The sequence below is a fragment of the Stegodyphus dumicola genome, chromosome 6 (genome assembly GCF_044657685.1).
Source record: "Stegodyphus dumicola isolate Sdum_Otavi_A_Nest chromosome 6, ASM4465768v1".
Classification (NCBI taxonomy): Eukaryota; Metazoa; Arthropoda; class Arachnida; order Araneae; family Eresidae; genus Stegodyphus; species Stegodyphus dumicola.
In genome coordinates, this window is record NC_140773.1 from 103,702,983 (window position 1) to 103,836,059 (window position 133,077).

Below are 133,077 nucleotides of genomic sequence, written 5' to 3' on the forward strand. Positions count from 1 at the left end.
TATATTTGGTATTTTCCTATTTCACATATAAAGAAGGGGTGCATACTTTAAATTTTAAAATTGTAATTTTTAAACTAATTTCATGTTTTGATGAGTAATTTATAAATTTTGAAATTTTATGTTTTAAATTATAATGTACTTCCCTCTACTTTTATTTGAATTTGTAGTGTATAAAAATGTAATACATTAGACATGCATTAAAGAATATGCAGTATATAATTCAAACTATGCACATCCTAAATTCAACATTTACATTAAATTGCTTTGAGTTAAAAAAATTATTTAAGTAGTTTTAACTGTACCGATATCAATGTCAATTTCCAATAGTTTCTAGAATCTCCTGTATAAAACAAGTTAAATTCCTGTACAATTTTCGGTTAAATTCTTGTCAATATTATAATGCAAGACTTATAATTAGTTATCAGATTTTTTAATGTGGTCTACTTTTAGATATTACATCAGTTTTGTGTATATTTATTCAGATCAAAAAAGTGCTTAGTTTTGGTTTTATGTAATTACGGCAAAGCCTCGAGACCTATCTGCCTAAAGTGAGGATTGCCTTCGTGGAGGACATTCTAAGGAAAACTAGCTCGTATACACGTAACAGATGGGGAAAAGCACGAAAACGTCCATGCACCCAGCCCGTTCGCGGGATTCCAACCTTGGACCGAACTTCTAGTGGTTAGCGATTTAACCGGCCGTTGGGGGGGATCGATTTAAAAAGGGTATAAATATATATGTACTGCAATTTCTTTCACAGCATCTGTTAATATATTTATACAATTTTATGTATATATATTTAAAACAGATTTTCTGTGCCTGAAACTTCTATGCTTCTGGAAGTTACAAATGATATATCTGTCATTACCAATGATATATTGGTAATGACAGATACATTGGTAATGACGCCCATGCGTCCAGCCCGTTCGCGGGATTTGAACCTCGGACCGCACTACCAGTGTTCGGAAATTTTACCGCTCGGCCACTAGTGGGATCAACTTAAAAAGGGCATAAATAGGAATATGTACTGCAATTTCCTTTCACTGCATATATTAATATATTTATAATACATTTATATATACATATAGTTATTTATTTAAAACAGGTTTTGTATGCCTTAATTTTTTATGCTTTTGGAAATTACGAGAAATATGTTGGTAATGACAGATATATTGGTTATCAGAGATATGTTGGTAATGCAACAAACCCGTTCGCAGTATTTGGACCTCGGACCGAACTACCAGTGTTCAGCGATTTTACCACACGGTCACTGGTGGGATCGATTTAAAAAGGGTATAAAATGGAATATGTATTGGAATTTCCTTTCACTGCATATGTTAAAAAATATATATATGTATATATGTGTGTGTGTGTGCAAGATAATATGTTTTATGATTTAACCTATAGTTATTTAATTTTTTATATTTTTCTTCCTATTACTTTTGTTAAAAGTTTGTTATATTTTTACTCACTGCTTATTTGTATCTACGATAAATAGTATATTTGTAGCTTTATGATTTAACCTATAGTTATTTAATTTTTTTATTTTTCTTCCTATTACTTTTGTTAAAAGTTTGTTATATTTTTACTCACTCCTTATTGGTATTTACGATACGTAATATATTTGTAGCTACGTGATAGGTATAATTCCTGAATAAATAAAATTATTGATATAATCATGGGTTGCTAAAAATTAAATTCTTTTAATTCAAATTCATTAGGAATATTAAATACGCGTATGCGGTGCTATATTTCAATGATTTGACTTATGACATTGTTGCATAACCTTTTCAGACAAAATAATGTATTTTAATCATAAAATTCCTCTTAACAAATAGTTTACAAACATGTAACTTTTTAGAAAATTTCCATTTTGTAAAAGATCATACGTAAAATTATGTTTACGTTTCTTCACATACCTGAAGTTTTGAAAAGGGCATTTCTTTCTGCGTTTAAAATATCCATTAACTTTCCCCATTTCTTTTTTCCATACTCTTTACTAAATCCAGCAACGTATTTTTTCGAAAAATTTCACCATTTACTCGAACTCGATTTTTTTTCCCTACCGCCATCCTCAGTAATAAGCACGTGCGAAACAGCCCCTTTGACAACAAACTACCCCCTTCCCCTGAGCCTGGAACAATGTAGAGGTGAGATAGATTGGTTGCTATGCAATAAACGTCACTTCCGCACGGAATTCCACTTCACTTTCCGCCGACGGAATTTGAAGGGGGATATAGGAGGTACTGGCCAGACTCGCGCTCCCTTCTGCTGTCGAGTGGAAAGAGAATCCCGACTGGTTTTCCGATATCGATCTCGACCGGTGTCCAGACTAGACCCCTAAGGCCCTATATATAACATTAAAGAACCAACTGTAGAATGGCTACTATGTGGAAGGTTATCAAATACTGCATTTTGAAGTAAATAATAGAAGCATATTTCTGTCGTAGTTATATGAGAATTGAATAATATGAGATTATAGTATAGTTATTTATATGAGTGTATCTGAAATAATATTTTCACAAGCATACACATAATGTTTCAATACTCGGGTTTTCAAAGCAGAAAAATTTGTAAAATAATACGCATCCAGAAACAAGTGTCAAAAGCAGCTAGTTATCTGATACATATATAGATTATATGAGCAGGAATGTGATATATTAATATGAAATCGGATCCCTGCGTTTTCGTCATTAATGCCCATTACGTGACTATTAATGCTAATTCAGCAATATAGCAGAATTAAATTAGCAATCAGTTACCAGACACAAACAATCTTAATCCCGCTTTTCCCCATATATTTTCCTTTTCTCCCTAGCTCCAATTCCTCACATGACATTTACTTTCGCTGGCATAATGAAATGTCGCCCATACCCTTATAGAGGAGCCAACCTGCGCAACTAAGGCTGTTCTCCGAAGAATATCCATTATTCTAATCTTTCTTACTATTGTCAAACTACAAAAACAAAACTCCATCTAAAATAAAAAGAAAACAACGGCTGTTGAATATCGTTAACAAAATATAAATCATGAAGTTCACAATACCCTTTCCTAGAAAAAACGTTTTAAAGGGAGTGATTTGAAAAAAAAAAAAAATCGAACCACTGGAACCTTTATAAAAAAAGAAAGATATTGTCATAAAGGGAGAACGAAAAACAAATTTTATTTTACTGCAAATTATTCGTTATCAACTTTATTAACTTAAGTCAGTTACGTAGTTCGGGACACTATGAAATTTTCTTAAATACAAAATTATTTATAGAATAATTTTTAGATATAAAAACCTAGCAGAAAGCTGGAAAATCTAAAAGAATAAAATAGTTATGAAATTTGGCATCAATTAAGATATGACGCAACTGATAAAGGAGTAGCTTATGACTCGAGTTAAGGGTATGAAACTTGAATTTTAGTTCAGAAGTAAAAGAAGCTTTGTACCACATTGTCGAGTGATTTGTAGATTGTAAAACGGTTTTGCGATGCATTCCTATACTTTGATGCGATTTTGATTTCGCTTTTGCTACGGCAGGTTCTCTTCCTTTGAGGTTAATTTAATTTAGTATTCAATTTTGTTAGGTAAGTAGAAATGTTGTATAAAAGGCATAATGGGGATATTTCGTTATTTCTGAAGTTATATTTCGTGGAAATTAAATAAGGTGTGAAATGTAATATGAACTGTTGTGTTAACAAGGTTTCAAAATGATCTTCAAATTTTGTTCAAGCTATAGTTATGTAAAAGTTGATTTGTTACGAGCAGTGTGCGCGTAGAAAACATTTAAATTTCTAGTTATATGTACGTTCTAGATGCATAGTTTAACTAAAATGTACTTTACCATAAAACATGCATGTTGTTCTGTAAGCATAATTTAATTATTGCCAACCAACTACGATTCCCACTTGTAATTGTACACATTTCTGGGTACATTAGCTTTTCTTTTGCTTAGGGTATATATTTAAACATTAATTTTAAGTATCTTTTATAGCTTCAGAATTTGTGCAGCGAGTTTTAGTAATGCATATGAAACGTACTGATATTTGCCTGCATGTGTATTTCAGGAAAATGCCTATATTATATGCTGTGGTGGCTCATGGAAGTTCTGTACTGGCTAAGTATGCAAGGTGTGCCGGAAATTTTTCAGAAGTTACCGAGCAGATAATAGCTAAAATATCTCCAGAACAGCCAAAGCTTACATATTCTCATGGAAGGTAAACTGATTTTTAAAAAAAGGAAATGTTGAAAAAAATTTATTAACGTGTAGTAAATATGCAGTGGAAAATATTTTTCCTTTTAATTAAATATTTCTTGTAATGATTTCAGTAATATGGAGTTTTGAAAACTATACTAAACAAAAATAATGAATTATTTTTGTTTAATATAGTGTAAGTGGGGAAAACTGCTGTTTTCAGGTACCTGAAATCTGGGCTTGGTTTAATCCTAGTAATCCTAGTATCCGGTGCACACGGGATTTGGCTACTTTTGGCGACTATATGATGAGCAGTAAAAACGGGACATATACTATTAGTAAACGGGTCATTCAAAGAATATATATAGTTATACATAGTATATACTATATATATAGTGATAGTAAATAGTGTATAGTATATACATAGACATTCTTTGGGTCATATTTGGTGTTGGCGATAATTTTCAAAATCGTGCCAAACACTGCACCGTATACTAGGATTTTACCCTGGGCTGTTGTGTCAAGCAATTTAATTGCTTTTGTAATTGGTAAAAATGTACCAACTTTAATACTTAATCTTTTATTTTATCTTCTATTCAGTATATTAAGTCAATTTTTATTGAAAATTCATATAAAAATAATCCAAGAAAATATCAAGTTTTCCTGGCTATTTTAAGAATTTGTGGAATAAGTCTGTTATTTTTTATTTGTATGTGAATGAGGGCTCATTCATACAAGATGGCTTATACCTTTTTCAATTTTACATACTTCTCATTGGCAATTTGCTAATTAAGAATTACACAAATATTCAGAGTCAAATACGTAATCACAGCACAGCTTTGTCTGTGCCAGCAAAGCTGTGATCGTGGAGGGTATATAAGTGCATGAGGGGTTTTGTCAATTTATGCGCTTGTACTTCTTCATGACTTTTACAGTGTTTCAGTAAATTTTATAAGGTATCGGGGAATGAATAGCCCCAAACTTATAGATGACGGAAAATTATTGGTAGATTGGAGGCAGGCCAATCGCGGCACGGGTGGCTACAGAGCTTAGTGTAACACCCATTGTTATCTGCAATATGTGGAAATTTCAGGACACTGGATCCATTTGAGAAGACTTGATGATGTTGACCAAGATCTACAACGACAAATGAGGATTGTTATTTGGCACTTTCAGCGTAGCAACACAGAACAGCTACACCTGTCACAGCTCTCGTATGGGATGTATACTGCCACTGGAACCCAAATTTCATGATCTACAGCTGCCTAAAGGCTTCATGAGAAAGGGCTGTATGCCAAAAGACCTGCTGTTTGTCTCCTGTTTACTGCAACACACCAGAGAGCACATTGTGCTGACAACATGTATCTTGGATCAATTAAGCACCATACTTTTTACAGATAAGTTGAGATACAACCTGGATATCTATTCTCTGGAAACATGTTCCTGGAAAGAGCATGGAACATGGTACCATCCTTCCCTCTTTAGGAAAAAGTATATTTATGATAGTGAAGGTGTAATTGTTTGAGCAGGCATCACATGGGATTGCTGCACACCTCTGCTGTGTTTGACAAAGTCTCCCTGACTGCTATGAGGTTGAGATAGATCATAGAGCCCTATGGTTGACATTTTGGGGGTGCAATTGGTCCTGGGTTCCTGGTTGACAGTTTCTTGGAATAAGAGGTCATTTGCTGCATGGATTGGCAAGCCAGATCTCCTAAACTTGACTCTATAGAGCATATCTTGAGTTGTTCTTGGGAGGGCAATTTCATCTCCCCATCCCCTTCCAAGAACCATCCCAGAATTGGAAACTGCCTTGTTGCAGGAATAGGTTGACTGCCCCTGTGGCTTCTCAACTGTCTCTGTAGTGTCTCTCATATGTGATTTGTCTAGTTGTTATAGGGGACCATACCCCGACATTACTCATTTTCAGTTCAATATCACCATGTGTATTCTGCATATCATGGTACTAGAGTTTTACTGATAACCATGCATATATGAAATGTTTTTTAAATGGTACTTCTGTTATAAATATATATCATACTACATTTTATTAAAATTTGCCCATTAATTTTTTCAGAAATTCGACAATGTGCAAATTCCCTTAATTTTGCACATAAGTATTTAATATATAAACTAATTACAATACAAAGTCTTTAATTCGGACTTGTCGGGACTTCGGCGATTCTGGATTAGGGGTTTTTCCAGATTATAGATCATCAATTTAAATCTGTAAGATGGCATGCAGAAATTATAAAATTAAAAATATGAAACCATAATTTATGAAATAAAGAGCAATTATGGGTTGATCTTTCGATTATGGTAACTTGGCGATTTTTTGGTGAAAATTTAGCAATCAACTCTGCTAAAGCAACCCTCTATTTTTTTTTTTTCGCCACCATTTTGTCTTCACGAAGTAAAGACATGTTTCTTTTCTTTTTATTTACTCAACACTTTTTCCAACAATCTACTAGCTGAATTACACTTATGCTAGAAATTTTATGTAACAAAACTGGTTAATCATGACAAATATTAACTGCAAAATTGGGAAAAAGTGCACAATTGCAAACTCCTTGCACGTTTTTCAGAATAGCACATACACATAAACCATTTACACGTTGACTTATTTTTACTTAAAAAAACATCCCAGAATTGCACAAAAATGGCATTGCACACACTCTTAACTTTACCCATCTACACTGCTATTTTCTCATAAATTACAAAAATTTGCACGAAAATGCAGGAAAATTTTGTGAATCTTTAAACTCGGTAAAAAGCACATATATGAAATTACCTGATCGCGAAAAAGTATATACCCTTTCCAAGGATGAACATTTCCACATATAAAATAAATAAAATATCCAAAAACTTTTACCTCTAAATTATCTATTATATTATAAACGTCACCAATGAATTTATACCGCAAACGTTAAAAATATAGTTACAAATACTTAGTGTCAAATATTTAAATTATTTCCATACACGTTTACTTCAACTGAAACGTATACCAAATTGCTACAAACATAAAATTCACAAAATAACTATCATTTAATTAAAATATAACTAAACCATGTACACGTTCACTTATTTTTACTTAAAAAAAAAAATCCCAGAATTGCACAAAAATGGCATTACGCACACTCTTCACTATATCCATGTACACTGCTTTTTTGTCATAAATTAGAAAAATTTCACGAAAATGCATGAAAATTTTGTAAATCTTTAAATCCAGTAAAAAGAACATATATGAAATTACCTGATTGCGAAAAAGTATATACCCTTTCCAAGGATGAACATTTCCACGTATAAAATAAATAAAATATCCAAAAACTTTTATCTCTAAATTATCTACTATATTATAAATGTCACCAATGAATTTATACCGCAAACATTAAAAATGGTTACAAATACTTAGTGTCAAATATTTAAATTATTTCCATGCACGTTTACTTCAACTGAAACGTATACCAAATTGCTACAAACATAAAATTCACAAAATAACTATCATTTAATTAAAATATAACTAAACCATGTACATGTCGACTTATTTTTACTTAAAAAAAAATCCCAGAATTGCACAAAAATGGCATTGCGCACACTCTTCACTATATCCATGTACATTGCTTTTTTCTCGTAAATTAGAAAAATTTCACAAAAATGCATGAAAATACTCAACGTATACCACTCAAACGTATTCCAAAATACTACAAACATATAACTCACAAAATCACAATCATTAAATTAAAATATAATTAAATTAAAAAACACTACTTAAAGTATAAATAAGCACATACATTAATAAAAATTAGATTACAATCCTAATTACTTTAAACTAAATCATTGCTAATAACAATTTTCCAATAATACCATATTAATTTATTTACTCCTTACATTTAGAACAATGCATAAAAATAATATCCTCAAATGATTAAAAATACTAACTTACTTAATCTTCTTCAGAATCTTCATTACGTGGCATGCACACTTCCCTACAGAAAGAGTTCCAATCGGCTGCAGTACTACTGCTAATTTCTAAATCCGAAATCCAGTAGTCAACTGGCAGTCTATTCACCCAGTAATAAGAAATTAATAAAATTTCACCCATACTCAAACTACTTTCAGCAAACCACGTACCCTTCCTTACACTCCGTTTCACAAAACGTCCATTTTCACCAGATTTCTTGCACCGCCATTCAAACTTATCTATAATATCCTTCCTTTCACACAATCTCATTTAATTTCCACATTTTGGACATTCATGCTTATCCGCAATAAAACCTACACTCGTATACCATTCAATCAATTCTTTTGAATTATCAGATAAATGCATTAAAAATTTAGAATTCACTTTAAATAGTGCCATGCAATCCGAAAATTAATCAATACTATTTCACACAACACACAATGAAGCTTAATACAAAATAATATAATACTACAGATATTTTTCCAAATTTACCCCCTTTTCCGATTAAAGAACTGTAATTCGTCCATTCATGCCACATGACATATCTCATGATCTCTCATTTCCCTCGCACAAAATAATGCGTAATCGGAACTGAATACTTCTCACATTATTACCAAAGTCCTAGGTAGTAACCTTTATCGCCTGCAAAATGTCGCCAAACTACCTGTTATCATAATTCCAAAGATCAGCCCAATTATGATCTAAAGGGTATCAAAATTAAAAAAAAAAAAAAAAAAAAAAAAAGCTTAATATTTGTTTACTTTATTAAATATTTCTTTCAATGTAAGTTGTTTAAGTTGCTTCGTTTTATGTGCTAATACAGTCAAAAGTCGATAATCGGGACTCGTCGCGATTCCGGATTATCGATTTTTCCAGATTATAGATCATCAGTTTAGATCTGGTAGAATGGCATGCAGAAATTACAAAATTAAAAATATGAAACCGTAATTTATGAAATAAAGAACAATTACGATCTAAAGGGTATCAAAATTTACAAAAAGAAAAAGCTTAATATTTATTTGTTTACTTTATTAAACATTTCTTTCAATGTAAGTTGTTTAAGTTGCTTCGTTTCATGTAATAATACTTTCTCTTTAATTCTATTAAACAGACGTAATTTCTTGTTTAGTTACAAAGTTCTGCTGTTCAAGTCCTATAATTGCTGTGTCAAGAATACCGACTAATTTGTCAATTGAAATGTTTTCGTTTTCAATAACCTCTCTGTCACTTTCTTCACTATCCGAAGCGAATTATAATGACGAGGAACTTGATTTAAATCATATCAAAGACAGAGTACATCGAGATGAAATACTACATTTAGTAAGGAATTATAAGCCAAATAAAATAAAAACATCTGCCCTGAAGATAAGGGTAGTGCTGACAGATCAACTTCCAATTCATTGCTCGCCGCCGCATTTCTCCCCCCCCTGCCACAGAGCAGCGCGAAATTGATAAACAGATTTCTGATTTCAAAACATACTTTCACTTTGTAGATCCTTTACATATTAGTAAATATATATCGGAAATTCTATTTGACATAATCGAAAGTTCAAGCTTACTTTTATAAAATTGCTCTAACAGTCTGCAAAAAATAATAAGCCAGATCCAATTCGAAGATTAAGGAACAACGCAATCTGCAACATTAACTGAATTAGATAATTTTAGCTTAGCTTATACCGTCCGTTATACATTAAACGCGCATGCGTAAACGTATTATGCGCTTGCACACACGCATATTCGCAGCCGTAAAGGTCTTACGTGCACGTGTAAACGCCTATGCGCATGCGTCAATCGGACGCATGCGCAGAAAGTTTGTAGCTTTGAGGTGCGGATTATGGGTGTCCGAATTAACGGTTTTTGATTGTACTTTCTCTTTAATTCTATAAACAGACATAATTTCTTGTTCAGTTACAAAGTTCTGTTCAAGTCCTCTAATTGCTGTGCTGAGAATACCGACTAACTTGTCAATCGAAATTTTTTCGTTTCACTAACCTCTGTCACTTTCTTCATGCCTTTATCCATTTTTTGCAGCAATTCCACTTTGTTTTTGATGAACATCGAAACATGCCTTCGCTTTGTAGATCCTTTGGCAGCTACAGAATCGGAAACTCTTTTTGATATAACGAAAAGTTCAAGCTTACTTTTTATAAAATTGCTCTAACAGTCTGCAAAAAATAATAAGCCAGAAACAACTCAATTTGCAAGATTAACTGAAATAGATAATTAGATAATTCTAGCCTAGCTTATACCTTCCATTATGCATTAAACGCGTATGTGTAAAAATATAAAATAACATGCATATTAATATGCATAAACGCTGCACATGCGCAGAAAGTTTGTAGTTTTGAGGTTCGGATTATAGATCATTCCGTATTATGGACGTCCGGATTAAAGACTTTGTACTGTATTGTATTTAATACAATAATAAAAACATCATGCATAAACATGCAGAAAAATTATAAAACATAACGTGAAATGTTATTTATTTAATACAATTTTGGTAGCAGTTAATTAAAAAATACATAAACATATTAGAAAATTCGGTACTTTCCCGTTTCACCAGCGCAAATCTCGCCAAGGAGACTGTTGATGACAACATACAGTATACACATAAAAAATGTTGACAAATTTTAGTTCTAAGAATTTTTTATTTTGAAGGCATAAACATTTTAATATGGTTTAAATTTTGTAAAAAGCCAATAAATTTGTAAAAAGACATTAAGAATTTACTATGCTATCATGGTTCAACCTCCTGATTCGCCGGTTCGTATCAAGTGATCTCATCTCACGTAAACTACGCTACAAAAATATAATTCTCTCAGTAATGATCTACACTAATTTCAAGTTAAATCTTAATTAAGAATATAAGTTTAAATGCGAGAATTATTTCAATTCGTACGAATAGCTTACTCAGAAATTATGTAAAACTGCAGTGCTTTACTTCGCTAGTGCATTCTCATTAGAATTGATGAAATTAACCTTATGATTTTGCCTTTTCTTTATTTTTGCCTTCGGCTGAGCGATGTGATTGCATTCTAATTGACTTAATTACTGTGAATTGTCTTAGAGCATAAAATTTAATTATCTTTGTAAATATTCTATGTAATTGTATGCCAGTATTGGAAGAAACAATCAATCTGGTAAGAAATGGCTGCAACCTGTTTTGAAAATGAGGTGTAAAAGGTTACCAGCGAAGATATTCCGTATGGCATCAGTTGTACTATTATTGGCGACTTTATCCTTTTCGCTGGCAAAACGGAAAAGTACCAAAAATTCATTTTTTACAAACTTTCTGTTGGCCACAGTTCATCAGTTGCAACTAATAATGCCTCAAACATCAACTATAGCTTCTTTTTCTTTTGACAGAAGATTGAAAGTAGTAAGCATAGTGAGTATCTTTACTATGAAAAACCTCTATATTGACACTGCTGTTACGAAAAACCAGTTAGATTGTTAACCATTTGTTTTTCATATATGTGCAGATTGATAACTATTTGTTCCTATTTGTTTTTTGACAATGCAGAAACTCGCCAGATTTGCTTTCTCATGAAGTCTCTTGCAGAAGACAAGTAAAACACTTTTCTTTTACTTCAAGTTTCATTGCTAATAAAATTGGCAATGTATGTAATTTCATGCGCATCATATGGCATGACATTAAAATTATGTTAGAGTTCAGAGTTTCCGTCTGTTATATTTAATTAATCACATTGACCAGATTTCATTGGTAATTATTTACCAATGTTTTATATATATATGTGTGTGTATACAAATAGTTACATATATATGTAACCATTATGTATTATTTATCACATTCACCAAAAGAGGTGGTTATTGCTAACTGTAAAATGATTTTTTGCTTTAACCATAGCATATTCATTAGCAATATATGTGAATTTTATGAGGGATTAAGAAATCTCAGGTGTTATAAATTAAACTTAAAATTTTGTTTGACCTCTTCCTTGCTATTTTATTGGTATTTAAAGTTGTATCATTTCCAGTATGATAGTAATAAATGAAAAATAATTGTTCTTATGACAAAATGTTTTGGTTGTTCTTTCTGCAAGAAAACTAGGAAGGAGGTGATTTTATTTATTAGATATCTGTTTATTTTGTGTACTTGTAATCAGTGGCAAATGCATGATATAAGGGGTTTGTAAAAGAAGTATCGGGAGAAGTTTCGGAAAAGTAGATTTATTTAAGATATTGCTATAATACCTCAGAAGTCTTCAAAGTATATCCCTTGAGCATAGACACACTTTTGCCAGCAGCTTTTCCATGACTCGAAGGCTCTCTGATATGTGGATTCCGGAACATCCATAAGGGCACGTATGCAAGCTTCTTTAACAGCACTTATTGTTCCATGGTGGTGTCCTTTAAGGAAGGATTTCACTTTTTTGGGATTAGGAAAGTCTGCTGGTGCCAAGTCAGGACTATAAGGGATTGTGTAATCGTTGCAATGCCGTTTATCATCAGCCATCAGGTTGTCTGTGACTTTAGAACAGGTCTGGCTGGGTGCGTTGTTGTGATGTAATTTTCAATTCCCGGTTATGACTTGCCTCACTAAGTTGACCCTTCTCTTCAGTTTTCTTAGTACTTCTTGGTAAAAATCACTATTCACTGTATGCCTGTCAGGTATGAATTTGTAGTGCTAAGAAAATGATTAACATGCCTTTCACTCAGGATTAGCTCATTCGAGCCTTTTTTGGACATTGTGATGCTGGAGTGTGCCATTCAAAACTTTGTTGCTTTGTTTCTGGATCGTACTCAAATAACCAAGTTTTGTCTTCCCTGATAACATTGTCCAAAAACCCAGGATCTTCTTCATCATGTAACAGAAGGTCTTCGCAAGCAGACGCTCCCCTCTGCTTTCGGTCATCCGTTGACCTTTGGGATGATTCGAGTGCAGATCTTTTGCATTGTCAAATTTTCAGTGATAATGCTATGCACTGTCATCTTATTAATGCCAGTTTCATCTGTGTCCATGTGTACACTTAATCAACAGTCTGAATTCATCACTTCATGCACATGTTGCACATTATGGTGTCAAAGAGTGTCCAGCTGGGGTGTCCTCCACACTCTCTCGGCCATTTGTAAGAACTCGTGTCAGTTAGGAACTGTGTATTCTGACATGCTTTCATCTTTGAACAGTAGGCAAATCAAGACCAACATCTCCATACCTGATTTCCTCAGTCCAACACAAAATTTGATGGCGTAGTGTTATTTAGTCGTTTGCTGCATTTTGTGCTTGCACCAAGTCGCTCAACAGCAGGTATCTTCTAAAACCACGATCTACCCTGAATGAATGCTCATAGCTGCCCGATGTGTCTTGTAGGTCACATCGTTCACCACCGAGCATGCATGGTACGAGCGTGCTTCGACTTACCGTGACGTTAGAAAAAAAAATATTTCCTGATACTTTTTTTACAAACCTTGTTTATGTAATATAAATTCTTTGAATCATTGTTAGGAGCTATGGTGGCATATACAGTACAAAGTTTGTAATCCGGAACGATCTATAATCCGGACCTCAAAGCCATAAACTTTACGCATGCATGTAAAGAATGCACATACATTGCACGCGTTGAAAGAAATGTTTAGTGAAGTAAACAAATATTAAGCTTTTTTTTTTTTTTGTAAAATTTGATACCCTTTAGATCATAATTGCTTTTTATTTCATAAATTACGGTTTCATATTTTTAATAGTATAATTTCTGCATGCCATCTTACTAGATTTAAATTGATGATCTATAATCTGGAAAAACCTCTAATTGGAAATTGCCGAAGTCCCGACGAGTCCGGATTACAGACTTTCATACTGTATTTATGTTTGATGCACAAATTAGAAATACTTAAAAAAGGTATCTCGTATTTCCTCAAAATTTTTATTTTGTTTTAATAGGCATGGATTTTAATATTTTACGGACAGAAGTTTCACACTAAGGAAAAAAATATTACTGAAGGGAAATATGGAGAAACCTGTTTTACAGAACTTTGTAATTAAATGCATATTTTATTTTTTATTACTTATAATTCAACTGAATAATTCATTTGTTATTTGAAAACGTTTACACTGATAATCTAGAGCTTTTAAAATTTTTAATTCAAACTTCAAATAATTAAAGCAGTCACTGTATTTTTCAAGAATATTACTCCTTGGTTAACCAGAATCGGCTACAGTGAATTTTGATGAAATTGGCGAATTTGTAATTTTTAAGAGGGTAAATAATATTTAATGATGTAGGAATTGTTGGCATTTCTGTATATATTTGTTTACATATATATCAAGAAAATATTTTTTGTATCCTGATTTTTTTTTTCCTTTTCTCATTTTCAGCTATTTGTTTCACTATATATATGAAGATGAAATTGTATACCTGTGTATAACTGATGATGTAAGTCACTCTTTGATTTATTTACTTTTAACTTTTAATTCAATGTTTTCTAACTCGGAAAAATTCCCATGAAGTCTGTCATGAATGAAGTTTTATATATATTATATAAAACAGAGAGGGGCATCATAGAAAAACTTTAAGTGTTCTTACCATTACTGCAGGAATAACCCCGAGTAATAAAATTTAACCTTTTTTCCCCATTATATCTACTTAGAGAGACTTTTTAAGTATCGAATTATATGTTTTTTACATTGCTTTCAAATCCAGGTATTGAATTATTTGATTACTCTTGAATAACTGAGTTTCCATTTTTTAAAATAATAATGTTGTTATGTTTGATAAACTACCACAGTTAGTAATACTAAAAATTAATTTGTAGTCTTTTTTTAATATTTTTTCTGATGCATAATTTTTTAGAATTTCATTATTTTCAAATTATATTATTGTCTATTAATGATATCAGGGTATATGGGATGAAAGTTTAGTCTCCGTAACTGCAACCAAAATTTTTTCAGGAATAAAAACCAAGGCATTCATATAGAAGTATGTTGTAGTTAGAAATATTATTTTTCAGAAAGTCTGTCAATTAATAATAAAACAGGGATCAAAGAGTTCTTAAAAGTGTAAGTTTCTCGAAAATGATTCTCAGTTCTTAAGTCCTTAATTTTGGTCAAAATTTGCAAATGAATCTTAAAGCATTAAGCACCATTTGTATCCTAATGTGGCGATGGTTTAATGCCACAATATTCCATGTCAGAAGGATCATTAAAATTATATTTGTGATATAATGAGTGCACATTGCAGCAAACATGGGTACTGCTTGCAAATGTTAAAATACAAATATTCAGCCACAGTAATACAATATTATATATTAGTGTAACAGGCTACTTATTTTAATTTGAATACTTTGACATGCATTCAGATTTAGCTGCAAGTATTCTGAATGAAGCGACTTCTAAGCCCCTTTTTGCAGGATGAATTCTTTAGTACTGTATTGTCAAGTATGATGATTTATCAACATTTTAGTGATTTTAAGATCGGTTATGATAAGTGTTTTTTCCGATGAAATTCTTTCAGAATATTCATATTTGTTAGCCATTTTTGTAAAATTAATCCAACACTTTTTGCATTTTTTTAATCCTGATTTCAATTCTTACAAAAAAGGCCAGAAATTGACAAAATAAAAAATATATTAATTGTATTAACACAGAATAGACATTTGTTGTATTGAGTTTTATATATTGTTTGGAGAGATTTCGAAAAACAGTGAAGGCTTTGTTTCAAAGCATCAACACTGCTTAGAGTTCTTTGTATGACAGGCAGGGTGACTGTGGTTAAGACTGCTGGCCATTTGATGACAGTTTGATAAGATTTTCAAATAGATTTGCTACTTTTTTCTCATGGACAAAAGGACTTTGTTAATGAAGATTTTGAAACCTGATAATTTTAAAGATTTGATGTATACATCTGAATATATATTAGTGTATTTTCTTGCATGTTTTCCCCCCTCCAAACTTTTCAGCTCTGAGTTCTCAAAATTAAAAAAAATATCCATGTCATTTTTTCCTTCCTTTGTGCTGAATAGAGTAAGCTTCCATAAATTTTAAAATGGATTCATTCTCATAGTGATCATTTTTGTCTTATTAACAAAGACAAACCCTCACAAAATACCTGTGAAGTTATGCCGGATGTTTCCCTTTTTAGAGTTTTCTAATTTTATGCCATCCTAATATGAGAACGAACCCATTGCTGTGAAGCAAAGATGAACTGACATTCATGCTACGATTTCAGAGTCACTTTCACGCTTCTGTAATTAGTTATGAATGATCTAAGGAAAGGAGAACAATTAAAGAACAGGCGAGTTTCAAGTTACAGGAAAGTAAAAATGAAAATATCATATTAGATATTCTAATGTTAATATTACTGTATATTTTTAATGGAATGTAGATTTCTTTTAAAGAAATAATATTGTAATAGTTACCTTTAGTGTATCCATGACTGCTTTTCATTTGTTATGCTCTTATGATAACCATGGCCTTCAGAAACTAGTCACATAATTTTCCCCTCGCAATTTTCAGACAATAAAATTAGTAAGAAAAGGAAGAAAATATGGTACATAATTTCATTCCTTTTCCTTCTGAATTATTTTCTGCGTTGAAATTATTAAAAAAAAAAAATTATATTAACTTCTTTATTTAAATACATGCAGTGTTGTAGAACGAAAATTTTTTAAACTAAATCTGAAAATTCAGAGATAAAGCATTATTGAAGAAGAACTTGACTATATAAACTAAAAGAAAATTCTTCAAAGGGATGTTGTTAAAAATTTTAATGAATTAGCAGATTCTTTAGCAAGGGATATACGGATTAGTATAAACTTTGATTTATATATTAAAGCAGGTGAACTTAGAATCTACACTTCAGATGTATTCTAGATTTTTTTTTAACAATTCAATGGCATCTTTTAAAGAATTTAATAGATGTATTTCCAGTTTCGGTAAGCCAAGATTGCTGCACATTCGTAAATTTACTTTGGGTTTCATATCCCATCAAAAGGACCAGCTGCAGGAGTATTTCAGAGGTTCTCATCTGTGTAAAGTAAATACACTCCTGCTAACAAAATAAGTAAAATAGGCAAAATACGGAATAAAATAAAAACTATTTAATGGATATGTGTGAAATTGATCCAAGAGGTTGGTGGGATCATTTGTACTAGAGGATCATTTGCACTAGACCACATAGCAAACAGTAAAACTAAGACTGTAGCTGTAACAAACAGTAAGCTGTATACAAAAAATACATGTATACAGTACTGTAACGGTAAACAGTAAGTACAGTGTAGCTGTAAACAGTAAGTTGTATACAAAAAAATACATGTATAGTTACCATTAAGTCATGATAAACCAAATGGGAAGTTGTTAAAAAAAGGAAATGACTACAAATTATGTGTCATATTGTTACAAACATCTGTAGACTATGATTTTAATAGTGCTTTTGTTTAAACGAATATATAAAAAAAAAAAAAAGAAAAAAGAAAATTTTTTAGGAATGACTAAGTAAATTTTCTTTAAAATGTGTGTAACTGTTATGTATGTTTCAAGAAATTATATTCATAATTTAATGGTTACTGCTTAAAAACTTATTCTCAAACTTGTTTTAGATTAAATATTAGATTGTGTTTAATACTAATGCATCCTACATACAGATGGAGGACAAAATAATGGAAAATCTTTATTAATAGGGAGATGGACCACCCTCTGACTGAAGTTCAGATTGAATGTGATGTGGGATAGATGCACAAAGGTCATGGACAATAATTAAAGGGATATTAAGCCATTCATCCTGCAGAGCGGTCTCTAATTCCGAAAGTTCGGATGGAGCTGGAAATCGGGAACGAAGTTAGGACTCCAAATATGCCCATAAATGTTCAATAATATTCAAGTCCAGAGACCGAGGGAGCCAAGCGAGATGTTCAATTGCATCGTCATGCTCTTCGAACCATTCTTAAATACACCTAGAAGTGTGGATAGGGGCATTCTCTCGAAAAAACGGTCGCTCCCCAGGGAATACAGTCTGGACAAAAGGATGGACATGATCCCCTAGAATGCTTAGATAGTGATTGGATGGCATCCTCCCATGCAGAATAATAAGTGGTCCAAGACCACGCCAAGATATCGCACCCCATAATGGCGCCACCCCGTGCTTCACAGTTGGCAAAAGACAGTCAGGATGAAACACTTCTTTGGGCGTTATCCAGACATAAACGCATCTGGTCGTTTGAAATAGGGTGAATGACGATTCATCTGACCATATTACCTGTTGCCTCTGCTGTGGGGACCAACTTTTGTGATCTCTGCACCATTGGCATCGCTTGAAAGCATTAGTTGCTGTCACCAAGGGTTTACATTAGTTGCTGTCACCAAGGGTACCACTCAGCCATAAATGTTCTCAGCATGAAGTTCTGTTTTGACAGTTTTTGTTGGAACGAGGTCCTGGAGATGACTGTTCATTTTGGATGTTATCTCGGATAGTGATTGCTTGTGCTTTTGGGCTACTATTCGCTTCAAGTCCCGTCTATCCCTATCAGCCAGCTTTGACTTTCGGCCACTGTTGTGCTTTGAAGACGTCGTCTTACCCTCTTTTATGTACGCTGTCATAACGGCTGATACCCTACTCCTTGCACATCCCACAAGGTTTGCTGTTTCCTTAACCAATGCTCCTCTTGAACAGGTTCCAACTATCATTCCTCTTTGGAACTGACAGGTCTGACATTTCAACTTGTCACAGACAGTTCTATCAAAGCATGCAATGCAGGTGACTGCTGTTGAGAGACTGATACCTTCCTCTTCATGCTCACTAGGTGGCAGATTTCTGTTGCAGGTGGTGTGGCTGTATTGTAGGTGTGAGATACGTCATACTTTTTCACAGGTGTTCGCATTATTTTGTTCTCCATCTGTACTTCTGTTTTATTCTTAGTATATTATTACAAGAATAAAGGTGGTTGTATAGTAATTGATTAATTTGTTCAGTTGTGTTTGCTGATAGACCCTTAATGTTTTCATTGGTGGTCTTTAAAAAGTACTCAATTCCTATTCAAAGAAAAATGTATAAACCCTGTCAAGTATTAAATTTTCATTTAAAATGGAGCAGATGGCTAATACTGTGATTAAAAAAAAGTATTGGGCATGATTTGTTTAAAAAACACGTACAAGAAATAATTTCAAAGTTTTTTCAGAAGCCGTTAATGGCTTTTTCAGGGCATATTAATAATTATTATAGTTTGTTACAATTTGTAATTATTTTTTCTTTTTCAAATAATTTTTTAATGATTAAAGAATTTTTGACAGTTTTCCAAAATTAGAAAACATAATTTAGAAAATATAATTTGTTTTCACAGTGGCTTTTCTGTTATAAAAAGCTTCTGAGGATAACAAGATAAAATAAGCAATGGTATAAGATGTTTAAAGGAAACAGAGAATGCATCAAAGAGGAATTAAGCTATGGCAGATTATCCATTTATGAGCAATATGCCAGTCATGTCAGAGATTTGGTGCTTAAGCAGCCATAATATCACAATTAAGGATCTTATTTATCAAGTTCCTGGAATTATAGTTTATAGCTTCTTGAGTTATTCCAAAAACATGTTCTGTTAGCCCATGAAATGCATTCTTGAGAGTGTAAATAATTCTAATACATTACTAGTGATGACATATGAATCTACACTAATACAGAAAAAGCTCAACAGTCAAATAAATGGCCCTTGAGCGCTAAAACAAGCCAAGACCATGTCAGAAGTGACTAAAATCATATAAATATTGACTGTTTTATTCAATTGTCATGGTGTTATCCATCATGAATTTTTACCAACTGACCTAGCTATTACAAAGAAAATTATTTGAGTATTTTGTGGCATTTGCATGAAGAAAACGGTCCGAATTGTGAGATATATAACTGATGAATTTTGCAGCATGATAACGCATCTATTTACAGTAGTCTTGTTTATGAATTTTAACCCAAAATGTAATGTGTAAAGCATTCTCTGCTTTCTTTAAACATCTTATACCATTGCTTATTTTATCTTATCCTCAGAGGCTTTTGATAACAGAAAAGCCACTGTGAAAACAAATTATATTGTATTTTCTAAATTAAGTTTTCTAATTTTGAAAAACTGTCAAAAAAAAAAAAATCTTTAATCATTAAAAAAATATTTGCAAGCTCCATATTTTCCTGATAGGGTAGTATATACCCCTTTTTTTATTTCAATAGTTAAAATTGCCCCTTCATAGTCACTATTTTGAATAATACAATAAAAGAAAATTCTAAGTCCTGAAAGGTTTTCACAAAAAGAACTTTTATGAAAAAGTTCCTAAAACAAATTTTGAGGTCACATCAGTGCGATTGGAAGAGATAATTTTGAAATATACATAAAAAAATATTTTTAAATAAGTTGGAACTTTCTTAAATGGACACATTATTTTCTTAACAGTGTATGATAAAAATAGGTCAAACTTAAAAGGGAGAATTTCCTAATAAAAAATGAGATCAGTGTATCTTAAATTAAATCTGCATGTGTTTAAATATATCTGCATGTGTATATAATTATGATAAAATGCGAGATTTGTTTGAATTTTTATTTTGTTTATTAATAAAACTGCATTTTTTATTTATAGCCTGATTGGTTCTTAAATTTTTTAGGATTTTGATCGATCCCGTGCATTTATTTTTTTAAACGAAATTAAGAAAAAGTGAGTAGTTTCATTGGTACTATGACTGATTTTACATTAATATTTTTGTTTAGAGTAGAGAGAAGGGTACCCCTTGCATTATCGCAAAGTTATTGTTTCATTTGTTGCTTCATTTATGGTAGCCCGAGTAGTTGAATGTTATGGAAACCCTATTACGAAGTAATCGGTTGCATGATTGCGGTAAATTCGTAAGGGCTTGTGGTGTGTGTTGGATAAAAAGTGTATTGCTTGTTTTGTGGCTTAGATGGGTAAAATGGCCGAATGTGGTAAGATTGATTTGAAGTTTCTGTATGATTTGGGAAGAAAGGGAAAAAGAGCATTACTTGACTGGTGTGTAAATGAAGGTTTACTTAGTAGCCATTATTAGGTGTCCTGTTTGTAAGAAGGAAATGTGTATGGTTGAACGTTGGAAATGCATATGGTCAAACATCGTTACGGAGGATATTTCTGACTCTTATTTTAAAATTTATGTGGCGATGCCAGTATACAGATTCTAGTTCAGATAATTTTAGAAAGTTTTTCGATGCTGTTAAGAAATTTTGTTTGATTGAACACGTGTTAATTCATAAGTGGATATTTCTTTTGTGTACTGCAAAGATTAATTTCCATTTTTTGTTATTTGTTTGATTTAAAATGTAGTTTATTGAGATTATATATTTTTTTATTTGCTGCTCCTTTGACTTTTAAGTGAATATAGTTTGATGTGTACATGGATAAAGTCAAGGGAGTGCGCAAAGCCTAGTTTGTGCGAATCTCTGATGTTTTTTAAGTGAAAATAGGTCAATGTGTACATGGATAAAGTCAAGGGAGTGCACAATGCAATTTTTGTGCAATTCTGGGATATTTTTTTAAAGTGAAAATAGGTTGATGTGAACATGGATACTGAGTTTGTGCAAATCTTATTATTTTGGTTTTGTATAGCGGTGATTTTTGCAACAAACATTGCCACTACACAAGCCAAAATAACAAGTCGGAGAATTGCACAAACTCGGTATCCAAAAATCGCCAAGGGGTACCTGTAAATATACTTTTACCATATTTTTTATTGTTTAATTATATGTTTAAAATATTTTTCCTGTTCTTAATTTTTAAATGAATTGAAATATATTTAATTTTTGTGTAAAATATGTATTTTTATATGTTACTAACGTGTAACAAATAAGCTTTGCATATTCATTCATACTAAATTCTTGCTTTCTGTATAGATTCCAAATTTCATATGGTTCAAGAGCTTTGACAGCATTGCCCTATGCTATGAATAGTGAATTCTCAAGAGTGTTAGCATCTCAGATGGTATACAGATGAATCATACTGTGTTCATTTATTCATTTTATGTATTTTACTGATTGTTTTAAGTATTGAAATAACACTTTTTCATTTAATTTTGCAGAAATATTTCTCAGAAAGTCGTGATGTAGATAAGCTTACAAAAGTGCAAGGAGAAATAGATGAACTGAAAGAAATTATGGTTCAAAACATTGGTAAGTGCTTTATCTCTTTACTTTTAAATCGAGTGTTTTACTATATTGTGTTCAAGCTCATTATTTAGCTGAAGTTTACACCATTCTATTCATGTTATATTTACAGTACATATTTTGATTTTAATTGCTGCCTGTGAATTCATTAATTATAAACCTGACAAAATGTTATTTAAAGTTTTTTTTTTTTTGAACTTGTATGTTTTAAATCCTTCCAAATAAGGAAAATTGTAATTTGATTAGAAGTGCTGTATTATAATTTATGAAAAAAATATTTTGCATAATATATGAGAGAAGGTTGATGTGTATTTTGAGATTTTATTATTTGGTAGCTGTATTGTAATTATTATACATGTAATACTGGATAATAAATTTTAATAGCTAATATATTTATTTATAAGATCTATAATTATTTTCAGACTCGGTTGCAAATAGAGGAGAAAAATTGGAATTGCTTGTGGATAAAACTGAAAATTTAACATCAGCTGTGAGTTTATATCTGTGTATTTGTGAATATAATTAATATTTAAAACTGTATAATAAAAAATGATGTGTAGATATTTTGTGTGAACAGAAACTGCACTAGTTATAAGTGACAACAGAAAGAAAATGTTTTGAAATATGATGGGTTTGGTTATATGATATATAACTTTAATCATTTTCCTATATTCTGTAAAGTATTTTATTAAAAAACTGATTCAATGTTATAATTTAGCAGGGATTTAGCAATATGTTAATGTATGGTTTTTATTGGTCAGGATTGAAAAATACAAAATCAGTGTAAAGTTGTCCTCAAGTTAGTGATAGATTTTTCATTTAATGGTATTTTTTTAACAAAAAGTAATGTCTTTGGATGCCGTACACAGCTATAATATTATGCTATAACATGTAATACTTTCTTTCAATTTCACTCTTTTCAATCACCCCCCCCCCAAAAAAAAAATTAAATTAATTGACAAGCTGAAATTTTGGTGTGTCGAGCTGTTTTAAGAAGTTTATGACAAAAAATGCATGTACAATCATGATTCTGGAGAGGTGAACAAAACTGGTATGAATGTCACATCTAAAGCAAATGAGCTTTTGTTGTTCATTGTTTTTTGGGATTTAGTATAACTTTTAGAGCAGAATTGTGTGAAGATATTTTATTCAATATAATATCTTAACCTTGTGTCTTCTGGGATTGTTTCAGCATAACACTCAGAACTGTGTTAAAGTATTGTTATACATGAGCGTGTATGCCACTTATACCTTTAAAATGGTAAAATATCTTTTGAAATGTTTGTTACCATCAATGGCTTAGAAGCTTTGTATTGTGACGTCGTGGATGTTTCAGTATCAACACTGGTAGTGGTGATCCATCACTTTTATTTACACAACGTAACACAGATACAACATTTAATTAATACATTTAGAAAAACTTGAGTACATATCCGAGTTGGTGACACGATCAGAGACGTTAACGAAGATAGCACTCGTCATCACTGGACAAATTTAGTCTCCACACCTCAGCTCGCTGGCGGAGCTTCCCAAACTCTTCTCTGACAGGCGTCTCAACAGAAGTCTCATCTCTTTACGCATGCGTAATTCTCAGTTAAGTCGTTGCCATTCACAGTTCTTTAAATAAGGTGTTAAAATGAATTATAGTACTCGTAGTGTGAGGAGTTTGCTAACGACGTTCTCTCTAGTCAAGAGCATCATAGGTCTTTCTAGTAGAGTTCAGGAGCGTTATTTACAGACTAACTCCTTCCGCCTCCAGATTTTGTTTTCCTCGGATACAGAGGAAACAAAACTTTGCAGGATAAAATAGAAGTTCAGGTAGGCGTTCGCTACAAACAAACACCTTCCGCCTCCAGTTTTTGTTTCTCCGGACACAGGAGAAGTAAACCTTCACAGTTCACAGTTTCTGGTTTCAATAGATTATTCAACATTTTACCAGTTAATTTTAAACCACACTGTTACAAAGGCTCTCCACTCTCATAACCAGGCCATCAAAAACGAACACATATAAAAATACATATACAATATATAAAAATACATATACAATATATGAAAAACCAACACAGAAATTTTGTCTTTATGAATCAAGTTAACAATTTACTATATAGTATGAATTTTAAAAAAATACAATATACATAATCAAATAACAAAACAATTTAAAAGAAATGATAACTAGTCTATTTAACTGGCATGTACAGAGTTTCTACTTAAGCAGTCTACATTTAAGTTGTTACTTCCCTTTTTATGATGTATCGTAAAATTATAAGATTGCAAAGCTAAGGCCCAGCGTAATAATCGACCATTTCTACCTGCATTATTTTTTAGCCATACTAGGGGATTATGGTCCGTTTGAATTGAAAATTTAGTCTGCCCATCTATATACCCTTTCAATTTTTTTATTCCATACAGAATTGCAGCACACTCTTTTTCAGTGGTGGAATACTTCCGCTCACTATCAGTAAATTTTTTACTGAGATACAATATGGGATGTTCTTTTCCTTTATCATCCTTTTGGGCTAAAACAACACCATATCCTTGATCTGACGCGTCTGTCTGTAGTATAAATGGTTTAGAAAAATCGGGTGCATGTAGCACAGGCCTACTAGATAGCTTTTCTTTTAAGGATTTGAATGATTCATTACATTCATCATTCCAAACAATTTTACCCTTTTTGTTATTCCCTTTTAACAAATCTGTCAAAGGTGCGGCTATAGCAGAAAACATGGGTATATATTGTCTGTAGTATCCAGCTAACCCTAAGAAAGCTCTAATCTCAGTTTTAGTTGTGGGAACAGGAAAATTTTGAACCGCTTCGATTTTTAGTTCTGCTGGAGAACATTTTCCTCGACCTACTATGTGACCGAGATATTGCACTTCTTCTTGTGCAAACTTGCACTTGGAGGGTTTAATAGTTAAATTGGCTTTTCTTATTCTTTCTAAAATTTCATGTAAATGTTGTAAATGTTCCTCCCACGTTTTAGAAAAAATAGCAATATCATCTAAATAAGGGGTCGCATATTTCTCACATCCGCACAATATTTCGCTCATCATTTTACTGAAATAATAAGGAGCATTTTTAAGCCCAAATGGCATGCGCAAAGGCCTATATACACCAAAATTTGTAGCAAATGCAGCAATTTTCTGAGCCCTAGGGGTCAGCAGAATTTGCCAATAACCTTTAGTTAAGTCTATCAAGGTGATAAATTTGGCTGCTGCAACAGTTTCAACACGCTGCTCTATATTGGGGATTGGGTAGAACTCAGTACGCGTTATTTCGTTTAACTTTCTGTAATCAATACACGGCCTAGGATCCCTACCTGGTGCTTCAACAAGGATCATGGGTGAAGTATACTCAGAGGGTCCTGGTTCAATAATCTTGTATTTTAACATTTTTTCAATCTCGACTTTAAGAATTTCGTTCTGTCGATTTGTCATTCTATAAGGCTTATGCTGTACGCGTTTGTCACTGATTAGTTCGATATCATGTTCGACTAAATTTGTTTTCCCTGGAATATTCGAAAATATAGCAGAAAACTTTACCAACAACTTTCCCAACTGCAGGATTTGTTCATCACTAAGTCTTTCTTTAAGATTATCTTTTGCTATTATTTCATTAAAATCAAACACATTGGGGTCGGTTAACATATAAGGAAAATCCTCCTCTAATTCCGAGGGTTCAACTATCTCCTCGTTGTCAAGGAGCACCATATTCAAAAGTTCAGGTCTCTTATGATAAGGTTTTAACATATTGATGTGATACACTTTATTCCCTTCCTGATTCCCTTCAAAACTAACCACATAGTTTGTTTCTGATAATCTTTTCTCTATTTTCCCCGGCCCTTTCCATTGAGGAGCGAGTTTATGGGGTTGGTTCACTGCTAATACTAATACAGAATCTCCTTGTTGGAATTCCCTTTTCACGGCATTTTTGTCATACCATTTCTTCCTTTTGTCTGTCACCTCTTCCATTTTCTCTGTAGCTAATTCTCTACTTTTCTTTAACCTATTAATTCGAAAACATATTCTATTACGGTATCTTCTTTTTCCTGAGGATCTAACCATTTCTCATACAATAATGCGACAGGTGTTCTGAGGTTGGTCCCGTACACTAATTCAGCTGGACTAAATCCTGTACTATCATGCGTTACTGTTCGCAGGGCAAAGAGAGCGGCAGGTAATTGTACTTCCCAGTTTGGGGCAGCTTCAATACATAATACCTTTAAAACCCTTTTTATTGACCTATGGAACCGTTCTACAGGATTGCTCTGGGGGTGGTAAACCGAACTTCTGGAAATTTTTATACCAAACCTCTTCAAAAATTCAACGGCTAAGCGACTCATGAAAGATTTTCCTTGATCAGTTTGAACCTCCCTTGGAAAACCCATCCGACTAAATACCTGCAAGAGTGCACTTACAACAGATTTCGACGTTATATCCGGTACCGGGACGGCGTCAGGATATTTAGATGCTAAGCACATAACTGTAATAAGATATTTATTACCTTCAGTAGATGTAGGCATAGGCCCGCAAGCACCTACATTAACCTTACTAAACACTTCCGATATCACAGGTACTATTACCAACGGTGCCTTCTTTTTGTCATTTGTTTTTCCTACACGTTGACAGGAGTCGCATGTTTTAACGAATTCCTCAATGTCTTTATAACAATTTGGCCAGAAAAAATGTCTTAGTAACCGGTCTTTTGTTTTCAGAACTCCTAAGTGACCTGAAGTTCCTTCATGACAAATTGCTTTAATTTGCTCTCTGAGGTTTTCTGGAACAACAATTAAATGTTCTTCTCTTCCTAACTTATTTACCTTCTTTTTTACTAAAACCCCATTTTTAATCCCATAACTTGTTTTACTTCCGCTTTTTACTAGTTCTAATAAAGGCGCAAGTTCTTTACTTTTTTGTTGTTCATCAATAAAAGTACTTGAGTCTATTTGAATCGCAGGACTTGTGGGGACAGAAAGGTTGACAGGAGGTAATATCTCTCTGTTTTGAGACCTCTCATGAGCATCGTCCTCCTCTTCCAATTCTAATTCATTCTGCTCAGAATTTTGATTCGTCTCACTTAAATTTTCCGCTTCCTTAAATTGTCGTGCTTGAGATCAAGTAACGACCGCATTAACATTACCGACATACGACGAATAAGTTTTCTCAGTTCCTCTGAGAAGAGCCGCTGTCTGGTTGCCTAATATATATCGTCCTTGGTCTAAGTGGTCTCCTATAACAGCTGCTTTGGTGGTTACTGTACCCAAATCGCATTCAATATCTACTTCAGCAACAGGTAAACAAGTCATATGATCATCCAACAAATGTCGAACCCACACATGTTCCCCCTTCATTCTATCTCTGTCTACATATTTCTGACAAATAATATCTACCGTTGCTCCCATATCTCTTAGAATAGGTACTTCAAAACCATTTACTCTTCCATTTAATGTATAGGGATCTAACAGATTTTTCTCTGGTCTCCCGCTTATCCGATACAAATCTGCCTTTTGAGTTTTTAAATTAGGGCACTGAGGACGTAAATGCTCAAAAGATCCACATTCATAGCACTGGAGTCTTTTTCTCCTATCAAAATTCGAGTCCGACTTTTTCCCAACATTGCGTGCATCATCATCTTTTTTAAATTGTGTGCCTTGAGGTTTTTTTCTATTTTTGAAAACGTTACCAGTGGACTGAAAAACACCCATTTGTCTACCTGATATTTTCGTTTTCATTTCACCCAATTTCGTTTTCCCAACCATCGTCTTTTTCGCATCTTCAAATTCCTCTATTTTACCCACCAACAGTTTTGGTGAAGTGATCGTAGCCCATTCATCTATAAAATGTTCCTTAAACTCATTAGGCGTGCACCTTTTAATCTGATCTACCAACATTAAATCCTTGAGTTGCTCAAATGTTTCGATTTTTAATCCCTTAAGCCACCCATCTAAAAATGTCTTAATTTCGTGATAAAAATCGTACCACGTAGAATCCGGATTTTTCTGAGTCTTAACAAGGAGTTGCCGAAACTTTTCCGCACTTAATTTAAATCTTTTAAGTAGTAATTCTTTAATATGTTGGTAATCTCTAGCCTGTTCTTCAGGTTCCCTAGCAATTATATTATTTACCTCAACCGGAAGGATATCAATGAGATATGACACCCATTGATCCGTGGGCAATTTTAGAACTTTAGCTTGCCTCTCAAAAAGTTCTAAGAATAAACTGATATCATCAGTTTTTAAATTAAACTTGAGCATTAGTTTCTGAAAATTCTGATTAAATACCGTTTCACCTCCAGGTTTAGCAGATTCAGTGTTCTGTTTTGCTTTAAGGCATTCTAGTTCTAACTGTTGCTTTTCAATTTCTTTATTTTGTTGTAGTATCTGAAATCCCCTCTCCCTAGCTTCCTGTTCTAACTGTAATTCTTTCGCTCTTGTTTGCTTCTCTAAGTTTTCCTTTTCTATCCTATCAGTCATAATACGTTCTAACAAATTTTTAACAAATTCTTTCTCATAATTTTTACTATTCGTTATTAAATGTTTTAAATCTATTACTTTCATATCTTCTAAAGCTATTTCCCCAAGTTCTGAAGCGACAAGGAATAGATCCCTTTTCTTAGCTTTTCCCAAAAATGCCATTTTCGCAAAAGTACTTTTTCAAAACAAATAAGAACTCAAATAGTTATTCACAAATAATACACATAAAAATATATCAGAGATATAAAAAACACTTTCTTCTTTCTTACAAAATTAGGCAAATAAAAATAAAAGGTTAATAAAAACATTAATCATTTTGGATTTATTTCCATTCAAACATAAAACGAATAAACAACCTTACTGAATACTTCGTATAAAAAAATAATAAATTCTTTTCATTTGGTACAGCCAGACAGAAAAAAAAAACCAGAGTGGCGCCAATAAATATAAACACCTTTAATTAACTATCGTTTCAGATACTTCCGTTAGCAACCACATGGCCAACGCAAATACTACGTAAATTCGATAGGCGCAGGTTTAAATCAGAACACTATTAGAACTTTTCTTTACTGCTCAAAGCTTTAAAATGTAAAATGAAATGATAAAATTTAACATTCTACTTCTTAGAAAATACGCATCCTATTAAAATACAGCACTGGTGTGCTTTCATGAGAAAACAAAAGTAACAAGTTTTTAATATATTCAACAACTTATTTCTTTCATAAGAATTTAACATAAATTTTCTTCTAATGACTTAGAAATGAAAATTGCAATATTGCACTGATGTGCTTTCACATATACACAAAATAAACAGTTCAGATTCTATCACACTAATTTATAGCGAAACGTTAAACATAAATACACTGATGTGCTGTTTATTTATGGGAATGGATTTTCGCCATTATCATAGAAAAGAAAAATATCTCGTTAGATATATAAATGCAACACATTGATTGTTTAAAAAAAAAAAACTCTTATGCACTGACGTGCTATAAAATGCACTGATGTGCTACGTGTTAATGGGAAAATGTTTTCCCGAATGTACCACAAAAGGAAAATATCTTGTTAGATATACTATAAACCAAACACATTGAGTGTTTAAAACTCTTATGCACTGATGTGCTACTTCTGCTTTGGGAATTGATTTTCCTAATAAGTAATAAATAACTACATTATACACTTCAGGCCTGGAAATGAATATTGTGGAGAACACATACCTGGTCTCTTGTCACACAAATCTCGGTGGAACCTCCAATTTTTTATTTTCTTTTCGTCTGTGACGTCGTGGATGCTTCAGTATCAACACTGGTAGTGGTGATCCATCACTTTTATTTACACAACGTAACACAGATACAACATTTAATTAATACATTTAGAAAAACTTGAGTACATATCCGAGTTGGTGACACGATCAGAGACGTTAACGAAGATAGCACTCGTCATCACTGGACAAATTTAGTCTCCACACCTCAGCTCGCTGGCGGAGCTTCCCAAACTCTTCTCTGACAGGCGTCTCAACAGAAGTCTCATCTCTTTACGCATGCGTAATTCTCAGTTAAGTCGTTGCCATTCACAGTTCTTTAAATAAGGTGTTAAAATGAATTATAGTACTCGTAGTGTGAGGAGTTTGCTAACGACGTTCTCTCTAGTCAAGAGCATCATAGGTCTTTCTAGTAGAGTTCAGGAGCGTTCTTTACAGTATCATTGATATTTTTCCTTTTGCTCATTTTGCATAAAGATGAAATGTTCTGTAATGTCTGAAAAGGGTACCATAATTGCTTGATGTTACGATTTGTAAGTAACTTTTAATACTAGAATTACTGATGATTAACATACTGTTTTTACCAAGGAGAAAAATTCATCATTCTGCGATATTGGTATTACAGTGCCATATTTTTTTTCTTTATAGACTATTCTTAAATGGTATTAAAAAATAAAATTACCAACAATAATTGGCACAAAGTAACTATAGTTATAAATAGAACAATTTCCTTTAGCTACTAATAAATGAATTTAAAAAAAAATTTTTTTTTTTTTTTTTCATTTGAAGTTTTGTTTGAACTTTAGAACCATAATATTACATGTTTTATTTATTTTTGCTGCTAGTTTTTTGGTTTCTTTAGCATTTCCTTCCATAGGAGATAAGTATTCTTACTCATTGAGCTAGGATAACTGAATACCTGGAAACTAATTATATTTGGTAAATTTAAAAATTAATTTATTGAATTAATGAGATTCATCAGAAATTTCTACAATTTAAACATGTGGGATAACTTTAAAAAGTATTCTTGTCTACTGTCCTATTTATGTTCATCTATTTAAAATGATCACATTTCATGCTGATGTTTATACTTGAAAATAAAAATAATTGAAATTTTAAAATTTGCATTTTTTGCTTATTGGTATATGTCAGTAAAACTTTTATTTCTTCATTTTGTATTTGAATAATAATTCTGTATATAATTTTTTATAAAATTCAAAATTCCCGAGTGCAAAAGGATATAATCATTAATGTCTACTCTTATTGCCAAAGAGAAAGGTTTTTCTACAAAGACATAAAAATCAAGAGAAACATGAAAAAGGCAAAGCCATTGTTCTCATTTGCAACAACGAAGCGGCACACGTAATAAAAGCTTAGCTTAAAGTTTTAGAGTTTGTCAATAATTAATAGGTTTAAACAGCAAGTAGATTTCTATCATTGAGGAATCAAACATTAAAAAAAAAAAAAAAAAAAAGCATTTCAGACTGCCATTAACACAGACTGCACTATTATATTGAAAAACAGCACATGATGTTTCAACCTAAAACAATCAAAAGCAACTTTCTTTTTATTATTAAACTATCATTTAGAATATTTTTCATAAATTAATTGTATTCCGTATATCAATAATAGGTTGTATAAAAAGTTCAAAATTACTTAAATAGACAGATATTTAAAACCAGATAAAATGGATTAGGTTGGATTAGGTTTTATAAAATTGCTTTACACATTTTAAGGAATCTTACAAGAATCCTTGTCTTCAGTGAGCAAAAGCAAACTAGACTGTTTTTCCAAAAATACATCACTTAAGCTAATAAAGAATGTAGACGGAAAGGCATGTAAAGGGGGGAGGAGATAAAAGGAAGAAGCGGGAAGGAGTACTGAGTGTTTTAGTTTTGAAAAAGAATGATAATTCTTCAAAAATTATAAAAAGAACATAGAAGTCATAAACTTGCTTTTTTCTCAAAATTATGCTCATCAAGTTTGCATAACATATGAAATTAATTAGAAACAATAAAATTATTAAAATACAACTACAACTTGATGAAAACTACAACTTGATATAACAATAAAACAATAACAATAAAACTACAACTTGATGAAACTTATTTTGAAAATGGTTTGAAATCAATGGGCACGAGGTTTGAAAAATAACATTTATATAGGAAAGATGAAATGAAATGTTTAGCATGACAAATTTCATGTCATGCTAAATACTCGGGAATTTTGAATTTTTTATAGTATAAATTGCAGTTTTTTTTTTTTTGGCATCAAATATATGGTATTCAAAATTTATAGTAAGAGTGCTGTAATTTTTCTCTTTTGAAGAGGAAATAATGCTGCTTGCTGCGTTATAAAGTACAGAATTTCAGAATTGTACCCCCCCCCCCCCAAAAAAATAAAACTGTCTCAGAAATATTGTGGGCTGCTGCTTAAAAATGACAATCAATTTGTAATGTTCTCTGAAATTAGTTCTGGCAAATATTGTTTAATAGTGAACAATATTTGGATACTAGTTTTCTTTTTTCTCTAATATGTCACACGTGTTCATGTAATCAAGAAATTTAAGGGGAAAAAAAAAGTTGGTGTAGTGTCCACATTAGTTTTTTATGAAATAAAAAATATGCAGAATTGTTTATGTTAGTGCAAGAAAAAGACTAAGCTATCATTATAGATTGCTATACGAATTGTTAGCCTGAGCAAGTGTATTCCAGGATATCATTAATTTATCTCAAATGCAACTTCATATATTAGATGATTTACATCTTACTGAAGGAGGGAGAACATTCTGTGACAGTGAAACCATTTGTGTTTGTACACAAGGAATAAATTTACTGCTGAATTTACATACTGTCTGTCTACGGTAAGAACAGCTCCCGCCACGGTGTCTGGTGAGTGGCGGTCGCTATAGCAACAGGGCTAGTATATTTCAAATAGGGACGAACCAAGGGTTGCTTTATTGTTATTTTGTTTTTGGCGACTGTTGGCTTAAGGGAAGTTTATCATTCGTCTTCTCGGCTTCATTCCAGCTGCACGCATCTTTTCTTAAGCCTTATATTATTACTATTAGCTCTTTTTATTCTCATTGTTATATCATTTGTGCTAGCATTTGCTCAAATTCGCTTCTATTTAGCTTGATTTTCGTAGTGCTTTGTTAATCGCCAATTTTTTAAAATGCCCTTCCAGTTTAAGAAAAGTCAACCTTTAAAGTCTCAGTCACGTCAAATCGTGTATAGTGTCGCAGAATTTTGCGCTTCTGAAGTTTCGGCGAACTCTTTAGTAGTTCCTCTTCCTTAAGTTTTGAAGAGCGAAGTATCAACAATGGGTGAAAATAAACTTCTGAATACACTTGGAAAGAAATGTAAAAGCCCTGCTAATCATAAATGTGAAATTTACGATTTTGACAAATGCGTTCTACGGCAGACAATACAAGACTTTTACATCGAAGAAAAGAAAGTGCCATCTGTTCGGAAATTACTGCCTGTCTTGAGGCAAAAATTAGACTTCCCGTGGCAAAAAGACTCTTTGTGCAAAGTTTTGTGTTCAATGAATTTTCGTTGGAATGCGTAGAAAAAAAAAAAAAAAAAATCTTATCGAAAGACCTCACATTGTATTTTGGAGGAACAATTATTTACGCGAAATGAGAAAACTCAGAGCAAGTGAACGAACGCCACATCGTTTACATCGATGAAACATGGATTGACAGCAATTTAACTTTTAAGAAATTTTGGCAACATGATACGGTTTTGGGCGCACAGCCAGTTTCCCTTAGCAAGCCCTCCATGGAGGCATCCCTCCTCTTAGGCCTGGAGGCTTTCCGTAATCATATAAACCAACCCAAACCACTGGTAATTAAGGAAAAAGCAGTTTTGATTTTAATTCACCTTCGCTTCCTTCCGCCATTAAATTAACCAGCTTTTGGTTTAGTTTAAAGGTATGAGAAAAGAAGAAATGTTCGCAAAAAGTATTTATTGAGAGCATGGGTATGTAAAAAAATGCTTTTACTTTCAAGATGATTCTATATACATTTAATGATGAAATTTTTAGTCATTATTAAAGCACAAGCAATAAATTAACAGAAAATTTTGAAATAAAAACATAGCAGAACGTCATTTAAAGACTGAAGAAATTGCTTTGAATGTTCACGGTAGATCAGCTAGAGGGGAGAACTATAAAAATTAAATTTATTTTATATTTATGAAGTGCGTCTATACTATATAAAGGGAATGGGGCAATCAAGTAGATTTCTAAGATGTCATCTATGATTTTGCAAGCAAACAAATAAACAAAAAAGAAGCCAAATAATAGCATGATTTTTTTAAATGTTGAAATTAAAATTTTTCTTCAAAAATAAACACGGATTTTTAAATGTTTCCCTACAAGTTTATTTTTACTCATTGTACATCTAGAGGGATTGCAAATTTAGCGACTTGTACCTCACACGGCAAAATCAAAGACCGTTTCTTGACTGCAAAAGCTTTATCTACACCATCGAATTTCGTTTTCGGAAATTGGATGTCGGGGTCGACGCAAAGGGTCAACAAGCATTTTACTTGAAACTAAAACAAAATGTGAATATCGCCAAATCATCTTTAAATGCGCCAAGGTGGCAAACTCAGAAGTAAGTCTTCAAGACACCCCTACGAAAAATGGGTTAGGGCTCGTTTCTACGGCAACAGACAGCTGCAGACAAACTGGCGAGAGCTGTTCTTACCATAGACAGACAGTACTTTCTACTTATTTTAACCCTCTCAGTGTTGCGGCTGGAAAATTCAGCATAGAAGGCTGCCTTCTGTATTCATTATACATGAAAATATCTGCTAGTTTTTAATGTATCTGATTTCGGTTTGGATGTATATTTGAAGAAAATTAATCAAAGTACAAAATCAGAGAGTCATTTTTTAATTAAAATCAAGAAAATACCACTTATTCATGACAGTTTGAGGAACTTTGAAATTTCAGGGCTAAACCTGTAACGCTTGGTGGGTTAAAGAAAACTCAAACTGTCATATATATATCGGAATCTTGAACCTAATATTGGTAAATAAAGGTATTCAAATATATGATATTTAAAATTTATAGTAAGAGTGCTGTAATTTTTCTCTTTTGAAGAGGAAATAATGCTGCTTGCTGCGTTATAAAGTACAGAATTTCAGAATTGTACCCCCCCCCAAATGAAACTGTCTCAGAAATATTGTGGGCTGCTGCTTAAAAATGACAATCAATTTGTAATGTTCTCTGAAATTAGTTCTGTCAAATATTGTTCAATAGTGAACAATATTTGGATACTAGTTTTCTTTTTTCTCTAATATGTCACACATGTTCATGTAATCAAGAAATTTAAGGGGAAAAAAAAAGTTGGTGTAGTGTCCACATTAGTTTTTTATGAAATAAAAAATATGCAGAATTGTTTATGTTAGTGCAAGAAAAAGACTAAGCTATCATTATAGATTGCTATAGGAATTGTTAGCCTGAGCAAGTGTATTCCAGGATATCATTAATTTTTTTTTAGAAAAATAATTAGATATCTCAAATGCAACTTCATATAATAGATGATTTACATCTTACTGAAGGAGGGAGAACATTCTGTGACAGTGAAACCATTTGTGTTTGTACACAAGGAATAAATTTACTGCTGAATTTACATACTTTCTACTTATTTTAACCCTCTCAGCGTTGCGGCTGGAAAATTCAGCATAGAAGGCTGCCTTCTGTATTCATTATACATGAAAATATCTGCTAGTTTTTAATGTATCTGATTTCGGTTTGGATGTATATTGGAAGAAAATTAATCAAAGTACAAAATCAGAGTCATTTTTTAATTAAAATCAAGAAAATACCACTTATTCATGACAGTTTGAGGAACTTTGAAATTTCAGGGCCAAACCTATAACGCTTGGTGGGTTAAAGAAAACTCAAACTGTCATATATATATCGGAATCTTGAACCTAATATTGGTAAATAAAGGTGCCTGTCAGCAATAATATTGCTATAGATATTATCACTTAATTTAACTATGTTAGATCAGTTCATCTAGCCTACTAGCAACCGAGTGGTGACATTGCTGAATACTGGTTGTTAGATCTGGATTCTACCAACAGGCTGATTACTTGGATTTGGTTTATGTGACTAGGGCAAAGCCTTGAGAGCTATCTGCCAAAGGGAAGGGATGCCTTCGTGGAGGACTTTCTAAGGAACTAGAAAGACTAGAGACTTTTTTCTAAGGAAAACTGACTTGTATACACATTACACATGGGGAAAACCACTAATTGCTTGGGAATTTTCATGGTTTTTCACATAAGCCAATTTTCCTTAGATAACACCCTTCACAAAAAAATTCCACTCCTTCCTCATGTGCTTTGCTATAATTCAAATAACACCTACAAATATAGGTCATCTAACATTGTTTGAAAAATATGGACAAAAATTGGTTTGTATGTAATTAATAGTAATAATATTTAAGCAGAATTACAATAAATTTGTGCATTTGATTAATATTTGTTGAATTTTTTGTGTACATAACTTTTCAAATTTTTTTTTTTTTTTTTTTTTTTTGGCAGTCTGTTACTTTTAGGAAAACAAGCAGGAATTTGGCTCGCTCAATGTGTATAAAAAATGTGAAAATAACTGTGATTACAATACTTGTAATGATAGTAAGTAAATACAGACCATTAAAAAAAATTCTATATAGGTAGATTATTACAAGTTAGGATATTTAATCTATTTAAAACATTCATAGTATTAAGTGTTTTATTTGTAATACTGCAAAGTTGGTAAAAGTATTCTTTAAGATTAATTCCTAAGATTTTTCAAGACAAATTTAAAAAATGATTTTTTAGTTTGTTGTTCTTTTATTGCACAAGTAGAAAAATGAATTAGGCTATTTATATACTTCTATTATCAGTATAGTTTTAGTTTGTCATTTTTTTATTACAAGAATAGTGATTACAAGAGTAAATGAATTAGGGTATTTATATACTTCTATTAGCAGTATGCTAACAAGTTCTTTATTGCTCACTATTTTGTCATTTTTCAGAATTTATAAATTTTTATGGAGATTCAAAGTTTTGTTCTCTTTATAATAATTTGAATATATGCAGCTTAATAAGAATATTATGAGAATTTTGAAAATTTTTTGTGAAGTTTTTAAATTTTTAAAGATTGGTTTTTTAAAGTTATATACAAGTTAATTTAGTGATTTTTTTACATCGTATATACTTTAGATATTCAGGCAAAGTTAATGACATTAAAGAGCATGATGGCATTTTTAAATTCAGTTTTATATCTGTGGACGTAATAAATGCAAGATACTCGATTAAAAAGTTTTACATTTAAGTCTGCCATATTATGAATGGGGGGAAATCATTATTGCATAGTCTCTTTTAAGTATTAATAATGAATACATAATTTAAATACAATACACGCTGGTATACATAATTTAAACTTAATAAAAGGTACTCTTATTACAGCAACCCCAAAATTTAATCACTAATTAACATAGATGTAATGTGTAGCGAGATTTCGGTTGAACAGCTGTTCTATCCGCTATTATTAGAACATTATTGGGAGGTACCTAATAACGTTTTAAGTAAAATATATTTTTCTTATTTATAGGTAAAAGTATTTTTCATTCATATGAATATTGATACATTTCTGTTTCAGGTAATACTTTATATCATAGTTTCTGCCTCATGTGGAGGTTTAGCCTGGCCAAGCTGTGTTTAATGTTAGTTTCAATCTTGTAATATTATATACTGAATAAGATGTTATACTGCTGAAGAAATCTGAAATTTTTAAAAATATTAAATTGCTTTTTAAGAAAATCAATGTAAATACAGTTCTGTGTTTGTCAAGATGTTTGCTTGTAAAAAAAACTATTTAAATCTCCATTTAAAAGTGAAATATATATAAGTTTAAATTCATTATCTCTGCAATTATGTATATGATACAGAAGTTTCATAATGCTATTTTTATAGTTTTGTGTTGAGAGTAATAATGTATATATCTATATATATATCTTGAACTGTCATTTTTACTTCTATCATATACTAACACTTGGTTACCATAAGCCTGCATTTTTTTTTTTTTTTGGCTCACTTTTATGAGCAGTAGCATAAAAGAATAATCTGGCATATAAAATGAAGTAAAATATATTCTCTTCTGTATTTAAGAAAACTTCCATTTCAACATAACAGAGCTAAAGAAATTATTCAATGTTTTCATTTAATATATAAAATAAGTGTATGTTTATTATATTCAACTTTTAATAATCCTTACAAATCCTGAGTTAAAATGATTCTCATTCCAAGTAACTTTTTAATTGTGTAAATAAAATCATGTATATTATGTAATAAAATTTTTTTAATAAAAATCTGTTCATTTTCTGTAAATTTGACTATCAAGATAGAAATGATTCCTATCAAATTAATTAAATCAAACTTGATTTCTATTTTAAATTCTTTTACACCTTCATGACATTAAAATTACACTAAAAAGGAATTTCTTCTGAATTAGGTTCTAAATGTTTCATTATTTGAAAGAATATTTTAATATTAGCCAGACATTAGCTTATTTTCATCACAGTTTACAGTTCCAGGTATATCATGTCATTCTGTGTAGCAAAATTTATCTCCTTCAATCATATTTCCATATTAACTTGAAATTCATAAATTAAAAAATTTCTTGATGAAGTAAGACTTGCAGACCTTTCAGCCTTCTGAAAAAGATTAAGGAACTGAAAAACAATTTTGTGCAAGACGATTTGCATTTAAGAGTAACTGAATATATGTATGAAATATCCACGTTTTTTTAAAAAAAGGTAGTTTAGTAAAAAATTAGGTCAAAGGCCCATGTTTTAATTTTTATATTTCTGTAACAAGAAATCAGTTGGATCATATATTAAAAAAAATCAGCATGATCAAAGTATAAAATCTTTATCTTTTTTTATATAAACAAGGATTTAGAGAAATACTAGGCACAGCTCCTTTTTTTATCTTCCTTTTTACTTTCTTAAAATCAAGAAAAACAAACATCTTGTACTCAGTAATCTGAAATTAAAAGAAAAAAAATCAATGTTATTACTAGTTTTACTAGTTTAAATAGCATTTATCAATCATGGATAATGGAACTATTTTGAGTTTTCATTACATACTACTGCAGTCACTAGTACATTTCATAATCACTTCACTCAGTTGAACATGTGTAGTGAACTCCAAGAAACTATAATAATCTCACAACTGTTACTATATCTATACCAAGTTAAATCTGTATCCTAGATGAATATACAAAGATTACACTAGTGACTTTTTTTACTTATTAGAATTTTAGCACTGGAAAATTTATCTTACATTTAAACTCATTCCATTTTAATGCTCTAAGGAACATGAAATCGCACACAGAAAGATGGATGACTTTTCATTTCCTTTCATAATATGTATATATGCATTTGGTGAAACTTTAGTGGTTCAAAGTCAAACTTGTAATACTCAGAAAGGGGGTTTACTAATCTGCATGTCTAAAAAACATTCAGTAAATATTATTAGAAAACAAAATTATAAATTATGAACAAACTGCATTTATTGGCCTTCAATGTAATTGCAGTCTGCTGTAATAAAATTTTGACAATGTTCATAAAACTCCCAAAATTATCAGTCTATTAGGAATAGATTTCAGAATTGCTCACTGTCTTGCATGTTGCTATAGGAATGCAGTCAACTTTAAACCTTCAAAAAGCAGCTACCATTTGTTTTGTCTTTCATTCTGCTTTAGAGCTTTGGTTAAAGAGAATGCTGTTTGATTAGGAAGAGGTTAAAGGTGATGAACATCCCAGTCGATCTGCGAGTTCAAGAACTGAAGCAGATTTTCAAAAAGTTAATGAAATAGTGCGAAAGACCGACATCTTAGCATTTGGGTAATCACAGACATGGTTACCAAAGAGTAAGACAAATTTTGCATGATGAGTTAAACATGACAAAAGTTTGTTCAAAAATGGTTCCAAGAAACCTCTTTTCAGGAACAAAAAGACAATCGGAAGAACATTTCTCTGATATCCTGGAACAACTCAACAAAGAACCAGACTTGCTCACATGCCATGAAACGTGGATCTTCCAGTGCAACTTGGAAAAAAAGCATCTGTTGAGATACTGGACAAGTCCCATATCACCATGAATGAAAAAAAGCACGACTGAAGGCAATGCTGTTTTTTTTTTTGATATTAGGGGTGTTAAGACTACATGGATGCCTGAGTGTCACACCATTGATATGAAATACTACAAAGAAGTCCTAATAAATTTGAGGCAAAAAATATGAAAGACAAGATTTGTGGAAGAATAACACAGGGATTCTGCATGAGAACAATGCACCAGCCAAAATGTCCCACTTGTGAAAAGTTTTTAGCAGACAAGTGCATTTTTGTAATGGAACATTCTCCGTATTCACCAGATCTGTCTCCCTGTAACTTTTATCTGAATGTGAAAAATGTATTGTAGGGATCACATTTTCAGTTTGTTGAGGTAAAAGCAAAAATGGCTGAATTCTTGAAAAAGTGACAATGAATGACCGACAGCACTGTTTGAACAACATAAGGCACATTACATAACTGCATGTATGCAGTGGTGGGATGAGAAAGTATTGAAGGGGACAAAAGTTAGTCGTAGCTTTGTTTGCAATAAATCACATTTCTGATACCAGTTTCATTTAATCGCCACACCTCATATGTTGGAATGCCTGCAGTTTTTCCTGATGTGCATATGTATATCATGCTTGCGTCACATCTCAACATGTCTCTGGATACTATGCATGCCTGGGTCATACTGTTGTTAAGACCTTATATCATTCATCAAAGCTTTTATATACTTCATGCATATGTATCGTAACTTAATTCATTTACTATGACATACTTCTTGAAATGCTAAATAATTTTCTGGAGATTGATAAAGGTAAAGAGAGAGTGCAATTGTATTGCAATAATTTCTTACTATAGGTGCTAACTGCTGCAATTTCACTATGACTGTACCTATAACTGTATAAGTATAGCTGCTGACAGCTTGTGCATGCTGACCTTTATAGCAGTGTTTCTATTCAACTTTCTTATTATTATGTTTGTAAAGTAATAATGTGTATGTAGGTAAATATAATTTTTTCAATTGTAATTGCCTGTGCTGATGAAGACAATTCTCAGGGATAATTATTTAGGAAGTTCTGTAGCACTTTTCTTCAGTGTTAGTCTATAAATTTTGTTATAATCAAGGAAGTATCCAACATGTAGTGAACTGAATGTCCTGAACATAAGTAATATATGGAATGTCTAATTTAAAAAAGGTCATCATAGTAACACAGCAAGTGTATGCACACAAAAGAAAATTTATATATGAGATAAATCTCAGAAACAGTGCAGGATTTGGAGATCAATATAATACAGGAATTGGAGAACCACTGCAAAAAAATATACAGTCAAAAGTCTTTAATCCAGACTCGTTGGGACTTCGGCGATTCCGGATTATAGATCATCAGTTTAAATCTGGTAAGATGGCATGCAGAAATTATAAAATTAAAAATATGAAACCGTAATTTATGAAATAAAGAGCAATTATGATCTAAAAAGTATCAAAATTTACAAAAAAAAAAAAAAAAAACTTTATATTTATTTGTTTACTTTATTAAACATTTCTTTCAATGCGTGCATGCATAAAGCATACATTACGCATAGTCGAAATTAGAAAATTGCAACCAGAAAACTATTTGATGCGTACTCGTGATATTTATAACGATCAGGAATTTGATTTAAATCATATCAAAGACAGAATACATCGAGATGAAATACTACATTTAGTAAGGAATTATAAGCTGAATAAAATAAAAACATCTCCCTTGAAGATAAGGTTACACTGACAGATCAACTTCAAGATCATTGCGCGCTGCAATGTTCTCCCCCCCCCCCCACAGAGCAGCGTGAAATTGATAAACAGATTTCAGAATGGTTAGAGAAACAAAGGATATGCCTTTATCCATTTTTTGCAGCAAATCCACTTTTTGTTTAATGGAGTTCGAAACATACTTTCACTTTGTAAATCCTTTACATATTAAATATATATCGGAAATTCTATTTAACATAATCGAAAGTTCAAGCTTACTTTTATAAAACTGCTCTAACAGTCTGCAAAAAATAAGCCGGATCCAATTCGAAGATTAAGGAACAACGCAATCTACAACATTAACTGAAATAGATAATTAGATAATTTTAGCTTAGCTTATACCATCCGTTATACATTAAACGCGTATGCGTAAACGTATTTTGGGCCTGCGCACATGCATATTCGCAGCCGTAAAGGTCTTACGTGCATGCATCAACGCGACGCATGCACAGAAAGTTAGTAGCTTTGAAGTCCGGATTATGGGTGTCCGAATTAACGACTTTTAACTGTATTTCCTGTTCCCCAAGAGGAGTATTTTGAATATTCTGATAATGGTTGAAATTTTATCTTTTCAGACCCTAGATATCAAAATCCTCAGTTTTATGAGTTTCCTAAAAATTTGAGTTCTCACAACCTGCAGGGTTTCTTTGTTTCTTGAAGAGAAAAATCACTCCTATATTTACATATGTATTTTATAACTGAATATAACTACTCAGGCACCACAAATTAGAAAAGGTTATCTATTTTAAGAAAAGAAACATTTTATCTTTCTACTAAAGTTGCCTAAGATGAGAAAAACTTCATAAATTTCTAAAGTTATAAAATTTTATAATAAATAAAATATTAATATCAGATTGAAAATAGTTCACATATATACTGAAATTGCTGCACTTCATTTAAACTTATTTCCTCGAATTATTCAAACTTAATTAACAGGTCCCTCAAGGCAAGTTGAAAATAACATAAATAATTACAAATTTTGAAATTAAAATTCTCGGTTAGTTTTGTCAAACTTTCCTAAATATAAGTATAGAAATCAGAAGACCGAATTAAAAGCTAGATTTTGTTATGTGTCCAATATATATATATATATTTAAAAATTTGACACTGCCAAAACATGAATATTTTTGTCATTTAAAATACTTCAATAATTGGAAGTATATGACTAAACTAACAACTGTGAAAATAAAGGCAGTGTAAGGAGGGTGGATATATATATATATGTGATAAAAACTTGGAGACTGTTGCATAATTAGAAAGATGACACTTGAAGGAGACTGGTAGACCGACATGGCTGACTGAACATAATCTTTATTGCTGGACATGAAAATTATTGAAAACATATTTTTCATCACACATGGTCATGGGCATAACACGTAGGTCACAATTTTATATAAAGTATCGCATTTTTAATAATGGCGTATTTAGCAGTATGACAAAGCACAAGCGAAATGAAAGCTGCTACAGAGCTGCAAACTAACTGCACATTTAAATCCAATCTGGCAGTGTGTTAAGAGAAAGGTTTTGGTCTAAGTTAGAAAAGTTTCTGTTCCCAAGAGTTACATCAAGAGCATTGCACAGGACATGCAAGATGGAATAATCTATAAATGATGCAATCCAGAGAAGTTATTACAATTTTTAGAACAGACAGGGAGAATTAAGGGGTTTCCTGTTAGTTTAAATTATTTTGATTTACATATTTTTTAATCTTACACACACATACATATATATATATTTAGTACTGCCAATTGCAATAAAAAAGGGAGGTGTACAACTAGATGTTATAGCAGTTCTGTGTAAAAAATTTCAATGTTCTATGGCTAATTGTTGAGTTATGCATGACATATACAGATATCATGAAAAAATCCATTTTAAGATCTGTTTTGGAATAAAAGAGTGCTTTATTGTGTCCATATGGACAGATAGCACTGAGAAAACTACTTTAAAATGGATATTTCAGTTGAAATCCGATAACAGAAATTTTTCACGATTACAACATTTCCTTTACTTTGGACAAGGAAGTAATAATATTATGATAGTTGCTTGTATTACACATGACTACTTTTCACTTGTTATGTTCTTATTACGACTGCGCTCTTCAGAAATTAAATTATTCAGATAATTTGCTACCCTCAATTTTTGGATGATGAAATTTGTGAAAAAAAGAAGGAAATACAGTATATAATTTATTTTTATTACTGAATTTAGCTAATTTTACAGTAGCAACCATGTTAGATAGTTTCAAATTTCCTTTAAGAATTAGAGTCAAATTTATTTAATTAGAATTTAAATTAGAGTCAAATTTCCTTTAAGAATTTTTTCAGCTTCAAGTTAACAAAGCTTTTATCAGGCTTTATAAAATTAAATGTTATATTGGGTGAGCAATAAATTATTCTTTTTAAGCTCAAGAAGCAAGATGCAGAATTTGGATTAAACAGCAGTAAAAAAAAGGGGACTGATGAAAAAATATATTAGAAATGACATCAGTGCAGATTTTAATCGTGTAATTACATTTCCTTTCAGTAAAGAGCTAATTTTTGCAATAAAAGACAAATCCTTTAAAGGTAGTAAAGGCAAAAAAATCTGTAAATACTATGCATTTGAATATTAATATACATGATTTTAATAAAAAGCTTTACTCTAAGAAGTTGGGAAATCTTAAATGAATGGTCTGGACATATGAGACAGTTTCACACATGTGAAACATAAACTATCCATATCATCACAAAAATCATGTTCAGACACAATACCAGAATTCTGTAACATTACCTGCTCCACAAATGGTGGATTGTAATCAAACAGATATAAATACATAATCAGGAATAACATCCTAACCCTTGGGAATCTTATTTACATGCAAAAACCTAAAATCAAGAGTTTTTTCCTCTTTATAGAATAAATTAAACCTCTTACTATATTTACTGAATCAAATATTTTCTAAACTTATGAAAGAAATCAATCATTTTATTTCAAATTAAATCTTAATAATACTTTATACAGAAACACAAGAGTTTAGAATTTTGAAAATTAAGATTATTAATTACGCTGTATGCTATAAAATTAGTTTAATTTAATTTAATTAATATTATCTTTTGATATATATACGGAAATGTCAAAATGTTTTAATTATTATCATCGATACAAAAAAGTTAAAAACTTGGAGAAATTCTGTATCAATATAAATATATTTTGCTGCATTTGTCAAAAAGCTTACTTTGCATTCTAATGAAAATCCCATACATTTCAGACATTTTATAAACTTGTCAAGATCATCAATTCTGCTTTCAACTTCTGCTATTTTTAAAATGCCACTGAAAAAATTAAATTTTATTAAAATAAGATGAAGGTATAAAGATCCTACAAACACAAAATAGTAGTTAAAGAAAATAATTACCATATGTTTCTAAAACAATACAGCAATGCAGAGATAAAGAAAAATTCAGGAATAAATTTCAGAGAAATTAACTAGAAAATAATCTTTTTACCTTTCTTTCAATATTCTATGACCTTCAAATAGATAGTCTTTAAAGTTTGTGCCCATAAGTGATAAACAAAACACTACAACATCTACACTTTCATTTGACAAAGGTACCTGGGAGAAAAAAAGGAGGGAATATTAACTTTCCCCCCCAGAACAGCTTTTCAAATTTGTGATAAAAAATGAGCATTTGTGATAGAGAACATAAATCAGTTTATGAACATTACTATATTTAATACAAATATACATACTATACAAAGACTAACTGGTACTTAAGTATTTTTCCATCAACCGTTTTTGGTAAATAAATACTGTTACAAAAGAGTGTAGTTTAACACACCAAAAATGAATGACATCACAACACAGTCATAATATTTCCTCACTTTGAATTTTTGTAACCATGATCCTCAATAAGTCAGTTGAGACATTATAAAGAAGGATGCGGATTAACAGCTATTTCTCTGTTTTTCCCTCCTTTGCATTTTGAAATAACTATTATTTTCAAAGAGAAGGTGCTGATTATAGTACCTGCATGCATTCTTGAAAGACTGAAAGAATATATGTGGACCAGCAAAATAGTGCAGTATCCTGCAGAACTGCAAGGCACAAATTAGTTTTCTGTTTAAGCAAATATATGTGGAACTGAGTTAAAAAAGAAGGTGATAATTTTGTTGCTGTTTTAAAGGCATTACAGGTTTTCAGCAGCTGGAATGACTGGCATTAACTTTAATGAATATGTCAAGCAATCTAGAAACTTGAGCTAATATTACGTTTTAATGTGCTATCTTGAATAGCTTACATCTGGCGATTATTTGCTTACACAAAGAGCAATCTGTGATTATGTAAATGAGCAGAGAACAATCTGTTCCTTCAAACTTACAACCATATGTTTGGCAAGATTTTCACCAACTTACACAATTGATGAGAAAACATATAAATATAAAACATTTTCATGGTAAATTAAAATATATGGTCAATTACATCTACAGAGTGGTTATACACTGGTTATAATAAATTAAGGAAAAATCACAAAAATAGCAATAACTCCCTCAAAAATAAGCCAAACCATGTAAAATTTTAATATGTTGCCAAGTAAGAGTAGCTGAGTAAAACTGCAATATGCAAATTAGTGGCGCGGCTTTCGGAATACGTCATCTGCGAGGAGCATAAAAGTCAATGTTTGAGAGCAAGCCTACATATTTCACTGTGACAGTGACATCAGAAATCTGAGATAGCCAATTCGTCACTATGACCTCCAGGCATTATTTGCCTGCAGAACTGCTATGGAGAGCTATTGGGAGACAAGAAGGCAGGACAAAGTAAAACAGAAGTGGCCAGATGGCTAAATGTGAGTCCTTCTGTGGTTCATATACTTTGGAGGCAATTTTAAACCACAGATTCGGCATCTAGGAAGTTCAGCCAAGGACGGCCAACTGCTACAACGAGTGCCGATGACCGATATTTGACATTATGTGCATGCAGGAATAGAACTGCTACCCCGACTCTTCTCAGATCCTCCCTTGCTGCAGCCACCGGGAGGTTTGTGTCAACGTCAACTGTGCGTAGAAGGCTTCATGAAGTTGGTCTGTATGCGAGGCGACCAGCCATTTGTGTGCCGCCCACGTCACGCAATAGGAGGGACCGTTTTCAGTAGGCATGACAACATGTCCACTGGATGCCTGATCAATGGAGGGCAGGTTCTATTTACGGATGAGTCCAGGTTTAATCTAGAAAGCTATAGTAGGCATTTTTTGATATGGAGAGAACCTAGAACTCGTTATCATACATCAAACATCCCTGAAAGAGATGGATATGGAAGGGGCAGAATCTCTTTGGGTGGACGCACAGACATTCATGTCTTTCCAAGGGGAACCGTGAATGCTCAGATTTATAGAGATGACATCCTTGATGTTTATGTGTGCCCATATGCCGGGGCAATAGGTGATGTTTTGCTACAAGACGACAACGCAAGGCCACACAGGGCTTGCATTGTAGATGATTATCTTCAGCAGGAAACAATTATGTGCATGGAGTGGCCAGCTCGATCCCCGGACTTGAATCCTATCGAGCACGTTTGGGATGCTTTAGGGATACGTCTAGCTGCTCTCAATACGCCCCCTCATAGCCTTGTCGTGCTGGCAACTGCTTTGCAAGAGCAATGGCTCTTGCTTCCTATGGAACTGATAGACTGCATAATTGAAAACATCACACATCGCTGTATGTGCTGTATTGCTTCTAGAGGTGATCATATTTCATATTGAAGGTACTTTTCCTATAGCAAACTGACACCTTCGATTTGTTCATTTTATACATGTGCTAATTTCTATACTACCATATTTGTCTGTTAATTTCTTTTTATGTTATTTGATACCTTACTATGTGTTGTATATTGTGGGTAAGTTTCATTAAATTCTACATGTAACTTTTTCAGTAATCGTGATTTTTCCTTAATTTATGATAACCAGTGTAATTAAAGCGATCCTATTCAGACCCCTATAGAACCCGTTCTGCCTACTGGATTTTGATGAAACTTGGTATATATGTTATATGGACTATGGAGAAAAGATTTCTGCAATAAAAAATAGTTCAAATTTTGACCACCAGATGGCAATTTTCAAAAATTCCTTATGCAAATTAGTCAAACCTATAAAGAGACTTGCAGTTAGAGCCAGAAAATCATTCTGTGGGCATTTCTCATCATTAATCATGCCCTTACAGAAGAAAGATTGAGCTTTGCTGGCAAAACTGTTTCAACAGAACGACAGCATTGCATGAATATCGTCGTTTAAAGGGATTGAGAAAAGGGCCCATGTCGAAGAATGGTTTGAAGAAGATGATTATGAAATTTGAAGAGACTGGTGACTTCGATGTGCTGCCAGAAAGAGGGCGGAAACTGATTGCAAATGAAACTGTCAATGGTATCCGTATAAGATCCACTTAGTGCAAATGCTGCAACCTCAAGACCACCAAACACACTCTCAATTTGCTTGCCAATTTTGGGCGAGAATGGATATTGGTATTTATTTTTCTTCCAATATTTTTTGAATGGTGAACAATATAAAAATATAATTAAAGATTCATATTGTTTTTAAATTTTTAGACCACTATGATAAATAACCTTCTCCTATTGGTTAGAAAATACATAAGAAATCTTATGTTGCACAGATTTAAAACATTTTTTTAGAATTTTAACGAGAGAGAAATAAGATTGCATAAATCCTGTGAACTGAATTTAAATGACTTTATTATTGTTGATATTTAATTACCAAGCTTATAATTAATAAATCATAAATCATAATAAACTACTTAAATTACAAAAAATATTAACTACAATAAAGTTATAATAATGCATCATTCTCTTAAAAGAAAATGCGTGTAATGTGGCTGTTAACATATAAGTAATTTGCTCAAATATCATACCAATAATACTAAACAAAATTAAATCTCTTAAGCAAATCATTTGGATTATGGCAAAGCACATGCGATATCTGCTAATGGATGGCAGATAAATCTGCTAAGGATGGTTTGTTTACGAAGGACATATTTCAAGCAAAACTGAGTAAACAGTAATTTATGTTACAGACAGGAAAAATTCTTTTAGACCAATTTTTAGTTAAGAAAATATAAGAATTTAAAAAAAAAAATTCACAACAAATTTAGATACCTGCAATAAATATATGCATTTCAGTTTAAAATGCACATTTTATACAGTAGTGCATATATTTGTAAATTTTGACCTGTTCATTTCAAAATTATCCCTGTATACCAAAGAAATGTGAACTTTAAAATAAAGGGTTGATAAATAAATTTTTATAATTTATTTTTAAAATGCAATACTTATGATTCCTAAGATTAAATGTCAAATTTAATTATAAATATATATGCATAAATATTTTCACACAAACACATACATACATACACATAAACACACACACATATATATATATATTCAGGTTCAGAAATTTCAAATTAAGATGATATATACTACTAAAGTTATGCTATATGCTACAAAATTGCAGCATACTGCGGTGGTGGTGGGGTGGATTTTAAAGGATGGTCAGATCAGTAAAAACAAGTTTGAGGAAAGCAACTGGAAGATCTTCAATGACCGTAAAAGACTCAGAGACTATTTGGATCAAAAGTGAGGGAGTTATAATTTAGAGACCTTTAACGTATACCTATACAAAGCCAAAGGAGCCATTACTCTTAATACCTGCATATTTCTTACTTGACAGAAGAATTTTGAGTTTACCTTATCTAAAACTGAGCATATCAGACTTTTCAAACAAGGATATTTAATTGTAATGGTTTAGTACATTTATTCTAGAAGAGGTGGATAAGTGAATATCTCATGAACCTACATTCACCACAAACAGTACAGAACTTAAAAGAAATAAAAAATTTCAAAATTAATTAACTGATGTTGATAGGTGATGAATATTTTCCATGAAGTATCTGGAAAACAGGTAAGATAAATGAAGCTTTCCCCGGCCATGAAGGAGAGGTAAGAGCTTATAATATTAAAATTAAAGATGGGACAATTTGGAGACCAGTCCAACTCCTGTACTCATTTGAAATAGAAATACAAGTATTAAAAAACTATACTTTAAAAAGTCTGTGATTAAGTTAACAAAATTTATTATTATCATTGTTAATTTGTTACTGAATATTTGAATCATTTAGTATTATAATTTCGTATTTATTATATATACGAATATCATCATTTACATTTAATATTTATTATACATAAATTTAATGTAGTGCTTTTATGCTTATAAATATTTTGCAAAATTTAAATGAAGATATTTAGCAAAACTTTGTATAATTTGATATTCATCAGATTAAGCTTTAAAATTTATTAGATTTATGCAATAATTAGAAGATTATTCCTGTGACACTAGAATGAATGAAAATATAAGTTATGATGAACCTAGTTCATCTCCAGGGAAGATGTGTAGAGAATTTTTTATGTCGATGGCCCTATGTACAGACTATGTTTTTTATGTTTTTATTAGTGGAGAAGAAGTTGCTAGCCTGCAATGACAGAAATTGCTTATCTCAAAATAAATGTTTTTATTTTTTATGTGTGTGAGAATCAAGCTTCATATATGGCTCATTTATTCCTGCATATTGCAGACTATTAGGATACAATCCACTCCGCGAAGATTTAAAAAGAATCTAACACATACAGCTATGAGGAAGACAGACTGGAATTACTTAACAGCAAATTTTACTTTAGGACAATGTCTACCATAAATGGCTGCTATGGTGTTGGCATCATGTCAGAAATCGATGAAACAACATCATAGTGCATCATACAGACCAAAGTTTAGTATTAGAGATTTTTGAACCACATTGTGAGGGCAGATGTACAGAAAATTATTTTCTTCTCAGATGATGAAGTGAAAGAAGCCAAAGCTGCACAGCTAAAAGGACTGCCATAATACAATTTAGTTCCTTTTTTTCCCCCAATCACTCATGAAATACTGCAGAAAAGTTCGATTCAATGTAAAGAAAACAACTTTGATAAAAATTATGTATAGATTTATTTACATATATATATAAAGAAGATGAAAACTACAATGCTTTACAATCACCCAAAGTCTGAATAAAAGTATCAGTCTTAAAACTTTTCAGTCAGACTATATGTTACATGCCCTGGATTTTTATCAAATATATTATCTTCAAACATATTAATTCTAATTCAGCTTCTTTCACTAGCATAGAGTCTGCAGACTTGAATATCTTGATCTGCAGATAAGTGCTCTGCTCACTAGGGCCAAGTTTTTTTTCAATGTAATAGATATCACTGATAAGAATTATACAGTCAAAAGTCTTTAATCCGGACTCGTCGGGACTTTGGCGATTCCGGATTATAGATCATCAGTTTAAATCTGGTAAGATGGCATGCAGAAATTATAAAATTAAAAATATGAAACCATAATTTATGAAATAAAGAACAATTATGATCTAAAAGGTATCAAAATTTACAAAAAAAAAAAAAAAAAAAAAAAAAAAAAAAGCTTAATATTTATTTGTTTACTTTATTAAACATTTCTTTCAATGTAAGTTGTTTCGTTTTATGTGATAATACTTTATCTCTAATTCTATAAACACATAATTTCTTGTTCAGTTACAAAGTTCCGCTGTTCAAGTCCTATAATTGCTGTGTCGAGAATACTGACCAATTTGTCAATTGAAATTTTTTCATTTTCAATAACCTCTGTGTCACTTTCTTCACTATCGGAAGAGAATTATAATGACAAGGAATTTGATTTAAATCATATCAAAGACGGAGTACATCGAGATGAAATACTACATTTAGTAAGGAGTTATAAGCCAAATAAAATAAAAACATCTGCCCTGAAGATAAGGATAGTGCTGACAGATCAACTTCCAATTCATTGCACGGTGCAGCGTCCCCCCCCCCCGCAGAGCAGCGTGAAATTGATAAAAAGATTTCGGAATGGATAGAGAAACAAAGGATTATTTATGCCTTTATCCATTTTTTCAGCAATTCCACTTTTTGTTTGATGGACATCGAAACATGCTTTCACTTTGTAGATCCTTTGGTAGCTCCAGAATCAGAAATTCTTTTTAACGTAATCGAAAGTTCAAGTCTACTTTTATAGAATTGCTCTAACAGTCTGCAAAAAATAACAAGCCAGATCCAATTAGAAGATCAAGGAACAACGCAATCTGCAACATTAACTGAAAGAGATAATTAGATAATTTTAGCTTAGCTTATACTGTCCGTTATACATAAAACGAGCATGCGTAAACGTATTATGTGCATGTGCACACGCATATGCACACGTGTAAAAGTATTATGCGCATGCATAAATGCCTATGTGCATGCGTGACGCATGTGCAGAAAGTTTGTAGCTTTGAGGTCCGGATTATGGGTGTTTGGATTAACGACTTTTGACTGTATTTGGTCTACTGGAAAGTTCTGTTCGTTTCTATGACAACAATTTTCGACACATAAGCAGATGTTTATTTAGCACGTGTTCGGCTCTCTATTTTTATCCCTTAATGTATATATACTGACGTAGCAAATTAACTAAAAAAAGTTTATTCAAGTTAGTCTTAAGTGCAAAGCTATAGTGTACCCATGGCTACTGATAAAATTCATTTACATCACTGTATTTTATATGAATTTCAACAAGGAAGAAATTCTACAGAAACAGGTAGGAATTTATTGAAAATGTTTGGTGAAGGTGCAGTTTTTGATAGGACATGCAGATGATTATTCGAAAAATTTGAAAGAGGCGATTTCGACCTTTCTTCTAAGTCACGTTTTGGGCGACCATCTTTGATCAATGATGATTATGTTGAAACCCTATTGGAGCGAGTTCCTTTTCCGACAACATCAGAGATCACAGAAAGGTTTGATTTAGCTCAGCAAACCATATTCGGAAGATAGGATTCGTGTGGAAATATTCAAGATGTGTGCCACATGAAGTATGTCAGAAGAATTTAGATGATCAAGTCGTCATATGCACACCTCTGCTTGATCGGAACAAAATCGAGCCCTTCTTGAACTGGATGATACCTGGGGATGAAAAGAGGATTATCTATGAAAACATCGTAAGGAGAAGGGCACATTGTGAGGCTGGAAAACCTAGTCCTTCCACCTCTAACCAAATTTGACTCTGAATAAGAGAATGTTGTGTATATGGTGGGACATTCGAGGACCGATACATTATGAGCTTTTAAAATTGAACAAAAAAGCTCAATTCGGAGAAGTATTGTCAGCAACTGGATAATTTAAAGACAGCAGTCCAAGAAAAAAGGTTGGCAATGCTCAATAGCACTAGGCTGCATCATGATAATGCCAGGCCACATGCTGCTTTGGGGGACTAGTAAAAAAATTGAAGAACTAGGCTGGGAAATTCTGTTGCATCCATCATATTTCCCGGACTTAGCACTCTCCGACAATCACTTTTCATCCTTGAAAATTTTTTTGAAGAGCAAAACATTCAAAAATGAAGAAGATATAAAAAAAGCACTGGTTCAATTTTTCGCATCCAAAGATACAACATTTTTCAAAAATGGGATATACAAATTGCCCTCACACTGGCAAGAGGTCATTAATAATAATGGCAATTATATTATTTAATAAAGTTTATTGATAGTAAGAAAAATTTGTATTTTGTGTTATTCCAAAAACGGACAGAACTTTCCGGTAGACCGAATATAAAGCAATTCATTAAATAATTACTTTTTTAATTGAAACTTATTTAACCAAAAACTACATTTCATCTTTCTGTATGCTTTTGCTTTCATGGTTTGAGTTTATTGTATGCTGGGTAAAGCACATGTCTATACATTTTAAATCATGCCTCCCTTCCAGGAAAAAAGTGCAATAAAGAGAGCTTAAAGAATTTTTACTAATTTTATGAATAACTTTAATTAATAAAATTACAAATATAAGATTAAAGTAATGGAATTAAAATGTTTATCAATTTAATAATCAAGTACATGAACATACTAAAAAGATCAAAAGATGCTCAGATTGATATGATGTCATGACCTTCAAATGATGCACAGATTAACTGTGCAAGTTAGCATTAGTTTATAGATCGAGAGTTCACTAAATGATATCATCTGTCAATGAGAGTGCGAGACAACAGTCTAGGTTTTAAATTCTAATAAAACACAAAAATTAAAATTTTATTCAGATTTCTAATGTTATAATTTTAAAAACCTAGAACTGAAAATAAATTTAAAAAATTGTGTATTTTAAATAGTTTAGAAGGATTTATAAGCCACCATGAAAATAGACATTCAGAGCTCATGCTCTGCATATTTTTGTATAAATTAAGTCTTGTTGCGTGCTAAGCTGAAGAATCCATCAAAGCTGAACAACCATTTTCAATTTCTATTTGAACTTCAGGAATTTGTCTTACTTTCTAAATTGACATTAGATGTATCATAACCAGGATTACCAGGCATGAGGATTGGCCTGGACAGTCTTGGATTCACCATTACATACAAGGCTGAACTGAAAAAAAAAAAAAAAAAAAAAAAAAAGTTTGGATCTTTTAAATGAATGGTTATAAAAGTTGAAAAAGAATTAATTTATAGAAGAATGGGGTTTGGGAAGCTCAACCATTGAAATTTTCATGTTTTTACTAGAATGGAGTTATTTTCAGATAAAGGTAATTTTTGAATCTTGATGAGTAATTTCATAAATATGCCTCCAAACTATCTACATTTCCACAACAAATCTGCTGCAGAATGTATGCAATTTAACTCTCAGGTATTTTGTTGATAAAGCTCCGTCAATTATAATTTTTTATACCAATTCTGCTTGTTATATAAAAAGCAATATGGGCATCCGCAAAAAATTTGTCTGAGAAGAGAGGCAAAGATTGGAGAAAAATAATTATATCAGTAAATTTTCATTTTATTTTTAAAATCAAAGACTCATTAGTAAAATACAATGCACACATCAACACAAAAACTCATCTATCAATCTAAAAACACATTTTTTTCAAACAGGAGAATGAAATTCCCCAACTTTTCCAGGTGTATTTCTCAAGAAAATTCCAGTCTATCTGCATAGTGCACATTGTCTGTGCTGAAGGTAAATTAATTATGTCACCACTTGAAACCACAAAAATTTTCCAATTATATATGACTTTAGATATAGATATATATATATCCCCAAAGTATCACTTTTATAACTACAATAGGAGTTGCTTTCTCCACTGAGGATTGAGATTAAAATCTGCCCAATCGGGATTAAAAAATGTCTTTTCTGTGGCCATTTTACAGCTAAGGGAACAAAATTTATTTAATGATATTTAAAAAAAAATTCAAGTATTTTATATTTATTTAGCAACAGACATAAGTAAAAAATATGTGCACTAAATTTCCTGATGGTATGTCATAATACTGCTAGAATTAGTTTCATAAGTATGCCAGAGAAAATTGCATGAAATTTGAAAGTTATATTAACTAATAATAGTTAATGGGGCATTTGCGACCCTTGCGGATCCTTGCTAGGATATTTATTTTAGTCACTTGCTGAAATCAGGGTTTCCACGCTACCTGGAAAACCTGGAAATTGTAGGGAATTAAAAAAAAACTGACCAAAAAAGTATGGGAAAAGTCAGGAAATTTTATACTGTGATTCTCCCCACCCTTGCGGATGCCTATGGGAAACATGGCTTAACACTTACACAAGTTGTAGACATTTTTTAACATTAAAATTAATTTTTCATAAAATATCCTCGATTACCTTCCCAAAAATATGGTAATCTAGTCATAGACCATATGCAACATATATGAGGAAACAAATCTACTTTTCCAAGACTTGCATTTTTCCCAGGCACTTAAAAATTTTGTTTAACCTACAAATGAAACTCAGATTTTCTCAATCTCTACATCAGAGATCCAACTACTGAATTACCAAAGATTTGTGTTCTTTATTTCTGATTATCTTAAAGAGCCTACTATGTAAAACCACATATCATTTGTATGGAAATACATAGATTTAACTATTTTCATAAATAGGTCTTGAAGATAAAAATATCAGTACTTGCCTTAGATATATCACAAGGTGTTACAAATTCATTCAGTGCTATCAAGTCAAATGAATAGACAGTCTTATCTGTAAATGTTTGAGCAATTTTAGCGTCACCACATCCCATATCAGCTATTACTGCATTTTCAGATCTAAGAATAACAAATATAATTAAGCATAAAAGTATTTAAACATTCAGTTAATACATTCTTGATCATATGAAAATAAAATATACCCAATCATAAGTAAACAGGCAATGATCATAAATATCATTACAATGTGTATTTTTTTTCATTATAATCATTCATTGTCTATGTTTTATAACTTTATTTTTATATGTGTTTACACATACATGTGCTTTTAAATATTTACAAATGCAACTACAAACTAAGTTCATTTGCATTTGCATAATATGCTACATATTCTATTCCTTACAGAATACATTTATTTCAATTAAAATTTTTAATTTATAATTTTGATTTAATCTCTTAAAGCATGTTAATGCATTCTGTATCCAAAGGCTTAAAATATTATTTAATACCTATATTATTTAATTGAAAATTTTATAATATAAATGAAATAACAACCAAAGAAACACAATCAGTTTAATATATAAATATTTAAATTCTAATAAATTTTTTATTTAAATACCAATAACAAAAATGAATAAGTCTACTAATTTTTAACATTCTTGATATAAAACTGCACTAAATTTAAATATGGTAAATTTCAAACCTAAATTTTAATACTGCCCAATATTTAAAATTACTGTTAAATTAAAAATGTAAAAATGCACTCTAATTTAAAGAAGTAAAATTCAGCAGTATTTTCACGTTTGCAGAAGTACATCTGCATTCTCATTTCCATCCATAACATTAATTTATAGTACGCCTGCTCGATGCATTTTAAAAGACAAATGACAAGCTCTCTTTTCAGAAGTGAGCAAGATATATGTTTCCATTGCTAAAATAATGTCTGTTGATCTCTTGAAATACATTGAGCATTTCAGCTGAATCTTTCATCTAATACACTGACAGAATTTAAATAGATACAAAATATTTTTAAAGGAAGATATGAGTATATATAAATTAAAAATTTTGTTCAAGGAATAAATAACAAATTTTAATAGGAATAGTAATAAATTTTAAAATAAATAATTTAAAAAATTTTAGCATTTTATAACATTTTAAAAATCAATACTGATTCAACTTACAATTTACGTAAATCTTGGATAATTAAATCGACAGGATTCATGGGCCATTTATGGACTTGCATTTTATATCCAGAATGATAATCTTCAAATTCATCAGAATTATTCTGAAAATATTCATATGCATCTCTTCCAGATCCAGTATATAATTTTTCATTCAAATACCTAAATTTTGCAGCACTTAACATTTTTTGTGCTTTGTTTATAAAAGATGTTGCTTTATTTTTCTTATTTTTATATAGACTTGTTTCAGGGACAGTTTTACATTCCATTGCTGACTGACTTGAACAATGTTTTAGAGACGTCATTTGCAATTTATTTTCACTAGTATCCAAGAATCCTTCATTAGAAGAGTTAGAGAAATTACAACTTGAATTAATTTGTCTTGGAAACTGTAATTTCCTTGAAAAATTCTGCACTATGTTACAACTACTTTTAACCTCCTCTGTTATCTCAATACGTTCATTTGAAAGTTTTGCAGCTTCAGTTACACCACTGTCCTTTGAGCCTTGAGATATTTTCTTTATGTCATTTGTGCATGATGTTTTTTTACTATGCTTACTTGTTTTAAGTTGTACATTATTTTTGCCATCTTTCAAATTAGCTAAAACTACATTTCTCATTGCATCATCAACACCTGTTTTTAAAACTTGATTCTTTTTATTTTTTTTCCTGTTTAAAGATAATTTACCTCCATGCAACATAGTAATTGGTTCTGAGTGGAATGATGTTATGTTTTTAAATTTATTTTTTAATTTTTTCTTTCCATCAAAATTACTATTCTTAGTTTCATTCTCTGTTATTGATTGACTTGTTTGTTTTATAGATATCATCTGAACTTCATTCTCATTTACATCTGGGATGTGCTCCTTGTCATTAGAAGATTCAGAGACATTATTTCTTGAATCAATTTGTTTGAAAAACTGCTGTTGTCCTGTAAAATTCTGTAATTCTTTATATATAGAACTATTTTTAATCTCCTCTATTAGTTCAAAATCTTCATTTGGAAATTCCACAGCTATAGTTACTCTTTTTATTTCTGAGGCTGGGGATGATTTCTTTAGTTTATTTGATTTTAGTATATTTTTATTCCACTTATTTACCTTCTCAGGCTCTATATTATTTTTATCATGTTTTGAATTAGTTGAATTCATACCTCTAAGTGAAGCAGTTTTTGAAGTTTGCTTTTTCTTCTTCTTTAAAGATAATTTATCTCCTTGCAAAGATGAAGCAGGTTCTGAAGGCAGTAAGTCTATTCTGTTTCTGCATTCATTTTCCAATTTTCTCTTTTCATGCAAATTATTTTTCTTAACTTTGGATAATAGGATTTCTCCACTACTACCCAAATAACTTTTAAAAGTATCATTTTTTTGTTTTTTAGTATTTAAATAATTAGAACCTGATGTTTCATTTTTTGTTTTAGTGTTAAGAACATGGCATATCTGAGTCTCAGTTGGTTGCAAAACATGATTGTAATCTTCATTTAAATTTGAAAGCTTCTGCCTTTTTCTTTTACTTTTCTTCTTTGTTATATCAGGAGAAGGTAACTAAGGAGAGAATAATCAATAATTTAAAATACTTTTTTAATTTTAATTAAAATATAACTACACATTAAAAATTGCATCTCCCAAAAGTTCAATTACAGTTTTTAGTTCTTAATTTTTAAGCAAAATTTAGTTGGCATGTTTGACAAATGGTCATCAGTTTGTTTCAGACCTAATTAACATTTCATCATGCTACGAAAATTATATGTCTTAAAACTATATATACAAATATATATATATAAAACAGGCTTGTTTATATTTTTACAAGAAAATTAACACCTGAAAAAAGGGCAAATCATTCATATTTCATGATCAGACTTTAATTAAGGATCCAGGATCTTCAAAATATGAAATAATAAACAATTTTATATACCATATTTATGTTCAGCATTGTAAAAAGTCGCGTAGCTTTTATTTGAGATACTATTTGGCTATTGCTCAACATGGTTTACCTTAACAAAAAACATGGAATTTAGCATAGATAGTCAACCTATCAAAGTTTCTCAACCATGAAAACCTCTGTAAGTTTGGCAAAACTGTACAGATTTCCAATAATTTACCTAAAATATGTTTAATTGAGTTTTCATCAGCAGCATGCTTTTAAAATACAATCAAAATTAGTGTTTTCATGAACACTCATGATTGCTGATGATAATTATTCATTTATAAAAATGTAGAGAGAAAAGGACCATGACTGCAATGTGATGGCACATCCTTATTGATTCATAAAATGGGATTGTATCAAACATAAATTTTGGTCAGCGTTAGGTGAAGCTGTCAAAATGCATGGTGCTAGATTCTAACAAGTAACAAGATTATAAATTGTGATAAGTACAGTCGAATAATTTATAAGTCATTATCAAGAAGTAACAATTTTAGTAACGAATTGGAGCTGTAGTGTATACCACATTATATAGTATTTGATGTCACATCTCTGTAGTTATCAAAGTCCACAGAAATAAGATTAATATTTTTACCTCAGCAGAATGCTGATCCTTTCAAAGTTCTTCATTCTTTTGAGAGCTTTTTCAAATTTCTTTAGAAGAAGGTCTGTTTCTTTGAACAAAATCTAAAATCATCTAAGCCAGGTTTATTTTGTGCTGAAATATATGAAAATCAGGGAAAACTATACTTTAGGTTTGCAAAACAGACAACAATTCTCACAATAGAACAAGTACACAAATTGTTCAATAAAACTACACCCTCCTTTTTGAATATGTGAGTATAATGATAAATGATGTAACCATGTTCTTATCAGATTCCAGATGTGCCCTTCAAGCTATTGAGAGCAGCGAGTCCTGCTCTTTAACTGTTAATTGCTGTTTTCAGCATCTTAACTGGCTCTCAAATAATGACAGAGATGGTTGTACTTCAATGGATTCCTTCCCATTGTGAAGTTCAGGGTTGTGAAGTTGCCGATTTCTTGGATAAGATAAGAGCTTCTGTTCTTCAAACATCACTGTCTCATCACTCCCTACAACTCCATTAAGTCAATAGTTAAGAAAACCTTCAGAGACCCCATTTTTTAAGAACTCGCAGACATAAATAGAAATAAATTAAGGTTTAGACAGATTTGGAAAGTACCTGAATGGCCTAGTAAAAAAAAAAAAAAAAAAAAAAAAACTATTGTATTATTCCATCTTATATCTGGCCATGACAGCCTTTGTAAGTGCATTCAATGCATCAGTATTGCTCCTGACTCACTTTGATCCTTATGCAATCCACAAAAAGACATGGACTGGCCGCATCTCCACAAATAACCTGCCCTTCCTCACATTTTGATTTGGAAAAGCTACTGGCCGGCAAAGAATACCCTGAATTTATAGATATACTGATGTCAATTTTCTTGTCCTTGTTTTGTATTTTATTTATGTTCAATTGTCTTGTAACATTCAATTAGAAATTTAAAAAAAAAAAAAAAAAAAAACTCTAATTAGATCAACTTAAATAGCTTAATACATATTTTTACTCATAAATTCATATAATTAAAAATTATAGATCATATAAATTGTATATAATTTTATTAATTAGTAGCATAAAATAAAATGAAATATCTTGGCAGCTTTTTGGCATTAGTAACTTCAAAGTTACTACAGTCAAAATCGTTAATCCAGACTCGTCGTGACTTTGGCGATTCCGGATTATCGATTTTTCCGGATTATAGATCATCAGTTTAAATCTGGTAAGATGGCATGCAGAAATTATAAAATTAAAAATATGAAACCGTAATTTATGAAATAAAGAACAATTATGATCTAATAGGTATCAAAATTTACAAAAAAAAAAAAAAAAAAAAAAAAAAAGCTCAATATTTATTTGTTTACTTTATTAAACATTTCTTTCAATGTAAGTTGTTTAAGTTGCTTCGTTTTTTATGCGATAATACATTCTCTTTAATTCTATAAACAGACATAATTTCTTGTTCAGTTACAAAGTTCCGCTGTTCAAGTCCTATAATTGCTGTGTCTACCAACTAATTTGTCAATTAAAATTTTTTCGTTTTCAATAACCTCTGTTACTTTCCTTGCTATCGGATTCGAATTATAATGACAAGGAATTTGATTTAAATCATATCAAAGACGGAGTACATCGAGATGAAATACTACATTTAGTAAGGAATTATAAGTCGAATAAAATAAAAACATCTGCCCTGAAGATAAGGATAGTGCTGACAGATCAACTTCCAATTCATTGCGCGCCGTGGCGTTAAAGATAAACAAAGTTTAGATAAACAAACGTTAAAGTTTAGATAAAGAAAGGGTATGCCTTTATCCATTTTTTTCAGCAATTCCACTTTTTGTTTAATGAACTTCGAAACATACTTTCACTTTGTAGATCCTTTACATATTAATAAATATATGTCAGAAATTATATTTGACATAATCGAAAGTTCAAGCTTACTTTTATAAAACTGCTCTAACAGTCTGCAAAAAATAATAAGCCGGATCCAATTCGAAGATTAAGGAACAACGCAATCTGCAACATTAACCGAAATACATAATTAGATAATTTTAGCTTAGCTTATACCACCCGTTATACATTAAACGCGCACTCGCAAACGTATTTTGCGCATGCGCACAAGCATATTCGCAGCCGTAAAGGTCTTACGCGCATGCGTCAAAGCGACGCATGTGCAGAAAGTTTGTAGCTTTGAGGTCCGGATTATAGATCATTCCGGATTATGGGTGTCCGAATTAACGACTTTTGACTGTAATACCAAAAAGTATCATTCATTTTAAAGAATTTTAAACTCAGTCATTTTAAACAGTTAAATACAATCTTACATATCATGCATATTAATAAACAAACCAATCCCTCTGAAAGTTGCTTCAAGAGAAATGTCAGCACTCACATACTACAACCTGCTGCCAACTGCAGCGCCAATACAGTTTGTAGTGCTTGCACTGTTAACTAAAACCCTCACCCCCTCCTCCTCCTCAATTCAATGACCTGAAACTAATGGAATTACTAAATTAATTCGATTAATTTATATCTGAAGGAATAGTGTATCTATTTAATTTTAAATTTTTTTTTTTTTTTTTTTTTTAATTTTTCTCTCTTCCAAAAAATTTAAGTTGTAACTTTCGCAGATTTGTTTGGAATATCGAATAAAAAAGTTCAAAATCAGACATTTCTACAGATTTCCTATAGAAAAGCAAAGGTTAGTACTTCATTACTTTACACTTTTGTTATTTGTAAGCGGATTAGAAATGTGATTATTTGGTTCATATGACGCTATCCATTAAATCTACTCGTTTACCATACACTGTAAAAAAATTGATATTATTTACAGTAAGCATTTAATCAGCAACATTTAATTATGCAGAGGTGACTTGCATTAAAAATAAGCATTTGAGTAATTTTTTTTATTTAAAATATATATATATTTTTAATGAAAAATGTACTGGGTTTAAAAATGGTTTTAAATACTGAATCATTTAACACTTTAATGCACATTTTCCAGCTTTTACTAATTTATTTGCTATAAAAATTAATAAGTTGTTCTCTATGATCATTTTGGGTATTAGATCCAAGAATTACTGACAGAGAAACATGAAAATGCTTGCATCAGAGTGATACGAAAAAAAAAAAATTACGTATAAATATAGCAAAAGAGGTTGTCAAAGATATGTATTTTGATGGAAGTGATGAGGATAAATGTCTGATGAGTGATCACCATTAAAATAGCACATATTACATCATTTTCTCATTTTGAAAATAATTAATATTTTAGAGGATTTCAGACAAACTATTTGGATCATTTATTTTTTGATAAATACAGCAGGGTGCATTTTGAGGAAAATTTTTATAATTTTTGGAGCAACTTTATTCTTAAAAAATTTCGTTCTCAAAAGTATCAGTTTTAAGACAACAACTTATGAATTTTTTATATCACATAAATTAATAAAACCTGGAAAAGATGCATTAAAGTGTTAAATGATTCAGTATTTAAAACCATTTTTAAACGCAGTACATTTTTCATTAAAAAAATTACTAGAAAAATAAAATAAAAAACATTATTGAAATACTTATTTTTAATGCAAGTCACCTTTGTAAGATTAAATGCTGTTGATAAAATGCTTACAGTAAAATCATATGAATTTTTTTGCAGTGTATGGTAAACCAATAGATTTAATGGACACAGTTATATATAAACCATGCCATGTATGATAAAATTATGGTCACAATGAAATATAATCACATTTCTAAACTCCAGACTCAATCCTAGAATACACTGCACCAGTCGATACGTTGTTCACTTGTCTTAGACTATGCCTCTTCTTAAAAACAAGTTATAGGTATGCTATAGCTTCATATTAGTGAAAAATTAAATTATATTTTAACTGAGTTGAAATGTTAGGTTTATAATGTTCTGCGCAAGATTTTTTTTAATTATAAATCTATGTGTGTTGTGTGGTACTGTTAGCGTTTAATGCAACAAGTTTATCTCTCAAAAATGTATAATTAAGATACCAAATGATTGGAAATATTGAATGCATGATTTAAAAATTACACCTGTAACTGCTCAAAATAAAGAAAAGAATTCTTTTGCTTAAAAAACATTTTGATTATTGATGAGCGTGTCTGATTCGGTGCTTTTTGCAAAATGGATGATTATCTGAATCTGGATTTTTTTCTATCAGTTGGAACGAAAAGATAAAAAAACAGGACTGAGTGGTGTATGGAGAAAAATTTGATTGCAATATATTCTGCAAAAGGAGAGGACTGAAAGTAAGTTTCATTTATAATTATTGACTTAAATATCGGATGGTTGTTAAATATCGCAATTTGGATGTTCGGTAATTACTTTATTCTGGTAGCTTTATTTTCGTTTTGTGTCATTTTTCTGGAAACAATTTTTTTACAGCTCGAGTTGGTTATGCGCGAGTTTCTGCAATTCTCTGATTTTGTTCTGTGAAAATAAATTGATGTACATATGGGCAAAGCCAATATAATGGACAATGCCGAGTGTGTGCAATCCTCCAATTTTTTTTCAAGTGAAAATAGATCAATGTGTACATGGGAAAAGCCAAGGTAGTGTGCAATGCCAAGTTTGTGCAATTCTCTGATGTTTTTTAAGTGAAAATAGATCAATGTGTACATGGACAAAGCCAAGGCAATTTGCAATGCCGAGTTTGTGCAATTTACACAAACACATTGATGTATACAATTTTTTTAAGTGAAAATAGATTGATGTGTTCATGGGCAAAGTCAATATAGTGCACAATGCCAAGGTTGTGCACGATGGCGAGTTTGTGCAATTCTCTGATGTTTTTTAAGTGAAAATATATCGATGTGTACATCGACAAAGTCAAGGTAGTAAGCAATGCCGAGTTTGTGCAATTCTCCAATTTTTTATAAGTAAAAATAGATTGATGTGTACATGGACACCAAGTTTGCGCAATTCTTTGATGTTTTTCGAGCGAATACTGATCGTTGTGCACATCGGCAAAGTGAGGTTGTGTGTAATGCTGAGCAGTAATGTAACGTATTTTATGTGCAATGTTTAATATATTGCTTGTGTATTTTAAATTTGTATTTTTGTTTTAATTGTAAATTATATTTTAGACATCTTTTTCTATTTAAATCGTATTTTTAATTGCTTGGTTTTGATATGTTGATAATGCTTTCTGATTTACGATAAATATTGATAGTCCAATGATCTACTCAACAGTAGCAAAATTTTGATCCTATAAGTAACTTTAACCTCAGTATTTTAGTACATAATGTTTGCTATCGTAATTGCACTTGATAGTATGAGTACAAAGAAAATGTAACAACTTATTAGATAAGATGCAAATATTGCATCTAATTTTTGAGGAAATCCACGGGATATCTAATTCATATAATTATGGACTGTAACTTTCGTGTGATTACATGGAACGCAAATGGCTTAAACCACAAAATTGATGAATTATGTATTTTTGTAAATGAGTATAGTCCTAATGTTTTACTCCTACAGGAACACAAGCTTGTACCTGCAGTTAATTTTGAAATTGCCAACTATGTGCTCTATCGGCTTGACTGCAGAAGAATAAATCAACACCCTGGAGGGGGCTTAATATTACTAGTTAAGCGCTCCATCGCCCACTATCACACAGCATTGCCACAGCTTTTAGCCATAGAGGCCCTAGCTATCACAATCACTCCACTCATCACATGTCCAGTCACTTTCATCTCTGCCTATGTTCCATCCAACAAAAGATCTCATGTAAATATTACGCAGGACTTTGATGCATTATCCAAACTTAACACTAAAGTCATATTAGATGGAAACTTTAATGCATACCACTGCGAGCGGAACTGCAATAATAACTCATTCCTAGGAAACGTAATTCACCGTTTTGCCACTAAGGCCGGAATTACAATCGCAGCTCCATAAACCCCAACACATTACGACAGAAGATCTGCTGCAGTCATCGACTTTTTTCTGCTCAAGGGCTGTACCTTTAAATCTGTTAACAGCCTAAATGAGCTGTCATCAGATCATAATCCAGTTCTTATGGACCTTGATATCTCTATTTGTAATACATCACACAAAAAGACCTTCATAACCAACTGGTCTGGATTTACCAAAGCCTTAGACAACACAACAAAACACATTCCAACAGCACATACAGGCGATGAGTTAGATGCTATTGTCAATAATTTCATTCTTGAACTCCAGACTGCTCTAAAAAATAACAGCAAACTTGCACCTGTGAAAAGAAATGAAAAACCTAATACTGAAATCAAAAAACTGATCCAAAGTAGAAGCGCTGCAAGGAAGGCATGGCAGCGGTCAAGATACCCTTCCGATACAGCACTCCTCAATCAACTCAATCGTTAAGTCAGGGCCCTTACACGTAAACAAACAGACCACGACTGGGCTGTTTATCTGTCTTCACTCTCACCAGAAGATCCCTCAAGGAATTGCCTACACAAAAACTGAGAAAGCTGAGTCACTTGCTGATCACTATGCTACTCATTTATGCACTAACAACATATCCCACCCAGAAACAGAAAACCTTGTATCTCACTGACATTAACAAATTTCCTCTCAAAACCCCACATGAACGACATTCCTCCTGTCAGACCTTCAGAGGTCTATGATTATATCTGCAGACTCAATACAAAAAAAAAAAAAAAAAAAAAAAAAAAAAAAAAAAAGCCCTGGCCTTGATTAATCAGCAATAAAATGCTCAAGTGCATGGGAGTCCTCATGATTTTGAAGCTGACAAAGGTCATTAATGACATGTTGAACCTCAGCCACTTCCCAACTCCATGGAAAACGGCGGTGATCTCTCCAATATTAAAGCCCAACAAGCCAGCTTCTGATCCTGCTTCTTATCGAACAATCAGCTTTTTGTCTTCCACAAGCAAAGTTGCAGAATACTTCATCCAGCAACGCTTACTGCAACACCTTAACAACAATCTCCTGATCGCTGAACAACATGGATTCAAGAAGAAACATTCTACCAACCAGCAACTGTATCGTGTGACGGAACTGATTTCCCAGGGCCTACAAGAAAAATCCATTACAGGGGCCATCTTCTTAGATGTCGCAAAGACCTTTGACAGAGTCTGGCTGGAGGGCCTCATGCACAAAATCATAAACCTGGGTTTCCCATACTACATCACTCACATCACCTATTCTTATCTCATGGATCGACACTTCGTCGTTTGTGTTAACAACAAAACCTCCTCCCCCAGGCCCATTAGGGCTGGGGTCCCACAAGGGTCAATTTTAGGCCCACTTTACTTCAGTATTTACATGAACAACATTCCACATACCCATGACACTAAACTAGCAATGTATGCTGATGATACAGCAATTCTAACACAAAATGCATCTCACGGCTCAGTCATCCATACATTACAAAATCACATCCACACACTGGAGTCCTGGCTCACAGCTTGGAAAATAAAAATCAACGTTGAAAAATCCGATGCAATTCTCTTCACGAGGAAAAAACTCATTTACAAAGCCATGTTACGTTCCATCATCACATATGCCTGCCCTGTCTGGGGATATGCAAGTGATACAAATTTTAAAAAACTGCAAACTCTTCAAAATATTGTACTAAGACAGGCGGCGGCTTGTCCTTGGTTCATAAGGAACTCGGCAATCCACCGTGAATTCAATGCTACCATTTGTATCAATATCATTTCTAAGTGTGTCACACTTATGGACTCTTGGACTCTCCTGCAATACTGGTGTATTTCTTTTTAACTCCGCACTGCCTATTCACTTATCTTCGCCTCTACGTTGTTCTAGCTACAGCTGTAGTGTCAGTCTCATCTTGGTCTCGTATATCTTGTTCTACCATTACATACTGTCAGATCTACACATCTATTTTGACTACTTCATCTAATTGCTATGCCATGCACACTTTGTGGAACTCTACGCATTCGAAAATCGGCTATCTTTCGATGAGGGTAGGGCTCCGCGCGCGCGGGCACCTACTAGCATTGCACAAATTGGCCGAGCCGAAGCACTGCTTAGTACAGTCAAAAGTCTTTAAGACGGGCTCATCGGGACTTCGGCGATTCCGGATTATAGATCATCAGTTTAAATCTGGTAAGATGGCATGCAGAAATTATAAAATTAAAAATATGAAACTGTAATTTATGAAATAAAGAGCAATTATGATATAAAGGGTATCAAAATTTACAAAAAAAAGCTTAATATTTATTTGTTTACTTTATTAAATATTTCTTTCAATGCGCACATGTGTAAAGCATAGATTACACATAGTCGAAATTAGAAAATTGCAACCAGAAAACTATTTGATGGGTATTCGTGATACTTATAACGAGGAATTTGATTTAAATCATATCAAAGACGGAGTACATCGAGATGAAATACTACATTTAGTAAGGAATTATAAGCCAAATAAAATGAAAACATCTGCCCTGAAGATAAGGATAGTGCTGACAGATCAACTTCCAGTTAATTGCGCGCCACGACATTTCCCCCCCCTCCCGCAGAGGAGCGTGAAATTGATAAACAGATTTCGGAATGGTTAGAGAAACAAAAGATATCCCTTTATCCATTTTTTGCAGCAATTCCACTTTTTGCTTGATGGACATCGAAACATGCTTTCGCTTTGTAGATCCTTTGGCAGCTTCAGAATCGGAAACTCTTTTTGACATAATCGAAAGTTCAAGCTTACTTTTCATAAAATTGCTCTAACAGTCTGCAAAAAATAATAAGCCGGATCCAATTAGAAGATTAAAGAACAATGCAATCTGCAACATTAACTGAAATATATAATTAGATGTTTTTAGCTTAGCTTATACTGTCCATTATACATTAAACGCACATGCGTAAAAGTATTATGCGGATGCATAAACGCATATGTGCATGAGTAAAGGTATTATGAGCATGCGCAAAAAGTTTGTAGCTTTGAGGTCCGGATTATAGATCATTCCGGATTAAAGACTTTTAACTGTATTCCAAATTAGTAGTATTTATTTTCTTTCATTGTGAGAAATTAGATTTTTTTATTTATTTATGTGTAGAATGCTAGTATGCCTACAGAGAATATGACATGAATTAGGAATTTAAGGAACTGATATGATGTTCATATGCAATAAAGAATATATTTCTTTTTTATTAATGTAAAGTTTACAATTTTTAGAAAATAATGAAGGTTGTCTACTTACTGGCATGTAAGGGATTATGTCGTTACATAACAATGCGGTAATTTGTAAAAATTATAAAATTAAAATTTGATAAAATCTTTTTTTAATATGTATAAATGCTAAAGCTTAAAAACCTTGGAAAATATTGAAGCTGTATGAATACAAGTATAACAGACTGCAACATTGTTTACTGTTTTAATAATTGGTAGAATTTGCTTATTGTATCATGGTAATTTTAAATATAAATAATAGTCCTTCAGGGCAAATTGCCCCTTTGGACTAACAATTTATTATACTTATTTTCAGCTAAACTGTAAGAAATGTAAATTTAAAGTAAAGAATTAGATGTTAATTTACAATACTAAACAATTTGTTATTGTTATTTTTAGCAGAAAATAGAAAATACAAGTAGCGTAAATGCAGAATACATACTGACATCACAAGCTTAGTCCTACCCATTTATGGATGTCACACAGCTCCACCTTCTCAACTTTGTTTATGCAGCGCATTCTGAGCTTTTACCCTAATATGCAAATAACAAAAGTGTAAAATAATTAAGTACTAACCTTTGCTCTTCTATAGGAAATCTGTAGATAATTATTCAATCTGATTTTGACAAAATCTTCTTGCTTGTGTAACCGTTAAAGTATAGGTATGGCATTTTGGCCAAAGCTGATTTAAAGCTGTGGCGGGCAAAAGAGTAGAACAAATTCAGATTGAATATCCAATAACTGAAAAATGTGACTGAATGTCCAAAGTGACTGAAAAATGAATATCCAATGAAAGAAAAGGAGCATGCACAGTTCCACTGATTTTGCTTCCACAGCGCAACTGCTACAAGTGCTGTGGTCACTTCGAAGCCCAAGTTTCCCCATTGAAGTGTCGATGCTTTACTATACATATTTGATCCCTCCCCGCCAAAAAAACTTTTGTAATTATACCTTTCATATAAATACAAATTAAAAAAATCAGAATATATATAGCAATTCCTGAACAGTTAATAACTTTCTGCTTTACTGCCCACTGCTTCCAGTGCTATAACCAAAAGAAAAAAAGTTTTGCTAACTTTTCAGCCCAAATTAAAATTTCTATTTTTTGTGTACAACTCCAAAAGTAGAAAACATTCTTTCAGTGCCTACTGATGAAGATCAGTGCTTAACATTCCAATAGTATACATTTTGTTTCTCCTATTCAGTCTTTCTCAAGAGCTGATTTCTATGACTCAACTGCCTCATTTTCAAAAAGGACTCTGCAGAAAGTGGAATGAATTACACACTTCAGTGTACTACTGAACAAAGCAATTTCTACATATTTTTCTTTTTCCAATGCTGCTTCTTTTCAGTTGCTAATACAGCTTTATATTTTTATGATAAAATATAAGCTAAAAATGTGCTGATGACAGAGCTTTTCATATGTTTTAAATAATTTTATATATGCTTTGTTAAGATTTTTTAACTGTTTTCAAGAATTTTTTAAATTTCAGCCTCAGGAATATATAATTAGTGTATTTATCCTTCTGGATTTTATCCAACGTGACTGAAATTGGCTTCATTCAAAGTAAGGGATCCTTTACAGATTGTTTGACAGCCATATTAATTCATATACTGTTTGATTACCTAAACATGCTATTTGATTAACATTACTCTCTTTCTCTATTTGTCCATCATATGTATCATTAATAATATATCTATAAAGTTACTTTTACATGAGGACTTATGTTCAGGATGCTACATTTCTATTAATCTTATGCAGTGCGGGTTTTTAAACTTAAAGTGATACATTTATAAAAAATTTTTTTATTAATTTTCATCTAAAATATCCATTAAGATTGCTCTGTACTTATTATTAGAGGTTTAATCATTGATTTTACTTTTATTAAAATTCCATTAGTGATATTGGATAATGTTTAGTAATCTTATCGCTGCCACGGAACTTAATTCTAATTCAGTGAGTAAGTGCATAAAAAATCACTAAAATGTGTATCAGTGTTAGAATTTTTTACCATTACACAACTCAAAATGTTTACAAGTTAAAGCTTCTGTTATCAGCAAGAAAACAAATATCACCATACAAACTCATTCACATCTGCAATTATACATACATGTGTGTGTAATAAACTGGAAAATAATTGATGATGAAGGTAGATGTTGAAGACAATGTAGCAGCCAAGGCAGATTTAATGACATGCAGGCATGTGGATGCAATAAGAAGCAGTTGTAGCAGATTTAAACAATATTACTTTTATTTTAGCCAAACATTTGCAAACTATAACTTGGCACACTAATTATACCCATTATAAATTATTTATATTTTTTTATATCATTGTGGTAAGAAGAGAGCAGTGCAGCAGCTGTCTACTTAAGCCGAGAAGCAGAAGCAAATTGGTCACAATGAAAGTTTGGTTCAAAATGATTTAGACTCATTTTTCTCTGTCCCTATTAACTAATAATAAGTTTCATGCCCTAATCTAAAATTACTAGATTGACATAAAGCAAGAATCATATGACATGCATTAGATGTAGCATATTTATGATTTATTATAAGCATTTACGAATTTTAGGATGGAAAAGGGAAATACCCAAACTAAAACTCAGAGATAAGAGATTAATACAAATCAAAGTTAGTATTTTATCTTACACATATACAAACATATATAACTAAAAATGTCCTTTAGCTAATGATTTTGAAAACATTTTCAAATACAGTACAAAGTCCAGACTCGTTGGGACTTCAGCAATTCCGGATTATAGATCATCAATTTAAATCTGGTAAGATGGCATTCAGAAATTATACAATTAAAAATATGAAATCATAATTTATGAAATAAAGAGAAATTATGATCTAAAGAGTATCAAAATTTACAACAACAACAACAAAAAAAAAAAACTTAATATTTATTTGTTTATTTTATTAAACATTTCTTTCAACGTTTCTTAAGTGTGGACAGTCCTTCTTCTAGTCCTGTATTATCTGTAGTCCTAAATGAAACTACAGAATCTCAAGAAAATTTATCATCTCCACAGCCACAATATATGTAATATCTACAAACAGTTACTCTTCAGGAAAATCTAGAAAAGAAAGTGGTAGGAAAAAAGTAAACAAGAGTAGGTCAGCTGCTTACAGGAAAATAAAAAAAAAACTAGAGGAAGAACTAAAAACATACAAAGCAAAATGTAGCAAGTATAAAAGTAGATATTATAGGGAAAGCAAAACAAAAGGAAAGATGATACACCAAATACTAAAGTCAAGAAATTGCTAAAAGCACATTATGTCCTGGAAATTGCTAAAAGCACATTATGTTTTGCAGCCCATTTTGTCCTGGAAAGAAAGATACAATAAGTAGAAATGGTTTGAAGAAACAAAAACGCTACTTAAGTGATAGTTTGCAAAACCTTTACGAGGCTTTCTCCAGTAAGTACACGCAATATTTTGTACATTACAGTACATTTTGCAAACTTCATCCATTCTGGTGTGTCCAGAAACAGGTAGGTAAGCGAGACGCATGTTTATGTAGCCTTCATGAGAACATGAAATTCATGGTGAGTGCGTTAAAGCAACAGAAGATTATTTCTGACAGAACCCCAAATGAACTTTACAAAAGTTTGTGCTGTGATACTAAAGAAATTATTGAGAAATGTTTAGAGAGGAACTGCAATGAATGTAAAACCAAAAAGATTAAATTTTTAAAATATTCAGAAGATGACACAGTGTCATACGAGAAATGCGTTTTGAAAAAAGAAATTCCCAAAACTGTTAAAAAGCATTCTACAGATCAGATTAACTGTTCTGCTGCAGAACTGGTTCACGCCTTGCAATCAGAAATGCCAAAGTTCATGGTTCATATTAGTAATATTTTACACCTGCAGAGAAAACTGAAGAATATAAAAGACCGATTGAAACCCAAGGAAGTGTTAATCCATATGGATTTCTCTGAAAATTACGTGTGTAAATACTCAAGGGAAATCCAGGCATTTCATTTTGGTGGTTCACGCCAACAAGTAAGCATCCACACAGTCATAGTTTACTACAGAAATGAATTGTCTACTGCAGTACTTACCAAGTAATTCTGTATCTTATCAGAAAATCTGAAACATGATCCTACTGCCATTTGTACCCACTTGAGTCCAGTATTTAAAAGTGTGAAAACCCTTGTCCCTAGCTTAAAACTATTCATTTCTTCAGTGATGGACAAAGTACACAATATCGCAACTGAAAGATGTTTCATTTAATCACCACACACTTTCCATCTGTCCTCTCATCTGTCAAAGAAATAACCTGGAATTACAGTGAAGCAAGGCATGGAAAAGGTGCACCAGATGGGCTCAGGGGAACTTTGAAGTGCACTACTCATGTGCTAGTGGCCAGGGAAAAAGGCATTTCATGCTTCAGTCAACTTGTCTCTGAACTACAGGAAAATATTAAAAGTATTGAAATAATACCCATAAAAGAATATGAATTCAGTACACTTCGTGAAAGTCTAAAAGAAGAAGTAGCAAAATTTATAGGTAATATGAAAGTGCACCAAGTTTTACGGGCCAGAGCAAAACCTAACGTTCTGTGTTTCAGAAGATTAAACTGTTTCCTGTGGATGCCAACTGATATTTGTTCACACAGATATGATAAAGGAGTCCTATTAGTATCTCCTGATCAACCTGGATGTTCCAACTTAAATCAGCCTAAATCCTCTTTTCAGAGATTGAAAGTTAACACAGTTTAATAATTTAATTCAGTAATTACAATTTCACATTTTTTTTAATTCAGTAATTACAATTTTACATGGATTTTAAAAATGCTACTTTACATTTGCATTTCATTGCGGGCACTATTCCAATATCCTTAGGCTGAATGATGGATGTACAGTTTGAAGGAAAGAATAATATGGATACATTATCTTTCACTAAAACTTAAGTGAAGTGTGAGCCAAACAGTTAGTTACAATCAGGACAATTTTAGCATCATCAGATACACCAAGCTAATCCAAATGTTGCGAAACCTCGAGGTATGAAATGATTTTCAAACCAATCATTCATTAATGCTTGTGTCATTTACACAATATACAATGGGGAGAATATTTACTCCTTTAAATGCTTTTTTCTAATTACAAAAAGTTTACACTAGTGTATTCCTGCAGTATTTGCACATGCTAAAGCTGTTAGACTCGCTTTGGAATATTTGACACTAGTTACAGCCTTTTCTGTAGATATTGCCAAAGTATTTTGTGGTACATATTGCCAGAAAAGACCAGTTTCATCAGCATTGTAAATTTGTTTTGGAGATAACTTTTCACTAGTAATGAGTTCAAAGAATTCAGCTGCAAATTGTTTACTAGCATCAGTAGCATTTGAAGCTTTTTCACCTGAAATTTTTAATTGCCTTATACCATGACGATTTTTAACTTTGGTTAACCAACCTGTCGAATATATGCACTCACTTTTCAAATTAATTTTTTCATGGAATACAGTAAGACCCCGCTTAACGCGGGGGATACATTCCATCGAAGTAGAGCGTAATGCGAAACAGCGCTAAGCGAGGCTATCTTAACATGTAAATAATGGGGTTAGGGGAAGACGGATAAAAAATGGTTAGGCATTAAATTTAATAATTTTTTTAATAAAAATAAAATCAAACATTTATTTCTTACAAAAATAAAAACAATATAAACACATATACTTTTAAAAACAAATAAAATTCTCAGTCAGATCATTCAGTCTATTCTGGGTTTCCAATTTTCTGCCTTTTTGTCAAGAAGGCATTATGATAGATTGGCTTAATGGCATATTGCGTTCAATTTCGTCGTCAATCCATATAGACAGTCGTTTTTCCATTTCCTCTATAATGTTATTTCTAGAACGGGTAATTCTAGTTGCAGAGCTTGACGTAGTTGCAGTTGCCGATGACAGTATTTTTTCTTTATTCTTAAGAATTGTCCTTATTGTTGAAGTTGCCAAAATCAATGCAGCACTAATTTGAGATTGACGTTCACCAGAATCTAATCTTCTAATCACTTGCATTTGAGTTTCCAGTGAAATGCTTTTTCTGGTTGCTTTCTTTTCTTGTTTTTTATTATCACCCATGATAAAAACTAAAGATCATAATATTTGTCACTGTATTAATCGTTATAGTATTATACAAATTTAAACTTACAATAATGTCAACAAATGTTCCAAATGATAAAAATGCGTCCACAAAGCAAGAAACACAACTACACTGTTTCGGATATGTTATTTGGAAACCTAGCGCTCCGCACAATTTCGGAGAATCCCCAGGTTGAAATAAAAGAGCGCTAAACCGAAACAGCGTTAAGCGGGGTCTTACTGTATTTTGGTTTGAGCCATTAGCACTGAATGCATCAATGGTATGCCCTCGCTGCAATGCTGTCTGACCCATCATCTCAACCATCCCAGTGACTCAATCATCACTTTGTCATGATCGTCAGTTTTAGCATAACGAATAATATTTCTGTTATTCATTCCAAGTGGAGAGCCAGAATCCACAATAAATTCCTTTTTCTGTTTTCTTATGTCATACACAGTTGACTTTCCAAGGCCATACTCCTTGCACAATTATGAGACGGATACACCTTTATCCATTTTTTGCAGCGATTCAAACTTTTGCTTAATGGACATCGAAACATGCTTTCGCTTTGTAGATCCTGTTACATCTCCAGAATTAGAAACGCTTTTCGACACAATCGAAAGTTAAAACTTTAATTTTCATAAAATTGCTGTAATAACAACAGCCTGCAAAAAATAATAAGCTGGACCAAATCAGAAAATTAAGGAAGAGTGCAATCTGCTTTATTAACTTAAATTCCTTGGCATCAATAAAGTTTAATTTTAGCCTAGCTTGATAGCTTCCCCTATACTTTGTTGGCTATGTATCATGAGATTGGTGACAAAAGCCAAGTTGTTTTGCTAAATTTATAGCTTGCTTCGATTGTGTAATAATTAAGCCTGAACTGTATTAGTTATTTATATTATACTTACATCTATTTCTTGCACATGTTTAAGGCTTATATGAGTTCAGAATAAATAATTCCTACAAAATTTTTGCTGCTCCTAAATTTTGGGTCCTAATGCTTTCCCTAAACTCTAAATAAAAATTTTGTCATACCTTAATTTTGTTGTTTAGTGCTTCTCTAAATTTAAAAAAAAAAATGTCTTACCTAAATTCTGCTGTCTGGTGCAGCCATATGAGCTCTGGCACTGGTTCTGAGTTTATGTGAATAACAAATTAATTATTCTAAATTCAAATAGCACTAAATGTAATCTTTTAGCCTACGAATATTATCAACAAAATATATTTTTATCATATGGAAAGAAATTTTTGTTAAATTTTTCCTCATCAATATTTCTTCGCACATTTAGCTTAAATCTGTAATCATTGCGAAGCGCTTATTATCAACATAAAAGGTTACCATACTCTTTGTCGTTCAATTATGTATATGAAAAAAAAAATGTTTAGGCCTCACTGCATGAATTACTCAAGTTGTCATCTGTTGATAAACATGCAGTGATGAAAGTAAAATATAATAAATAATAATTTGGCAGGTTGGCATCAGGGATATAAAATATTAGTAGGTGTAAAATCAACAATATTTTTATATATAGTCAAAAGACTTTAATCCGGACTTGTCGGGACTTTGGCAACTCCGGATTATCGATTTTTCCGGATTACAGATCATCAGTTTAAATCTGGTAAGATGGCATGCAGAAATTATAAAATTAAAAATATGAAACCGTAATTTATGAAATAAAGAGCAATTATGATCTAAAGGCTATCAAAATTTAGAAAAAAAAGAAAAAAAAAAAAAAAAACACATTATATTTATTTGTTTACTTTATTAAAAATTTCTTTCAACGCGCGCATGCATAAAGCATATATTACGCATAGTCGAAATTAGAAAATTGCAACCAGAAAACTATTTGATGTGTACTCGTAATATTTATAATGATCAGGAATTTGATTTAAATCATATCAAAGACGGAATACATCGAGATGAAATACTACATTTAGTAAGGAATTATAAGCTGAATAAAATAAAAACATCTCCCTTGAAGATAAGGTTACACTGACAGATCAACTTCCAGATCATTGCGCGCTGCAATGTTCTCCCCCCCCCACAGAGCAGCGTGAAATTGATAAACAGATTTCGGAATGGTTAGAGAAACAAAGGATATGCCTTTATCCATTTTTTGCAGCAATTCCACTTTTTGTTTGATGGAAATCGAAACATCCTTTCGCTTTGTAGATCCTTTGGCAGCTCCAGCATCGGAAATTCTATTTGACATAATCGAAAGTTCAAGCTTACTTTTATAAAATTGCTTTGACAGTCTGCAAAAAATAATAAGCCGGATCCAATTCGAAGATTAAGAAACAACACAATCTGCAACATTAACTGAAATAGATAATTAGATAATTTTAGCTTAGCTTATACCGTCCGTTATACATTAAATGCGCATGCATAAAAGTATTACGCACATGCACAGAAAGTTTGTAGCTTTGAGGTCCGGATTATAGATCATTCCAGATTATGGGTGTCCGGATTAATGACTTTTGACAGTAGAATATTTCGGGTTAAGATGTATGCCAAGCAGATATGCAGCTATGGAGCCAAGTTATTGATCACACAAATTTATGCTAAAATAATTGTTTCTTCAATAGCGAGGCATTTAGTGCCAAAGTAAAACTAAGAATCGAGACTCTCCACATGTTTTATTATGGGAAAATGCATTCAGCATACCCCCCCCCCCCAAAAAAAAGTCTGGATTTTAGATCATTCCAGACATTGGACGTCTGGATCTCGGACTTTATGTTATCTGGATTTTGGACTTCGGAATTACTGTTACACAGTTGTTCATAATGTGATATAAACACACTATCACATTTAGTGACTGGCACATTGTGATAGAAAAGTACAAAGCAGGGATTTAACCATTTTATAATAAATCCAAAAACTGAACAGCAATCAAATACATTAAAACTTTGGTTTACGAACAATTTGGTTCGTGATGCAAAGAATCACATTATCAGAGCAAAGAACACCTTAAATGACGAATGGTGTTTTGAGTTACAAACACTCAGTTTAGCAAAATATGACTTTTAAAGATATTCTGAGGTAATCTGTGCCAGATATTAATGCTTAGGGATTTCTGAAAACATCATTTTAATATTGTCCACTGCATAATTCTTATTAAAATATTTGGCAACAAGTGATTTGCAGGATCACAAAATCAGGCTGAAGGAAATCATGATCAGATTGAATTGCAGGAAGAGACTTAGAATGCTTTGATATTTAGACATTTTTTATTATCTGTGATAGTATTGCATCTCACAGCAAAATCTTGGGCTAAGAATTAACATGAAAACAGAATATAAAAAAGAGCTCAACAAATCAAAAACAGCAACAAAAGGTGATTGTAGAAGAAATATCTTCTAAAGAAGATGAAGAAAAAAAAAAAAAAAAAGTTCCTTGTTCTTTAACCTGCAATATATAAAGTAGTAGCAAGTATGCTGACAAAGCAGTAGCAAGTTACATCATAAGCATTTTCACTGACAATGCCACATTTCACTTTAGAAACATGTTGTAACATAGATTTTAAAAAAAAAAAAAAAAAAAAAAAAAAAAAAATTCTCAAAAATTTTGAGTGAAACATAGGCCCAATAAATCGCAGCAGATTGACACTTAGAAACAATGAAAATATAAAAGATTGCTTGTATAGACCTCATGTTTTCAAAGAAGGGTATTTCACATCCAAATAGTAATAACAGCTTCATCATTTTCCCCCTTTATGCCTTTTACTCTTCTTCATATAGGTACAGTAAAATTAAATTTCATTTACTTCATCTGTTTAATATACAGTTTATCTTCTTTGTCTTAGACTTGATAACTTCTATAGATAAAGAAAACTTTTTCATCGTCGTTTTTAATGCATCGAATAAATCTACAGACGTGGTTGCGTCCTTAAACGATACTAAAGCAACCATTTCTTCCATGATATTATAATGTTCATTGATTCCTCTTATAAAGATTCCAATTGTGCCGTATCAGAAGCGTCAGTGCTTTCGCCCATTTCTAATGAATAAAATTTAAAATTGATGCATTTGCTTTGTAGACTTTTCAACTGAATTCCTCAACTCTTCAATTCTTGTGGCTATAGTTTGGTGTGATAAACTGATTTTAGAAAAATCCAATTTTTTTCAGGGCAAATTATGTTTGCTATGCTTTCCATACATTACCTTTCGACACCCATGCGTTACACCTTCTAAAAACAATTCGATGATCAATATCAATTAACAACTCAGCTCTGAAATCCTTTGCTTTGCACTCTTCAAAATTCTAGCACTGCAGCATTACTTATGTTCATATATGGAAACGAATAAATTATAGCCCAATTTTTTTTAATGATAATTAGGTAAAATCCCAGTATATGGTTCGGCTCTGGCATGGGTTGAAATGTGGTTTAGCCCACTGCTTGGCGATTGTTTTTGAATGGGCAATAAACGCGCAAACATGGCTAACCTGATGTTTTGAAGTTGTGTTGTTATTCTGTTGCCACTAGATGTTATCGCCCTGTGTTATATTTAAAGAAATTAAATATTGAAAAATCTGCATAAATGTTTCTTGCATTGTGATAAAACAATGGTACCTAGAGCCATCAAATTTTGAATAACATATGTTTCCAAATTAATATGGGCATCTGGAAGCCCAAACTTGGAATTTTTTTTTATTAACTGATTGATATTTTGTAAAAGTTGAACGAATTTTTGATTAACAAACTCAAATATTTCAAAGCAAACAATGGCAACACAGTACGTGGGAAAAAAAAAAGGAAAAAAAAAAACATTTTTACGTGCAAAGCACAAAACTGTGTATCGGAAATTCTAAAGATATGCTCATTTTAAAATTATTTTGCGATATTGCTGTTGAACTGAATTTTATGGTTTAAGTGTAAAGAACATTATATTTGATAAAGAAAGGTAACACACAAAATGTTAAAAATAATGTTAATGTAAAATCTGAAAGCTTTAATTTTTTTTTAAAAATTTTTACTTGTTAATTTGAGCAGTTAATTTTGTTGCGGTTTGAATGTTCTTATGTGGTGGTTCTTTTTTTAATCGAGTATTTTACCACCTGTGGGTTTTTGCCTTTTTTCTGCACATATTACGGAAACGGAGTATAAAACGTTAGTAAATTTATTTAAAGATGAGGGGGGATCCAAAAGGGTTTCCCCCTGAGATAAATTCAATATACATATATAAAACCGCTCAAAAAGATTTTACATTTTTCTTGAAAAGGGTAAGTGAAAAAAATTTTCTTGTATGGTTCGTTTTAAAGTTGCTTATTTTTAATATTTTGCATTTCTTTTTGACTCGATCCTAGAAGATTGGAAAAGCTAAGGTTGTGCAATTCTCTGATGTTTTTTAAGTGAAAATAGATCGATAGGTACATGAGCAAAGCCAATGCAGTGCGCAATGCCGCTGTTGTACGCGATGCCAAGTTTGTGCAATTCTCTGATGTTTTTCTAAGTGAAGATAGGTCGATGTGTACATGGGATAGGTCGATGTGTACAAAATTAACTGCTCAAATTAACAAGTAAAAATTAAAAAAAAAAAAAAATAATAATAGAGCAGTGCGCAATGCCGAGTTTGTGCTATTCTGGGATGTTTTTTTTAAATGAAAATAGATCGATGTGCACATGGGCAAAGCCAATGTGGTGCGCAATGCCGAGGCTGTGTGCGATGCCAAGTTTGTGCAACTCTGGGATGTTTTTCTAAGTGAAAATATATCGATGTGCACATGGGCAAAGCCAATGTGGTGCGCAATGCCGAGGTTGTGTGCGATGGTGAGTTTGTGCTATTCTGGGATGTTTATTTAAGTGAAAATAGATGGATGTGTACATGGGCAAAACCAATGCAGTGTGCAATGCCGAGGTAATGCGCAATGCAGAGTTTGCGCAATTCTCTGATGTTTTCTAAGTATAAATAGATCAACTTGCACATAGACAAAGCCAAGGCAGCGCACAATGCCAAGTTTGTGTAATTCTCTGATTCTTTTAGTGAAAATAAATGGATGTGTACATGGGAAAAGCCAATGTAGCGCGCAATGTCTAGTTTGTGGAATTCTCTAATGTTTTCTAAGTAAAAATAGATTGACTTCCACATGGATAAAGCCAAGGCAATGCACAATGCCAAGTTTGTGCAATTCTCTGATTTTTTTTAGTGAAAATAGATGGATGTGTACATCGACACCAAGTTTTGGCTAATCTTTGGAATATGGTAACAGGTAGTTTGGCGACATTTTGGTAAGGCGATAAAGGTTACTAGCTAGGACTTTAGCAGTGTACATGGATAAAGTCAAGAGTGTGCGCAATGCCATTTTCGTGCAATTCTGGGATTTTTTAAAGTGAAAATAGGTCGACATGTACATGGATACCGTGTATGTGCAATTCTTAAAAACGCAAGCAGTTTGCGATTCTGCACTTTCTCCCAATTTCACACCTAATCTTCGTCATGATTAAGCACTTTTGTTTCATAAAAGTTCTAGCATAAGCGTAATTTAGCTAGCAGATTGTTGGAAAAAAATGTTGAGTTAAAAAAAAAAAAAAAAAAAAAAAAAACCTTTACTTTGTGAAAACAAAATGGTGTTCAAACAAAAACTAGCAGGTTGCTGTAGCAGGGTTGGTCGCCAAAAAATCGCCAAGTTACCATAATCCAAAGATTAACCCAAGTTTTTGCAATTCTTTGAAGTTTTTCGAGCGAATACAGATCATTGTGCACATGAACAAAGCGAGGCTGTATGTTATACTGAGCTGTAATGTAACGTATTTCATATGCAATGTTTAATGTGTCGTTTGTGTATTTTAAATTCGCATTATTGTTTTAATTGCAAGTTACACTTTTAATTGCAAGACATCTTTTTTTATTATATTTTTAATTGTTTGGTTTTGATATGTTGATAATGCTTTCTGAAAAATATCGATAATCCGATGATCTACACAATAGTAGCAAAATTTGACCCTATAAATAACTTATACGTGTTTTATTTTAATATGTAGTATTTGCTATCGCAATTGCACTTGATAATATGAGTTCATTGATAATATGTGTGTGTGTGTGTGAAGCATTGCTTAGTGTTCCAAATTTGTAGTTTATTTTCTTTCATTGTGAGAAATTAGATTTTTTTATTTGTAGAATGTATAGAATTCTAGTAAGACTATAGAATATGACGTGATTTAAGAAACAGTGATATGAAAGCTGTGTATGATGTTGATCTGCAATAAAAATATTTATTATTTTTTTATTAATGTAAAGTTTAAAATTTTTAGAAAATAATGAAGATTGTCTACTTACTAGTACCTAAGGGATTGTGTCGTTACGTAGCAACAAGGTAATTTGTAAAAATGATAATTAAAAATGTTCGATAATATGAATTTAAATTTATTGGCAACTACTCCGGTAGGTTGATCTTTACAATATGGTAACTGATAGTTTGGCGACATTTTCGAGGCGATAAAGATTACTACCTGGGACTTTGGTAATAATGTGAGCAGTACTCAGTTCCGATTACGCATTATTTCGTGTGGGGGAAATGAGAGATCATGGGATATGTCATGTGATATTAATGGACGAATTACTGTTCTTTAATCGGGAAAAAATCTGGCAATTTTGTATTTGGCTTTATTCTGTGTTGTGTGAAATAGTGTTTGTGAATTTTTGGATCCCATGGCCATAACTAAAGTGAATTCGAAATGGGTATTTAGTGGTATTGAAAAGGATAGTAATAAATGTTTTTTAAGGTTGTGCGAGAGAGAAATAAAGATGTTTTATTATGTTATTTATTTTACCTGGTATCTTGCTTTGAAAGATAAGTATGATTTTAAAGATTCTGAAACAGAAGGAAGAAAAGTGTATCCGCCACGTAATCAAGATTCTGAAGAAGATTAGGTATGTTAGTATTTTTAATTATTTGAGGATATTATTTTTATGCATCGTTGTAAATGTAAGGTGGAAAGGAATTTGGTATTATTGGGAAAATTGTTATTAGCTATGATTTAGTTTAAAGTAATTAGGATTGTAAGGTAATTTTTATTAATTTAATGTATGTGCTCATTTATATTTTAAGTAGTGTTTTTGAATTTAATTATATTTTAATGAAATGATAGTTATTTTGTGAATTTTATGTTTGTAGGAATTTGGTATACGTTTAAGTTGAAATAAACGTGCATGGAAATAATTTAAATATTTGATATTAACTATTTGTAATGCTTGCGGTATGAATTCGTTGGTGACGTGTATAATGTAATAGATGATTTAGAGGTAAAAGTTTTTGGATATTCTATTTATTTTATGTGTGGAAATGTTGATATTTGTAAAGGGTAAATACTTTTTCGCGATCATGTAATTTCATATATGTTCTTTTTACCGGGTTTAAAGATTGAGAAAATTGTCATGTATTTTTGTAAAATTTTTTTAATTTATGAGAAAAAAGCAGTGTACATGGATATAGTGAAGAGTGTGCGCAATGCCATTTTTGTGCAATTCTGGGATGTTTTTTTAAGTAAAAATAAGTCGACGTGTACATGGTTTAGTGATATTGTAATGAAATGATAGTTATTTTGTGAATTTTATGCTTGTAGGAATTTGTTATACGTTTAAGTTGAAATAAACGTGCATGGAAATAATTTAAATATTTGATATTAAGTATTTGTAATGCTTGCGGTATGAATTCGTTGGTGACGTGTATAATGTAATAGATGATTTAGAAGTAAAAGTTTTTGGATATTCTATTTATTTTATATGTGGAAATGTTGATATTTGTAAAGGGTAAATACTTTTTCGTGATCATGTAATTTCATATATGTTCTTTTTACCGGGTTTAAAGATTGAGAAAATTGTCATGTATTTTCGTGAAATTTTTTTAATTTATGAGAAAAAAGCAGTGTACATGGATATAGTGAAGAGTGTGCGCAATGCCATTTTTGTGCAATTCTGGGATGTTTTTTTAAGTAACAATAAGTCAGCGTGTACATGGTTTATGTGTATGTGTTATTTTGAAAAATGCGTAAGGAGGATGGTATTGTGCAGTTTTTCCTAATTTTGCAGTGAATATTTGTCATGATTAAGCAGTTTTGTTTGATAAAATTTCTAGCATAAGTGTAATTTGGCTAGTAGACTGTTGGAAGAAGTGTTCAGGAGATAAAAAGAAAAGAAACATGTCTTTACTTCGTGAAGACAAAATGGCGGCGGGGAAAAAAAAAATAGAGGGTTGCTGTAGGAGAGTTGGTCGCCAAATTTTTGCCAAAAAATCGCCAAGTTACCATAATGTAAAGATCAATATACCTAATCTTCCGGTAAAAGAAAGAAAAAAAAAAAAAAAAAAAAGAAAAAGAGGGAAATAGTTTTTGCTTCAAGCGTATTAGCAACAGAGAGAAACCAGATGAAAACCGTAGAACTAGCATTTTTTTTTTAGAACTTAAACTCGATTTTTGGTAGTTTTTGAATCGGCTGGATTCGGATATTGTTCTTTAAATGATTATCTTTTAAACTGAAAATGTAAATAATATTATGTCAATATAAACCCCCCCCCAAAAAAAATCAAAATCATGTGTATGATTTATTTAACGTTGAATCATTCACAAAAGAAGAGGTTAGTATTTTTCTAGTAGCTATCCGGAATATAATCCAGCATAAAAAAAAAACATCAAAGGGGTAAGTCTTTAAATTTATTAAGCCCTTATATTAATAGATTTAATGTAAATTGGAATATATACTATTTTATTTAAAAGACACGCAATAATTTGCAACATTCTGATATAATTGCCAAAATAAATTTAATAATAAAAATCTTTTTTTTTTATTTGTATAAATTTTAAAATCTTTGAAAATACTGAAGCTGTATGAAATACAAATATGAGAGACTGCAACATTGTTTACCGTTTTAACAACTGGTACAATTCACTTACTGCATTACTATAACTTAAAATATAAAGAATTTATTATACTTTATTTCTATATCTATAGAGAATACATTGTGACGTCACAATTTTAGTCCCACCCATTTATGAACGTCACTTAGCTCGCCTTAGCAACTTTGTTTACGCAACGTATTCTGAGATTTTACTAGCGATTTTCAAAAAATCGCCAAGCAGTGGGCTAAAGCACATTTTGACCCTGGCCAAAGAAAGTCTTTGCCCTTTTACAGTACATATTCTTTGCCCTGGCGTGATTCTGAAAATCGTCGAGAACACCAAAATGACGCGCTTTACCTATCGCCTTCGGAATTTCGCCAAATCTCGTATGTACCAAATATTGCGATTATACAGATAATTATTTATAGCATGGAAAGCTAAGATTACATGAAACCTCAATTGAGACACAATGTTTAGTAACAAATTAAATGAACTGTAGACTATTGATCAAGAATTAAAAGATCAGTCGCTGTTAAACTTCTATAATACATTCCTACATTTACAAAAGTGGGGCTCCAAAAGTGGTATATTAGGATTTAAAATAAATTAACAATTACATAACAAGTTCTCCAGAAATATATTTTCAAAACAGAAGGGAAGCAAAAAGAATACCATATAGTCTTTAAAGTAGTTTTCGAGGAATTTGTCTTGAGAAGGCGAATCATCCCAAATATCACTATCAGGTAGAGAAAAATCCATTACGTTGATATCAATGAAATATATATAATTAATACGTTAATAAAAGTAGATTGAAGCTCCATAAAAGTTTTGTATAACGTCTGAGCACTATTGCTTAGGATCACGCACGTATACTCCGTGGGATCACGGTAGCATAGTAAACAAGCATAACGTGCGAACAGAAATGTGTTTTGCACCTGAAATCATGTCTTTTTATCTCTTAGAGAAAAAAGTCACAGAAAATTTTAACAATTTCGGAATTTATATATAACGTAGCAGGTGACTAGACAAAAGCCCACTGGACGAGAGCGCACGCGATAAAAGCCCAGAAATGAGAACCCACTGTGATAATTGCTCGAACGACAAACGCCCACACCGATGAAAGCACACATTGATAAAAGCCCAAGCATGATACTTTGATACTTTTGATATGCCTGTTTCAGCAGGAATTATATCCCGCTATTACAGGCACCTCAAATAAACCAGGTTAGGGGAGACGTGACATACAGTGCTTCGCAGGAATACCTTGATAAGGGACGCATGTTCCTAAAACGTACTCGCTGTTAAGGCTACTATATCTCTAGTAGCTCTACTCGCTGTACCTCCTGCTGTGAGAGCTGCTTCGCTGCTATTGGCTAGAAGAATTTAGACGTAACATAGAGCTTTCGACGTCATTTGTTTTGTCACGTGGTTAAGCTCCTCGTACTCCAGCCATACTTGTTCGGATTAGAGCGGTTATGTTTTAATCCTTTAAAAAAAATAAGTTAAGTCAGAGCTGATTTTATGTACAACTGAATTAATTCATATGTTAATATATATTTTCACTTTATGCAATACACACTTGAGAAATACCGGATCATTACAAAGGAAGGAAAATGGGTTATTTGCTTGAGAGGGTTATATCCATATAGCATTTTGCTAATGGAATGTTGGAAAAACAATATTTAACATAGTTTATTAATCTTTTATCGTGATACAACCACATTTTTAAGAACAAGATTACAAAGTTTACAATTATACACCTAAATTTATCTCAGTTTTCACTCTGAGATGGAATCCCAGGAAAAATATTGTTAATGATGGACTAGATCAAAGTAGTTATATAGAGAAAGCACACGTGGGATCTTTGCCTTTACTGAATAACATTTGCCAGTCAATTTACAGCAAAATATATATGCCTACATTGCCTACTGTCCATTAAATTAAATATAACCTTTGAATCGCTCTTAATATTCTTGTTTTAAAAGTAACTTGTCAGTTAATTTTATCAGTAACTTTTAGTATGCATTAGGTAGCAAGGAATATACTTTTTAGACACATAAACATTGCTTGGATTATCCTAAATTTTCATTTACAGTCAAAAGTCGTTAATTCGGACACCCATAATCCGGACCTCAAAGCTACAAACTTTCTGCGCATGCGTGGCGTTCACGCATGCGCACAGGCGTTTACGAGAGCGCATAAGACCCTTACAGCTGCGAATATGTTTGTGCGCATGCGCGTTTAATGTGTAACGGAGTTATACGCTAAGCTAAAGTTATCTAATTCAGTTAATGTTGCAGATTGCGTTGTTCCTTAATCTTCGAATTGGATCCGGCTTATTACTTTTTGCAGACTGTTAGAGCAATTTTATAAAAGTAAGCTTGAACTTTTGATTATGTCAAATAGAATTTCCGATATATATTTACTACAAAGAGAAAGTATGTTTTGAAATCCGAAATCTGTTTATCAATTTCACGCTGCTCTGCGGCAGAGGGGGGGTCAGAAACGTCATTATTAGATTATGATAGATTAGAAAGATTATGTCAAATAGAATTTCGGATATATATTTACTAATATGTAATTTGTATCTACAAAGCGAAAGTATGTTTTGAAATCCGAAATCTGTTTATCAATTTCACGCTGCGGATTGGAAGTTGATCTGTCAGCACTATCCTTATCTTCAGAGCAGATGTTTTCATTTTATTTGGTTTATAATTCCGTACTAAGTGTAGTATTTCATCTCGATATACTCCGTCTTTGATATTATTTAAATCAAGTTCCTCGTTATTATAATTCGCTTCCGATAGTGAAGAAAGTGACCCAGAGGTTATTGAAAACGAAAACATTTCGATTGACAAATTAGTCGGTATTCTCAACACAGCAATTATAGGACTTGAACAGCGGAACTTTGTAACTAAACAAGAAATTATGTCTGTTTAATAGAATTAAAGAGAAAGTATTATCACATGAAACGAAGCAACTTACATTGAAAGAAATGTTTAAAAAAGTAAACAAATAAATATTAAACTTTTTCTTTTTGTAAATTTTGATACCCTTTAGATCATAATTGTTCTTTATTTCATAAATTACGGTTTCATATTTTTAATTTTGTAATTTCTGCATGCCATCTTACCAGATTTAAACTGATGATCTATAATCCGGAAAAATCGATAATCCGGAATCGCCGAAGTCCCGACGAGTCCGGATTAACGACTTTTGATTGTATATTTTAAAATACACAGTGTCATTTCCATTATCTATTTCTACTTCATTACTTTTTTTTTTTTTTTTTTTTTTTTTTATGAAGATGGGGATGATCTAGTGTGACAAATTGCATTTTGAATGTATTTTAAATTTACCATTAATATTTTAAACTACATTTTGCACCAATATTTATGTTTGCTCTCCCATTAAGGGAAACAAATATAATAATATAAGTTATTAAATTAAAATTCCTGTGTTTAATTCCATCTTTAACAACAGCCATAAAATATATGGAATTTACATTCTTACCACAGATGTGGTAAGTCATGAACTCATTGGCACTGAAAAGTCATGAACTCATTGGCAACTTTGAAGAGCATTTGCAAACTTGTTGGTGAGTTAGGAGAGGGATGTTTGTTTGCATATCTTTAAATTTATTTCAACGATGCATCCACCACCACCTATTGTTTTACATTTTTCTTTTTCAATAAAAGACACACACAATTCTAGGCTTTTTTTCACCGTTGTTTTCCCTATAAATCTTTTTAATAAAAAAAAAAAAAAAAAAAAAAAAAAAAAAAAAAACAGAAAATTGCAAAATTTTGGCACCAGAATTCTAAAATGAGAAAGGAAAGAGAGGCATGTGATGCCTGTTATGTTGTATGCATGCAGAAAGCAACATCGCCAAAGATTTTACCAGAGACAACAGAAACTGCGGTATGTGGTCCACCCGAATGCTGAAGTACTGAAATTCCCATAGGAGGGATCATAATCTGCAACCACACTGGTGAAAATATCTGGAGAAGTGCTGTCTGGGAGAATGCTATGTGTATACTTGGGTTGCCATATAAATGATTTTTAGTGACATGTGTAGCCACATAAATTTTTCTTCGCATCATGGTTTAGACCATCAATACTTTTTCACAGCATTCTGGTGAGGTTCAGAAAATTAGAAAGTACCAAAATTCATCATTTTAGAATTATTTTGAGTAAGTTATACACTTTGTGAACTGTGATGAACAAAAATTAATAAGCTGTGCTTCTCTCAAACCAATTTCCTTTCTTCCACATAATGATTTATTTGCACATATCAGAACTTTACTATTGCAATATGCTTTTGGAATGATTATTATTTCAATCTATGAGATTTTTATTTTACCACCAAAGAAAACGCACAGACATCATTGCTGGGAAATAACTACCTCTAAAAATCTTACATGTATTAATAATAAATAGATACCTTTGTCACAATTTGAATTATCATTTTTAAAGCATATATGCTTTATACTTTATATTTAATTATGTTAAAAAAAAAAAAAAAAAAAAGCACTATCCTACTTGATCTGGTTTTCCTACCTGAGTTGGTGAATGAACTCACTAGTTTGAGTCATTGATTAAGATAACATAATCTGTATGTATGGCTGTTACAGTTATATTATTCTTCAGTTCAGAACTAAGTAAGTGCTACATAGCAAAAAGTTAAAGTAGTTTTTTTTTTTTTAAAGTGACCATTGTTTCAGCTAACTTTGGTAGAAAAAATAAGCAGCCCTTAGATGCTTTTCCATGTTCAAGTAACCTAACCAAACCCTCGTTAGAACATTATAAGTGACTACAGCTATAGTTGTGCATAGAACTTTGCAAATAGAAGGATAAATAATATAAATGAATTTTTTCCAGATGAATCTTAATACATCAACACCACCAAGGATCACATCCATGGTCTGCATCAAAAAAATGCCACGTTATGTCATGCATTATGCATCCCCATACAGGTCTGAAACCAAGTGTAATCGTTTGGTCCATTACATTCCAGTTGCCTTCACGTTTAATGCTCATCGGTGGCCAGGGCAACCTGTATGAGTGCAATGGGCAGCAAGACATAGGAGCGTCAAAATTTTTAGAATTTTGGCAGGAACTGGAAGGCATAATTTGCAAGCAGCAGTTATTCTATTTAGGTGATAAAATATCTAGCTCTGGCTTCGCTAGCAGCCAAGCAGTAAAGTAATTGAATACTGATAATTCGACCTGGGTTTACATTCTAGCGAACAGGTTGGCTGCACGTGTGTTTTCATAGTTTTCTGCATATATGAAATATGTATAAGCTAACTTCTCTTTGAAAGTACCTCTAACCTTAGCCAAGTTACTATACTGTAATCAAATAAATTAAACACCCCCCCCCCAAAAAAAACAGCCTCCACGTTTAATGTGCAGTTGAACAGGCGCCATTGTTTAGGGCTACTGTAAATGATTTATCAGATTTAAAAATTCTAATATCGAAAATATTATGCATATTATAATGATTGAATCCAAGTAAAGAATGAGAAATTATCCAAATTTTCTTTATGTACAACAAATGTTTTGCTGTGTATGTTATGTGAGCACCAGCTACATTGTGTACAAAAATACCATGTGAGCACCAGGTGCATTTTGTACATACCATATTAACAGTACATTATGTACAAAAATGCACTCCTTAATGTTTGCCCAATCGAAGACTTCAAATGTGATAGATGATGCAGTATGGAAACTCGTACAAAAAATGTGAAATCAATAGCCATTTGGAAGTGTGCTATGTGATCAATGTTCATAAAATGTATGTAGCATGCGAGGTAATTTTTTAGTTTCTAGTTCATTTCCAAAAATTGATTATTGTATGTATACCATTTATGAAAAGGCAGTGTTTTTAAAATCTGATGAATTATTTATTATTACTCTGAGGTTTTCGAAGCTCACTGCTGTCTATCTTTAGAGGTTGTCTAGAACTAGTGATCAACAAGGAATGTATGGCACATAACAGAGAACAAATCCTAAATTCCCACCATTTTTTTTATTGATCTATTAATCCCTTGATCTATGATTTCATCAGATCTGTTATCTACTGAATATATCAGGCCTATGATTATAAAAAAACTAATGTACCACAGTCTACCCATGGCTACATCAGCTGAAAACTGGTAATAACTGAAATCTACTTTTCTCACATATTCTAGGTGCACATCCAGTATCTGTTTATCTTCATGCAATGGCTGTACGAGGTGGTATACTCCAAGTTTAACTGTTTTTTTAACCATGTACTTTAAGTCTAACTGATTTGCTTACACATGTACAGTTAAACCATGTATTAAAATTTATTTGTATAATAAATATGGCTTTATCTCCTGTCTTCAATAATGTTATGCTTTAAAGGGCCATCAGTGTTTTAAGATTACAACAGTTATTTATATTAATGTTAACCCCCCAAAATATTAAATCATTGTGGAAATCTACAAATTAGACAAACTGCAATTATCATTTTCTTCTAATATTTAATCTAAAGCAACGGTTCTCAACCTTTTGACTAACGCGTACCATCTAAACAAAAATTGAAAACCTTTAATATCACCACCACTCCTGAACAAAGCTCAAATCACATAAATTTACAAGTGTTAGAAAAAAAACTCAATCAGGATGTTGGGTTTCAATTTTTTAATTAATAGTTAAAAATACTTTGCTTCTTTGTATACCATGGTTGAAAACCCCTGATCTAAAGAAATGTTCCTATGTTGTTTAGATTCATCCACTCTCATTCTGCAAATAAATTGAGGAAATTTTTATATTTTTGTCTATTAACAGTCAAATGGTAACTGCGTTAAGTGATAATATCAGTAGAACATATTCGCTGTACTGATGATTTTCATACTCTTTCTCAAATGTACACATAACTACTAATAATTTATTCATAGTAAATCATGAATAGAAGATTTTACTCTTTGATGAAACACATTTTACTTAACTTATCTTTTATGCACTTTTGTAACATACATGTTAAACGTCAGTTTACATATTTTCTAATTAATATTTTTTTCACTTAAATCATCATTTCCTAGAAACCGGTATTGCTGTTTGTTATTAATTTTTCATTAAAATGCTTTCATAAGTTTTTTTTTCCTTCTCAGAATTTTACTTCATGTGATGAATAAGCATTATTTCCATTAAGTTGGAAAATTTGGATCTAGGAAAATATAAAGTTTGTCCAGTTTTGTCTGACATCATTCTAAATCTCAAAACAAATCTATAGCACATTACTTTAGACATAATTTTGATTAAAAAATCTGTGCGAAATAACATTAACAAGAGAAGTTATCCTAGCTATATCTAAGCAAATGTTCTGTGATAGATATTTATGTAGGTATAATATATTTATGATATATTTTATTATAAAGATTAAGAGTTTTACTAAACATACATCACCTAACCTAGCTTCATATTTAAAGACACAAAACATTTGTACACTGATCTCAGGCAGGTCATGGCTGGCTTGGTCTTTCATGTATTTTCTATTCAGAAAAGCAGGTATGAGACAAATATCATTTAGTAGCTTCCATGAGAGCATCTCTCAAGCAAAATACTTTCAAAATTAATTAATTAGCTTTTAAAGGTACATTAAAAGCATGATGTTATGAAGAAGAGAAAAGTTTCAAAAAGCAGAAAAAAAATCTAAATTACAAATTAGCAGGAAATCCAGCCTTAGTCCTACGAAGCTTTATTATAGCACTATTATATTTATTGTTTCAAACTCTAATTCATTTACTCAGAAAAACCAGAACAGTTACAGAATTAAATTTCTATTAAGAAATTTTATATAACCATCATTAAGAAAAATATATTGTTTTTATATGACTACTTCATTTTAGACAACATATTACTTTATGAAGCCAAATAATAGATATACAAGACTTAGTTGAATATCAATTGTGTAGATCTTTTGAAATTTTAATATATAATTAGGTGCTTTATTAGTGTTGGAAACATGATTTTGTAAGTAATTATTTTCTTCTCAGAAGACATGCTGTATTTTTGTCTTAAATCTGGCTGGTATTTTCTAGGGAAGATAATCTTTTAGAAGACTTTTGCTTACATTTTTGTTTGATTTATCCCTTAGAAAATTTCATGAATATCATGATGTTGACTGAGCAATGCTACTAAGGCATTAGTTTTATATCATTATGCACAATGGCAAATGGTATGAGAGAGACTAAATGGCTAGTCAATAAGACAGTGATTATTTCTGGTGTTTTTTAATAAACACAATCTGTAGCTTTCATAAGTATAATAAAATCTGAGATAGAGTTAGTAATTCATCATGAATCAACTTGACTGCTTTATGTAATCTTAAACAATGCCTAAGACCTATGGAAAAGCCACTTTAATAAGGGAGTGTACCAAGTGTCTTTCTAAATTTACAGCTGATATCACTCAAAACAGTTTTATGTATCTTATCATGCACATAAATTATGTCATGATGCAAAATATTTTCCCAACATGATGATAATGTAAGTCGAGCCTCCAGCAATGCACATGTCACATTATCAGATATACCCCATTAAATAGAGAGTTCCTGATTTCGAAGCAGAGAACCACTGTACACATATATAGCAATCCTGTAACTGTCTAGTAGTGGGTGGTTTTACTATACTTTACCTTGTTGTAATGATGCTATTAATTATATCTTCAAAGATATCCCTAATTAATATATATTCAAATATTAATTTGATCCAAGACACTCTGATATTTATTAGTAACAAAGTGTCATACACATATTATGCGAATATAATTATTTTGGCTTTGTATATATTGTTAATGTTTACTTCAGGACAGTTTGGCTATGTTGTAATTGTAAGTCACTTTGTTTTTTATTTGCAATCTACTGGTGGTTGGGAAAAGTATAAAAGAAAATCATCTAATATGAATGTGTTGTCAACTCCATTGATGGCTGCATGAAGTCTTTAGGCGCTATCTATCCTGCATCAATAATTTTTTATACAGAAATATGCAATAGTTTTATAAACTATGTAAAGTACTTACTCTTGAAGTCTCTTAGATAACTGTTAATCAATAATACACTAATAGCCATTAAAATTGCTATAGCATGAAGGAAAGCAAATAAAAAAAATATTTGTTGTGCATAAATAGTATGGCATGAAGATAAAATGATTAAATTTGTAAGCAGCTTGGGGGTTTACAAGGGTGCGAAATCAGTCGAAACAACTGCTCCACCTGGCAGCTAAAAACGGCCCTTATCCAGTTAGGCACTGAGTAGAATTTCACTTGAATGACAGAAATCGGCATCTCATTCCATTCTGCTTCAAGTCCATGCCACACTTCATCAACCGTATTAGATGGAGAGGGTTGCTAGGCCAGTCCTCAGCAAACCACGAGCAGGTATTTTCAATGGGTGACAGATCTGGAGACTGTACAGGCCAGGGCAGCAATCAAATGCACTGCATACTGAGGAAGGTCAGAACACAATGTGCAACATGTGGTCTTGAATTATCCTGTTGGAAGATTGCATTTGGCAGGCCTCAAAGATAGAGCACAATCCCTGGATGTAAGATGTCACAAATGTACCGATCTGGCATTCAAATTACCATCGATCCGAACTAAAGATGTGTGTGCCATGTGCTCAGTGGCTGCCTATACCATCACATTAGGGTTCCTATGCTGATACTGAATGCAACCAAGCGATGTGCGGTCTCCTTGGAGCCTCTAGACACTTATACGACCATCAGAATAATGCACACAGAAACGGGACTCGTCTGAAAAGACGACATTGTACCCCTCCTATATCCAGCTTTGTTGTTGGACACACCACAGTAGCCATCTTTCTCTGTGCTGCATTGTTAAGGAAAGCTAAAGTAATGGACACTGTGCTGATAGTCCATGCTGATGCAAACGTTGACACACCGTACGAGCAGATACTGGGCATGCTGCAAATATGCCCGTTTTCTGACTAATGGTCTGTGATGTGGTTGTTAATTTGGAGGACTGACCTCACAATATGCCCGTCCTTTCGGGTATTAATCATGGGACGGCAATGAGATCCTGCATGCCGTTCAGTATAATCCTCAGCATTCCATACATGCCATATTCGCTTAACAGTGGTTGGATGTCGACTAGTGGAACGGGCGATATCACAGAACGATAATCCACACACTCTATAGGCAACAATCCTGGCTCTAATGAATTCTGACCCTTGCTGGTAAGCATTTCTTCTTATTATTCAAGGCATACCATGATATTCTGAGCACATTCCAACCTTGCAAAGTGCTTTCCGAATGACAAATCCACTACAAAACATTTTGAAATTATTAATTCACCATGCCAAACTTTGCCTAGAAATACCATAATGACTGTTTCCAAGTTTTTGAATGCTTATTTTTTTCCTGTGATTCACATAAATTAGTATGCAACTGAATACCCACATCCAAAACTGAAACAATGTTTTTTGATACATTACTTGTGACAAAGTAGTGTTCTAGTTTGCCTTTTTGTACCTTTTTAAAAGACAGACGTCATCAGAAGTTGCTCTATATTTTTAAATAATCGAAAACAATATTCTTTTTCAGAATATCAATTATTACTGCAAATATTAACAGTCCTCCATTTTTTAATTTTAGTTCAAGAAAATATTAACATACCAATGAAATATTAAAATATTAAACTGTTCTTCTGTCAAAAATTTTCAAAAATACAAAACCAGTCTTGTTTTATTAAAAAATAAATAAAAAATCCCTTCATGCCAAGCTCCAACTCCCTCAAAATTGAATCTCTAATGTTAAATCAAAATTCTCTTACATTATATCACAACCTCTGATATTTGAAAATATAAAGTACAATAATAAATACTTTTATGCTCCGGTAACGAAATTTCTTTTGCATAATTATATATTTTGTTTGCCGAAATTTGTCTTCCTAGTAAACATATCTTATGCCGTCCAAATAAAATACTTCAAGCGTTATGTCTGAAAAGGTTTGTGTTCTATATTCTTTACCAGCTGTACCTTTTAGCGGTTTATTATTAATTCAGAATTGGATATGCATACAAAATTTATTACGTCTTATACAGCAAACTACAAATTACACTTTCACAACAGTTCAGAATCCATGCAATCGGCTTGTCACGTGACCAAACAAGTGACGTTTTTTACGTAGCAAGTCGGTCAGCCAATAGTGATTCAGCATTGTCACAGCAGGGGGTACGGCGAGTACGTTTTAGGAACATGCATAAGGGACTGCAGGAAGATTGTCTGGATGTGGCCCAGGCGCGTATTTCCAAACCCTACCCCACTTTTCGAATTTTTGACGTCATGGACAAATCGACTAGTTTCCCCTGGATGGTAATTCTTGAGCATGCGCTGAAGGGCGAGAAGTAACATAAACATAACTTTGGCTTGCGCTTCTAAACAGTATTAAGTATATTGTCTGGTAGTGTATTCGTTTATGTAATTGCATAATTTTACTGTTTCTGTAATAAGAAAACTTCATTCAGATAAAAATTAATTTAATATTATTATTATCTGGTTATAGGATTATACGAAATGCTGAATACTCTAGGTACTATCGTAATCTTCGCATAACCTTTCACATTGGATTTTGCCGTATCATTTTAAAATATATTATATAATAAAGATTAAATCAAAGCAAATTACTTTGTTAGAGATGTGAATGTTCTAACTGAATTTTCTTTTTATCACTTATTATTTATTTCCTCTTTGGAAACATTCATATTTGGCAAATAATTATCTCCGCGGAAAATTTTTTGATCGTTTAAAAATTATATTTGTCAATAATGTAATAAAAACTCACTAATCTAGTGCTTCATAGATCAATATGACAACGAATTCAAAATGTTTTAAAAACCATTCTTTAATCTTTATTTTGTAGTAGATGCAACTAATGTCACGGAGAAAAAATATTTCAATAAAAAAGTTCTCCATGTTAATTCAATAGCAAAATTATTTCTATTTCAGTGAGAAATCCACTTTCAATGCTTAAATAACAGACAAATGTAAGCTAAGCATTTTAGAAGTTTTAAATATAAGTTAAAGGTTTATTGTACAATTTTATGTAAGAAATGTAATAATCTACTTTCATTCCTTTTAAATAGGCATATTAGTTTCCAATCAACTAAAATTTTTGGCAATTTAGAGACTTAACACACAGTATTCTGTCACTTAAAATATCAATTAATTGTTCTTTTTCATTTAGAGATACATTGGAATTGAAAATACCAAAGGCAAAATGGGTCACAGATCCAACCTAATTCCTTATTTGGAAATTTTTCAAAAAAATTTCTGTCAATTTTATCATATGTTGTTTTAAACAAGAAATCTGTATTATTTTCTTTAGTAAATTGTGAAAAGCATGTTTCTTTCTTTTTTTTTTTTTTTTTTTTGTTCAATTCTCCTTGCCGAAGTATTGACTTAGTTTTAAAAGCTTACATTAATACAAACTGCGACACAGTGTGTCTAGGTATGTCTAGGTAAGATTATTTGTTTCAAAATGTCTGTTAATAATTTCAAATATTTTCTCTCCAGTTGCTTTTCCTTCCCAAATATTACAACATAAAAAATATTCTACTGCATCGTTTTCAAAAACATATCTCACATAAACGATGAAATGAAACATTTTAGTAATGTCGGTAGTTTCATCAAGTTTTATAGTAAAGACTGGATTTTGTATTCTATAGTGTCTGATATGACTAAAATTTGGTAAGAAACAGTATCTTTTTTTTATGCTATTGTTTTTAAATCGTTACTATATTTTTCTGCGTGCATAAATGATGTCATTTTAATTGCTGAAGGAAGAATGAGCGATTCTCCTATTGTATGAGGTTTTAAATTTTTTGCAATTAAATATGAAACTTTTAAGGATGCTTGTAAATCCTTCTCAGGAACTATTGTATATTTTTTCAAAAATACATTTTAATTTTTCATGTTCTCAGCTCATTCCTTAAAAAAATTCTTCAGATTTATTTACTTAATCTTTATGTTTAATTTCTGAGGTACTTTTCAGTTTCACTGGCGCAAATCTTGACAAGCAGACTTTGTTGACGACAACATACAATATAAACATAAAAAATGTTAACAAACGTTAGTTCTAAGAATTTTTTATTTTGAAGGCACAAACATTTTAATATCTTTTAAAATTTTGTAAAAAGCCAATAAATAAAGATAATAAATTTGTAAAAAGACATTAAGAATTTACTATGTTTTCATGGTTCAACATCCTGATTCGCCGATTCGTATCACGTAACACCACGTGATCTCATCTCACGTAAACTACGCTACAAAAATCTAATTCTCTCAGTAATTATCTACATTAATTTCAAGTTAAATCTTAATTTGGAATACAAGTTTAAATGCAAGAAATATTTCAATTCGTACAAATAGCTTACTCAGAAATTATGTAAAACCGCAGTTCTTTACTTCACTACTGCATTCTCATTAGAATTGATGAATTTAACACTTCATTTTGCCTTCGGGTGAGTGGTGTGATTGCAGTCTAATTGTCTTAATTACTGTGAATTGTCTTAGAGCATAAAATTTAATTATCTTTGTAAATATTCTATGTAGTTGTATGCCAGTATTGAAAGAAACAATCTGATAAGAAATGGCTGCGACTTGTTTCGAAAATGAGGCGGAAAACGTTAGCAGTGAAGATATTCCGTTTGGCATCAGTAGTACCGTTGTTTGCGGCGGCAAAATGGGAAAAGTACCGTTTCTAAATGTATTTTTAATTTTGCAGGTTCCATGCTTTCCATTTGCCAAGTTTTCACTGCATTTAACACACAATGGATATTCTTTTTCCATTGATAATGCAACATGTAAAACAGTATAAAATAAACTCATGATATTTACTCTTTTTTTTTTTTTTTTAGAAGTAGAAAGAGAGCCAATGGTTAAATTTTTGTTTGCATTTACATTAATAGTTTTTCTCTAAGTTTATTTGATGTTGGTGCATCCATCCCATTTCTCTTACAAGAGATTTTGGGCCATTTAACCATCATGAACAAAATTGCAACGAAAACAAAATTGTTTTTATTATCCTTTGAGACACTACGGAACTTTCCAATGCTTAGGAAATGTTATGTGCTTACTTGACAACAAATTTGATTAGAAATAAGAAACATAGTTTATAAATGATGTGTATTACAATTACAAATTGCATGCAAGACACTACAAAATAGCCGAAAAAACTAAATCTTAGCTGCGCGTATGCAGTTGCTTCGAAATTTGATTCGAGTTGTTTGGAAATCATCAAACATAACGCATAAATCAAGTGAAAGCAATAAAATCAGAATTAAAATATGGAAATGTTTAATTTAAAATTCCTGGCAAATGTTGAAAAACATCCAAAATTCTCTTCAAATTCCGTATATCTTTTATTGTCAAATAAATTTCTTTGAATTTGGTGACCACCCACAAATTTGTTCATAACTCCCAGGTTAAAATTTTGTAAAAAAACAAGTTATCAATTGCATTTTGAAAAAAAAAATGATTTCAGGCTTGTCTAGAACAGAACAGCATGCAATAGAGTATTTTCAAATTTACGGGAAAGTACGACTTATGTGAAAATTGATAAACATTGGCTGTCTAATGTGAAAAGTGAATTACGGTTTAATATGTTATGTTCATAGCTTGTGTATTTTGATTATCTAACCAAATAAACAATGATCCGTTCTTGCGAACTTCTGCTGGAATAACTGCTAGAATATCTATCCCATTTCAGATGAACAGAAAGCAAGTGTTGTATTCTTATTCAACAATTACAATACTCTTGCATAATACTTACAAGGAATGAGTTAGGTTATTTAACTAAAGTACTGTCAATTTTATTTCTTATTTACATTAAGGATGTATCACAAAATGCTGTGTAAGCTGGTGACCTAGCGATGATGACTCAAAATGCATCTTTGCATTCAGGCATACACTCTTTATAAGAATATAACCATGCACTGGAGTCCTAGCTTCAGCAGATACATTTTGTTGTGCTATGCAATTTCTGTGGGTCCTAAATTCTAAAATCTTTTCCACTCCTAAATTCCAAAAATTTTGCTACTTGATATTTCTGTAAATTCCAAAATTTGCACACCTGCCATAACTGCACTGGGTGTGGCCTCAGTTATCCAATGTTCCAACAAAATCAAATATTGTAACGTTATTTTAGACCAGACTTTCTTAAACTCTAGATCGCAACCCCCATCTACAGCAGGGGGTCGCAAAAAATTTTAGTAGTTTTGGTATTTCTTAAACTTAATAGAATAATTTTACAATTACCCAATATTTTTACACAATGTATCTGAAAATAGATAAAGATAAGACCATACAGACAAAGAGAAAAACAAAAATGTTTCAACGCATTCTGTTTATAATATAAACGTTCACTTTACTTGCTTTGCACGTGACGCTGTCATTTCGTCTGTTAATTAATTAAAATTTTCACATTGTTCTATGTCTTAAAATGAGAAATTAAAGATATGACCTAAAACTGCAATACTATCTTACAATACAAGTGAAAAAATTGACAGTTACACTCGCACGTGTGTCAGATTTTTGCAATGCTTATGGGGTCCCACAAAATTTTCATAAATATTTTGGGGTCGTGGAAAAAAATCTATGATAAAAAAGAGTCACGACTGAAAAGAAGGCCTGTTTTAGATCAATCAGTTTCCTGACACCAACCCATTTTTTGGCCTGTTTTGTTTCTCAGCCGAATAATGTTTCTGTGGGAATTTTTCTATATTTTTACTGTTTCAGCTGAATGGAAAAACACGCTAAAATGTTTCAAATGACTATTAGGGGAAGAGAATCAAATATCCCACATTATTATTATCTCTATTTATCTCCTGTTTTGTTTCTGAGTTATGTTTTTTGATAGAATTTTTCCATATTACATATTTCAGATCAACAAAAAATCAACTTGATATCAACTAAAATATTGAGGAAAAGCATGTACTAAAATGTTTCAAAATGAAAATTTGGGATAAATAAATATATAAATTAGTTTTTTCTAGGAGTGTAGTTCTTATATATAGTATATAAAGAAATTTAGAAACAACTTTTCACAAAGACTAAAAAATTGAAGTTCAAATGATCTTTATAAAATCCTATAAATGTGGAACAAGAATAATTTAAAATGTAAAAATTAACACGTTGACTGCCGAGTGCATTTTGCGTGATTTGCGAATGACGCCAACTTAAAATTTTTATTATGCGATATATATTATGTTGAAATATTATCTACAGAACATAATGTTATACAATTGTGCTTCATGCTGGGGGTCACCAGCGACCTCCAAACATCTGTAGACTATTTTTGTGATTTATAATTTAAATTTTTACGATTTATTATTCTTCAAACCATTATAGTAACAATGGTACTATTTAAAAATTTATCAGTATCAATATTTATTTTAATTATGTATTTTACTATTGGTCGCGTTGCCAGTGGCACCCACGGCGCTGTAGCCAAGTCGAGTGCAGGTCACCGGTGATCCCCGCGGCAGTCAACATGTTAAAATAAACCATCACAAGAAAAACCAAAAAGTAGTATAAAAGAACAAGAAAGGTGAGGAATCCAACCAACTTTAACATAATATCGTCAAAAGGAGGTATGTCGAATTTAATTACATTTCCCCTTCTAAAACAAAATCCTTGCTTTTCTGTATCCAGAATCAGCTGATGCACCATTTCAATATATTTTTTTATCTTAGTTAACCTTAAAATTCTAGTCCTCCTCAAAGCGAAGGAAAATCATTGAAGATATCTTTCGATTTAAAAATATTTTTCTAGTCTAAAAAGAATCGAAAAAGAAAGAAAGAAAGAAAGAAAACATGCCCTTAAAAATGTAGAAAAAATTAAAATCCTGCAGTGGAAAATCTTTGAAAGTTCAAAATAATTTTAACACAAAACTTCACTAAAACCTCTTATCAAACAGCAGTAGCAAAGGAAAATGAGGGGGGGTGAGTAAAATAATTAAAAATATCTTCCAATTTAAAAAGACTTTACTAGTCTCAACAGGATTTTATAAAGTTAATTTGAATTTGAATTTTTATTCTTTCTGAAAAATTGGTTCTAAATTTCTTTCTTTATATATTAACTGATCAATTTTAGCAGCATAATGCACAAAAATTTTTGGAAGGATTATAAATTTTCCTTTTAAAAAACTATTTGTATATACATAGTCCAAACACATCTGTATATAGTGGAATACGTTTAACGTGAAAACGCTTAAGGCGAAATATCGGTTAACACGAAATAATGCAACGGTCCCAACAAACTACTATGTATTTTCATGTAATTTGTTTCTCTTAACACGAAACAAAAATCGCTTAACATGAAAAGATATCCTTTCTGGAAATGAACAAAATACAGAAAACACTGGCATCGCTGGCGAGATTTAAGCGGCGTGTGAAATGAAAGAGAGGTGGAGTAAAAATCCTTTCCTTATTTCAATATAATGGGTATTGAACCTTGTAGGAAGAACAAAGCTAAATTTTCAAAATGAACAAAATACTTTTATTTGAATTTTAAAACAGAACCAAAAAATAAATACTGCAGCTCTTAACTATCAAAATTTTAAACTCTTAACTACTACAGTTCAAAACTCTTACAACTATTAAAAATTAAAACCTTAAACTCTCTAAACAAAAATATATAAAAATCTTCCGAATCCTCTTCTTGTTGCCACACTGTAAAATGCAAGTTCTTGTCCTATTATTTATATTTCACGTTCTCTTTAAGTCACGATCTTCACAAGTCATGATCTTTACAAGTCACGATCTTTACAAGTCCCCCCACAGGAAGCACATTCGTCACCGTAGAGACAATGTTACTCAGAGTTCATTGAGAGAGAAAGAGTTAACAGCTAACCTTGACAAAGCATCAGCATTCCCATGTGAACTTCCTTTGCGGTATGTCACAGTCATGTTATACCGTTGTAACGCTAAAGCCCAACGAGACAGTTTAGCACCATGAGGGGCGCTTTGGGTCAAGTAGGTGAGGGGATTGTGATCAGACACAATCTGCACTTTGGCACCGAAAATCCATGTGTCAAATTTTTTCAAGGCTTCGATGACACAAAATGCTTCTCGTTCGATGGTTGACCATCGTTGTTGACAGGGCGTTAATTTCTTGCTGAAAAATGCTATGGGCATTTCTTTGCCATGTTCGTCGTTTTGAGCTAAACACGCTCCAATTGCGAAAGCAGATGCATCCGTATAGAGTTGAAAGGGCTTGCTGATGTCCGGAGTATGCAGAGATGGCATTTTAATCAACTCTTCTTTAAGTTTGTTGAAAGCTGCTTCTTTTTTAGAGTCTCATGGAATATTATTTGGAACACTCTTCTTTGTAAGGTTTGTTAGAGGTAAAACAATCTCAGAAAAATTTGGGATATAATCCCTATAGTAGCTTGCTAGCCCTAAAAGACTTCTGACTTCTTTTTTAGTGGTAGGCTTAGACAGATTTCTGATGACTTATATCTTCTCAGGATCTGGAGAGTGAGTACCAGAACCTATTACATGTCCTAGAAACTTCACGTGACTCTTTCCGAAATCACACTTTTCTAGATTTGCGGATAGACCTGCGTTTCTCAGCGTCTGAAACACTTGGTCGATGTGATAGAGGTGGCCATCCCAAGTTTCAGAAGATATTGCCACATCATCAATATATGAACGGCAGTAGTTCTTATGGTTTGCAAGCACCTTATCCATCGATTTTTGGAAGGTACTTCCAGCATTTTTCAAACCGAAAGGGAGAACTTTCCATTGGTAATGGCCGGAATGAGTGATAAATGCTGTGTAGGGTTTAGCTTCTTCTTTCATAGGAATTTGCCAATATCCCTTGGTTAAATCGAGAACTGTTATGAATTTGGCTTTCCCTATTTCGAATAGTAAATCTTTAGCAATCTTCATCGGATAGGCGTCCGGAATTGTGAAGCTATTTAAAAGCCTGAAGTCTATGCACAGTCTAACGCCGCCATTCTTTTTTGCAACACATACTATAGGATGTGCCCAGTCACTGTCACTGGGTTCTATAAGATCCCATTCTAACAGTTCTTTAACTTGACGATCGACTTCCTCTTGAAGTGAAACAGGAACACGGTAGGGCCTCAATCTTTTTGGATTACATTCTTCTGTAACCTTGATGTCAGGATCATCAACATTGGCTTGACCAGGTTTGCTACTGAAAACATCTACATAATATTTTAGTACTTTAAATAGTCCTTCCCGTTGGTAATATTTTAAGTCGCCTTTCAAATTTTGTAAATAGGTCCAGATATCATCAGCAGATTTATTCATAAGATCTGCTGGTGCATAGTGGATATCTCCAAACTCTTCATCTTGGTCAAAAATGATACCAACGTGATCTACACGAGCAATATAAGGCCTTAACTTATTTACATGGAGTTCTCTAATACTTCCGTTTTCCATTTCGATTTTGGCAGAGTGTGGCCTGGTAAGTTTGATCACGGTAGCTGGTCCTTGCCACGTGTTGAGCAATTTATGTGATGATGATGGCATTAACACGAGGACCTTGTCCCCAACATTGAAAATCTTTTCTTGAGAACGTAAATTGTATCTTGAAATGTACTCTTCTTGAGATATTTTGGAATTTGCTGATGCAATGTCATGAGCTTTTCTTAATTTTTTTAAAAGATCCTGTAGATAATTTTCAATTGAACGGGAAGCTGTAACTGGAATGCTACGTTCACCTGTTCATATCTCTTTCAGCAAAGATAATGGTCCTGGTGGCATTCTTCCATATACCATCTGGAAGGGAGACAAACCAGTGGTGCTATGTGGCACTTCTCTGTAGGCAAACAGGAGATAGGGAAGATTCAAATCCCAGTTTCTGCCATATTCTTGGATATTTTTGTTCATCATCTCTTTCAAGGTTCTATTCCAACGCTCGACAGCACCCATACTCTCGGGGTGTCCTGGAGTGGAGAATCGTGGAGACACACCAAGTAAGTTCTCAAAGGCTCGGGTGAGTTTGGCTGTGAAATTAGTTCCCTGGTCGGAACAAATCACTTTTGGAAATCCAGTTTGAGTAAAAAACCTCATCAAAACGTTGCATGTTGTTTTCGCACTTATGTCTTTGACGGGGGTGGCTTCTGCCCATCTGGTGCATAGGTCAACTGCACATATCACAAACCGATGACCTCTCCTGGATGGAGGTTCTAATGGCCCGATACAATCCACGCTCCATACTTCAAAGGGTGTTTCCGGTCTAACAATAGGTTGAATTGAGATTTGATCTTTGTACGTAACTGTTCTCCTCAATTGGCATTCTTTACAACTTTCACAGAATTTTTTAACATCTTGCTTAATAGTAGGCCAAAAGAATGAGTACTTAATTCGTTTAATTGAATTTTCTAATTCAGCAGCTAAAGCCAGCAAGTCCTCTTTTTTCCCACGTCTAATAAAAGCCATGTCTCGATTTTATTCAGCCAATAGACTCTTAGTTTTATTTAAAAAAAAAAAAAAAGTTTTTCTTTTCTTTTTCTATTTAAATATAATTCACAATGAATTTAATTTTATTCGGCACGAAAATCAATCAGTGGAATCAATACTTAATGTGTTGTTCACCTACTCTGGCGAGTCAAACGAAATTACATTTGAACACTGGCGTATTCATTACTTTGACAAGTAAATAAACTAAGATTCCATGACGGAAACAATAATTAACTTTTCATAATCTTAATTAATTATTTTACGTTTACAAGGTAAATTGAGCTCTCACCTGAGTTATTTTGGTTAGTAATTATATGCGGGGAAACCCCGATCCTGTCGACTGCGCCAGTAAAAATCCTTTCCTTATTTCAATATAATGGGTATTGAACCTTGTAGGAAGAACAAAGCTAAATTTTCAAAATGAACAAAATATTTTTATTTGAATTTTAAAACAGAACCAAAAAATAAATACTGCAGCTCTTAACTATCAAAATTTTAAACTCTTAACTACTACAGTTCAAAAATCTTACAACTATTAAAAATTAAAACCTTAAACTCTCTAAACAAAAATATATAAAAATCTTCCGAATCCTCTTCTTGTTGCCACACCGTAAAATGCAAGTTCTTGTCCTATTATTTATATTTCATGCTCTCTTTAAGTCACGATCTTCACAAGTCATGATCTTTACAAGTCACGATCTTTACAGGTGGTTTCACATGTTTCGTAGAAAAGAGGCTAATTTGGCTTACCCTCGGAATACCCTCGAATAGCCTCGAAATACCCGAAATACCCTCAGAATAGCCTGTGACACGAGCCAGTTTTGTTTATCTACGGTACTTTCGCCTTCCACGTCTACAAACGCCACACAAACATCTCATCTCTCATCAGTTAGCTTTGGAATTCAGTGATGAATACATGGCAGTCTGAGTAAAAATTAGTGAGTTTGGCTCATATGTTGCACTGCATAGAATTCAGCGACTCCAAGGATGAATGAAAATTCTTTTCATTACACACAATTCTCAAAAGTATCAGATTCTTCGGCGCCGAAAGAAATGGAGAAGTAGGATATTGAAACTGAGCTGACACTTAATGAAATGTTTGAGAAAGTTTATTAATGAACTGTCTACTGTACTATCGGAAAAATTTGTTGCAGTAGTTTATGACAATGTGTGTACAGCCTCAATTATGGCAGACAAAGTTAGGTTAATCTTTGAATTATGGTAACTTGGCGATTTTTTGGCGAAAATTTGGCGACCAACCCTGCTACAGCAACTTGCTAGTTTTGTTTTGGATGCCATTTTGTTTTCACGAAGTAAAGGCATTTTTTTTTAACTCAACATTTTTTTCCAACAATCTGCTAGCCGAATTACGCTCATGCAAGAACTTTTATGGAACAAAAGTGCTTAATCATGACGAAGATTAGCTGCGACATTGGGAGAAAGTGCAGAATCGCCCACTGCTTGCCTCGTTTTTAAGAATTGCACATACACGGTATCATCCATGTACACGTCGACCTATTTTCACTTAAAAAAACATCCCAGAATTGCACAAAAATGGCATTGCGCACACTCTTGACTTTATCCATGTACACTGCTTAAGTCCTAGCTAGTAACCTTTATCGCCTTACCAAAATGTCGCCAAAATACCTGTTACCATATTCCAAAGATTAGCCCAAAGTTATTTTGGAGTTTGTTCAAAGCTAAAAAATTATCATTGATGCAGATTCTGATGACGAAAATAAAATGAATAATGCAGTTCCTGTTCCCACCTCATTCGAAATGAGGAACATCATAAAAAGTATGGACAGTTATTCAGACGCATATTCCAATGGTGAAATGAATAACAAAATGTTTGACATTGAACAATTTGATGCTAAAAAAGATAATGCAAAGAAAAATATCAGATTATTTTCCCAAAACTCAATAAATGTTTTGTTTTTCAAAAACTTGAAAATTTTGTATTAAATTCCATTAAGTTCTTGTGGATGTTTTAGTTTCATTGGTTTTTATTAAATACATGCATATATACATATCTATTTAAATAAAATTTACTCTAATAAGCTTAATTTTGTTGAATACAGTAAGACTCCGCTTAACGCTGTTTCGTTTAGCGCTGTTTCGGTTTAGCGCTCTTTTATTTCAACCCGGGAATTCTCCGAAATTGTGCGCAGCGCTAGGTTTCCAAATAACATATCCGAAACAGTGTAGTTGTGTTTCTTGCTTGGTGGACGCATTTTTATCATTTGAAACATTTGTTGACATTATTGTAAGTTTAAATTTGTATAATACTATAACGATTAATACAGTGACAAATATTATGATCTTTAGTTTTTATCATGGGTGATAATAAAAAACAAGAAAAGAAAGCAACCAGAAAAAGCATTTCACTGGAAACTCAAATGCAAGTGATTAGAAGATTAGATTCTGGTGGACGTCAATCTCAAATTAGCGCTGCATTGATTTTGGCAACTTCAACAATAAGGACAATTCTTAATAAAGAAAAAATACTGTTATCGGCAACTGCAACTACGTCAAGCTCTGCAACTAGAATTACCCGTTCTAGAAATAACATTATAGAGGAAATGGAAAAACGACTGTCTATATGGATTGACGACGAAATTGAACGCAATATGCCATTAAGCCAATCTATCATAATGCCTTCTTGACAAAAAGGCAGAAAATTGGAAACCCAGAATAGACTGAATGATCTGACTGAGAATTTTATTTGTTTTTAAAAGTATATGCGTTTATATTGTTTTTATTTTTGTAAGAAATAAATGTTTGATTTTACTTTTATTAAAAAAAAATTATTAAATTTAATGCCTAACCATTTTTTATCCGTCTTCCCCTAACCCCATTATTTACATGTTAAGATAGCCTCGCTTAGCGCTGTTTCGCATTACGCTCTACTTCGATGGAACGTATCCCCCGCGTTAAGCGGGGTCTTACTGTATATGCTTTTTTTTTCCTTTTCAATATTCTTTAACACGAAAAAATATTTCAGTCCCCTCAGTTTTATGTTAAATGATTTTTCACTGTATATCTGTTGCACATAAATCCCTTTCCTACATAAAATATGGCCCACCAGCGGCCGAGCGGTAAAGACGCTGAACACTGGTAGTTCGGTCTGAGGTTCGAATCCCACGAACGGGCTGGCTGCATGGGCGTTTTCGTGGTTTTCCCCATGTGTAACGTGTATACGAGCCAGTTTCCCTTAGAAAGTCCTCCACGAAAGGCATCCCTCCCTTTAGGCAGATAGCCCTCGTGTGCTTTGCCATAATTAAATACACACACACACACACACACCCTACATAAAATATAAATGTGTGTATAGAATAACTAAATAAATTGTAAAGGAAGTTTAATTAGCAACTATGAAATCTTAAAAAAGTACATAGTATGAAATTTATAATGGCAAACATTAAAAATAGATGAAAGTAAATAAAATTTAAATTATAGAATGCACTTTATAAAATTAATAATAAGTGGTTAAAATATATTTTTTAATTACTTCAAACATGAAAGTTATTTGGCAGAGATTGTTGGATATAAAATTACTACGTACTTCAAATTTTCAGATTACTATTATTCATATTTAAAGTCTCAACTTGCAGTCTTAATCCACATAACAACCATTGTAAAAATCACCCGTTATCATATTCCAAAGATCAGTAGCATACATTCTTTTCAAAATCGTGCATAATATTAAATATTGGCTTTTGATACTCAAGTTGATACAAATAAGATGAATTGTTTTTATGATTTTAGACTAGTAGTTTATTCTTCCATTCACTTATTACAATATTTCATTTTTTATATGCCCGGCTATCCAAAACTTCAAGAGCTTTCCGGATATATTTTTTGTTGAGTTTTTACTATACATACATTTCAGCATTTACATCGTCACAAATGCACAGACACATACTTAAAGTGAATTTACTTTTACAGCTAAACACAGGAACTGGAAAACACTTATTCGGAGATTGTATTTCTTTTTCGTTCATGAAAATCAAAGTTCATTACACAAACATGCATTCACACTGCACAAGCATGTATGGAAATTCTTAATACATTTAGTAATCCTGATAATTGATTACGCATTTAGTAAATAAATCAGAAAATATTTTAATGTATAACAAATGAATAAAGTAGTTAAGCTTTTATAAAACAGAGCATAATACCACAGTTACGAAGATATTTAATGTTATAAAGTTAGGTAATTTAGTAAATTTCAGTTGTTCACCAAAGCAATGAATTATGAAGTTCCTTGTATATCTTTATAAATGAACTTTATATTGCTGTTTTAAGCAATTAAACAACTGTTCAAGTTATTTTAATAATTTTGAAATATATACATTAAAAGAAACAATAAAATGTATTAATCTATTTGTCAACCTTGATTTTGGCACGAAAGTCTGCAGAATGCTTCGTAGTTTTTAAGCACATAGAGGCACTGCAATTCTTTCTTATTCCTTGATCTGAAGTTTTCTGCAATTTTTTTTTATTTATTTAAATTGCTATATTGGCACACATACAATTTTTGTATAGTGGCTTCAGATGTGGATAAGTTTTTCGAACACTTTCGTTTGTTTTACTGGCGGCACTGAATTATGCGATGAAATGCAGCACATTTATTGCCGAGTGTCATCTTCCAGATTTTTCATACTGTTAATGTATACATCAGCAGTGAATTATTCTCCTCTTTCCTCAAATACACTACGGCGATAAACAATAACCATTCACTAAAGATTTTGCGTAAATTCCCACTCATAATAATTTAAATTGCGAAAATCTCCCAATTAGCACCTAAACACACTATTCAGCAGCACAATTCTTTCGAAAGCGCGCCGTAGTAGTCAAAAGTGGGGTAGGCATCTTGCCAGGTGAAACTAGTCGATATTTCCGTGACGTCAAAAATTCGAAAAGTGGGGTAGGGTTTGGAAATACACGGCCCAGGCCAGTGTAAATGAAGAAGTCATACTACTTCAAAATTGGCTCGCAAAAGTTAGGAGTATTTATTTGGAATTCCGATAAATGTGGGTTGCTTAAATTGATGTCAATTTCTAGGAGCTCGTACTTAAAATTGTCAGAATAATTTACCTCCGCGTCGGTGACGGCTTTCTTGAAAAAATTATTATTTAATTTATTTATGAATAACGCCAGATTTTGGAGTTTAAAGTGTCTGTGTAGCTGTTCATTGCGAGCGAACCAGGGTGCTCCTGTGATTTTTCGTAAGTAGTTGTTTTGGAAAACCTGCAATTTATTTAAAACGGAAGGGGGAACAGAGCACCATGCAGGGGAGGCATATGTAAGGATGAGTCTTAATATTGATGTGTAAATATGCTTCTTGCGAGCAAGATCCAGTGGTGAGGAGGCGTCAAGAAAGTTTCGGAGCTTCCTAGAGACTTCTATGGCTTTCCCGATGGTCATGGAAATGTGAAGACCCTATGTAAGCGAGCCGTTAAAACGAACTCCCAAGTATGTAGCCTCTCTGACTTTGGGCACCGTTTCATTAAAGAGGGTCAGATCTGCATCAGTGTTTTTTCTTCTATGCCGTCCTATCAGAAATAATTTAGATTTTGTGGCATTAATGGACGTCCTCCATTTGCGACACCATTCCTCTATCTTGTGTGTGTGGTTTTGTATTCTGATCATGGCATGTCGTGGAATAAGTGAACTAGAAAGAATGGAGGTGTCGTCCGCGTAGCAGACGGTGATGCAGTTTGTATTTTCAATCATAAGTCCTTAACCCTTTCAGGACGGGCGTCCCATATACTCATTCCCTAAGAACGTCTCTTACAGCCGGGCGTCCCATCCACGCATCAGTAACGATCGCATTCAGAGGACGAGTGATGGAACGTTTTTCTGAAGGCCACTAGATGGCATCCTGTGTCCATTACTTTTGAAATGAACACAGTTTTAGGTTCCTGACCTTGGGTTTGATATATTCTACTTGACTTTTGTATTTTACTCATCAGCTGTTCGATGGTGGGGGCGGAGGGAAAGCGTAAACAGAGGTGGGCTCTTTAAATGGCTGCGTGCTAATGAAAACATTCTCGTATCTGATTTATATCCAATTCCTTTTTTTTATTCTGTTTTTTTACTCTACTATGTACGGTCTTTTAGGGTTACTGAGGAGCCCACCAGCGGCCGAGCAGTAAAGTTACTAAACACTGGTAGCTCGGTCCGAGGTTCGAATCCCGCGAACGGGCTGGCTGCATGGGCGTTTTCGTGGTTTTCCCCATGTGTACCGTGTATACGAGCCAGTTTCCATTAGAAAGTCCTCCACGAAGGCATCCCTGCCCTTAGGCAGATAGCCCTCGAGGCTTTGCCATAATCACACACACACACTTTTAGGGTTACTGTGCGGAGTTTTTTTACGTTTTCCATTGCCTTCAGATATATTTCCGTTTCTTCTTTTTTTATTTAAGAAAGCCTCACCTCCAGTCTATTACGGCAGGAAGGCGCTATTTATCAGAGGAAGAATACCCTAGTATGGTTAGTGAACCATTTACTAACGCAAATGAGAGTACTGATTCATTTTCTAAAGAGTTAAAAAGTGATACGTTTTCTAAGAGTTACAAAGTGCTTCGAGATTTACCACACTCGTTTTCATTTTAAATTTTGTTACTTCTTACTGTAAATAGTCTTCATTGTGTTCTTTTTATTAATTTTAAACTTTATTGATGGATTTTATCAATTAAAACTTTGGAATAATTTGAATGGCGCTTCCGAAAATTATTTTAGAAAATAAGCAATTTTTTAAGTATATTTTCATGTAAAATAAAGAAAAAAATGTTTTAAGGGCTAATTTTAACATATATAAGAGCTCAAGTAATAATCTAAAATGATACCAAAAATTACGATGCTAGAAACGAAACTTTTGCTTTTCTGATTTTTGTTATAAAATTAGGCTTAGCGATGCAAAAACCTCCGTCTTGCACGAGCGTCTTAAACAAAGGTGCGCCGTCGTGAAAAGGTTATCATATATAAGATAGAGAATAGGCCCAAGGATGCTTCCCTGGGGGACGCCGGCTTTAATTAATGTGTTTTCAGAATAAACATCGCCCTGCCTGACATAGAAGGATCGATCGCTTAGAAAGAAGTGAAGAATCAAAGTCGTTTCCCTGGGGAGATCAAGAGAAACAAGCTTGTAGATAAGTCCGTTATGCCAGACGCGGTCAAAGGCTTTTGCCACGTCCAGCATAAGGAAAGCAGTTGTCTGGAGCTTATGAATAGCTGCGCTTAAAAATTCAACAATTCTGACAAGCTGCATTGTGGTAGACAACCCTTTATGGAAACCAAACTAATGGTTTGGAAGCGCGTTTAGGGCTGGCTGTAGTCTTCTGCAGATAATTCTCTCTAGGATCTTTCCCAGTGCAGGAAGCAAGCTGATTGGGCGAAACCCATCCACTCTTGTATTATCTTTTCCGCGTTTGGGAATTAAGATGACAACCGCTTGTTTCCACTCAGCTGGGAAATAGGATAGGTACAGGCAGGCGTTGTAAATGCTACAGAGTTTGTTAATGAAATTACCAGGCAGATGTTTAATCATTGAATTAGAGATTTTGTCCTTCCCAGGTGCTTTTCTATCATTAAGTTTACCTACAATAGAGCTAACTTCTGTGGAAGAGGTTAAAACAGGGAGATTTTTGACACTGGGCTGGTTAATCCAATTATCGACAAACATGTTAATGTGATTAATGAAATTTCGGTCTGAAGGGATCTCATTTGGAGTGAACTGCTTGGCGAAGTGGGTGGCAAAGGCTTTAGCTTTGTCTTCGTTGTTGTATTTAAATCCAGTGTCATCCTGTAGAGGTTTGTTGCATGTTTTTGTTGACTTCATTAAACGGAGGGACTTCCAGAATTCTCCGTCTTCCGCATTTAATTTTTCAATTTTGTTATTCCAAAGTTTAGTGGGAGTCAATTGACTTTTAAATATTGCGATTAAGTTTATTAATTGCTGGGTCACGGGAGTGGGCGAAAATCTTGAGGAGTCTATTTCGTGTTTGGCTAATTAATTTAATTTCTTGCGGAAGTTTGAAGTGATGTTTTTTATTAATAATTTCTGTAGTAGAATTTCGCAATGCCGTATCAATGCAGGTGGTGATGCTTGTGATAGCCTGGTCGATATCATGCGTATTTTTAAGTTGCTCTGTTTTGGGGAGGTGATTGTTAATTTCAGATTTGAATTTGTCCCAATCAGTAATTTTGTAAGTGGTGTTGGCTTCAGGCCTGCCAATACCAAGGTGTGCCAGAACTGGCACGTGATCTGAAAAAAGATCATTGATTACTTCCGTAGTGATCGGTAAGTTATCAGATGTGAGGAAAAGATCCAGTATGTCTGGATACTGTCTTGGATGAGTAGGCCGGAAAGTAAAATCTTCTGGAGGGTAAATGTAGTATGGGTAAATGAACAGGAAGTTTTGAAGGATATCACAGTTTTATTTGTTCTGCGGCACCCCCAGCTAACATGTTTAGCATTAAGATCACCTCCGATTATGGTGGGGAAGGGGTTATTTAGCAAATTCTGTAAGTGTTGATCTTGCAGCCTGAGATCTGGAGTGTTGTAAAGGGCGCATACAAGCATATTTCCCCAATTAGGGATCCGAACGACTACCCTAACTTCTTCAAACCCGTGAGAATTGTCAGAAGCGTAGAAGCAGGAGTCCAAACTCCGCTTAACATAGATTACGGCACCTCCGCCTCTATGTCTGATCCTATAGTTTGCTTTTCTACCATGGCAGTTGTATTGTGTAGAAGCGCTATAAGATCAGCGAGGTTCTTCATGACCTGCTGAGCATCCGCTACAGCTTTCTGAATTTTCCCCGCGAAAATATCAGATTGAACAGCCTGGGTGTAAGATTTATTGACAATGACCCTTTCATCAAACTTGGGGGCATTGGGTTTCTACTTTGGAAGGCCTCACAACCCCTCCAGTTGCTGGTATGCTTCCCGAGACAATTACAACATTTCGGCTCAGAATCTTTAGGTTCCGTGCAATCCCGGCTTACACTTACAGCAGCGAGGCGGGTGGTGACCCGCCACCTGCGCGTGATGGTATCTTTGACATCGAAAGCTTTGTGTCGGCCCGCTCCGACCACGATATCTTTCGACTTTAATGTGCAAGTACATTAGATATTTCAGATGATATATCTGATTGTTCCTAGGGTTCTTAGAAAGAGTGACCAGAAATAGGGGCATTTTAGCCCTATCTTTTCCTCTGCCCTTCATTAGTTGTTCAGATTTCTTAATTTCTGTGTAATTTCCATGATCCGAACTGTCCATGTCCAATGGAGTTCCTTCTTCAGCAAAGGAAAATCTGTTAGCGACTGGAATATTGAGTTCAATGGTGGGACTGAGCGGGCGTTTACTGCTAGTTCGCGTCTCATCCACTATCATAGATTCCGCAGCCAAGTTTATCATAGATTGCCCAGGTTCCGGTTGGTTCCTAGCAGATATATTTTCCTTAACGACAATGTTTGGAGAGTCATTTTGTCGACAATGTTTGGAGAGTGTGGCTCTGAAACCGCGAAGTACTCGTAGTTCCATACTCTCCTTATCAGTGAGTGGCTTGTCTTCAGGTCTCACTTCGTACTCCGTGATTAGCACTCCGAGAAAGTCAAAGAGCTTTTCAATGATTGTTCAATAGGTAAAGAGCAGAGGTCGTAGAAACAACAGACATGTGGCCGTGCTGTTAGGTTCGCTAGGCCTTTTTATGGTGCTCGTAGACGGGGTCAAAGCACCAACCTGCTATTAGCCCCTAACAGCAAAAGGAAGTACGCAAAATCAAGTGCATGGAAAATCAGAGCGGGGGGCTGAAGGTCTTTCACGCTCCGAGTTGAACACAGAATCACGCCCAAGATCGTTCTTTCAGCAGTGAGGAGAAAAGCGCCCATCTAACTCGAAAGTCAGGGGTGAACTGACGCGAAGTCCAAGCAGATAAAAGCCCACACAGATATAAACCCACGCTGATAAAAGCCCACACAGATATAAACCCACGCTGATAAAAGCCCACACTGAACGCCGCCTGAGATTACCACTGACCTGACTGCGTATTTCCAAATCTACCCCACTTTTCGAATTTTTGACGTCACGGAAATATCGACTAGTTTCACAAAGCAAGACGCCGTACCCTACTTTTGAAGGCCCGTCCACACGAGGACGCTCCCGACGTAGTTGACGTAACTTTTTTGACGCCGGCGTAAATTCGCAGGACGCAGAAGACGTAAAACTGAGTAGGCTCCTGTTCAGCTATTATGCCCGCGACGCGCGCGTATTGCCAATAGCCGACCGAGTTCTTATCACGTGTTATAATCAGAAAACCTTCTTGCTTACCCGTTTCAATATGGCGTCAGAGCCACACAGAGATGAGTTTTTGCTTAGAAATATAACTGTATACAGCAATAAAATAATCAGCATTGTTCACGCCATCTTCAGATTTCTCAAACCGTACATATTAGTATAAATTTAAAATTCTCATTAAAGGGGAAAACTGTATACTTATAAAGCAATGATCCGACTAGTATATCCATATGCTTCACATATTTATAACACCGTAAGTAATAGGAGCCTAAATAAATTACAGTTTCTACGAAATCAAAGTTTCTGCCTTACACAATTCTCCTTAATTATTATAAATATTGGCTACATCATGTGTAATAAAAAGCTCTATAAATATCCCAATATTAAATACACCAAAAACTAACTTCAGCAATATAACAACTTCTAAAATAAAGCAGTTGACTGTGAAAGAGTATTCAGTAAAATACAATTACGAAATTTTGGAGGAAAGTTACAACTTGTGTCAGACAGCAATCATTTATTGAAATTTAATTACCTTTGCAGTGACTTCTACTTGTTACATTATTTTTCACAAGCTCTGCTATCAGAGATAACTGAGTGGTCAACGCGCTACTTTGCAAATGGAAAGGTGGCGAGTTCGAACCTCACCCGTAGACAGTAGAGTATATAATTCAATTAGCTTTTCTCATTTTGAAACGTGTTTCTTATATTTAATCATGAATTATTATATTCTTATTTTACCTATTATTATTGTTTTTATTTCTTATTTTATTCATTATTATTATTGTTTTTAATTTAGTTTAAAAATGTGCAGTGCAAATAGAAATCCTTATGTAAAAATATATCTGCATCTCTTTATCATACATCATTTATAAATTCTCTCTTTATTTTTACTTTATTGCATATTTTATCATGCTCATAATTTCTCATAAACTGTCCAAAGTTTGAACCTCATTCTAAATTCAAAAATAAATAAAAAGAAAAACAAAAGACCAAGGGACAGCGAGTTAAAAAATATGAAGTTGGTTTTATTATATGGTGGACGGTGTATATAAAGAGAATTAAGTAGAATTAAGTAATTTAATTCTCTTTATGTACTGTATTCCAAACCAATTTTATAAATCCTAATTTTCATACGATATAGAATCTGCAAGTCTGTCAAACTGGTCGATACTCATCCTGAAGGAATTAAAAAACAAGTAATATTCCACCCCCCCCAAAAAAAATTAAGTCAATTCCTACTTAGGTTCACAAAGAAAAGTTTAAAAATACAAAAGTAAATAAATAAAAATACAAACATAATTTTTTAAATTAAAAATTAAAAAAATTATTCACTGCAAGTTTAAAAAATTGTATTTGAACTTGAGTGGATGAATAAAAAGCATTTTATGTACTGAAAATTTGAACAAGATATAGGGAGAGTGTGAGCTAATAGTAGGGATTTAATAATTCCAGATATTCCTTTCGCAAACAAGGCAGTAAAAAAAAAAAAAGTCTCTTTGAACAGGTCGCTCTAAATAAATCTTTCGGACCCATTCTTGCCATTTTTTGCGGTTTCGCCTCTGCTTAATAATTGCACATAATAGTAAAGTTTCGGGTATAAAAAAAATCATCTGATTCGGACAACTTGCCGCAAACATACAGAAGAACAGCGAAGTAACAAGATACAGCTCGACGCTATATTACAGCGTCACGTGATTTTTGCACAAAATAATTCTATTGGTTAAACGCACTCTTCGCAAGCGTACTCGTTTGGACGCTTTTACGCTGGTAACGTACAAGCGCGTTCGTCAGCTACATTTCGAGCGTACTCGTGTGGACGGGCCTTGACTACTACGGCGCGCTTTCGAAAGAATTGTGGTGCTGAATAGTGTGTTTACGTGCTAATTGTGAGATTTTCGCAATTTAAATTATTATGAGTGGGAATTTACGCAAAATCTTTAGTGAATGGTTATTGTTTATCGCCGTAGTGTATTTGAGGAAAGAGGAGAATAATTCACTGCTGATGTATACATTAACAGTATGAAAAATCTGGAAGGTGATACTCGGCAATAAATGTGCTGCATTTCATCGCAAAATTCAGCGACGCCAGTAAAACAAACGAAAGTGTTCGAAAAACTTATCCACATCTAAAGCCACTATACAAAAATTGTATGTGTGCCAATACAGCAATTTAAATTTAAAAAAAAAAAAAAAATTGCAGAAAACTTCAGATCAAGGAATAAGAATTGCAGTGCCTCTATGTGCTTAAAAACTACGAAACTGCAGACATTCGTGCCAAAATTAAGGTTGACAAACAGATTAATACATTTTATTGTTTCTTTTAGTGTATATATGGCTAAATCGCAGAATAGGCTGCATCAGTCGATGCTGTGTTTACTTCTCTTATGCTTGGACACGCCTTTTTATGACGTAATATTGGTTACGCCTCTTCTTCAAAACAAGTTATAAGTATGCTATAGCTTCGTATTTAAAGAAAACTTAAATTATATTTTAATTGAGTTGAAAAGGTAGGTTTAAAATGTTCTGTGCGAGATTTTTTAAATATAAATCTACTTTTGTGTGTTTTGTGGTATTGTTAGCATTTAACGCAGCGAATTATCTCTCACAAATGTATTATTAAGATACCAAACGATTGAAAATGATCATTAGCAAACGATTGAAAATATTGAATGCATGAATTAAAAATTATAACCGTAACTTCTGAAAATACAGAAAAGAATTCTTTTGCTTAAAGAATGTTCTGATTATTCATGAGTGTGTCTAATTCGGTGCTTACTGCAGAATGGATGAGTATCTGAATCTGGATTTCTTTTATCAGTTGGAGCGAAGAGATAAAAAATGCGTTATTGAGTGGTGTAGGGAGAAAGGTTTGATTGCAATATCGTATAAGTGCCCGATTTGTGGAACAAATATGAAACTAGTAGAGCGAAAAAACCGTATAGACGGTTTTGAGTGGATGTGCAGAGTTACTGGAGGCGAATGTAGGCATCAAATTTCAAGGTCAGTTCGAAAGAACTCCTGGTTTGCGAAGAGTAAATTGACCATGTGTGATGTTTTGCGAGTTACTTATATGTGGTTGGGTAAGTGCGGGAATGATTTTATACGAACGGAATTACGTATTGCTAAAAATACGGTGACAGATTGGAAAAGTTTTTGTAGAGAAGTATGCATGGAGTTATGTTTGAAGGAGAATGTTAAGTTGGGTGGGGAAGGTGTCATTGTCGAAATCGACGAAAGCAAGTTTGGCAAGCAAAAGTATCATAGAGGGAAAAGAGTCGAAGGAAAATGGGTTTTTGGTTTGGTTGAGAGAGGAACAGATAAATGCGTCTTTAGAGTTGTTGAAAACAGAGGTGCCGAAACATTGCTAGAAATCATTAAAGAGAATGTTCTACCAGAATCGATTATTATATCCGATTGTTGGAAAGCGTACGACTGTCTCGAGTTCGAAGGGTCAATCATAGCTTGAGTTTTAAAGATCCAGAAACAGGTGCGCATACCAATAGTATTAAAGGAACTTGGGCGGCAATCAAAAGAAGTTTCCGTGGCTCTAGTAAGGCAAAAGGACAGTTTGATTCCTATCTTGCGGAATATATTTGGAGAAGGAAACACAAGAAATCTGACGCCAGCCAACTGATGCGTATATTTCTCAGTGAGATTACAGCCATATATTCTGCAAAAGGAGAGGACTGAAGGTAAGTTTCATTTATTATTATTGACTTAAGTAAAATATTGGGTGCTTTTTTAATATGGCAGTTTGGATGTTTGATAGTTGCATTATTCTGGTAGCTTTATTTTTGTTTTGTATCCTTTTTCTGGACACATTTTTTGCAATTCGAATCAATGGAGTTGGTTCCGTGCTAGTTTCTGCAATTCTCTGATTTCTTTAAGTGAAAGTAAATTTGAGTATATGAGCAATGGAGAATTTATTTAATGTCTGATTTTTTTAAGTAAAATAGATCGATGTTCACATGGGCAAAGCCAATGTGGTGCGCAATGCCGAGGTTATGCGCGATGCCGAGTTTGTGCAATTCTGGGATGTTTTTTTAAGTGAAAATAGATCGATGTGCACATGGGCAAAGCCAATGTGGTGCGCAATGCCGAGTTTGTGCAATTCTGGGATGTTTTTTTAAGTGAAAATAGATCGATGTGCACATGGGCAAACCCAATGTGGTGCGCAATGTCGAGTTTGTGCAACTCTGGGATGTTTTTTTAAGTGAAAATAGATCGATGTGCACATGGGCAAACCCAATGTGGTGCGCAATGCCAAGTTTGTGCAACTCTGGGATGGTTTTTTAAGTGAAAATAGATCGATGTGACATGGGCAAAGCCAATGTGGTGCGCAATGCCGAGTTTGTGCAACTCTGGGATTTTTTAAGGGAAAATAGATCGATGTGCACATGGGCAAAGCCAATGTGGTGCGCAATGCCGAGTTTGTGCAATTCTAGGATGTTTTTTTAAGTGAAAATAGATCGATGTGCACATGAACAAAGCCAATGTGGTGCGCAATGCCGAGTTTGAGCAATTCTCTGATTTTTCTTTAAGTGAAAATAGATAAATGAGCACATGGACACCGAGTTTGTGGAATTCTTTGATGTTTTTCGAGGGAATACTGATCGTTGTGTAAAAGGGAAAACGAGGTTGTGCGTGATGTCGAGGAGTAATGTAACTTTATTTATGTGCAATGTTTAACATATCGTTTGTGTATTTTAAATTTGTATTGTTGTTTTAATTGTGAATTATATTTAAGACATAATTTTTCATTTAAATTGTATTTTTAATTTTTTGTTTTTTGATATGTTTATAACGCTTTCCGATTTACGATATATATGGATAGTTCGACGATCGACTCAACAGTAGCAAAACTGTAAACATTAACCCTTGAAGTAACGTTTACCTCATATTTTAATACGTAGTGTTTGGTATCGTAATTGCACTTGATAATATGAGTTCATTGATAGTATGTGTGTGTGTGTGTATGTGAAGCATTGCTTAGTGTTCCAAGTTTGTAGTATTTATTTTATTATATTATTTTCTTTGAGAGATCTTCTGAGAAATTAGATTTTTTTATTTATTAATGCGTAGAATTCTAGCATACCTACACAGAATATCTGCAAGCAGCTGCGTATTAGATTCAGGATTTTCTTTGGGCATTTGATGATGTCTAGGCATTCGACTACGTCTGGCCACCACAACGAGTCGAATGCCCCTTTGATGTCCAACGAAATAACCAGTGTGTCCAAATTGCTGTCTTTGTTCTGCTCTATGTTATCTAGCAGTTGTTTTAAGGCACTGTCTGTGGACTTTCCTGCGCAGAAGCCATATTGTTTTTCGTTTATAGACTTGTTCCTGCACATGTGGAAATTAAGGCGTTGCAGAATTACATTTTCTAAAATCTTACTGATTGAAGGCAGTGAGCTTATAGGCCTATAAGAGGCCGGGTCTGATGGATCTTTGCCCTGCTTGTCAAAGAGTGCAATTTCGGCTAGTTTCATGCTTCTAGGGAAGTGGCCGAGTCGCCAGCAGGCTCTGCATAGTTTTGGAAACAAACCTGGGAACTCTTTGTGAATTTCTTTAACAATGATATTATCTATACCATCGGGACCTGGTGCTTTTTTGTCTGCTAAGACTTTGATGATATTATGAACTTCGTGGTCTGTAGGAAAAGCCCACACTGACGTGAATTGCAGTGATGACGAGTCTTCGATTCGAATGTCTTTACTTCACAATTATTTCCCCTGCTGGGGAAATCGTAGTGAAACTAGAAAGAGATCCACTTAAATTAAGTGGAAAATTTCTTGATTCTTAGCTGTAGTGCTGTAAAAAACTTGGTAGAATAAAATCTGCATAGTAAAGAAATCCGATTTAGGCATAGTATTGGCTTGCTGTGCTGCCATCTATTGCAGAGTCTGGAAACTTGCCTGAAAAGCTGAGTTAGGCTTAATATTGGTTTACTGTGATCTGCAGAGTAGGAGAATGTTGGCATATAATCAGAGAACTTCTAAGGAGTTCTTTGATCTAATCAGTAGACTGAGGAATTGTATGATAAAAATCTAAAATTTGTTCGAAAGTCGAAGATTAATCTGATTCAGCAAATTTCATGATATATTTCGTGGCTTGAAATGCTATTCGAAGTTTATTGACAGGATTCTAAGTATGTTTAATTTGCTCGGCGATTTTTGAGATGTACTGTAAAAAGTTGAAAATTTTCGGATTTTTGAAAATAGAGAAGATATCATCTATTTCTGTCGCTAGTGACAGTCGTTGGTTTTGAGTTTATCGCTGTATTTAATTTTGGGGGTAGGATTTTCTTTAGCTTCTTGCTGCATGATGAATTCTGGAAAATCTGCACTTGAGGGTAAAGTTTGCTTCGGCAAATTATTTTTAGATTTTTTTGCTTATTAAATCTTTTTGATAAACTTCACAACCGCGATATGAACTAACATGAGATTGATTACAAAAAATGCATTTTGGTTTCTGATCGGGTTTTAGTTGACATGTGTTGAATTGGTGATTTTCGTTACATTTAAAGCATCGTACTTTACTAAAACAGTTCTGTTGGGAATGACCAAATTCTGGGCAATTGTAGCATGGGTCTGCTTCTAGGTTTATATTTTTCTACTGTTATGTTAAAATTAAATAGTTTCTTCAAGTTATAGATTTCTTCTTCTGATTTGTCATTATCGAGTGCTACAAAATAAAGGGGAAGTTTGATGCGTTTATCCTCTTGTTTTTTAGTAAATTGTACTAATCTTTGAACTGGAAATCCTTCTCTAATTAGTTTCATTAATATTTTCGTTTGGTCATAAGAGCTCGGTATATTTTTGATAACTACTTTAATGGAATTTGTTGTATCTACTTTATAAGTATGGAAGTAAATTTCTATTATCTTAAATGCTTCGATTGTAGCTGTATAATAATTTTGATTGTCTATTCTAATGAATATTTTTGATGCCTCATTTCTGCTTCAAATTTACCTGAACATGTTTCATTTAGAATTTGTTCTATGTCTTCGCATTCAGCTTCTTCATCTGTAATAACAAGTGGCGGTATATTTGTTTTATTATTTTCCTTAGTATTGTTTTCTGCATTTTCATTTTCAGCATAAGGATTTTCTTTTAGTACGTCTGTATTGTTTTGATTAATTTCTGCAGGGGATTTTATTCGTGGCTTCTTAAAAGTTTTCGTGGGAGATTTCCATTCATGATCAGTTTTACTTTTAACAGTTGATTTTTCCGGCGTTTGATTAGTTTCTACTTCATCTGAGGTTTTTGCTAATTTTTCTAATTCCCGTATTTTGATCAGTGTAGCAGTTATGTCAAAATAATTTTGAGGGTCTTCTTTCCTTAATTTATCTGCTGTTTCAATAAAGGTTTTAATTTGCTGACTTAGGACCATTTCTTTCACTAATCCATCTGTTAAGTTAGGGAAAAAAATTCTAATTTTCTCGAAAATTGCGTTTAAGTCCAGAGCGTGATATTTTTTAGAATTTTTCTTTTTCTTTTACGGGGTAGAATTAATTTTTTGATTTCTATCCGATATCGTAGATATTACTGAATCATTGCCGCTATCATTAACATTGCTAATATTTCCATGCCAAGACGGTTTGCCCCTATCCGGTGGTGACTTACTGGCCATTTGAGGAGAAAAAAGTGACTTACCAAAAATCAAGATCAGCTACAAAATTCTGAACTTGTCTCTTGGAGCTCAGCGCTCAGAATGCCTCAGAAGCCCACACTGACAAAAACCCACACATATATATGCTACGTTAAAATTAATATTTTTCCTTTTTTTTTTCAGCTGTACAAAGCAGATTTATGAATAAAGATAAAATAAAAAACAAATTAAATTATTTTAATAATAAATAATTGAACAACAAATTTAAGTAGCGGAACACATTTCATTTTGGGCTCCGGTTAAATTAAAACCCTGTATGTACATAGAACAGATTCAATCAAAATAATATAATTAAAAACATATACATGTATATGTAACTTTGTTATTAGTATATTTACGCGACAAAGAGAAGTGACCTCGTTTAAGTCCGACAAAGGGAGGTGAAAGGGAATACTGGCCACACTTGCTTCTTTTAATTTTACAAAATTATAAGCAGTATAAAATGTATGCTGATTTTCAATATATACAGAGAATAATTTATGAATATTTTAACAATTCAGAAAATTTTGCATAATATAGAGAATTATAGCCGAACTTTGATTTCAACGAAAAAGATAAAAGCACCGTATTCTATTATGATTAAGAAAACATTTGTGTGTGCTATCATAAATAGTTTTAATAGTAAATTAAAAGCACGACTTTAAATAGTTTAGTTAAATTTTGAAAACTTCGATTTTACATAAATCAATTTACTTGAAATTTCATTTTTAAGCCTAATAATTATTATTCGTAACATTTTTCAGGATGTTATAGCTATTCTGGATTTCCTGAAAATGTAGGCTGTTTTTAAGTGGGCATTCGTCTTGTGGGCTTTTGTCATGCAGTTTTCTAACTGGCCGCTGGCTATTCCAGGCGGGAAACCATTGCTTTCCTTTTCTTTTGTCCCCAATCCAATCCATACATATATTACCGGTACTTCGCGAGTTAATACAACTTTACCGGTTCTAATAATTTGCCATGATGGCACCTGACAGTTGGAGGTAGCAAATTGGTGGTAAAGGAGGAACTGAAGTCTAGGGGGAAGAGGAGGTGACCATGCGTCACAAGGATGGAAAACCAGACAATAAGACCATGGGAGACAAGACTGCGTGCGAGGAAATGATAAATTCTTGAAGAATAAGTCCTGATAAGTATGGTGGTAGAGCATACATAAACATGATACAGAAATGAATTAAAATGCAGTAATAATATAAACAAAGTAAAAATACATTCATAAGCAATATAATAAATAACTGATATAAAATTTTGGATTAAGTAATGAGAGAAAAGTTTCTAGATTAATAAAATATAAAAATATAGAATAATAACTATGATACAATATATACAGAAAAGAGCTATGTCGGAAATTTCGAGCCACAGAGGTGGGCCGCCCAGGGTCTTAAATCTCTGTCTTCTTGCCGGATGATGTAATTGAACACCTGGAAGTTATTCATATATGGACAGGTAAGAGCTTTTTTGAAGACGTTTTCATTAAACTTGTGAAAGAAATCTTTAATGTAGTCTATTTTTAAGTCTTTATGCAGAGTGGCATTGGAGACGAAATAATGAGCGTTCGTGATTAATCTTAAAAATTTATTCTGGACAATTTCTAACTTTTTCAGGTCTTTTTCCTTGATAGTGGCCCAGGCGGGAGAAGCATAGAACAGAATAGGCCGAATGATGGCTGTATAAATATGGTATTGTGATAAGGTCGCATAAAGGAAGAAGAAACTGAAGATTAAATTGGACAATGATGTTACGAGAGCATAAGATGAAAATTATTATTATTTAACTACCAAATACGTTTTCAATAGTTGTTAAAATAGTTGTTATTAAAATAATATTAAATTGTTAGCAATGTTAAAAACGCAAGCTCGAGAGCCACGTATTGCTCTCGCACGTAAGATGTATAGAATTTGATTTTAAGAAAAAGATTTAGATTCTCTTGTTGATTTTATGTAGCCATTTTTTGGGCGTTCAATAAAATTTTCATGCGGTGTTCCATCATTAGAGTTTTCATTGGAGTTCGACATCCCACCGTTGAAGCATTAACAGTACACCACAGCAGTAAATATTAAAAATTGGTGGCAGCTTTTAGGGATTGTTCCTGAGAGTAAATTTAGGAACGGACTTTTTCGCCTGTGACTTGAGTTTTATGTGAGCAGTCAAGACTTTCTTCTCTTCACAAGAACGATCTAATTTTGCGTGCAAGGACAGTTTGCGTGGTGAAGCCTCTTCAGTGACAAGTGTCAGTGAAAAGTGACAGTGTGTCAGAAGGGAACGCCGGAGGAAGCGTGATCTAGTGCCGCAAAATAGTGAAATTTCTCGGAAGTGTATCCCAAGTTAGTGCCAGGAGAGTCAATCGAAGGCGTCTTCAAAATTTGGCGAGTACCATTTTTGTGATTTTGGAGAAGTTATTCGAGACTAGGTTTATTTTTGATGTAGCTCTGTTCCTGGGGATCAAAAGTTTTCTGGTGGTTATTGAAAGTTAGTCTTGTGGTTACTGTTGCTAATTGAAAATTTAATTATTTGTTCTATTGTTTTAGTGACTGTTTAAATTGTATGAAGTATTGTAACGGTATGCTTTAGAGAAATTTAGTTTTTAAATCAGTCCAGAATTACAGGACAATATTTATATAGTTGAGCTAGAGCAGGAAAAGGTGGCCTCTTAATTAGCATTTTTTTATGTACGTTTTGTATATAGGCATAGGTATTATTATTAAGTGTTGTAAGGCAATTTGTGTTCAGAATTGTTAGGGTATTATTCAATTTTGGAAAGATAGACCTGTTGTTGTTTTTGTGTTATTGTATTTTGGGGTAGGTTATTTTTCTTTAATTTTCCATAATGGGTGAGTTTATGAGGAAATTTACTAAAGCTCTGCTATTGGGCTATTGGAGTTAGCGGAGGAGTTTGATACAAATGTGTCTCAGGCAAAAAGAGTAAGAGAAATTAGGCAGGCTATTCTAAATGCCGAGGACTATGAAGAAGAAGCGGCGAAAGAATACGCGGCAAGCATTTGGGCAGAGACTGAGCAGAAAAAAAAGGCAGAAGAAATAGCCGAACAAGAGAGAGCAGAACGGGAACGTGAACAAGAGAGAACGGAACTGGAACGGGAGCGAGGTTTTGAATTGGAAGGGTTAAAACTGATGAATGTGGTTCAGACTAAGAGCCTAGCTTCCACGGTTTTGACAGTTGAACAATCTAGAGGGAAAAAAAAAAGGTTAATTTGAAAGATCTAGTACCGCGTTTTGAACCGAGTAATATAGATATTTCATTATTCTTTATGCTGTTTGAGAAACAAGCTCAGAAAGAGAATGTTAATGAGATTAATTGGGTCTCGCAATTAATTCCTTTATTACCTCACAATGTGGCCCAGTTAATAGTGAAATCGGATGATTATCAGCATGTTAAGCAGATAAATCGAATGATTATCAGCATGTTAAGAAATTATTCAGAGACTCAAGCTTAGTTCTTGGGCACTAAAAACAAAATTTGAAGAACATCCTAGAAAAACCGGAATGTTATGGGTGGATTTAGTGTATTTACAGAGTTGGTTGGATTCAGTGGAAATTCAAGATTTTGAAAGTCTTAAGGAACTTATGCTCACTGAGCAAATTAAGCGGCGAGTCCCTTTAGAAATAAGAGAGCACTACTTAGACAATTGGGAAGAATTTAAAACACCTTCCATTTTAGCAGAGAAATGCGACAAGTATGAGGCTTTGCGAAGAGATACGAGGAAGTTAGAACAGAGAGCGGGGTTAAAGAAACCATTTGAGAAAGATAGATAGCGGTATGTAAATTTCAATTTTAGTTATAATCAGAAAAGTAGTGATCGTCAAAGAATTAAATCAGAAGAGCATAGAAAAGTGGAGGCTCCTAGAAAAAAGCAAGTTTTCAATGAAGCAGGTTTCGAGAAACAGCGGAAAATAAGGTGTTACCAATGTGGAAAGGACGGACATATCCGACCTAACTGTCCTTCGCTGGAAAAGAATATGGATAATCTGGTGAAGAATCTAGGAACGGAGAGTTTAGAAAAATGTTTTGAGCTGTATTTCAAGAAAGCAGTAATTAATGGGATAGAGAGAGAATATCTGAGAGATACAGGAGCTGGAATAGATCTGTGTAATGGTACTTAGATTAATACTAGTGACTTATTAGGGGAAACTGTATGGGTGAAACAGCCTTTGGACACAGAATGTAAATGTTTACCTTTGGCGAAAGTCACCATTGAAGGTGATTTTGGTGTGGTCACCACAAAGACAGCGGTTACTCCAGTAGAGTTAGATAACGAGCACTATTTGTTAGGAAATAAAACTGCACAGTTGATAGAGGAAATTAGGGAACGACCGGTTTTCTTGAATGTTGTGGAGACTCGCAGTCAGGCGCATGTGCGCAGGAGTTTAGAGAGAGTGAGTTGAGAAGACTTAAATTCCAGATCGGAAGAAGAGAAAGAGATAGAAATTGAAAGGGTTGTGAATAACGAGCTTTCGGAAGGAGGGAAGTTAACCAGTAATATGGAGGAGGCAATTAAAATTCCAGACATCAGTTTAGAAGAAAAGGCTATCCTTGCGGATGTTTTGCCAGAAGAATTCTCGGAAGCACAAGCAACTGAAACTCATGATAATGTTCAACATCAAACAAAATTTATTATATTGCATACTGAAGGAACACAACATCTGCAGAATTCGATATTCGAAAAACCCACTTCTATGAAGACGTTTTCTTCTGAGAAATTGCTTCCAAATAACTTTGCTGTAAACTGGATAGCGCCAGGTAAAGTAACTAGTGTAATTTCCGAGACCAACTATACTGTAGGAATTCTGGGTAAACGTAGCAGTGACACCATTTGTCAAGTCAATTTGATTGAACCTTTTCATCAGCGCCCTGAGTTTGAATCTGATGATGGAGGAGGTTGTGCAGGATATCGAGAGAGAGGCTGATATTCCTTCTCTTTTGACTGACCAAATGAAGAGTGATCCTAGTGAAATTATAATTGTCATAAAAGATTTTTGTACAGTTTTGGAATTATATTTTTGTAGATTCAAAATTGTTTGCATCGTGTGTTTAGGCGTTCAATAAAATTTTCATGCCCTGTTCCCTCATTAGAGTTTTCATTGGAGTTCGATACCACACCGTTGAAGCATTAACAGTATTTATTAACTACAGTATTTTAATAAGAGATCCAGACTGGGGAATTTTCCTAAAAGTGGCATAAGTTGTTTCAATTTCCATAAGATCCGTTTCTAATATTATTTATATGGTCAATTCTATTATTAATGATGATGCCTAGATACTTAACTTTCTTGACTAAGGGAAAGGGAATTTCAGTGTCGAATAGTTTTAAATTGGAGTTGATAATTTGTCGTGAGCGTTTATTTCTGCTTATGATTAAGAGTTGTGATTTATCAGCATTAATAGCTAATCTCCATTTCACACACCAGTGCTCAATAATATGAGGAATAATTGGTGCTACTTTGGTAGACGGTTGCACGGATTTTGGCGAGCGATACGACTTATGGTAAACCCATTGCTGGACAACTTATTTATGGTAACCGATACTTTGTTGTCATTTTACTTAAAAAATAATGCCTTTTACTATGCATAAATTCCGTGTTTTAAATATTATTTATGACTTCTAAATAATAAAAATGAATTTAATTTTGCATTTTTATTTGAAATAAAAATTTTATTGTTTATGATATTTTATGGAATTTTATGTTGTGAATGATGTAATGAATGACGTCACATTATTTTAAAAGTAATTGGTTTTAATATCTATAAATTTAATCTAATGTTTTAAACATTATTTATGGCTGTTAAATATTAAAACACAATTTAATTTTACATTTTTAAAATATGATTTTATTATGAATGATTATTTAAATAATTTTAATTCTATGCGTGATGTAATCAGCTCCCTGATTGGTTACTGAATATTTGTGCATTACTGCGCCATTTTAAAATTTTATTATTCATCTCTTCAAATTCCTCAGATTTCAAAGCGAATGGATGTGTACGTTTCGAAGATGAATGTTGTTATTGGTAATTACCAAGAATTATTGGTATCGGAATAAAAACATTGCCGTTTGAGACCTTATTTTGGCCAACCTGGCTTTCCTAATCAAAGATTTATTTATTGTTACAAGGGTCAAAGGAAATTTATTTTAAATTTTTGGAGGAAACCTCATTAATTGCTTCTTCAATGAAGTGCGAGAGATGTGGATCGCAGATGAAGATCGTTTTTTTTTCTGGTACTTATCAATATACGACAGTTAAAATACTTTAAAAAATGTAAGTACATATTTTTCTTTTACTTTATAATTGTATACTTCAATTTTTATTAAAAAATTAATACACTGTTTTCAAATTTTCCTGAGATATTTATTGCCACATATGTTTTAATGTGAAATAATTATATCCTATAAAACTTATTTTAAAGGATTTGAATTTAAGTAATTGAAAAATTTTAATTCTTTTAAATGTTGGTATGATGTTTTTAATTCAATATTCAATTTAAATAATATTTTATTCCGATTAAATGATGGCGCAATGTTTTTATAGCGGTGTTTTTATTCTTTTATATGAAAGTAACAATTTAACGTTACTTTAGCATTTTATACTCTTAGTAAATGTATTTATTTACATTTGCCAGCCATCTTAAAAAACAACGTTTTCAATAAAAAAATTAATCCATTATTTTTAACGATATTTATTTTTTTAAAGTTTCAAATACTTTACTATATGCGTAAAATACGTGAAATCAGCATTTTTCAAGAATTCTGACGACTGTAAAAACCGCGCCAACAGTTGCGCCAACGTAAATCGCCAAAAATCCGTGCAACCGTCTACCGAATAATTCCTTGAATTATTCCTTGAATTATTCGGTAGAATATAAATTGAAATATTTGGGCTCAGGGACTTTACGGTGAGGGCCGTATCGTATGCATAGCAACCTAAGAAGTTGTTTATGCATTATGAATGTTAGGGAAGTCACAGACATAGAATAGGTAGAGAATTGGGCCTAAAATAGACCCTTGAGCGACGTTGGCTCTCATTCTTCTGTTATAAGAAATATCTGGTTAAATTAAACATAGAGTTTTCTATTTTTAATGAATGAATAGATGAGCTGAGTCACTTCTTTTGAAAAGTTCTTGCAAATCATTTTGAAATTGAGCCCCTCATGTCAGCCGCGGTCGAAAGCTTTCGTCCCGTCTTGCATGAGTAAGGCGACTTTTTGATTAGTATGCAGGGCTGAACCAATAAATTCTGTAAGACGCACAAGTTGTTTCATAATAGATAAAGTCTTCCTGATTAATCCATTAGATTAATTCCCTTATCTAATGGATAAGGGAATTAATAACCGAGACAAGCTCAGCCAGGTCAGAGAAGATTTTCTTGGCTTCACTAATAGTTTCATTAAATGTGCCAGAAGCAAGGAGCTGGACGTAGGATTTACCTTCTATGATACGACTTTCATATGTCTTTTGCTTCTCTTCTTTAGGTTTTCGGAATTTGCTACATCCTTTAAAACTGGATGTGTGATTTTGACCACAGTTTACACAAACTAGCGGTTTTCTTTGTTATTCTCGTCAGGGCAAACTCTGGATTCGTGGTTGCCGGCGCATCTCACACAAGAAGGTTGGTAATTACAACCAGCCTGTGTGTGATTGAAGCCCTGGCATTTAAAACATTGAAGGAGGCCTTGCCTCCCTTTATATTCGACTATATTTACTTAAAGTCCGCATAGATATTTAACTTGGTAAATGGATTTAGATTCCTTAATTTTAGGTAGAGTAATAAGGAACAGTGGAAGTTTTGAAACTTCGCCATTACTTCTTCTGATCATTTGCTTGATGTCATCAGGTTTATATAGTTTAAGAATTCAAGATTTTCTTCGATTTCATCTATTTCAGTACTTCTAAGAAGAAATTTAAGGACGACTTTAAGTTTCATGTCTTAGGGGAGAATGTAAGAATGGTGTTTCACCCCCAGGTCCTTAAGCACTTTCAGCATGGCTCTATAAGTGTTAGGATCAGTGGTAGTCACTTTGACTCCATCAGGTATACTATTTCCTATAAATTGGAAGTTCTGCTGATAGAACATTTTTTTAATTTTTCCATAAGAAAATTTGTTTTTCTTTAGAATAATTTTTGCTCCCAGCTGAGTGAAAAAGCAGTTAATGAGAGGACAGCCTTATTTACTTGCTTTATCAACTATCGAACTTGGGGTGCCAAAGAACGCCCTCAGAAGGGAGATGGTGGCAGGAGAGCAATAAGAGGTTGGTGAGAAATAAATTAAAAAGGATTTTATACATTTTTTGTTAGTTACTAGAAAATAACAGTATCTGAAATTCCGCTTATAACTGAAGTTAATACCTTTTTTGTTAACACCCTTAGTCTAGTTCTTGAATAATTTTTATCTAAGGATTTAGAAAGAATCTCATCTAAAGGATTGTAGAAAGAATCTCATCTAAAACTTAATCATTTATTTTCGATTCGCGAAATTTTCTAGACACTATACCTTTGAAAATAAATCTGAGAAAAAGTTCAATTATAGGAAAAAAAAAAAAAAAATTAGTTAAATGAATAAAAGTTAATTAAAAATGAAATAAAAGCTGTATATTAAGAAAGCATCAGTCATCGAATTCTTAAGCTTTTCATGTAGGCACAAGGCTCACCAGCGGCCAAACGGTAAAAACGCTGAACACTGGTAGTTCGGTCTTGAGGTTCGAATTCCGGCGGAAAGACTGACTGCATTGGGCATTTTAGTGGTTTTCCCCTTGTGAACATGTATATGAGCGAGTTTCCTTTAAAAAGTCCTCCACAAAGGCATGCCTTCCCTTGGTTTTAGTGCTATTCTCGTTTCATGCCCAGTTCGAAATAGTGTCGTTTCGTCCGCACCAGTCTGCACTTACTCTCTCTTTCCCGTTTCATTCGCTGTTTGAAAAGTTACTTTATGATTAAGAAAAGATATATTCAGACGAAATGATCCTTACTACTTTGACCTGACTTAGCTTTTGAGTTCTAATATTTATTAAACATTTCCTTTAGATAAATTTATTCCGAACAGAATAATGAATTTAGGCACGTTCAAGAGGTATGCTTTTAATTCTTATTCCATTTTTGTTATATACTGTCAATTTTTTAAAAATTTCCCATACTTCTAAAGCCATAGAATCACTGTTCCTCTGCTTTGACAGAAAATCAAAATGTAGCAAGTGTATACCTAAAAGGTATATGTTTTATTAAAAATATAGTGAGCCCTCTATAAACGCGACCGTTAAAGGTTTTAAAGGATTTTGCATGTAGATGTGATGGTCTTAGAAATGTGATATTCACTGACAATGTTTGTTTATGTTCTCAGAAAATACAGGTCACTTTCAAAAGATAACCTCTTAGAAATGTCGTCAATAGATATAATTCACTATAATTATTTTCTAATGGATAAGGGAATTAATTTAATCTATTGTCAGTTAGATTAGGGATATTTACACTAGGGAGATTTAAAATGTAGGAAACAAGTTAAAAATTAAATAAAACTCATATATATGGTCAGAAAATAGAGGAAATAAACTAAAATTAAGAGCATGTTCGAAATTATGAAGGTTAAAACGTACTAAAGTAGTAACAAATTAAATAAAAGTCATGTACATAGTGTGAAAATATAGCAAATTAGTTAAAATTCAGAGTATGTTGGGAACTAAAAACGTTTAAATGTAGAAAAGAAATTAAAATCTACATCTAAAATTAAATTAAAGTCAGGTATATGATCTGAAAACCTAGGAATTATGTTAAAATTAGGACTATATTGGAAATTATGAAGGTTAAAATGAATGAAAGAAATCAAATGAAAAATGAATATAGTATGAGAATATAGTAAATTAGTTAAAAATTAGGTTAAAATAATAATAAATATATAATTATACATTAAATAA

General features: G+C 32.6%; 2 protein-coding genes across 5 annotated transcripts; one reads left to right on the forward strand and one right to left on the reverse strand.

The window, feature by feature from the left end:
* The first annotated feature begins 3,246 nt into the window (after positions 1-3,246).
* Vamp7 (Vesicle-associated membrane protein 7) lies at positions 3,247-38,356 on the forward strand. Of its 2 annotated transcripts, none has more exons than XM_085818759.1 (9): positions 3,247-3,390; positions 4,054-4,203; positions 14,477-14,534; positions 20,730-20,779; positions 21,985-22,072; positions 22,170-22,260; positions 22,677-22,744; positions 36,546-36,638; positions 37,648-38,356. In XM_085818759.1, exons 2-9 carry the CDS (start codon positions 4,058-4,060, stop codon positions 37,708-37,710), a joined length of 657 nt encoding a protein of 218 aa, XP_085674885.1. In that variant the 5' UTR covers positions 3,247-3,390; positions 4,054-4,057; the 3' UTR covers positions 37,711-38,356. The 2 variants fall into 2 exon arrangements, with proteins under 2 accessions (XP_085674885.1, XP_085674884.1); XM_085818758.1 differs by having other exon boundaries at positions 3,349-3,573.
* Positions 38,357-38,902: 546 nt separating this feature from the next.
* On the reverse strand, positions 38,903-85,635 carry LOC118184775 (uncharacterized). Of its 3 annotated transcripts, none has more exons than XM_035354499.2 (6): positions 85,375-85,633; positions 57,123-58,666; positions 55,929-56,061; positions 45,383-45,489; positions 45,112-45,208; positions 38,903-39,032 (listed from the first exon to the last, which is right to left on the reverse strand). In XM_035354499.2, exons 1-6 carry the CDS (start codon positions 85,459-85,461, stop codon positions 38,919-38,921), a joined length of 2,082 nt encoding a protein of 693 aa, XP_035210390.2. In that variant the 5' UTR covers positions 85,462-85,633; the 3' UTR covers positions 38,903-38,918. The 3 variants fall into 3 exon arrangements, 2 of the variants coding, with proteins under 2 accessions (XP_035210390.2, XP_085674883.1); XR_004757482.2 differs by lacking the exon at positions 38,903-39,032 and adding an exon at positions 54,327-54,382 and having other exon boundaries at positions 85,375-85,635; XM_085818757.1 differs by lacking the exons at positions 38,903-39,032; positions 45,112-45,208 and adding an exon at positions 54,288-54,382 and having other exon boundaries at positions 85,375-85,635.
* Between the last annotated feature and the right edge of the window lie 47,442 nt (positions 85,636-133,077).

Bases quoted from the DNA above. Each gene is read 5' to 3' on its own strand.
- Vamp7 (XM_085818759.1), top strand. From the start codon at position 4,058: ATGCCTATATTATATGCTGTGGTGGCTCATGGAAGTTCTGTACTGGCT. The intron at 4,204-14,476 runs GTAAACTGATTT...TCTCATTTTCAG, and splicing joins CTTACATATTCTCATGGAAG to CTATTTGTTTCACTATATAT. The intron at 14,535-20,729 runs GTAAGTCACTCT...TAAATTTTTTAG, and splicing joins ACCTGTGTATAACTGATGAT to GATTTTGATCGATCCCGTGC.
- LOC118184775 (XM_035354499.2), bottom strand. From the start codon at position 85,461: ATGGATTTTTCTCTACCTGATAGTGATATTTGGGATGATTCGCCTTCT. The intron at 45,209-45,382 runs GTAAAAAGATTA...TAATTTTTTCAG, and splicing joins CATAGAATATTGAAAGAAAG to TGGCATTTTAAAAATAGCAG. The intron at 39,033-45,111 runs GTAAGCTTTTTG...TTTTAATTTCAG, and splicing joins GATTTTCATTAGAATGCAAA to ATTACTGAGTACAAGATGTT.